The 122,708-nt window shown below is 41.8% G+C and overlaps 6 protein-coding genes across 17 annotated transcripts; 3 read left to right on the forward strand and 3 right to left on the reverse strand.

The window, feature by feature from the left end:
- Nucleotides 1-8,355: 8,355 nt before the first annotated feature.
- On the forward strand, nucleotides 8,356-13,820 carry mastl (microtubule associated serine/threonine kinase-like; the record flags this gene model as incomplete). The annotated part of the gene is made up of 11 exons (XM_080514838.1): nucleotides 8,356-8,523; nucleotides 8,703-8,840; nucleotides 8,927-9,066; nucleotides 9,432-9,520; nucleotides 9,619-9,725; nucleotides 9,818-9,977; nucleotides 10,083-10,237; nucleotides 10,412-11,428; nucleotides 11,523-11,664; nucleotides 13,273-13,374; nucleotides 13,663-13,820. 11 exons carry the CDS (start codon nucleotides 8,356-8,358, stop codon nucleotides 13,818-13,820), a joined length of 2,376 nt encoding a protein of 791 aa, XP_080370964.1.
- Nucleotides 13,821-15,721: 1,901 nt separating this feature from the next.
- Nucleotides 15,722-22,545, reverse strand: acbd5a (acyl-CoA binding domain containing 5a). 4 transcript variants are annotated; one of them, XM_080514874.1, is made up of 13 exons: nucleotides 22,444-22,545; nucleotides 22,038-22,166; nucleotides 21,118-21,238; nucleotides 20,342-20,414; nucleotides 20,123-20,240; nucleotides 19,475-19,699; nucleotides 18,623-18,817; nucleotides 18,295-18,383; nucleotides 17,987-18,176; nucleotides 17,653-17,855; nucleotides 17,402-17,461; nucleotides 17,017-17,126; nucleotides 15,722-16,906 (listed from the first exon to the last, which is right to left on the reverse strand). In XM_080514874.1, the coding sequence occupies exons 2-13, from the start codon at nucleotides 22,135-22,137 to the stop codon at nucleotides 16,894-16,896; spliced, it is 1,497 nt and encodes a 498-aa protein (XP_080371000.1). In that variant the 5' UTR covers nucleotides 22,138-22,166; nucleotides 22,444-22,545; the 3' UTR covers nucleotides 15,722-16,893. The 4 variants fall into 4 exon arrangements, with proteins under 4 accessions (XP_080371000.1, XP_080370998.1, XP_080370999.1 ...); XM_080514872.1 differs by having other exon boundaries at nucleotides 17,987-18,188; XM_080514873.1 differs by having other exon boundaries at nucleotides 18,614-18,817.
- Nucleotides 22,546-23,571: 1,026 nt separating this feature from the next.
- Nucleotides 23,572-72,013, forward strand: abi1a (abl-interactor 1a). 9 transcript variants are annotated; one of them, XM_080514932.1, is made up of 11 exons: nucleotides 23,572-23,802; nucleotides 34,597-34,764; nucleotides 51,735-51,911; nucleotides 57,561-57,664; nucleotides 58,253-58,405; nucleotides 63,239-63,339; nucleotides 64,706-64,837; nucleotides 66,727-66,999; nucleotides 68,585-68,671; nucleotides 69,662-69,847; nucleotides 69,943-72,013. In XM_080514932.1, exons 1-11 carry the CDS (start codon nucleotides 23,686-23,688, stop codon nucleotides 70,116-70,118), a joined length of 1,674 nt encoding a protein of 557 aa, XP_080371058.1. In that variant the 5' UTR covers nucleotides 23,572-23,685; the 3' UTR covers nucleotides 70,119-72,013. The 9 variants fall into 9 exon arrangements, with proteins under 9 accessions (XP_080371058.1, XP_080371059.1, XP_080371060.1 ...); XM_080514933.1 differs by having other exon boundaries at nucleotides 57,564-57,664; XM_080514934.1 differs by lacking the exon at nucleotides 68,585-68,671.
- A 106-nt stretch (nucleotides 72,014-72,119) lies between these two features.
- pdss1 (prenyl (decaprenyl) diphosphate synthase, subunit 1) lies at nucleotides 72,120-77,434 on the reverse strand. The gene is made up of 11 exons (XM_080514943.1): nucleotides 77,260-77,434; nucleotides 76,226-76,290; nucleotides 75,980-76,112; nucleotides 75,662-75,792; nucleotides 75,385-75,526; nucleotides 74,048-74,159; nucleotides 73,851-73,960; nucleotides 73,684-73,764; nucleotides 73,460-73,573; nucleotides 73,300-73,380; nucleotides 72,120-72,405 (listed from the first exon to the last, which is right to left on the reverse strand). Exons 1-11 carry the CDS (start codon nucleotides 77,419-77,421, stop codon nucleotides 72,265-72,267), a joined length of 1,272 nt encoding a protein of 423 aa, XP_080371069.1. The 5' UTR covers nucleotides 77,422-77,434; the 3' UTR covers nucleotides 72,120-72,264.
- Nucleotides 77,435-77,500: 66 nt separating this feature from the next.
- On the forward strand, nucleotides 77,501-82,689 carry LOC308144031 (protein adenylyltransferase SelO-like). The gene is made up of 20 exons (XM_080515033.1): nucleotides 77,501-77,532; nucleotides 77,829-78,072; nucleotides 78,163-78,281; nucleotides 78,355-78,483; nucleotides 78,638-78,702; nucleotides 78,805-78,861; nucleotides 79,028-79,126; nucleotides 79,692-79,759; nucleotides 80,162-80,249; nucleotides 80,343-80,412; nucleotides 80,516-80,588; nucleotides 80,670-80,753; nucleotides 80,841-80,970; nucleotides 81,148-81,192; nucleotides 81,303-81,384; nucleotides 81,472-81,564; nucleotides 82,000-82,076; nucleotides 82,185-82,228; nucleotides 82,311-82,390; nucleotides 82,472-82,689. Exons 2-20 carry the CDS (start codon nucleotides 77,844-77,846, stop codon nucleotides 82,592-82,594), a joined length of 1,755 nt encoding a protein of 584 aa, XP_080371159.1. The 5' UTR covers nucleotides 77,501-77,532; nucleotides 77,829-77,843; the 3' UTR covers nucleotides 82,595-82,689.
- A 426-nt stretch (nucleotides 82,690-83,115) lies between these two features.
- Nucleotides 83,116-109,417, reverse strand: apbb1ip (amyloid beta (A4) precursor protein-binding, family B, member 1 interacting protein). The gene is made up of 14 exons (XM_080515195.1): nucleotides 109,285-109,417; nucleotides 103,271-103,330; nucleotides 101,813-101,900; nucleotides 99,677-99,963; nucleotides 98,093-98,170; nucleotides 95,900-96,059; nucleotides 89,407-89,528; nucleotides 88,376-88,450; nucleotides 88,116-88,259; nucleotides 87,488-87,598; nucleotides 85,106-85,204; nucleotides 84,893-85,016; nucleotides 84,746-84,807; nucleotides 83,116-84,148 (listed from the first exon to the last, which is right to left on the reverse strand). Exons 2-14 carry the CDS (start codon nucleotides 103,328-103,330, stop codon nucleotides 83,495-83,497), a joined length of 2,064 nt encoding a protein of 687 aa, XP_080371321.1. The 5' UTR covers nucleotides 109,285-109,417; the 3' UTR covers nucleotides 83,116-83,494.
- Between the last annotated feature and the right edge of the window lie 13,291 nt (nucleotides 109,418-122,708).

Genomic DNA, 122,708 nt, shown 5'->3' on the forward strand with positions numbered 1-122,708 from the left:
CTTATATGTTAATTATTTAATATGTTAGTATTTCTTTACTGACCTGTCATCCTGGACTTCATTCATCATTCATTACTCCTCTGCTACCTCCGAGGTTTACTTGACAATTTTCATTTTATATATATTTATATTTAATATTATATATATATATATATATACACACACATATATTATATATATATATACAAATAAATATATACAAATATATTATATATATATATATATCATAATTAAAATTCAGGGATATTCTTGGCCGAGTTGAGAAATAAACACACATCCTCAATTTAAAATGTCACATTTTATTCCATTTGGAAAATGTATACTGTCTTAATCACAGTTCACACTGTAACAAATCAAGCTTTTGAAGAAATGTTAATTTACCTTTGAAACATTGCAGAGATGCAGAAATCACTCTCATTGTAGAAACCAGGTAAAGAAGTGACGCGCCAATATGAAGACATTTACTTATAAACAGTCCAGCTCAGTAGATGTTTGCTGTATGAGGAAAAACTCAGTAATTAACATACAACACAACCGTATCACGACAAATGTGACGCGGATTTTCACTGCAATAGGATTTAAGTTTTTAATCACAATGAATTTACCGCCCTGGAGCCATCAGGCTTCGTGATTCGCCGTACTTTCTCCTTCTTGTTTCTGTTGCCGTGTTTCTTCCAAGGTTTCCCCGCCATCGTTTCTGATCCTGCTTTACCTGCGAGGACGGTCCGCGGCCTGGTTTGTAGCCCATGATGGACTGAACCCCTTTGGACAGCGCCCGGACATTTTCCTAAAAGAAGGAGGTCTATTAACACTAAAGCAGGACAAGTTGATTTCTACAGCACCATTGAGACACAAGGCGATGCACAATGCTTGACACGTTAAAACAAAGCAACGAAGAAAGGAGAATAAACTAAAAGAATAAACTAAAAGCTGCATCAACAACTTTCTCTGAATCTCATTTGGTTGGAAATCCTTTAATTCTTGCAATAGATTTCAGATGGCAGTGAACTGATTTAGTTATTTTCTTAATGTCATTGTTGAATTCTAGGTCTGAGTCCATAATCACGTCCAGATTTCTGCCTTGATTTCATGTCCCAAGTGACATGGAGTCAAAATGAGAGTTTAGCCTTTTTTCTTTGGGGCCAAAAACAATTACCACCCATGTTTTCTGCCTTACATTAGAAAACATTCCGACACATCCACTCATTATTTTGATTTATGCACCGACTAGTTCCTGTCCTGCAAGCAAGATCTAAACCAATTTAATGCGCCAGAAATGACCAACAAGTATGTCAAGTCGTATGTTGTAGTCAAGTGTGTCAAAAGCCGCATTAAGCTCCATGAATAATAAATCTGAAACTCTCCATGTGTCATTGTTCACATGAACGTCCTTCAGCAGTTCAAATACAATTTAAATGCTGGAGTTTGACCAGAATCCAAATGACAAAATGCAGCAGGTAAACTTCACCTGGTGGAAAAAGTTCTTTATGCTCACTTGCAACAATAAGGTATCGATTCCGTCAAACTTTCCGCTGGTGTTTCGGATTAACTGGCGTCCATGTTAACTGGTGACCAATTTAAATGTGGGTAAATGACTGTGGCGAGGACAGCTACGGATTTCTGTCTGGTTTGTTATATCCGGTGTTGGTCACCAGTTAACATGGAAACCAGTTAATCCGAAACACCGGACCGCTGCGTCGCTGAACTTGACAGTGCCGTCCAACAAATATGACCTAATAGTTTTAATATATATCTAATTAATATGTTATAATTACTAATTAATACAATTAAACATAAATATCAATATATACATATATATCTACAAACTCTGGAAAATTAATAAAAAAAAAAAAATTGGTTACATTGTTTAAGGAACATTAAAACGGTAGAAATATCAAGAAATTCAAAGTGTAATTTTTCCTTCAATAAGTTGGAAGTCGCAGTGATAGAGAACAAGTGTTGTTGACACGTTACTGTGGATATATCAAGGTAGCTGAAGTTGCAGCTACGCTGACTGTGGTTCAGTTGCAACCAATCAGCGGCGTTGAGGTTTCAACCAATCAGTGACCGAGCTGTAGTGGCAGCCAATAGGAAGCCGTTACTACCTGACGGGCAGTTAGACATAACCAACGCCAGGCTTCAGTCGTTGGTCAGCCTTCTCGCAGCAGCCACGAAAAAAGGAGCCGGCATCAACAACCAAAGTAAGTTTTTATTTTTACTTGATTGATCAACTCCTGTCACTTAGTGCTGATTGTGTTGTTATTGAATTATACATATATATAAAAATATATCATATCTCTCTCTCTCAAACACGCTCATACAAACAATATGCAATGCTTTTTCCATCTCCAGAATGGTCCGAATGCTAAGAACGGAGTGGGAGGCTCTTCGGAGTAACAATCCCCCACCAGACCCCGAGCCTCCTCATGAAGAGCGAGAGCCACAAACCGGGTAAGTGTTTATACATTCTGTTGTTTTTAGATCATGCTGGATTCTTTAAGTTGCTTCTTGATCTCTGAGGTGGTTTAATACAGTTAACTTCTGATGACAAACTTTTTAGTTAAAAAAAAATGAAAAGTGCCAAGTGCATCCAAGTTTTAACTAAGAGAGTAGGAAAAGTAACATTTCACACTGTAAAAATGCTGTAAGTTCAAAAATCCTTCAAATTGCTCAATTGGCTATCAAATAACAATCATTTGTTTGAGGACTACAAATCCATCAAGGCCTGACAGCTAGCTACTAAAGCTAATGTGATGCCCTGAAGGCTGTCTCCATGGCAACACAAATAAACACCTGCCATTTTAATTCTACTTTATCACTATTACTTGTACTTTGTTGATACTTTTTCACTAGTATTGTTGTTATTATACACATATACGTATCACCGAGCGGCAGCTACACTCAAAATTAATTCAGAAATGTTCTAATTATGTTTAATCTCCTTTGTTATCTGTGTTTAAATATGGTGGAAGTATTTTTAACCAGCAGAGTGGGAAAAGTAACATTTCAAACTGTATTTTCACTCAGAAGCTTTAGAAAGAGTTAAATTTGTTGCATTTCAGTTTATTTTATTAATTTATCTTACATTGAATTATCCTGAAGCTATTGAATTGTGGTTGATGTTCATTAAATAAATTCAGTCATTTCTGATGTTAAGAACTATTAGTGCCAGTGTTTATGTCATTATTCTTGTAACATGTTTGGCTTTAAAGTGACTGTGAACCTCATTCTGATATTCAACGCTTTTCCCATCTCCAGAATGGACCTTTTAAATGCATTGGTGCAACTACTGGGGGACGAGTTCTCAGACCCGGTCCCACCAGCTTCTGGTCCTCTGGCTGAGTATGTGTTTTTAAATCATTCTGTATTCTTTAAGTTACTGAGAATCTCCAAATACATTCAAGTTTTAACTAAGAGAGTGTGAAAAGTAACATTTCACACTGTGCATTTCCACTCAGTGTTTCTTGTTACAGTGATTTAGTTGGGATTTATGTTAATCAGACGTGTCATCAGTTGTGTTAATATATATACTACTGTGAAAGAAATCATACATTCAGTCTTTTCTGATGTTAATAACTGTTAGTTCCAGTGTTTGCATCATTATTCTTGTCACAGTTTTTTACTGTGAGCCTCATCCTAATGTTCAATGCTCTTTCTGTCTCTCGGATTGACTTTGATGACAACCTGAAAAGTCTTCTGGAGGAATGTTGGCAGGGTGACCTCCAAACTATTGATCCAGATGCCCTACGTCAGCTCGATGCCAGCAATGCTGGAGTGGGACAGGTGAGACGTTCAGTCACTGGAACTTAGAGCTGTGATTTCACTTGTTAAGACATTGAAGATGTAGAACAATGTGGGACTCTGATTGATAAATGATATCTCTTTTAATTACACAACAAAATATGCTTTTGAAAAGAGACCCATTTGATCCAAATGAGATTGAATTTAATACAAGGGATTATTTAACCTGTTAATCAGTCCACAAAACTAAACTTTCCTCCTGCAAGTAGCCTTTAAATTCTACCTCACTCTGTGTGTCGCCTCATGATTAATCAAAGTGATCTGGTGTCTCCTGGTGTTGATCTTAACAGTCTCAACTTGTGCAACTTGTGCTTTTAACACTTTTCTTTTGTCTCCAGTCTGTTGAAGGTCAGGCTGAAGGGGGCCCGAGTCCCACCCCACCTGCTGCTCCTCCGACTCCCGTACCCTCCACCTCGAGGTGAGTCCCACTGTCCACTTCTGGCTCTAAATACACTTGTGGCTGTTTGTACCTACATGAACATCATTACATTCAGTTTATTTACCAGAGCTTTACTTCAAGCTCTGAGTCATTGCTCAGCGACAAAACCTCCATTTATTAAGTGTCAGTGAGGCCTGACTGTGAATCACATGTTGGAGTGTAACACCAGACATCCTATTACACGTCCATTTATATTTGAAGTCTTCCTGAATGCTTGCTCTGAACATTTGTTTTTGGTTCCTGCAGGAAACGAAAACGTCCACGCCTCACTGATCACGAGCCGCATATTAAAAAGCCCCCCAATGCTTTCATGTTATTCTTGAATGAGCAGCGGGCCATCGTTGCAGCAGCGATTGGCACCAAGGGCAGTGCGGCCGTGAGCGCGGAGGTCGGAAAGAGGGTGAGTTGTCGGCTCCTACATGTTGGAGATACAAATTCATTGCTCATGTTTAGAAGCTGGCTTGTCGTTGTGTGTGCTGACAACGTGTTGTCGTCTCTCCACAGTGGAAGGCATTGTCACGAGAGGAGCAGCAGTGCTACTATGACTTGGCCAAAGCTGAGGCGGAGCGCCACGCTGACAGGCATCCTGGCTGGTCGCCGGCATCTAACTATGTAGGAACTCTCTCCTCACCTAAAACTCATAAATGTTCACAAGATGTCAATAAAACTGCTAAACAGTTTTTGTTTTTTTAATCAACTTAGTGATTAAACGTATTTTCTATTTTTAGGGCAAAAAACGACCACGGAGGAGAGGGCGACAACAACAGCCTCTCAACCCTCCTCCGACGCCAGTGGTGCCTGTCGCGTGGTTCTATGTGGCAAGCGATGGGCAGGTCCATCAACTGTTTGCAAACAAACAGATCCCCGCTGCCGCCCCACCTCAGCAGTCATAAATAAAAAAATTTAAATTCACTGTCATTCTCTCATTTGTTTTTATTACCATACGACGAGTAGCATTCTTTTGTACTTTATATTCATTGTTTAAACCTGATGATTGTTGATGTTTTGTAGCACAAACAAAACTCACAAGTCCACAACAGTGGATAAACTTTATTTTGTGGTTTTTCTTCAAGTGTGTTTCTGCTAAGAGTCGTCGCTTCAGCTTCAGTGAACATGTTTTCTCGTCTACATTCCTATTTTAATTTGAACGCAGCATCATCTTTGCCACTTCTACTCCTCTTTTGTACCACTGGTATTTACACGATTTGAATTTGACGCTGAAAATTGAGGCAATAGTAACGCAGTGCAGCAAACTGGACTCATAAACAAAAAGACAGGGATGAAATTGAAATCCAAAGCTATTGAGAATAAGAAGCATGACAGCATTTCAAAGAACAACGTAATGAAATCCTCTCAGCGTGTTTAAAGAAAGCCTTTCAAATCCAAATTTACCCATGAAGCTCTTCTTCTCGTCTTTTGCGATGCGGGCAGCCAAAGCCAGGCCGATCCCGGAGGGGCAGCCCGAGATGAGAACCACCTTCTGGTTCATTGTTGACCGCTCACGGTTTGTTTTGGATCTCTGACAGCAGACGATGGCCGAGAAGCAAGAGAAGTGGAAGGGAGGCACAACGTGGAGTCACTTTAAAAGCCGGCTCTTTAATCCACAAGTCTGCAACTCAGCAGATATGGCCGCATGCACATGGCCTGAAGATGAGCATCCAGCCTGGCCTCCCTCTGGCTTATTGAGCTTCATCTAATATGAACAACACAGTAGAATAGGTTGGTTTTTTTTTAACCCCTTGGACTCGATTACAAAGCAGGGGAAAAAGACGAAATATGAAAAACGGAAGCAAAGCTAAATTTCCTAAACTTCCCCATTAATGATTTTACACACTCATGTTGTTTGCATTTTATTATAAGAGCTCCACTTCCAAAGCAACACAAGTCTTTTATTGTTGAAAAATAGTGGAATATCATGTGTTGACTGTCATGGTTGTTGACATTATGTCGTTTTCAAAGCTCCAGACCAGAACCAGAGCGGTTAACCAGGTCTGACCAGGTTTCTTTGTGTTGTTTCACTAATATCAGTAGCAGCCGCTGTAGAACCAGCGGTGAACATAGCATGCTCCTCCCCTTGCTTAATGGTGGAGATGGGGACACCAGTACGGCCGGAGGGGTCTGATTTCAGGTATTGTTCAGCTATGAGTACAGAAAAAAAACTTATTTGTAGGATGAAATCTCTCCCACACCGATTCTTGAGGTCATATCCATTAATTTCCCTTACCAATTTTAATTGCTCCTTGTTTCTCCTCCTCCCTGGAATCTTATCCGATCCAAACAAGAAGCTGGTGAAGGAAAAGACCGTAGGATTTAAGGAATCATATAATCTAGAATGAAAATTAATGTCAAGCTAGTGAATAACAGTGGAGATATACCGTGGCCTTGGTGTCAAGAATCATGACATCATCAGGAGCCAGGTCCGACTGTGATATTTCACCAGGAACCTCCTCCACCTAGTCATAGAAACAAACACTTATAATCTACAATTGTAGCCTGTCTATATGTTGTAAAGACTTACAAACTGCAATGATAGTGATTTTGGCCTTTGACCTAATGGCCAGAACATATTAGATATTCATCTGCCCAATCAGGAGAAATTCCTTGGAGACTTTTTAAAGGCGATACAGGAGCAGTAACCCAGACTCTTAACTCTTCAAGGATTCAATATGTTAAAACTGTCCTCTCCTTTTACACAAAGTTTCCAAATACATCTAACTTTTCCTTTCTTTTAGAAATCCTGTAAAAGTAAATATTTATTTGTCCTCTGGATGGCGCCATTACATTAAAATGCATTCTTACGTTTGGCTCGACTCACCAGTCCACAATGAGGGAAATATCAATAAGCTAGAAAGCCACACCAAGCTGTATTTAAACGTGGATTTTACAACTTTAACACTAAAATGAGAGTATTTTGTACATGCAGCTTTTCTGTACAGATTCTCACTTTTGAGATGATGCAGCCGGAGACATACATAAAGTTTTTTATAAGTCAAATGTACATAAGGGTGAACTGATTTGTCCACAGGTGATTCCCCACTTAAAAGCAAGACAGAACATAAACTCTTTTCACAATAAAAACACTCATCCTGCCAAAGTGAGATATGGGCTGTATATATGTGGAAATAAAGAGGCAGTACAGGAGACCTATATGGCCTGTATATTCACATATATGCACCTCAGTTTTACCCATATGTGGCATATATACGCATATATGTGCATATATACTGCTTATAGGTTTCATATATGCGCATATATCCTCGTATAGGTTATTTCCACCTGGGAAAGTAAGTTATTTAAAATTGAGGAGTAGTTGTATTATTTTACATTATATTTGGTTACATTTAGTTACATTCATATTGTCTGATAGTTACATTTGGCCCTTTGAAGGCAACCATGATGCTGATGTGGCCCTCGGTGAAAATGAGGGTGACACCCCTGCTGTACCTACTGACCAGTCTAGTTTAAATTTACTCAGTTGCACCCAGGTTGTCTGTGATTGTTGCACACCAGTATTGCACCAGGACAATTTTGTGTTTATTGCAGTTCTTGTGAAGAGGATGATGGTGAGCAGTGCTGATTATACAGTCTGACAGCAGCTGGAAGGAGAGACCTACAATATCTCTTCTTTACACATTTTGGGTGACGCAGCCTGTCATGGAATGACCTCTCCAGACTTGTTATTGTGTCCTGCATGGAGTGTGAGTCGTAATCCATCACCTATGATAGCTCAGCCGTCATCCCTCTGTCACCGCCTCCACTTAGTCCAGGGGGCACCCCGGTACAGAGCCGTTTTCTTATTGCGCAATCTAAAGTAATCCTCGATTAAATTAAATCAATCACAAAATTAAAAACTATCTCAGAATGAACAAGAAAGATATGTACCGATTACTATGTCCAAACGATATTCATCCCACTGTCAAATTCAAATGTGTTTAAGAATTTGTGTTCAGGCACTATGCTTAACACCTGCAATGGCCTCGTGACTCGTGACGTCAGACGACCCCCTCGAGAAGCAGAGAATTCAAATTTCAAAACAAACTCGTTGTTGTTTTTAATCCTGTACTGTTTTTACCTTCAGAAGGAGACCTCTTGCGGTCGTTATATCCAACTAAAAGATGGATGTAGGGGAGAGCCGCGGCTCGGTGACAAACGAGAAGTCTGTGGAAGTCCCTAAACCTCCTTCCATCGATGATTTCACGGTGTTGAAGCCGATCAGCCGCGGAGCCTTCGGGAAGGTCTACCTCGCTCGGAAGAAGTGCAACGCGCGTTTATATGCCATTAAAGTGAGTCAATTCAAACTGCTGTGCCGTACGCTTTTACATTCTATTCGTGATATTAGAGCAACTCACGACAAAAAAAGTTATACGAGGTTGAGGTTTTTTTTCCCCCCAGCATGCATTTCATGAAAAAAGTCGAAACATCGAGAAAAAGAAAAGTCGAATAAAGTCTTTTTATTCTTCAGGTGATGAAGAAAGCCGACATGGTCGATAAAAACATGACGGGCCAAATGAAGGCAGAGAGAGACGCACTCGCTTTGAGCAAAAGTCCCTTCGTGGTTCACCTGTTTTATTCTCTTCAGACAGCCACCAAAATCTATCTGGTAACACCTCCAACCAACATACACGGTTTATTTTCTACGTTGCAGATTCATATTTACGTGTGATTGTTATTTCCTGCCTTGCATAGGTAATGGAGTACCTCATTGGAGGGGATGTCAAATCCCTTCTTCACATTTATGGATATTTCGACCAGGACATGGCTGTGAAATTCATTTCTGAGGTTGCACAAGCTTTGGACTACCTTCACCGCCATGGAATAATCCACAGGTACTTTGACTTCGTCCATCTATTCATCTTCTGTACAGGGTCTCCAGTCCATTACAGGGCAAACACACAATTTAGGGTCACCAGTTAACCTCACATGCATGTTTTTGAATCTTCACACACAGAAAGGCCCATCTGTTATTTGAATCCACAATAATCTCGCCGTGAGCGGAAAACACTCACCCAACATGTCTTCAGCTGTTGTTATACATCAATAATGTTGAGCGATCTGACTGTTGACTGCAACCAGACAAGTACTCTATTCTCGCTGATGCTGGGTCTTTTATGTTTCACTCTCTATATACTTTGATACTTCTTCAGGTGTTTGCCAACGGTGTGTAACACTGAGTGATCATTATTCTTTTTAGGGACCTAAAACCAGACAACATGCTCATATCCAATGAAGGTCACATCAAACTAACAGACTTTGGCCTTTCAAAAGTCAAGCTTGACCGAGGTATGAAATCCCATCAGCTTTTTAAAAACGAAAACAAAAAGGTTGTTACATTATTGTAGTAATACTTCCTGAATGTGTCTGTGTGCTTTCTTTATCAGAACTGAGTTTAATGGATATTCTTACAACCCCGTCCTTGGCTAAACCAAGGAAGGATTACTTTCGCACGCCGGGTCAAGTTCTCTCCTTAATCAGCTCCCTTGGATTTGTAAGTGAACATATGTCATCATTCCCAAATTCTCTGACTTCACATCTAGTCAGGATGTGTTGGTAACTCTGTCCTTTCATTAAATCTCACAGAATACACCTGCAGCGGAAGGGAAGCGTCACTGCAGCACATCGGCTGTGTCCAGCCCCATGTCCTGTAATAAAGTAAAACAGAAGAACAACTCTCTCGGTTCTCCTGTAACAAAGAAAAAAGAGCAGCAGTGTTCTCCATGCTCCTACCCTTGGACGTTAGGTATGTCATGTTGGATATTAAAAGCCAGCATGTTGACTTTAAATAAAAGAAAATGCGTATGATATATTAACTTTTATTTCCTTTGGTTGTCTGTTCTTGTGACAGGGCCAAACAGTGGCGCATTTGGTCCCCACAATCTGTCAAAAAATCTGACTCCCACATTGCTGCAGAGCAGAAGGAGGTTTGAGACGATGAGTGCAGGCAGCACCACCGACACGGAGGGATGCATCAGTCCAATGTGGGAGGGCGAGGATGAGGAGGTCAGTGGCCATAATCCTAATGACCTGTGGGTCATTTTTCACCCAAAAAGTCATGTTGACTTTGCCTGGCGTGTCTAAAACTAGTTTTAAATTGTTACATATTTTATTTAACTTCAGTTCTTTGCTTGCTATGTTTCTGATGATGTTTGCTCTTTTTTTCTTCTTCTTCTTCAGAAAGAAAATGATCAAAAACTTAACAGACGATCTGAATCCAAAGTCCCTGAGCAGGACTGTGTCCCCACAACTTCAGGCACCTTTGCTAAGAAGTCGAGCAACCCATTAAAACCAGACCGCCGCACGGAAAATAGCTCGCATACCAGAAAACCTGAGGATGTGTGTGTCTCGATGAGAGATGGCTGTCGACCTGAAGTGCCCTCATCTGTGAAAAGAACATTTTCAGATCTGGGAAGAAGTCCTGAGCTCCCGGAGAGACGAGCCAAAAAGAGGAACACGGACTACAAGAGGTCTTGTGAGATTCCAGAGGAGCCGGCGAGGTTCCACACGGGCCTGACCGGAACCTTTTCCACCTTCCAGATAGAAAACTTTACCGTTTCTGCTGAGACGGCGGAGGAAGGTGAGGCTCCGGTTCCAAAGCGATCCAGCCCGATACGTGTGGCTAAAAGTCTGTTCTGTGAGCTGGACGAGCCAGCGGAGGATGTGTTTGAGAACGCGGGGACAGAGTTCTCGCCTCCTCCGGGGCACATGGATGTCTGCAGAAGCCTGAGTCTGGACTCCGACGGGTCGGCGCATGAGACGTCGCTCACGTTCGACACGTCGCTACAGTCGAATCCCTTCGCAACCAGCATTTCAGCCTCATACGAGAAGCAGCAGGAGGATGGGGACTCGTCCATGATTGAATTGCTCCCGCCAACTCCCTCCGCCGCCATCAACCAGACACCTAAACTCGGTCCTTTTGGGAAGAGAGCAGAGTCTCAGTGTTCATTGCTGAATCGGTTCCACGATGTCTCTGGTGGCGCGCCGCCGTCCCCCTTCTTCCTCAAGCCGCGGAGCGTGGTGGCTTTCCGCAGCTACTGTAGCTCCATCAACCGTTCCAACGTGTCCGCAGTCTCCCGGCTCAGCCTCGGGTCTCTGGACGGCATGGACATGTCCACGGCAGCTTCTCATCACTCCGTGTCCGGCACTGCGACGCCAGTGCAGCGAAAACCCAGCTCCAGCACTTCTCTCTGTCAGGTGGGGAAATCAATATGTGGGAATGGTATTTGAAATGTGATCGGTACTGAAAAGTACGTTTTGCATTGTACCTCATTTTCACCTCCCATGTCAGACTCCTCAGCCCATGTCGACCTCACACACCCCGTTCAGGACCCCCAAGAGCGTGCGGAGGGGGGCGCTGCCTGTCGAGGGTGCACCCATCCTCGGAACCCCCGACTATTTGGCTCCAGAACTTCTTCTGGGAATACCACACGGTAAGAAGAGAGAGAGAGAGAGAGACCCCACAGATACTCCTGTAATACAATGTTTTGATGAAGAATTGTCGCGTGTCACCCTGTGGCTCATGTGACCAGCGTCTTCTTTTAGTTTCAGGTATGGGTCAGTGTGGTAAGTTTGTCACGATGATGTTTTTCAAAGCGAGCTCGCATGTTTTCACCCAGCCTGCTAATAATGCTAGCGGAGCTGATGAGCTGACCCCCACCCCTCCACCCCACTGTTTCCTTCTTCTTCCCTCCCCTTGCATTGGTGAACAGAGCTGATTGGAGGGAGAGGGATGGGGGTATGAGACCGTGATTACAAATCGGGTGTTTTACGTATGGGGCCTCTATTTTGAAGCGGGATTAACATGCCTGGGGTTTTTCTTCGTGTCTGGCTTGTCTTCAGCAAATATCTGCATTCCTAATAGGTGATCGTGTGAATATGGTTATTAACTTGGACACTACCAAGGCTTTTGCAATCGATCTCTGTGGGCATCAACATCAAAGGGGCCAATTAGAAATGCTGCAGAAAACTATCCGACTGTATTTCTGTGTGAATTTGTTGGGTTACCATATTCATTGATGGAGCATCAGGTTGAATCTTGACCTTTTAATATCCAGGGGAGCAGCCCGGGTTTGAGTTCCTGTTATAGCTGGAAAGATTTCATGTGTGAAAACTGTCCAAGTCCGCAGCGCAACTCAACGCTGTATAAATAAAATTGAAATGAATTGAATATTTGCGGTGAGCTGTGTAAAAATGGAGCAGCTGAATAAACACCACTGCGACGAGAAGATCTCACCCCAGACACTTAAATGAATCGATGTGTTTGCAAAATGCGCATGGCCATTTCACACTGCAGTTCCTAAGAAAATGACTTTCAAGAATTTGATTTTTTTTCTACAAATTCTCACTCTCACTTTTCTTTTTTTTCTTTCCTTTTTTACATTTAAAAGGGTTTTTTTCTCTAACAATTTGATATTCAGCCACTGACACACTAAATGTGATCTAATAACTGTCTGACACGGTGTTAATAATTCAAATGTTCATCAAATTCATGAGAATGACGCTGTGTGATAAACAGTGAAAGGAAGTGAAATGCTAATGCTGATGTTGCGTCTTTATCATATTAATTTGAATTATATCAGGGGTTTTTATTTTGTTTGATTTTATCATTCGGGTTAAAACAATCGCTGTTGAACCCAATCAGTGTTTTCTATGTGGCGTTGATTCCCAGATGCTCCTTCCTTCAATCCTCAGCTTAACATCAGCAGCTGCTTCTGCCACCTCAGTGCACATAGTTCCAGTAGTTCTCTCTCTTAACAGGACTTCAAACTTCGATAAAATGTGAATTATCAGCTTTTTTTCTTCTCCTGTTTGTTTGTTGGTTTTCCTGGCACGCCACCAGAGTGCATGGTGGACTGGTGGGCGCTCGGCGTGTGTCTTTTCGAGTTCCTCACAGGCGTGCCGCCGTTCAACGACGAGACGCCTCAGCTGGTCTTCCAGAATATTCTCAACAGAGGCGAGTACCAGACCTCGACCACACGCAAGGGGGGCGGAAGCATAATGAACCCTAAATAAATGAGAATCATTGCCAATCCTTTCAGATATCCCCTGGCCTGAGGGGGAGGAGGAGCTGTCTGTGAACTCCAGGAGTGCCATTGAAATCCTTCTAACTATGGACATGACAAAACGGGCGGGACGAAAGGGTGAGGAACACCTTCCCATTTTTGTTTCTGAGTGTAAAGATACACTCAAAAGTTTCAGTTTTAAAATTAACAAAATACGTGCATTGATTTTTCATTTCAGAGCATTTAATGACTTAAAGTAGCACAAAATGATGATATTTTCTGGTGGTTTTTGTGGTTTTTCGAAGTTTTTTTGTGCCAACACCAATGGATCCTATCCTGCTGTGACTGAAAGCTGACAAAAAAAAAACAAATCTTGATTCTTGTGTTCATGTGAGGTGTGTTTTCTTGCCATTTACCCTCCACCAGAACTGAAGTGCCACCCCCTGTTTGAGGGCCTGGACTGGGACAACCTGCACAACCAGGCGATGCCGTTCATTCCACAGCCAGAGGACGAAACGGACACCTCGTACTTTGACGCCAGAAACAGCGCGCAGCACATCGCCGTGTCCGGCTTCAGCCTGTGAACACGCTTTGGCGGTCTGAGTTCAGCTGGACAAAGGTTGCATGTTGACCTCGGCATCACTCTCCTTCCCAGTCTGACTGTTGTTACTAAGAAATACACAATAATAATGTGGATTTTGAATGTTTGCTGTTGTTGTTTTTAAAAGAAAACACAATTTTTATATATGTGCAATTATAAGAGTTATAAGAGACAGTTACAAGCACACACTGTTGACATTAGGATAATTAAAGATGCGGTTTGATTCTGCTTGATAATATAGCAGTCATGTTTAAAATGTGTGTATCTATGTCATCTTTCTCTCTCATTGTGACGCACTGCTGCAGTTAGCGTTGCAATGCTTCTGATGAAAAACAGACTAATATATTGTCAAATGATACTTTTCATTTGTATATCTTGCAAGTTACAATTATTCTCAATATTTTAAGACTTTATATTATTCCGAGAATGTTATTTTGCTGCTTTTATGTTATTTTTGTTTGTAGGTTTGATGTTGTGTATTTCCAGTTGTTCCACACTAATAGTTTAATTTTTATGTTTTGACTGTAAGAGAAAAGATAAATACAAATAAAATGTGTTTGTAACATGATCGGATGTTTATGGTTCCATTTGGTGACAACACGCAAGCTTTCAAACGTAGAAAAGAGAAGCATCAATTTCCAATTTTCCATCTGCTGTTCCTCATCTGCCCAACAGGGGTCACTGTTTCTTTGAGTATCAAGGTCCTGTGCGCTTCTCCTTGATGTTCAATTAACTATGCAAAAATGGCTGTGCCGTCCCGACGATCTGATTGGCCGAACCCACCAAGCACACCGGTTCTTGCGGACGTCGCCTGGGGGTCAGGGGGGCGTGGCCATCCTTCAGTGCATCTTAACTGGCAAAGTACAAAGTGTGCTTCGTTTTTAAACAGGGAGGCAAGACTTTGTTTTTGTTTTTTTACTCTTGTTTCTTAGGTAAGTTGGACCCCTGCGAGAACAGGGTGATTTGGGTAATTTTACAAATATATATATATATTTTTAATAGAGCTTACTATTTGATTTATGCATCCACCCTTGGTTTGTTTGTCTTCACTTGAGAACTTTGTAAATTAACTAACTTTTCGCTGAGAAACTGTTATTGTGTGGCTACTTGGACCATTGAAGGATGGCATTTATGTTGCGTCGTGGCAACACCTACGCTGGGCAGTAAAGAAGAATTAACATTGGATGATGATCGCAGCTGAGCGAGAACAGTTTGTTAAAGCACATAATGCGTCTACACTCTAGCATTTCAGATAAATATTAAATGTTTCAGGCTGGACTTTGCACTTCAAGTAGAGAAAAGCGTGTTGCTTGCTGTATTAAGATTATTGTGCAGTCTTTATACTGCTTTGGCCCAACAGTTCATGTTGGACGCTGCTTTATGAGAATTAGGTCAAATGTTTAAATATGTTTAATGTCACTGGCTCTTAAATGACTGAAGTGAAAGTGATTATGGTTACACCCTTCACCCTCTGCTTTGTCTGCTGTTGCTTATAAAATAGTACATTGTCATATAAGTGAGAAATCCCTGGTTGAAGTCCAGTTTTATGAGTGGAATTTCCATGTTCTCCATGTGCATGCTTCGATTTTGTCTTTATTTGTTCTCACAGTCCAAAATCATACAGGTGACGTTAATTGGTGACTCTAAACAGCTTGAAGATGTAAATGTGTATTTACATCTGACCTGTGTAAGTGTATCCTACAATCATCCAGGAACCCCAGAGTTACATGAAATATGATTCCATTTTCTTTGAATGAAAGCAGAATCTACATTTATCAACATTCTGAGGTGTGCACAGTAATTCAGACCATACTGTTCATTGGTTTGCTGTAGGATGTATTTATTTTAGTCGTGTTCATCTAAAAAAACGGGAACAAACTTGAAAGCTTTGTGAAAACTTTATTTCAGGCTGAGATTATCACATGCAAACACCACTCTATCCACAGGCAGAGAGGGTGTAAAAGCCTTAGTCCATTTCAGTAGAAAGGTAAACTGTCACGTCTCTTATTAAAACATAATGGCTCTGGACAGATTAGTACTATTGCAGATGCCAAACTCTGTCAATATAATATTCTACATTAATAATACACAGGGATGCAATTAAAATATTGCATTTGGATCTGAACTGTACAGCTATTGTACACAATTTAGAACTCGCTGCTTCCGCAGGCAATTTATGATCACTCCCCCCCCAAAAAAAAATCTTTTCACCATATTCACACACTCATTAACAAGTCACACGTTCAAATTATACATGGAGAAACATCACGGCGTGAACAAGCACAGACTTTAATGAAATAACAAAAATCGGATCACCTCATGGATCGTTCACGTAGTTTGATTTCTATCAATTTGGTCCAGAACAACATGGGTTATGCTACAACATGTGAATGTGAGACCTCGTAATGCCACCAACCAATTAATCGACGTAGAGGCACTTCTTCTAGGACAGTGAAGTGAAAAAAATAAATGGAGGAGACCGCATGGACGTCGTGCAGCAATGATGAAACCTCGTCTGACCTACACATTTAAAACACGGACCTCAGCGGGACTCTGCCGGCCTTCATTGTATCTGCCGCTAAAAGCAATAAATATTAAATTAATGTCTGAATTAAAGACTCTCACTGGACAGTATATTATTACATTCAAGCCTCACGTCTATTCTAGCCTTATTACAACCGTTTTTTTTTGTTTTTTTTTTAATCATAGCAGCATTACGTCTGGGCAAATTACATCAAGCATTACAAAAAACAAAGAAAAAAACAAAACACGCCAAGTTTTGATGCAGCAAAACCATTTTGAGTAACGTAAAGAAGTGAAAGGCTTCACACTGCTATCAGTCCAGCTGTAGACTTCAAGAGAGACAGTGAAGTGGTTTCGTCATGAAAATGGGTTGAATGATCACTGGCTGCCGATACAACCACCCTCCTCATCCTCGCCGCCTCTCACTCGCTACCCGACATGCCTTCTTCATAGTGCAAAAGCAAATATCTGGGCTGTGGGGCGTAAAGCATGGAGGGGGGGGGGTTACAGTCATGACGATGCCCGCCGGGGAATCAGTTGATTCGTCTGGTGAAGAGAGACGGAGCAGGAAACAAGAAACATTAAGTTAGATTTCATATTTGAACTAAAAAAAAAAAAAAAAAAAAAGGTAATATGTTGTAAACTGTGTTTCAGACCTTCTCCTCCTCTGCAGGTACGCACGGACGAGCCACTGGACCACAAATGGCCAGATGACCGCAAAGGCCAGGGTGGTCGGAGAAATGTCGAACGGCCACCAGGAGGGTTTCTGAGGAAACATTTTTTTACAGATAAGTTTGGAAATTTTTTCCCCCCCTGAAATTCGTAGACATATTCTGACAACAGATGGTAACGAAACACATAATCATCACTCTACATATAGAACCAATTTACCAGATTTACTCTTGAATATCTGTATATTTTCACTGAATTCCTATTCATTCTCTGCCCGTGTTTATTGATGTGAAACACTCGGAATGGCCTTGTTGCCGTGTGTGTTGTCATTTCACCCAAACACACTTAAAATTTAACAGGCTTGTTTACCCGACTCCTCCTGCTCGCCGGCGGCGACGTGAACGTCGGCGAGAGCGCCGCTGACCTGGCCTGCAGTGGACAGAGCAAAGGGACACGTTATGGTTGCGTAACGAAACACTTCAGAGGTTGTTTGTGCTTGTGGCCATGTTTACCGAGTCAAAGTACGACCTCCTTATCCTCACACTTTATATGAAGTTGAAGCTTTATCCTCATTTTGGAGTGTACGCACTTCCTATTCTGTTATTTCTGCGGGAAAATACCTGGCTGGCCGTCAGCGCCTCCAGGGTGTGCAGCCTCTCCAGGACGCTCTGCATGTCCTCCTGCAGTCTGGCCAGCGCCACCACGATCTGCTCGTTCAGGCTGCCTCCCCGAGTCCCCGGCCCCCCCCAGCGGGCTCCGTCCCCGTCCCCGGCGCTGTGCGGGGGCACGGCAGAGCCGGAGCTGTGGCCCGGAGACCTGGAGCCTGAAAACAACCCCCCCCCCAATGTGTTTTACGTATGCTCAAACTGGTTAAACTTCAATCAAGGCTCCAGTGGATGTACAACTTCAGATGAGGATATTGAAAGGATCATTAAACCCGGAGCGGAGCCTCACCCCGTCCCCGTCGGACCAGCGAGCCCCCTGCAGAGTCCACGTTCTGCCGGGGTCTCTGCGACATGGCGCCCCCGGCCTCTCTGTCCTCCCCCCCACACCGGACCCCCTGCGGCGGCCCCCGGCAGTCCGCCGGGGGCTCCTCCGGGACGTGATGGCCCTCCTCCTCGTCCAGGTCATCCAACGAGCGGTTCTGCTCGGAGTTCTGAAGGGGAGGAAGTGCAACGGTCATGAGCCTCTGGCGGACCCTTAAACATTTTTTTAAGAAGAAAAAAAAAAAATACACGAGCTCCTTCCAGAGCTTTACTCGCCTCTTCTTGGCCGAACTGGTCCACCGAGTCGCAGTAAACTTCACTGTCCGAGTCGCTGGCCAGGTGAGCGGGTCCAGACGCGCTCGGATCTGACGGGACGGCGGAGGAAAGAGGTAAGCGTCTCAACGACGAAGAGACGACACGATGCTCTAGTTCCGTAGTAATCAACTCCATTAAAACTCTCCCAGGAGCAGCTGGCGCGCAAAGAGTTAAGATTCAGGCGGTGCTGAAGCACACTAAGCAGATAATCTGATCACATGGCGCACACGTACAAGGCCGGGCACTCGGAGGCCATTCTGCGACAAAACAAAAAACGGACCTTGTTGACCTGCGTGGTGTCCGTTGAGCTGCGGCTCGACGGGCGGCGAGTCCAACGGGGAGCCGTCGCTGTTCAGGGCCGCCCTGGCGTGGCCCCCGTTCGTCAGGTGGACGGCCCCGTTGGCCACTTTGCCGTTAGGCAGCGGAACTTTGTGTCTCCTGGCTGAGCCTTTTTTCTTTGGTTGTGCCACAGACGATTTCTCATCTTGAGTGGAAAAAACACAAATCAAAAAATAAACAAACAACCCACCTCATCAAGATTTAATTAGGGGGGGGGGGGGGTAGGGTTAGTATATACTATAATATAATATACGACTATAATCTCAATTTTTTTTTCTCAGAAAGAAAGAAACAACCTTTTATTACTCCATCCCTAGTTGGAGTTGTTCGCCTTCACGTTTTTAACGTCGTATAATCAGTTTTGTTTAGTTTTTCATTAGTGTTTTGAGATCTAAATAACTTAAAAACATTAATGTGCGATTTTCCACCAACAGTCAGATACACTGATCACTTACATGTGCAAAGTGAAGCAAAGTAAACACGAGTGTAGTTCTGTCGTGGGGCTGTGTGTGTGTGTGTGTGTGTGTGTGTGTGTGTTAAAAGTGCTTCGGTAACGTTCATACAGACGCCGCTGGAAGAAACTCAAAGCAAAGTCCCTCACAAAAACAAGTCCAGGTCTGGAAAATGATTTGGTAAAATGAACCACTCGACAAGCAGACTACTTGGTGTGCGGCTCGGTGCTCCAAAAATAACAAGAGGACACTGTGACATTGACACGAGACCTGCTCTCAGCTGCTCATGACAGCAACACCACAGCTAAAACTGCCGAGACGCCCTCTGGGGAAAACTTGAAAAGAAATACCTTTTCTGATCTCAGGATTCTCAGTTTCTTCAGTGTCTTCTTCTTCTTCATCGTCTTCATCTTCTTCATCGTCGTCGTCGTCCTCCTCCTCCTCCTGTGGCGTTTCCTCCTGCGGGGGTTTGATCCTGGCGGGGCGCGTCTCCAGAGTACCGTTCATCTCCATGGTTCTGACGATGCTTTTGGCCACGCTCCTCGACGGCGCCGAGTTGAGCATGGAGCTGAATCCTGCACGGCAACGCAGAGTTTAACTCGCACTCCTGAATGCTTTCAGTTAACGGTTAAGACGGGGCGACTGCTAATGTTTACATGAGACTGTCAACCATTGACTTCAACAGTTTCCTCATGTTGAATGGCGCGAAAATAAACTGCAGCGTCTATTTCTTACTGCAGCGTCTATTTCTTACTGCAGCGTCTATTTCTTCTACTTAAAAAGCGCTAAAAGCATGTGAGCTACGGCACCAGACAGACTCTCCACTGCACCAGCAGACCCACGTTGACACGGTGATGTACTTGCCTTCCAACTGCCTAGCAAACTGTGTCAAACGGGCTGAGCGCACAACAAGAAGGCAAATCATAAGAAGGTTAAGCTCCGCGTGGCGTTTGCGACAAAGTGAAAGATTTGCAAGTGGAGGGAGGCGGCGAACCGACCTGTGCTCAGGTCGGAGATCTGGCAGATCTTCTTCTTCTCCTCCACCAGCTCGTAGAAAGGCCCGAGCACCCGGAGGAGCTCCTCCACCTCGTCGGTCATGGGCATGCCCTCCAGGATCTGCAGCAGAGAGGAGTGAGACCGACAGGAAGACACATGATGGACTGGAAGCTTGAGTGAAACTTTAAAAATGCACTGGCTCAACCTTTATACTCTCATACCAGTTTCATTTCATCAACGTAGGCCGCCATTGCTTCTTCCTTTGGCATCTCTCCGAGTGAACTCCACGCGTCCCTGCCAAAATAAAAGCCTGCATGAAATAACGCACAGTCACATCTTAAATAAACTTGAGTCTCAACACTTTTTCAGCTTGGCCTGCGAGTCAGCATGCGAGACGGCCAACTGTGATACTCTGGTCGGGAGCGCCAGGCCTCATGGGTGAGAGGTCACACTCCCGAGTCCAGAGATCAGCCAACACAGAGTAAATAAACATCTTGCTTATGTTTTCCTTTTTTTTTTTATAAAGCATTGATTTTCAAATAGGCTAAAAACAGTTATATAAAGTAAAATGGCAAGAATAGCTGGAATGGCCCAAAGAAATGATCAAATAATTTAGGAATACAGTGACAACGAGGAAACGCACAGCAGCTATAAATAGTTTAATAGATAAAGTGGTTAAATAGCTAAGGTGTATTAAATAGTAAAACAAGGAAACTATGAAAAAATAGGGAAATAATAAGTAGCTAAAAACTTCTACTAGAGGTAAAAATGTAATAATATATATTGAAATTGTACTGAATGATACTGAAATTGATGCTTTTTCTTCATTTCAGAGAATTTACATGTTTTGAGGCTCCAGAGGAAATTCAATCTATAAGTCTACAGTCTAATATTAAATTAATCAAGGTCAGAAAATGCCTAAAGTCATTTTTTGTGCGGCATACCACAGATGTGAGAAGGAATGCTGCACGCTCAACAAAAAAATATCAAACGTTACCATTTCGCTTTGCCGACTGCGTCCCAGAAGCCGGGCCGGGGTATATTGCACACCCCCACCGTGGCTTGTTTATAGTAACTGTAGAACTTGAGCATCATGTCATTTGAGGGTTGAAAGGGACCTGAGAGAAAGAAAAAAACCAAAACCTTGATTTTCTTAAAAAAGAAGAAGAAAAAAAGTGCACACTCAGCAGTCAGGTTACGATGATTCTTACTGACTTCTGTCTCTCGTGAGTCTGTAGGGGCTTTGAGACAGAGTCGACCTTGATAAGAGGCTGTTATGATACTGCAGAAAGCCGCTGCTGGGAGGAAAGTCCACTCTGCTCACTTACTGCTACGCAAAGTGGATTATTTTAAAATCGTAGCACAGCCAAGACAGACTGGAGTTGCTGCACTGCCCCTGTGATGGTCTGACATAAACATGGGCGGTGCATGCTGTGAGAAACGGGGTAAAAATCTAAAAGCTTAATGGTTTCCCTGTGTAAATCATCTGTCATGCAGACGTTTATTAACCCACCTGTCAAGTCATGTTTCTAGATTTAAATTAGAAAATTTTTGGTGTATTTTCATTTTTTTTTTATTATTAGTGTTCTGTACCATACTGCAAATATAGTATTAATGTTTACAGATTAAACTCAGATTAAGGGGAAAGTTCATTGGGAAGCACGTGTGGGTGTCTATCTCTCTGTTTGCCCTGTTAGTTAACTGGGATTGGCTCCAGCGCCCTGCAGGATAAAGGATGGTCAAGATGTCAAGGATTAAAAAAAAAAAAAAAAATCTAATAACTTGTGCAGTGGCCTTGCAGTTACATCTAGAGAGAAAATTCAGAACTTCAGCCACAGGAAATGTGTAGTTGTCTGTTTACTTTACATTTTCACAAACATACTGATTTGTGCAGAATTATGTGTGTGTGTGTCTCACCGTCCGGGGGTAAACTCTTGATGACTTTGACAGCAGCGTCAAACCTGACCTGGACCAGACGCCCATCATCCTCCACCCTGATGGTGTCCACCTCCATCATGTCACTCACTGACGGCTTACACGCACAACCTGCACACAGCAAACAAACACACGGCAACGGTTTAAAAAAAAAAAAAAACAATAATAATAATAACTGATTTAAACTCACTCCATTCTTCTACTCTCAAAAGCAGCTGACTTCAACTTGAGTTTCCCCAGTGTGTTATGACCACCAGTAGGAGGAGGTTGTCTATGTAGGACACAACATCCAGTGTGCGACACGGGTTTATTCACGCCCCTGTTTACGCTAAAAGCTACTTTGACGGCCAAAGTCTCGAAGGGAAGACTAAAGAATGACATTACTCACCGTTAAATTCACCGGCCTATCTGTTTGTCAGACGGCGACTCGTCTGAAGCCTTCGACCAGACGCCATGAACAGTGTATAAAGCCAGGGAGAGGCGAGCTGCTGGGAAATGTAGTTCTCTACGCGATCTGACGAGTCGGTCAAGTCCCACAATCCTTTGCGCCTATAAAAAACGATTTTTATTTTTTTTTTAGTTTTGACTGAAGCCGGCATTGTAAGAAACACGTTGGACGTTCGTCTTAAAATGTTAAAAATATTAAAGAGGGACAAATATTTAAATTTATATCATACTTCTATGATTTTGTTACAAAAACATTAATTCACTGGCTGCCAGTCATCGTTTTTAAAACTACATTTCCAAGCATGCTTCAGTCCGAGCCTGATAATGCCTCATGATAGGAACGGAAGAAATGAACTCCCACTCTTTCTTTATTTTGGAATAACAAGATTCATTGTGTATTTAGTTTGGTAAAACAAAAACAAACAAACAAAAACAAACCGAAGCTGGTGAACTATAGTGTTGAACAAGAATGTTGAATGCAATGTTATTATTTATTTATTTCATGGTGAACATTTTCAAATAAACAGCAAACAACACAAAACAGGACAGAATGGAAAGCACCCACATTCCTCAATGAAAGGTAGACGAAAGAAGATTAACTTATATTGTCTGCCCCTTTGTCTCAAATAAAAATGTTCTAGTTAGAAATAAAAGCAAACAGAAAATAACCAACAAACAAAATAAACATATATAGCGACCTACATAGCCACTCTTGCTTATGTATTTTACATTTTTCTGGAAAACACAAACGTGTGGGACAACAAACAAACAAACAAACAAAATAACATACAAACTGCAATAGTTACAACAACATGATTGAAAATATAAAACGATAGAAAGATTTGAAAATAGGGTAAGAAAAACAAAACAAATAAACACACAATGACTGCAAGCATTAATATGAGGTCATTATTTTAAGAGGATGGCGGTTGTTTTCAGACTGTGTTTTCACTGCAGAGTGAGCCTCTTCGCAGACACAGACGATCTCCGGCGGCAGGAGCAGCCACAGCGAGAGGCACCCAGGCAGCAGCAGGCGGAGAGGGAGAGAGCGAGAGAGCGAGAGAGGGAGAGAGGGAGAGAGAGAGGAGGGCTTTCTTTTTTTTCCCGAGGCTGATCTGGTTCTGTGGGCCGTTTCAATCAAAGGGAAGGCAGAGGGAAGGGAGGCTCTGCGGAGACATGTAAGATGGCAGAGCTACAAATGTTGTTAGAGGAAGAGATTCCTGCCGGGAAAAGAGCGCTGGTGGAGAGTTACCAGAACCTGACGAGAGTCGCGGACTACTGCGAGAACAACTATGTCCAGGTAGGAGTTTGTTCCAGGGTTATCTCTCTCTGATCCGCCTTTTTGTTCCGGAATGGAGGATTGTTGGGACAGGAAACATGGATAAAGAAGCTTTGTGGAGCTTTTACTTACACTTTGGAAACGCCGATTTTCTGTCTTTCTTCTTTTTTCTTTTTTCTTTCGGGACTATTTAATTCTCTGCTGCCCTCTTTTATTTATTCTCTTTACTTTTTCTTTCTTTTCTTTTCTTCTCTTTTTTAAAACTATCAATATAATTATTTCGCTGCTTCATAAACTACTGATAGACCAGGCCCGTGTGGGACAAGTTCCCCTACAAGTCCGCATGACTGCAACAGTTCTTTACATTCCTTGAGGTCATTAAACTCACCATTTAAACCCACAGAACCAACTGAAGTGTCCATTGGGAGGCTGCAGGGATGTGCTGATACACTGCGAGCACTTAGTGCATGTCAGTGCATGGCTTTTTATGATCTGCCGGCGCTGCCTCATATCTTCCTCACACTCAAATGTGTGTAAATGCCTACTACATGCATGGGAATCTGCAGAAAGCTGCACACACATTCGATTTTTAGAGGGTTGTACAGGCAGAGAGGAATGCATTGATTTGTTTTCTCTCTGCTGTCTCTTTCTTTTTTTCATTATAGATTATAAAAGCCCTGGCTTACAGCAGAATCATGTTATGAAATCGCCCATGAAGTTTGAGTGATATTCCGAGTTAAATGTGGGTGCAACGTCACTTAAAAAAAAAAAGAAAGAAAAAAAAAAAGAAGTCTCCCAGCCACTGATGGCTGTGCCAGTTTAATTTTAAGGCAGTTAACATCTGTGGTGAACCACGTCTAAAAAAAGAGGGCGAAAAGGAGCGACAGCTCTCTTTAGAGATCAAGCTTGAGTGACAGATATACTGAAGCGGTGGAAAGAAAACACAATCTTTTCAACAGGAAGACAAGCCACCATATCAGCTCCAGAGGGTGTGTCCGTTCCAGCTGTACTCCCCCAGGACTCCCTGTAATTTTGTTTTCCTTCCCTGTCCTCGGATGATTTGGCGTCGCCGAGCTCGGTGCAGTTTGCGGCCCACGCAGACGCTTCAAAACAGGACTCCTCGCAAGTTTGCCCTGTGACGAGAACATGACTATTCCTGTGCAGCTGCTGGCTGATCTCGTACAGTGCAGTCAAAGACACTGTGGGAATTTTTTTGCGGGGGGATTTTGTTTATCTCCTCCAGCTGTAACAAGGAGCTGGAGGCACCAGTCAAATTTCCCACGATGTCTCAGGGTTGAGATCCGTTTGTGTGTGGATGCGATTTACTGCACAGGACTTTATTAACATGTGTTTGTAACGTAAGCATTTACAGATTTCTTCCCACTTCATCTGGACTCCCCATGTTACTGAGTGTCTGATCAGAGGTGAATGTGGGAGGATGACTACGCTGTCACATTGCTCTCTGGAAATCCATTCATCGATCTTCTGAAGCTGCTGGAGCCGATCTGAGCTGAAGGGAGAGCACGTAAACTGACTGTGAGGCAGGACTAACCTCTCCACAGTGCAGCTTTTACTGTGAATTAAACAAACAAAAGCCGAAATTAAAATGTTCTCTTTTATTTTCCTATCTACAGTGTAAATCATTGGCTTCTTTTTGTGAGTTAAAACAAGTTTATCACTCAAAATTCTCCCCTCAGTCCGATATGATGCAGCTTGTCTATTTACACTTGTACATTGCTGAAAGCAGCTACGGTGAACGGCTAAATGTAGATTCTGTCTGAAACTAGTGCAAGTTGTTCTCACAGTGACTATAACAGTGTGATTAGTGTCATCTGGTGAAACATTAACCGAAACTGTTGCAAGTAACAAAGAGTTGTTGTTACGAACAGGCAAATAGAAGAAACATACAGTCTGTCCTATTTGATATGAGTGCTGTTTATTTTTCGTGTTTTCTTTTGCAAAATAAAACCATGAACAACTGCAGGAATCATCCTAATAGCTTCAAAAGAAATAATAATAAAAAAACAACAACAGGAAAAAAACATCTAGCAGGAGCTGCAAGTAGCAGTGGATCTTTGAATCAAAGGTGGTTTTACTGTCTGGAACTTTTAGAGCTTAAATCCCCAAATCAGAAGCCGTCTGAGGGTGTTTTGCCGGCGTTGGTTTGCTTTTGAAGGAATCTTTGTGTCTACGTCGACAAGCGGTGGAATCGGAGCGGATGACGGGCCGCTGCAGATCGTTAGCAAGCCCTGCACCTTTGAAGTGCTGACGTAAACCGGCGGGATTTGGAGGGTTTTTATTCGGTGTGAGGCGAGTGTCTAACTCACCGTTCGTTCTTTGCCAGCTCCGTCTGCACACTCGCACACACTCACTCACACACACACACACACCGACATGCCTCGGCTTGAACCTTCTGTCCTCTCTGCACTCTTCCATCCATTCTACTTCTTCTTCTCTGTTGTCGTCACTGCAGGTTTGTTGTGTTTAGCGCGCAGCCCGTCAGGCTGAAGCAGATGGTCGTGGTTCTGTTTAACCTCTCAGTTAAACTCTGTCCCACTTTCTCGACATGATGCTGGTGACTTTTTGTATGTCGAAGAGATGTTTTTTTTTTTTCCCCCCATTTTTTTTTGAGCTGTGTGTGCAACATATGACACACCGACAGGCCGGAGATTTGTTTCCTGTGTGACGACAAACAGCGGGTCACAGGTTATTCAGAGCGGGGTTTTCTTTATTTTAAAAATGTGACAGGATGTGTCCAAACTCCCCTGCAGATGCCTGACCTCTCCCTCCTTAAACGTCTGTCTTTTTTGGTCTAATGCTAGACTTCCTTGTGTTTTGGTTTTATTTTAAGGCATCATATTATTCAGCTTTTTTAACACTTCCCGCATCATCTCATTGGTCCAAAAACTGTTGTATTCAAAGTTTATTGCCACAAAACCAGCTTTTCCTTAATATTCTCTCCATTTGAAAATTGGATCATAGGAGCTGCATTCCGAATCTGCTGTGTCTGTATGAGCTGGACTGGCTCCGCCCCCACACATGCCCATCTAGGGAAGAGGAGGAAGTACTTCCTCTCATGGTGCCATGTGCCAGAGCAGAGCTGCCTAATTGTGGGAGGAGCCTACCTTGATTAGGATTGACTAAACCCCCCGATGACCCTTCATAGGGTTTGATTTCTGATTGGCAACACACCTTCAAAAAATTAGAAACAAGCCAGGGAGAGAGAGGACAGACTTTATTCACTTCTGGGATGTCATTCCAGGCATGGGGATGATTATTACTGCTGTAAAACCTTTAGAAAGTGAATTTTGCACGATATGTCCCCTTTAAGACACAATTTCTTCACACCGCCCATCTTGAGGTTCCCCAGACTTTGTCAACAACAGATTTGGATTGTAGTATTGACCTGCCTGTCGTAATGAAAGTGTGACTTTAACCTTTGTTGCAAGGACACAACTACTGTATGCAAAGTGACCACCTGGCTATGCTGGCAGGTCACACTGAGGGGGGCCGGACACAACCTCTCAGATTAATTCAGAACTGTGCTTGGGATTTAATTCACTTTTAAGGACATTCCCGTTCTTCTTTTGCAGACATTTGGTTGCTTGAAGCTCTTATTGACGTGGTGCTCGCTGAGTAATGAACCTGGATTTGACAGGTGCTGTTGCATTGTGGGATATCCACTTCACAGCTTTGAAACAAGACTGGACGAAAGAGTTGGATTTCTGTTTTAGCTGCTTTCATTTTTAAAGTCTGACAATGTTTTGAGAGAGCCTTGCTGGATAATTTAGCTTTTTTTCTTGAGAGATGATTCATAGTCAGATGACTTGTCGCTGGCCGGCTTCATACTTGATCCTGGTTTTCATTTTAACTTCTTGACCTGACAGATTGTCATTTTCATTAGAGCTGCACCCGTAAGAGTTTATGCACCGATCATGCAATGGTTAACATGTCATTACATAAATGGAAAATAAGTGAGACTGCTTAGTTAAAATTCATTGTGTCCCATGTGACGGCTTGTTTTTCGACACAATCGGACATAAACCATCAGGAAAATCTCAAAAAAATTTACAGGGGTTCTTTCTGAATGATCTCATAGCGGTTGGGGGTGTTTAAATCTGCTCTCAAGGGGAAAAAAGAAATAAAATGGTAGATTTGTCTGGCAAATTTTATGCAAATCTCTCAACATTCACGTCAACTCCAGGCAAATCTTGACTTAAAGCACAGTGAAAGTCTGTGCAACGTTTATGTGACACATGCAAAGTACCTATCCAGTATAATTTGAAGTGAATCACCATCTTTCCTTGCTCCTTGCCCTTTTTTTTTTCCATTCTCCAATTAGTAGTGAGCTGCCACAGCCCTGGAAGATAAAGGCTTGATACACCAATGTGCATCATTCCCGTGCATTTTCCACACATGCTGTAGGCTGTAGTCAAATCTGATGCAGAGCACAATGAGAAATTAAGGTGAAATGACGGTATGAATGCATATCTTGTAAGTTTCTCGGAGATCGTTGCAGGTTTTCAGAAGTGGTCCCTGCCACACTTTGTACAGTTACCAGAAACGAGGAGCTGGAAACCCGTCGATGTGTTGAACCAGGAGGTCAGAAGCCAGTTCAATGTCACGACTTCACCCGCTGAGCCAGCGAGATGCAAAACCGGAGTTTTAGAATCTATGTTTGAGATCAATGCGGACGGCTTTGTACTGGAGAGTCCTGACAGTCTCGCCCTAAGTCAGTAAATATTACAATGTTTTTTTCAACATTTCTCTGTCTTTTCTGGGTTACTCTGGAGTTCTCATTTCCTGTCCTCTATTCATCTCTCTCTCTCTCTCTCTCTCTCTGCGGCATGGCCTGGTTGCCTCGCAGCATGGAGAGGCCTGGCGGCTCTCAGCCTACCAGCCAGGCCATTCATCCTTTTGACCACCTGTCACCCCCCTCAGCTGACGGAGCTTGGTTTGGTCCAGACCGTTGCGCTGATCTGTCAAAGTGTAGAAAGTAGGAGTTTCACAAAACTGGATTAATGCCGCTCACCGCTTATAGTCGGAGTCACTGAATTTTGATCTCTTCTTTTAATTGCTCGGAGTGTCCTCCACTTCCTGAAATATGCAAATATTGTGTCACGGGAACCCGGCGGAGAGGAACTGACCTTGTGAAAATCCTCAGAGAACCAGATTCTTGTCGGTATTTTTGTTTATCGGTTAAATACTTGGTGTGCGTACAAAAGTACAGCCGCTTTGTGCCTCGACGAGCCAATCACCAAGTCAGTCACTAAAGGTTAATGAATTTCCTCCTTGTGCAAACTTCCCCTTTTGTGTCCTCCTCCCTGACATACCCCAGGAATTCTTAATCGCTCGCTCGCAGTTCTTCAAGGTCAGATAGACCTTATGGCCTTTCAGTCAGCCTCCATCTGCCCTGGTGGAGGAAGAGGAGGAGATATTATGAATTCACTTATCGTACACTGCTCTTTTTTCTTTTCTTTTCTTTTTTTTTCTTTCCGAAGAACCCAGACTTTGCTCAAGCTTTGATTTGAAGTCTTTATACTTCACTCGCTCCAGAGTCGCTTGCACTGTCTGGTCTCCTCAGGTGGCTTGTGCTGCTGTTCGCTTTTTGTAATTTTCCACAAGTTTCCTCCTTCACGATGTCTTGCTGTGTGAAAAAGGCTTAACGATGAGGTCACACAGAGTTCACAGAAATGGTTTCTTAGATGACACATTTGCATTAAAATGACTATTATTTCTACCAGGTCTTAGAAATAATACTATTAATAATACTACTTTGGCCACATTTCACATGAAAATCTTTTTTTTTTAAAGTACATGTTAAATATATTCTGAAACCATAGTATGTCCTATTCAAGACACGTGTTTACAAAGGTAAAAAGACATTATGATATCAGTTTAATAAAGTAATTAAGTAAGAATCTCGATTGAATTGAATTGACCTGTTTCTCCATGTTGGACGTTTGAATACATTTCAAGTCAAATTATGGTGATCAACATTAGAAATGTGAGCTCCATGTTTTTAATGGAACAAAGTTGACTTGAGCAGCGGTTAGTCACTTTTTAGATTTCGTTGCATATCCTGAGCAGCCCATGAAATCTCTCTCTGGAAGACGTCACAAGACGCTGGGTTTTCTCCCTTGGCTCTCAAATTGTCAGCTATTATACTTGCAAAATTGGACTTTGACATCCAAATTGCACTGAGCATTGTAAATCCATTGTTCTCACAGTGTCAACGGGGGAAATTGTCTCGTTATTTTTTTTTTTTACCAACCTCTTGTACAGATCTGCATAAAATGGGACATTTTCCAAAACCAGAAGCCGTCAGTGTGTGTATACATCCCAATATTACAGTCTGTCACAACATGTGCGACGTTACGTCTCGGTGTACCGAGGCATTAAATTTGAGGTAAACGATCAGGTAATAGCTCCGGATCCTGTCCGTTTCTGTCTCGTCGCTCGTACTCGGGCAGCCGGCATCAATACAACGAGCTGCAGAACTCCCAGCTGCCTCCCGCCTCACTTATCTCACCCCTGTCCAGTCCACAGTAATCAGCGGTCGATACATGACGGGCAGCGCAGGGGGCCGTGCGAGCGAGCTGACCTTCCACTCGGAGGAACCATCACTCCGCTCTGTACAGTACCGCTTTCAGTCCTGTTGAGGTTGTTTTTGAAGGAGAAGTTTGCAGTTCTCAAACTTTTCTTGTGGATTAGCTTTTTTTTCTCCCTTTTTCCCCCCCATGTCATGTTGACAGTGTGTTTGTTTTGCCTTGCTCGTGGCTGACACTTGTTTGTCTGCTGCTGAGCTCCCCAGCAGCCAGCTCTTGAGAGTTTGAAGATGTATGACATGCTGCAGAATTCCTCACATTCCTGAAAGTTTTTTTTTTTTTTCTTCTTCTTCTTCTTCTTCTTTTTGTTCTTGGAACATTTCCCCTCTGGACAAGCGGGAGCTCAAATGTGTACAAGATAAACACAGCAAAGCTTCTGTCAAATATTCACACATGTTCAAACTATTCACATCCTTTAGAGGACTTTTTGTTCTGTTCTCGATTTGATTGGACCATCCTATTGAGTATTTGATCTTGTAAGTTTCCATTTCAGTTCCCTACATTGTCTGTTAGTCATGTCAGGAATACTCATTTGGCCCGTTTCCTCCTTTTGCCGAGGCGTTCAGGGTTGTTGGGGCAGCTCCTCCTCTACTGACCCCTGAACAGATTCTCTCCTCGGGGAGGAAGTCTGCAACTTTCCTTCCTCCCATCTCAAAGCAGTCGAGAGTAAAACGGCAGACAAACCTGCATTTCCAAAGAAAATCCTCCCTGTTTAAAAAAAAAACAACAAAACAAAGCAGGATTGGGGTTTTGCGGCCGTTATCTTGTTAGACTGGATGGGTGACAGAGCGAGATGAGAGCATTTACTCATTTCAGCACTTCAACAAACCATGCCAGGAAACTGCCACTCCCTCATTGTTCCAGAAATTGATCCACCTCCACTGCACCGTCTTTAACAGAGTTTCCTCTCAAACGTCAGTACCCTCCGCCCGTATCTTTGCCGCGTTCGTGTTTGATTATCCGGCTTGCCTCAGCTCCCAGCGACTACCGTAGTTTAACAGCGAGTACGCCGACCGTGCATTCCTCTGTACTCTCTTTTTAAACCCGGCAAAGGTGCTGACAGCCTGTCTACTACTGCCTGGATATTCCCCGAGTCTCTTTCTCTCAGTCATTACTCAGCTCAGAAATATGAGCTAAAATGCCCCGGGAGCACTCTGGGAGCTCACCTAATTCTCTGCCTCTCCCGGTGCGGTGGCGCACTCTCAACTTTACGCCACTATTAATTTGAGAACCGGCGTGTGTCTCAAATTGTTGGTTGTAATTATTTCAGATGGATTTTTGGAGTCAATCGCATGTTGTTTGGTAATCGAACAACAAAATCTGGTTAGTGTGGAGATTTGTAAGTGCTGTGAAGGGTGAACTAGCTATACTACAAGGGAGGGGGGGCTTTAACTAGAGCAGGAGGTCATAAGATGCCGCCAGTGGAGATGTAATCAAGTGTCACATCTGTCCCCCTGTCCTCCCAACGCCTACTGCTAACCTCGCATCACAGCTCTGGCTGTGAGGGCATTTTAGGATCGTTTTACCCGAGAGATTAAAAAAAAAAAAAAAAAAGGGGTTTTGTGACTGTCTGTTTGTTCCACATACTGCGACACAGTGAGCTGTGCAACTGATTTCACACCCTTGAGCTCTGTGTGTGAGGGGGAATTACAGCTGCCTGATTAACACAAGGATTAAGATTTATTCTCATGCGAACCAGGAAATATCAATTGTATCTGTTCCTACTCACAGGGGCTAGTTTTTCCTGACAAAAACATGATCAGTTTATTGTAGGGAGCACTGGCGTGTCACAAGCGGAAGGGAAGAAAAACAAACTTCAGCTGACAGTTTCTAGTCCAAGCTCTGGTTTATTAAGACTTAGTGCAAGATGGCAAATTCATTTGTGCCCGTCTTTTTCAAACTGTTTTTATCTGCGTGTGAAACTGTGAAAGGTGAGATCTCAAGAAGAAAGCCCGAAGGCATATGACGTTCGGTTGGACGTATATGAGAACAGTATGAACCGTCCCCATTGTGGACCAAACGTCACATGTTCTCCTCCGGGGGGGCGGTTTAAGCTCAAGCGAACACCTTGTCTGTCTCATAGGAGTAGAGGGTCTAGATTTGTGCTTGTTTACTGACAAACGCTCAGCACGTGTGAGGTAACACATGAATGGTGCCGTGCACAGCTGCAATATATCAGTGACTGAAAAGGTGAGATTCTCAATGTTACGGTTGCAATTTGCATTTCAAACCCAACACAATCTTATTGATCTTCACAAGGTTTTTCACTTGATTTGTGAATGGTGTTTGGTGCTCTGTTTGAATAGACTTTTGCCAGTAGTTTCAATATACAGTATTTGAATGTACCGATGAACAAAATTGCATTAAAAAAAATAAGTTTTCAGAAGTAAATGCGTCTAGCGGATAAAGGCATTATTTCTAACAATTTCAAGGCAGAAAGGACTTTTAAATGATGAATAGAAAATGTAAACTCATACTTTGGTGTTTGTTTGTTGCTCTTTTAACGGGGCAATATGGCAGCATGATCACATATTGCTGCTGCTTCTCTTGGTAGAAACGGAATTACACGGACTCACTACCGCACCTTGTGGACTAAAGTGGTGTTGCAAATCTGTTGACGAGGCTCGGTAACTTTTGTACTTAACCGTACAGTGCAATCGGTCATCGTTATTGTGAGGATGTCGGAGCACTTAGTTCTTTACAGTCTATTGCATGTTTTAGCTTTTGAAATATTGTAACTCCTAAGCGAAACGCTGTCAAACATGAAAACGTTTTAGATATGAGATTGAATATACTCAAATATATATAACATTTCCATTTAATCATGGCCAAGTTTGTTTTTTAGATTTATTTTCAAGCCGATTTGTTGAGTAATCATTTTGACTTCTTTTTTTTTGTCCCCAAACGGTAGACAAAAACTGCATCGTCTTCTAATTCATTGCCTGCCGCTGCGGGATTTCTGTTTGTTTGTTTGTTTTTTGTTGTGTCATGGGTTTTCCTGCAGCTGTGCCATTCTCGGCACACCGCGGCGTCAGTAGTAGGTGTCAGTGTGTGGCTTCAACAGATGGCCTTTTGCATCGAGTCCTCCGGAGGAATCTCTCCTCCTTCCGGAGAGCTGTTATCCCGCAACACATCTGCTGCTCTGATTCCCGTTTAAAGAAAAGCACGGCCTAACCCCGTCGCGTCTTCACCCAGCCTTTAGCTGCACAGATTGCTGCTGGATTAGTGACGCTCTCCCGCGGGGGAATCGGTAATGACACATGCAGCGATGTGGTTAGTTTGCATGTAGTGTTCCTGTCCTCTCATCTTCATGTGGTCAAACACTCCCCCCCCCTTCTTTTTCTCTTCCCTCCCTCTACAAGCTTCAACCCCAGTAATCATCTCCCCCGCCGCTGCCGCCACCTCCTACCTCCTGCCACGACTGCCTGTTATCAAAGGCCAGTGTTGCCCCTCCAGGCCGTGCTCTTTGGACTTCGCTTTATGAGCGAGCGGCACAGGGGAGATCAAACGTGATGGCTCAATTCAAGAGATCTGCCCATTTGTACTGATGTTGTCTTGAACAACCTGACAGTATAACATGGTGTGTGATTAGTTCTGTAGCCAGGGTGTTTTTTGATCATAGTAGTTATTCAAATGAAAATATGCTCATATTTCGTGAGCACTCAGTTGCAGAAGAACATGTTTAGGAATCATTTTGACAGATGCTGACAAAAAGCAGCTATCGGCAGATACTGAGGACATCTGGGTAATTGTGTTTAGTTTGGTTGGGGTTCAATGAATTCCAGACATTTTTGCTGGAGAACTTTTTTACTGGAAGAGTTTGTTAGTAAGTGATAAGTTACTACAGTGAATATATACATGCTAAATTTAAAAAGGGAAAAACAATACTTCCAGCAACATGATTAATATTAAAAAAATGTGAGTATTGAGTTTGTTTCAGTCCTGTTAAGAGGTCTTAAGTTGTCTAGTTTACAAATGCCATCAGCTGTTCACACTCTGTTCTGGGAGCATCCAACATGGCAGCTGCTGGACATGTTGCATCATCCGAATTCCCTACAGAGAGAACGTGGTATGCTGGGAATGAGAGCCGGGCAGAGAAATGGATGTCTCGGTCAATCTAATGGCCTGGATATGGGGGAATGGATGGACACGGATGATATGCGACATCTTTCTAACCGGTCTTCTCTTTGATTTTTTTTACTCACAGGCCCAGGACAAGAGGAAAGCATTGGAGGAGACCAAAGCCTACACCACCCAGTCCCTGGCCAGCGTGGCCTACCAGATCAATGCCTTAGCCAACAACGTGCTGCAGCTGCTGGACATCCAGGCCTCGCAGCTGCGGCGCATGGAGTCCTCCATCAACCACATCTCTCAGGTCAGGACTCGCACACAGATACGGCCACAGACCGTCCAGCTGTGAAGAATGGTCGCCCCACATTTCCCACTTCTCCTCTGGATTCCACACAAGCGCTCTTATTCCCCATCAGTACGAGATCTTTTGTGCCCCCTGGTTCCTTTTATTGGTTCATCAGTCGTATTCACGTACTGACTGGCTGTGTGTTTGGCCGAATGACTGGTGGTCTGTTTTGGTTGGATTCTCTCAAACACACTGAAACGTTTACATTCGCCTCTGACAGAGTACCACTCAACAGCCTGGAAATAACTCGCTGCAAATTTAACACACACTCTAAAGCACCGACTACTTTACCAAGTTATTCCTATACAGTCTAACCTTTTCCTCTCGCCATGTGCAGGTAAATCCAGCCCTCATCCAATGAAGGCATTAAAAGCTCAGACAAATCAAAGAAACCGCAGCCATGTGGCATCTCGTAGATTAGAACCGAGAGACGTTCATCAAAACCCAGAACAATCCAATCCTGTAAAATAAGTGTTAATAATGAGGCTTCACAGCGATCGGATGCGAATCGGAAGGATTAGTTCCTTTTTAGTTTTGCCTTTCTCTTGTATGTTGTCTTGTCTGCGTGTCTTCGCCAAGGGTGTTGAGAATTCTTTGAAGATACAATGAAGGTCAGATTTCTAGTGTATCGGAGGAAAAGAGGACGTGAGCCTTGAGGATAAGAGAGGGAGCAAGGGAAAGACAACCAGCAAATCAGAGAGAAGGCCAAAAAAAAAGAAATGGAAGATTGATGGTGACAAGCAAAGAAAGCCAAAAGAGGGAGACCAAAAAAAGGCATATTTGCACTCAGGTTTTGAGTCAACATCCTGGCAAATTGCATTCAGCCGACACCAAGGTCACCATGACGCCATCCCATGCTTTGGTCTCCATGGCAACCAGCTCGAACCACACTGGAAAAAAGTATATGAGAGACGTGGTCGGGACGTGGCGAGGAGTTTACGCTGTCGGACTCTTGTGTCTCTCGTCTTGTGCGCGGGAATTTCCAGACTTGGGTCACTGTTTCACGCTCCTGCCTGTGTGCTTACTGTAGCCAAAGCAAAGCCTCCAGGACACACTGAACTGTGTCACTTGAGGTCAGCTGACATGCAAACAAAGATCTTTCCTCCTCCTCATGTCCTTTTTTTTTTTTTTCCCTTGTTCCAAGATTTGCAGGGAGGCGCAGTCGCATCTGAAATGGCTTCTTTCAGCTGGAAATCTTTGTAGCTCCATGTTTGTTGGTACAATTTGCACAATTTGTCTCAGGAAAAATGAGAACAATTTTACAGCTTTGCGCATCACGGAACACAGGCCGCCTCATTTTTTTTTCACGTCTGCCTGGTTGTTGTTGTTGTTGTTGTTCCTCTATAAACGAGCGCAGAGGTCTTCGCATGTTGGGACGCGATGAAGCGTGACTTTCTTCTTAATAATGAAGAGGCAGAGTACCGGGCTTCGCAGGCTTCGCCTGCGTTATCGCCCTCCACTGTCTTGTTCTGAGATGGATCGTTATCACGTTATGCTCGCCGCTCATGGATGTGAGATTAGCAGGAAACCCTCCAGCCCTGAGTTGTATTCTGATGAATGGTTAATGGAGAGGGGGAAGCCTGTAGCTCGGAGGGCTTTTTGTAGCTTCGGCGGGAGAAAAGAAAGGAAATGACCTCAGGTTGCCTGCGAGATGCGATGAAACATATTCCCAGTTCAGAATTCATTGTTTTTATTCGTCTGTGCTCATTTTCTCCAGTTTCTGTCTTGATCCCGAGCTGATCCACGCCTGAAGCCAGATTTGCCCTCGAATGCAGTCCACAAACAGTGTGTTAGTCAGTGTGTATGGTGAGACGCTGCCTGGCGTCAACGGTACTTTCTTTGGTCTAACCAGTAGTTCCGAGGGGTTTGCCTTGCCTCAGTCAGGGTGTGTCTGCTTGGTAACTCTGACTGGAACCCAGCACATCTTCTGTCTTGGACGTGCACACGGAGGACACACGGGGCATCGCATTTATATTTGGTGCCCTGTATTTCAGTCACTTTCACGTTGCAGATCTATTCCATTCGGCACAATATAACTCAAACCAAATTGTATTGAAACAGATTTACGTCCGGTGATAATTAAATGCATCAAGAAAATGTAACAATGAAAACATTTTGAATAAAAATGTTGTGTGAGCACTTGGCCACCTCTCATAATAAAACCTCATCAGTGTCACATTATAGTGGGGAACTTTCTTTACAATGCTGCACAGTGTTAAACTCGCACAATACAACATTACACATTCATGAGCAAAAACCTAAATACAGTTCTCTCGTAAAATGTTAATGAGTATAGTCATATATGTCACATTCCTCTCATGTCAACAATAAAAGCTACTTCTCTGATTGCTTACAGATTTACTCTGCAGCAGAGTATAGTAATCCCAATAATACAGCCAAATGTCATTAAGTGATACTTTATTTTCGTTGAAGAGTCCTGGCAGTAATGCGGTCCCCACAGAGTCCTCATTTCACTCTCATGGAGTCTGTTTAAGATTACGTGAATAGATCTGTGCTCGGTACTATGTTTATACAAAAACTGCACATTTCCAAGAAGCAGTGATGCTGTTTCTGGTGCAAATGGCGGTCACTGAATACAGATTACTTCTCTGTTCATTCACGTTGCATTATGTTAAGTGATAAACTGTGAACAGCTCAATCGAGTCATTTGTCACTTTTTTGAGCACATTTTTGCACAGATCTGCATATATGTCACATTTTACTGTGTGTGTTTGTGGTTGTGTATTTCCTTCATTTGTGGCTCATTGCAATAAAGCTTCCGAATGTATAGTGGCAGTTATCTTGAGTGATATTGTATTATTCAAAATTGAAATTAGATACTGATTTACCTGTGTTAACTTGTCAGTCAGTAACTGGTTAAATCTCGCTCCGTTTACTGCAGTATACTGTACTTGCTATGCTTTTTTTCGTATTGTGCAATATAAAGCTACAGAGTTATTCGATACTAAAACAGGTTTTACCACTACACCGTTTTTTGAAAGCTTAGGGACGACAAATCCTGACAAACTGCTCAGGGTCACACCCTGAACAAAACCAAAAATCACAAGGAAAGGTTACAGGTGAGTTACTTGGGGAATGATTTCGTGTCAATGATGATTGAAAGGAAAAACCTTTTTAAAGTTTTGTTGGAACTGAATCACATCAACACAAATGCTGGTTCTCCATTCATTTAGTTCAAAGTTGATCTACTCCCTATGTTACTCTACTTTAATCTGCCTGCTCCACATGCGTTTGCTGATTGTTTATGTTGGTACTGGCTCCTTAAAGATGCTACGTTTTGCCTAAATCAGTACATACTAACTTGTCTGGCATGTGGTTTTGAATCCACCCAGTTACTATAATCTCAGCTAAACAATGCAGTCGCCATCTCATAAGAAAAATACACTATGTAGTCTCAACTTGACATTAAATTTTGCCCATTTTGCTTTCAACGGTTTAAAAAAACCCTCAGTGTAATGAAGTATTCAGTATTTGTCTCAAATGGGGAATACATAACCCTCACATTTTAGAAGTTGCAATTAAAGTATTGTAGGATTAAATAATTTGCCACTTCTATTGCTTATCGCTAATAACATGCCCGTCGTTTTACTACCTGATGAATCTTGTGAGAAAAAGTTTTCTCCTGAAATCGCTGCTTACTTGTTTCATATTAATCTGCTGCGACAAATTCAGCCACTAGATAAGCTGCAGTGCTCTGTGTACATTTTGGGTTTTGTGTGTTTCAGTGTTCGTCCGTTGTGTAGGCGCACTAGCGTTTGTGCGCGCTGTTCGGTGTTTGTTCGCACGTCTCCTTCCCCGCTTCCCCGTTCGGCATCTCCCCGCAGCGCTGGAGGCAAAAGTGGAGTAGCTCGCGGGGGGCTTCCACCTTGGGCTGCGTGTGAAGTGGCTGCTAAGAGGCTGCGAACAGGGAGCGCTTTGTTATTCCGGTGGAAGAAAGTGCCTCGCACTGAGACGCCTCCCTGTGAAGCCCCGAGCTGAGAGGGGAGACTCGAGGTGCGTGCTGTGGCTTCCCCCCCGACGCCCATCTTCAGTATGTAATTTAGTTGTAAATAAAAACTAAATCAGATAGCATCCGGCCGCACACGGTCTTCATGTAGTAGATGGGTGAATAGCATCTCTTCATGCCAATGTGACAAACAAGAAAAGTGCCAATTTGATGATATTAATGTTGGATAATGCAGAGTGACCAGACGGTATTTTGTGAGGAGTGGCTTCAAGAGGCTTTCAGTGTTGATGGATGTTTTCGAGCATGTTGTTGTGTCGTTTGAACCCAAATATTTTTGAGGCGTTATTTGTAAAAAATTCAACACTGTGTGAACCCAACATTAATTGGTATTACTGCAAGTAAGGCTGCACATTGGTGTAAAAAAAAAAAAAAGTCTCAAGGTTTTATTAGGAGAAAGAGAAGGATTTCTAAACTGAAGCATAACAGACTTGTATATGCTGATGATGAATTCATATTTTTGCATATAAACACATCAGACCAAACATAGACTTTTTAGGTCACTTTTTTTGAAAAGGGATATTATCATTTATCATTTATCTACATTCATCACATTCATTTTAAAAAAACAACAGATTTATGAACTACTGAAATATTTTCAGTTTGTTCGTGATTTCCATGACTTGTATGATGGGAAATTATGAACAATAACACAAACTGGGATTATTTACATTTGTCTGTGATTATAAACAAAACGTGCATGAGACTCGCCTCATGAAATTACTGGAGGGATGAACGTTTCCATTCTGTTCTACTGCATTTTGATAGAGAAGCAGATGAGATTATTTTAAAAATAGACCTTTGTATCCCTTTGAGACTTTTGACCAGTCTTATTTCAGACTTGACAAAATGACTATAAACCCCCAGGACACTAAACCCATCCTGTGATGCATTTAAAGTCACTGAGCCCACTCTACACACACTCTAGACTACAAATATAAACGTTTTTAGTACGCATTGTGCTTCAGTGACACAGTTTTAGGAAATTCTCACTTCATGCTGAGTATTAATTTTTCTTATTTTTTTTTTAAAAAGATGGTCATTTGGAACATTTTGAGTCATGGCAGCATGTCCGTTAGGGAAGTTAACACTTACTCATGCCCGAGCAACAATAGTGGAAACTGTTTCTTCTTTAATGGAAGTTGTAGAAATGCTGCTGAAAGGAAATGTTTTAATCTTTTTCGGCGTCGGCATGAACCTCTAACTGTAAATCGAACTGCTTGTTTGACCACAATTTGATCTCCCAGTGTTAAGTTAATTACTTGGAGGCGTCGATCAGCTGCACATTTGGACGTGGTACCGGCTGCGGATTAAACCCGGTGACCACAGTGATGTGGCGGGTGCAACAATGAATGCAGAAGCCAGCTGACGCGTGCGCACGTCTCTGCTGAACTGTGCCACAGCTGCGAGCTTCACTGCGTCGCTGTTACTACAGTTACACAATATACTTATCTGATCACATGAGCCAGGCCGAGCCACCGCCTGCGTTATAAAGTAGGATTCAGTTTGTATTCATGAGCTCAGCTTGGCACACATTTCTCTGTTTTGGGGGGTTTATTTTTCATTCCAGTCCTCATTCCTAAGGATGTACAGTTTTGCATGCCTCCACACTCCGATGCCTCCACCGTCGGCACACAGACTCGGGATCTTCGTCGGTTTTGCTGCAGTGGTTGTGACCTCCTGTCGAGGAAGACTGGCACCCCTCCAGACAGGAAATGAAGCCCGATAGTCTGAGTGTGCTGCTTGTGCTTCCTGCTGATCCCTCTGCTTGTTGTGTATTTTGGTTTCTCTCTCTCTCTCTCTCATGCCTCTCCTGGTGGTCTCACCATCTTGCCTGGCTGTGAAATAGCAGCATTTGCCGTTTGTCCCTTAGTGGATTATAGCAGTTTATTTACCTGTGTGGTCCTCTGGCTCTCACTCTGTCGAAATGTCAGGAAAAAGTGTTATTTTTTTAATGGATTATGGATGATGAAATTCTAACTTTTGTTAGGAAAAAAAAAATCAAATGAATTATTCTTTTTTAGGGAAAAGTGTGACTGCATTATTTACATGATGTTGAAAAATATATCACAACTTCAAAGAGTAAACGCTTGTGAAAAATACATTAATAAGCTCAAAGAGCATCAGATGTGATTGTCAGAAGTTTTCAGAAGTTTTAATAAACACCAGAGGCTATCATTTGAAATTCTACAAGAAGACAAATATTAACTTCTTATTATTACTTGAATTGAAAAATGAAAACATAATGAATTGTCAGTATCACGATCGAGCTGGACCACTTAATTACACAGGTATAATTTATAATACAATAAATACATGTTCTGATAACAGCCATATGAAAGTATCTTGATATTATTGTGCAGTATTGTATGTCTAACAATTTTCAATTACAGTTTTGGAGCTCTGCAATTTGTGTTTTGAACTAAATTTAATGTCTATATTTATGAGAGTAAAATGGACTCCAAATACCAAGTTTATAACTGGATAATATCTGAACAACTTCTATGAGTCAGACTTCATCCAAACTTTGGATCTGACGAGAAATGTATAATTTTCAAATGCTGAGGGACCACCCTTAAATTAAAGGGACCCTTAAATTATAAAGAAAATGGGATATAAAACATGCATTTTAAGATGCATACCATCAAACATTGTTTTCGACTCTGTGTGAAATATTGAGCGTACACACACGTTTAAGTAGTACTTGAAGTAAAGACTGGAGTTGATCTACAGTATAAGTCTCTGCTTGTCATTCCTTATATGGTTATCTACTTTGAACAGTGTGTACGTTCATGATGCTGATGTCAAATTACAGGCAATCGGAAGAATGTGGGATAGAGAAGAAAACACTGGCCACAAATCTGATATATTGTCAAACGACTTCTACAGTGGAAAATTACTATAAAACCATCCCCACTGTACTTTTTCTTAGTTTTTGTGTTTTTTTCTGAGCAACATAACTTCAATTACTTGTTACACCCAAGAAGTAGGCAAATATTGAGGGCATAAGTACGTATATGTTTGAGCAGCTGGCAAACAGTCACTTTTACTAAATGGATAAAATCAATGGGTTCGATTTATCCGTCGGTTCCCGGTTTTGTATGTTTGATCAGTGCAGGATTGGTCCGATTACAGACGGTTGCAGACGTGAAAGCGAGGCTTGGCAGTACACACACACACTGAGCTCCTCCATAACTCAGACCCGGCCAGACTGAGGTTAAAATGGGGAGTGAGTGATGATGTGGAAATGACTGGTGACTGAGCTTGTTCAGTGAATCATCAGCTCCTCTGCTCCGTGGTTGCTTCCTCTCTTTGCCAGCGCCTTCCTCCCCCTCCCCACGCCAGAGCGTCCTCATCATTACCAGCCACATTCTTCCCCACCTAGCAACCCTCCGCAGCTCCATCGGATCATTACACCGCCGCTCCGCGCTCCCTCCTCGTGTAAAAGCAGCCCAGATAATTAATCCAGGGTTTCTTATAAACAAGACTGATTGGAGAAGATCGTCTTCCCCCCCCCCGACGCAAAACACACTTTGTGTCTGACAGCTGAGTTTCGCCGTTTGTTGTCTTCATTGTCTGCCTCTGGAGAGGATGGAGGTTTATGCGCTCAGCTTGTATGTAAACTTCAGGGCACGGTCGGGACGCTGCTTGGCTGCAGCCCAAAGTGAGACGAGTGGAAGTCAGCCGAGGTGTTTTCCATATGTGCTGTGTTAGCAAACATAGCACCGACCTTGGCATGCAGTCGCGATTCTTTCTTTTTTTTTTTTTATAATGTGTTTTTCTCCCTCTTGCGTTGTGTGTGTTGTTGCTGTGAGAGTGGGAGAGGTTGTCTCGCTGTGGTCTCACACTTGTCCAATAATCACAACCTCCGCTCCTGGCTTCAATGTGACACACATGGGCTTTTACATAAACCAGAGGAATCAGTTTTTTTTTTGTTTAGTTTTTTTTTGAGGGGTGTTTAACAAAAAGCTGCTGAACTGAGAACTCCTCATGGGGGAAGTTGACCCCTTATTTTTTGTCTCACAGATGGGGGGGTGGGGGGGAGCTCCGACATGCTTCGTGTTGCACTAGCGGCCTCGGGACAAGCAGTTTAACTCCACAGATGACAGAGTTCAGATGTGGTGGCTGTAATCACGCTGAGAAACAGACAGCAGACAAAGAGACATTTGCTCTGCTCCAACAGCCGTTTTGGCTCACGGTCCGGGTTGGGAGTGTTGGGATTGAACTGCTCTTGCGGATGAAGCTGGACACAGCCGGAGCCAGAGGATGCAGCAGCGCGCAGCCATGAGCAGACATGTGACTTGGACTTTATGGGATGTGGATCCTTGAAGGTTTGACCCCCCCCCCCCCCCCCCCCCTCCCCCCCGATCACAAGATCAAGCTGAAGAGAGACATGATCATCAACAAAGAAATATACGTTTTCTTGTTTGCTTGGTTTTAGCGGACAGCTGACTGATATCATTTAATGTCAACAGTTTGACTTCGTTCTTAAAAAAAAAAAAAAAAAGAGCCCCTTTCTTGACACAAGTGAAGAATTTTGCTCTCATTAAAGCGTGGTGAGTCAACATCATGTTTGCTGAACACAAACAGTGGAGACCATGGCAGTTGGGCCTGTGCACAAAAGTTGACTTTTCTCAGTTCACTTTAAGAATGCATATCATTACGACCAAAAAAATTGCTTCCAATTTTGTTCAAAATGAAGACGTATTCAAGGCCGGTGTTCAAATTTATAATATGAATGAAAAAAGCCAAACAATATAAACAAACACATGATTATTACGTATTTGAGATATCTCAACTTTATGAAATATGTAGTGCTTTCAAAACGACTCCAGCAATAACTTTAATGCACAGAAACCAATGTGGCCAGATAATAATTGAGGCCTCTGTAGCGATATGTTTGTCTGACTCCAATATCTTTGGTCTCTCCTGTGGTTATGCTTCAATTTCACTTTAACCGCACACCAGTATACCACTGGTGCCTGGAAACCATTTAGACCTGTTTTAATTAATCTGCCCTTAGCTGTGGTGTAGGAAGATGCTCTATAATCTGGATGTTCATCCTTCTGGAGCAGCAGCATCAAAACTGTTGATAAACACTCTCAACATGCAGATACCAGCAGTGTAATGGTCTTAAGTTAAATAGTAATGTAAAGTATTATGTGCCCAATGTAATTAAACTTCAGAAACTGTAATTTATTGTAAAATTGCTACGGCCAGAATTGGTGGGGTACTCTATAATCCAAATGTGGATAAATATATATGTTTTTGGCTTTCTTTCATTTTTCTTTTAGTTAACAGTCTGTGCAAGCCCACTCCAGTATCTAAGATCATGCATCACGGCAACCAAACTTGTCAATGGCATGGCCTGATTCAGACTCTTTACCAGCCCGTATTTCCACATTTTATCTGACTCTTCTGTCTCGAGGGTATTTTAAGCAATGCTGGAAACGACTCTCGTGGAATCTGACTCTGCAGGCCGAGAGAAGGTGGGCGGAGCAGAAAAAGACTTCAACACTCGCTGCGCTCGGTCATTAAATAACTTCTGGGGCGCACTTAGCAGCGCAAATTGTTCAAAGCGGCTCCCAGGGGTTGACCGTGGGTTACAGTGCGAGTGTGAGGCAGGGCCTTGCCAAGAAGGAGCAATTCATGTCAAGGAACCCCCCCCCCCCCAAAAAAAAAGCCCAATGTCCTTGTTTTGCTGGCTTCACCTGTTGGCTGCTGTGAAAAAGCTTCAATCCCCAGTAAGCCTGAGATCGAGGTTCAAATGTGTTCAACACATTACTTGTAATCCCACAAAACTCGAATGTCCATTTCATGTACTGCTGTGGACACGAGCCATCCTTAGCTTAGCTTTCATTCAACCAGTTATTTCATAATCATGGCAGAGAAAATAGTTTATGTCCTCCCTCATCTCAGAGGAACAAGACGTAAAATAACTCATCTGTTTAATAGAATACCTTTTTAGCATATAAAAATGTGATAATCGTTTTCTCTAACTGAACTCTGTCATTTAATATTAGCTCATGTGTTTGAGCTGGTGAGCCACACGTGTACATAAACACTCTGGTATGTAGGGTGTGTTCGTCCAGTTGTAGGCTTTTCCCAGCGCAGTGTGTAAGCTGCCACTACGCCTACAGGATCTGTGCTGTCGTTAGTTTTTTTTTTTTTGTGTGTGTGTTTGTCTCTCTGTTTGTGCACTGCTGGCATTTTATAGACAAGATCATCCCGCCGGCCGATCTCCCAAAGCGCTGAAAGGGCTGTTTTCTTTTTTTTACTCTGCATGCAGTGAAGTGAAACCAGCTGCCTCAATTTCATATCAAACCCCACAGATGAGGCTTTTTTCTTTTTCTTCTTATTTTTTCTTTTCTTTTTCTCCTCTGCTGTCTGTCGCTACTTACCTCACTCTCCAAAACACTGCGTGTTTATCCGGAGGAGGGTTGTCATGTTGCGTTTGCGCAAGCCTCCGAAATTCCACCTCGGGCTTTTTGATTGGCCGTGACACCAGGCCGAGAGATTTATGCCCCCTCGCTGATGCCGTGTGGACGCATTCAGTCAGTGTGTGACCTGTTTCCCAAGTGGTCCGAGCTTGACCCCCCCCCCCCCCGTCCTCCACGTCTGAGCAGTGTGTCGCGATGGCCTGAATAAGACAATGCTGTTTCTCGGAAAGTAGGTTTTAAGAAAGTTGGGGGGGTCGACTCCGATAAGAGACCATTATGTGTTTTCTGCGTCGCTATTCTTTCGGACTACTCGGTGGATTATTATTGCGCAGCCATGGAGTGTTTTTTCAAGTCCGCTTTTAGTGAGTCTTTCAGATTCACTCAACCTTAGAATTGATTCATTGTCCTCGCGTGAGCGGGGTCTCCCGATGTCTTGGCGACAGAAATGAACTAGAACTAGGGACAAAAAAAAAAAATTACAGCTGTCAAACATAATGGTCTTGAAGAAAATGCAAAAGGGACGCTTGACATCATTCTGACCAGTTCTAAATGTATAGAAAAGAAAGGTATCTATGGCAGAAAGGCGAGATGCAAAAAGATTTTGGCAGTGATTATCTTCAGTTTTTATATCTACGTCAATTGTAGTGTTTTCTATGAAATAGCTCGTATAAGATTGTGCATCATTCAATAATCCCCGTTTGTTGTTTCAGGTTTTATTGGCCATAAGACAAGAAAGTAAACTGGTAATTGTATATTCTTAGCTAAGAGTGAATAAATGATGTCTCCTAAAAGATATCTATAATCATTGATTGATTCACACAAAGGAACATTGTATTTGAATAAATCTTGATTATACATCTATTTTACAGAACTGGCCAAGGACAAAAAAAACCTAACAATAAATGATTGTTTATTTATTAGTTGTAATATCGCAGCTCACAGCTCAAATCTATGTACAGGAAACATGTAGGCAAGTCCTAGAATGGAATGTTGTTGTTTTTTAACCCACAATTAACAAAAGACAAACTGAATCAACAGTTAAAATATGTAATATGTAATATGTTAAAATATAAAGAAATCAATATGCGACCCTTGCTTGACTCCAAACAGCTTGAGTTATTCCCTGTGCTCTCGCACTCAGTTTTTATATCAACTCTGCAATGACGATATTCCAAACTTTTTCAAGAGTCCATTCAATCTCATACATGCACTACAGTATTCATGTCTTTATACTTGCAACACATTTAAAAAGAAGTAAGAAAATGTAAAAATAACATTGAATTTGATCTTTTTTCCAATACCTGTTTGCTGTAGCAGGACAAAGGTTCTCATCGAACATACGTGTCGATTCACAAAAATATAAATAAAATAAGGACTATATGTTCAAGGACTATAGATTTAATTGCAGACATGAAAACGGTGGAAGAGACAGGAAAACATTCTGAAACTATTAAGGGCAAAAGTTTTATAAATGACTAGATTATTCATTGGAAATGAGGGACGTTTCTATGGAAGGTGATGTGAACGTCACAGCATTTATTTTCTATGATATCCAGTTTTTTCAGTACTTTTAATCCAGTCAGCTCCCTGAAAGTACCAAAGGACACACTTTAGTCAAATCAGTTGAATAAAACTCATTTTGCATTTGACAAACATCTTGAACTACCCAGTGGGTTATTTGTTTTGGTTTTTAGTTTTCCTGAAATCAAACAAACGATTGAAGAAACCCCGTCGCTGTCTCCCTTTGCAGAAACCTTTAGCTGTTGCCTCTTGGGTCATGTTGCCAATCATATCCAAGCTGTGTTTCACTGAGACGTGACGCCAGTAGATTCCTGACTGTTGAAGTTAAGACACTGAAAATAGCCAAACGTTTGGTGCCTTTCGGGCTGACAAGATCTTCACATCTAATTCAGCGATCTGGTATAAAAAAAAAAAAAGAAAAACACAAATATTATGCCACTTGTTGCCACTAACGACACATACAAGAATCTCACAGTGCTGACTCACTCTGGTCCCAGAATGTGAGAAAAATCTCTCAAAAGTGCGTCTTGAATCATTCTCCTCTGTCTGAAGGCAAGATGTGGATGACGATGAAGGTGTTGGCAGTGTTTCCAGTATTTGACAGAGGTGGTCACACTTTGTCAACGGTGATTGACTCTGCTATGAATGTGGGAGGATTTGGAGAAGAATCACAGACTAAAGGCGGAAATAAAAGGCTGCTGAGGAAGAAGTGGAGAATAAAGGAGGCGATGAGTTCAATGAAAATAAAGCAGTTGCAGATTAAAGGAAGGCAGGCAGAAGTGGGGGCACTTTTTAAATCCTAAAAGCCTGTAGCTGATGGATAAGCTAAACACCACATCCAAAAAAACTCTATGTGTTCTGAGGAAAGACAGTGGCTGAGAGCCTCTCTGAATCATCCACTTTTCATTTCGTCAAGATGCATTCAGAGTCCTGCTTCTTTCCACCCGGCAGATGGACCATTGGGATCAAGTAAACACTTTTCAGTGACAGTGTTGGCACTCAAGTCGACGGAATGGGCTATTAAGTAGCCATCGCTCAGATTGAAGCCCCCCTGCTTGGTCTGAGGCAGAATAGGCTTTTCTACTTGGACCTTTTTTGCATTTTTCCCCCCCCTTTTTTCCCCGCAGCTCCATTTAATGTTCTCCGGACCCCAGTCAGAGGATTAGCTGAGCGCTCTCGATGGGGTGCAAGTCTCTTGCTGTGTGTGGAAGTTTGCGAGAGAAGGTGGTTTCAGAATTACACTCCTGTCAGCGCTTGTGTAACATCAGTCTACTGCAGGGGCTATTTTCTTGACATACAGGAAGAGATGAACTTGTACTCGCTTCCTCCCTGCCAGCTGCGATGATTATTGTCCACCATCTTCTCCGATAAGGTCAGGGCAGCAGCTCTCTTGTTTGGGGGAAAAAAAGTTTCTGTGGTTGAAGCAGAAACTTTTTTGCGTTCCGTCTCAGTACCCACTTCCCCAGAGTATCTCATAATAGAGATCCATATTTTAAAAGAAGGAAATAAGCCCACATTTTATTTGTATTTCCAGTTAGTTGTCAGTCTTCATAGCCAAAAACCATGTGTGAACAGAATTAGTCCTCCCACAGGTGTTAAACATTTTTTTTAAGTTTGCATTAGAAAATAACATAGAACATCTTTATAGGTCAAAGGAAACTGTCGGTTGTTTGCCAAATTACCTCGTCAGTATTATTTATTACACAGAATACTTCATCTTGTATCACAATTATTTTGTACATGGTAGTAGAAATATTTGTACAAACATTTTTTAAATCAAAATGACTGGTCATTGATATTTACTTATAACAGTTGAACTTGCAATTAAAACTGACGTTATTTATCTGGTACAGTGGAATAATCATCTAGAAGGTTTCTTTGGAGAAAATGTGGGAAATCACTGATCCAGTATGTCGAAGTGATATTCATGTTTTTGTGATGTTTTATTTATTTCTTCCAATGGCCTTCCACCATTCTCAAAAGGAAAATAAATTTTTTGTGAACTTTTCATTACATTTTGTGTTTTTTTTAAGACAATTTTATTTTTCACGTTATATAAAAATTTTGTTATAGAACATAAAAAAAGGTATGATTCTAAACTGACTTGTGGCGAAACTTGACTATACAGGCAAGCAGATGTACTACGTAACTCTAAATCTTGACTTTCCATTCTGGAAATGTTCTGACAAGTTTTTCCAGGAAAAGACGGGGCATATTATTGCAGAAGATGGAAGGATAAACCAAAATTGGAATTGGAAGCACGTTGGAAGTCAACTAACTTTGTTATAGTTCTTTTCTGCATTTTTGACCCAAATATTGTGTACAGGCACCAGAAATAAAGCCGATGTTCAGTGAAGAAGTTGTGCAAGCCTCATAAACCTTCAACAACCCCACAACCAAAGTAATAATGCTGTTGGCTTTCCGATGAGGCCTGATGACCTCCGGGTAGGCCGACAAAAAAAACGCCACCCCTGCGGCGCTCTGTAACGACGTCCCACGCCTATGATCTCGCTCTTATTTACAGCGAGTGGAGGTCACTAAGCCGCGGCGATAATGAGGTGAAATGAGGTTAAAGCCATTCCCCTCCTCCTCCTTGTGCTTTGCTCCTTTGTCATGTCTGGCTCCATCCAGCCAATCACTGAGCCCCAGAACTTTCCCCGCAAGTAAAAGCCGAAAGGACTGATTTGATTTTGGCCCAGTTGTTTCCAGATGATCACGATACATGACAGTTCGTGATTTGGGAATAATTTCTGAGGGGTTCTGTGGAGTCAAGCCGTTGGCGCAAATTAATATAACACTGAAGCTTATGTGCCCAAAAATGAATTGTTCATTAGTTTTGGTTAAAGTTGGACCTTTGCAGTGCTGTATTTTTTAATTTTAGGAGCCTCTCGTGTTCTGGAAGCCCAGCACAGGTTAAAAAAGACGACTGTAGTCGACTCTCTGTCATCTCTCTTAATTCAAACTGACAGTACAGGGCATTGGAACAGAACGGATGTTTCCCCTTTGTAAGGGAAGTCTCTCTGGGAGCAATTATGTATGAGGAACTTTGCCTGTTATGAAATATTGATTCCTCCATATTTTTTTTTATCCCCACTTTAATTTCGAACAATCTACTTTTACTGTACTGTGTCCAGAAACAATCTGCTCGGCATCAAGTCCCCATAGATACACCGGCTCTCACGCCTGTGTCACATTAAAATGTCACAATTTAATTTTAGATTCAATGTTGTACAGAGATGACAGAGTGTTTTTCACTTCCCACAACTCTGGGCCGAGTGACACTTGAAGGCTGAGTCGGCCATTCAATTGAAACAGTACAGAATTGAGAGTGCGGCTCCCGGTCTCCGCGGCATGAAAGGAATCTCTTGTTGGCGCTGACCGCTGACTCCTTCCCCTCTCCGAGAGCGAGCGCCGCAGACATTGCGGCCTTTCATCTCCCAGAGGAAGGGCAGCTGCTCCTGGGCTCATTGGGAGGTTTCCCCTGTTTGGCCCGTTCTGTCATTTGTCGTGATTGAAGCTGCACTTGGTCACATTTTATGGAAGACTCGTGGCAAACAACATGAAGTCCTCATGCTCACAAAATGTTGGACTTTATAGATCATTCATACCGTTCCAAATGAAGGAACGCCTCCTTGGTAATGAATGAAATACTCATAACGCTGAGGAGAGTAACACTGGAAATTAATGGTGCTATCATTTTGAAATGTAGATGTCATTAAAATGGTTTGACTGGTGTTTAAAATAAATGATCTACTTGAAGTGAACTCTGCAGCAGGCTCACAGCATGAAGCTAAAGACTTGTTGGGTCAGTGGAAACATGCCATGAGGTCGAGTTCCAGATATTTTCCCCGTCTTCTTCCTTGGTCTGATTTGTTGTCCGTTAAGTGCAGAAAGAAACTTCGTTGAAAAGCAGCGGCTTATCGGCAGCAAGAAAGTAACACTCCTGTACTGAAGGGCCATAACTTCTGTATTGGTTTCAATAACAAATGTCCCGGTTTTGGATTGAAACCTCTTATGTATGTTTCAATTGACCCTTGTTTTCACAGTTTACTCATTCATGTTATTTTTTCCCATTTTTATTCCTGCTTATTTGTCTTTTTATGAGCAATCAAAATGTAGTAATCCCTGAAGCAAAGTGTACAAAAACAATAAGACAATATGTATAAATAATGAATGTAGCATGTATGAGGCTTAGTTGCTAACATCTATGCTAAACAGAAAAAACAACTAAGTGGAGCTGATAAGCCACAGAGCATTTTCACAACACAATAATAAAGTTAGCTGTGATGACTGAAGTCATGCTAACTGTACTGGAGTTTTTAAGATCATTACATTTCAAACTTTTTCCTTTGCAAAATCCACATTTGATAATCTTCTGAAATAAGTATGGCTTCGTGCTGCTCATGAAAAGGACTGGCTAGTTTTTCACACGTTGGTACAATCTCGGTAAGAAAACAGTCTGGAGCATAAATAATTAATTTGTTGCCTACAGAAGTTAATGAGAGATGCTGAAAACAGAAATTTGTCAGAATATGACAGAGGGGCTTGATTTTAGTCTAAATTATTAATGCCTCGTCTTTAACACCACTTAACTTGCACTTTACCTGTCTGTATCGTACATGGAAAAGTCTTGTGTTTTCTTCCATAGTTATCTGAATTCTGTTACAGCTACTTTTTGGTTCATTAATTGGACCCAAACGATCACACTCTTATGCTTTGGTCATCATTATTCTGTGTGGGACCTGGTTTATACCGCCATCGATTTTATTAGCATGCTCTGGGTTGTTGTAAAAGCATTAAGTCCCCAGTGATGAAAAGTACAGCCTGGTGATTTAATTAAAACCTTCTTAAGCTGCTGTATGACAACTATATCCTGTCCCAGAGGCCCCATGGGTCCTCGTACGCGTTTTTCTCACCGTCTTCCCTCCTGTCATCCCCGACAGACGGTGGACATCCATAAAGAGAAGGTGGCCCGGCGAGAGATCGGGATCCTGACCACCAACAAAAACACGGCGAGGACTCATAAGATCATAGCGCCGGCGAACATGGAGCGGCCGGTGAGGTACATCAGGAAGCCCATCGACTACAATGTACTGGACGATGTTGGCCACGGAGTTAAGGTGAGCAGGATCCCGGATTTATTCATTTGAACTATTTCCAACTTCTTCAGATCTGCTTCACAGTAGTGCTCCTCTACACTGCGCTGTTTTCCCACTTCCTTGTTCTCGATCTGATATCTGATCTCTTCCTCCTCCTCCTCCTCCTCCTCCTCCTCTTCTTTGCTCTCTTGCCAGAGGTACCCCCCCCCATCTTCTTCTTTCTTTACTCTCTCCTACTTGGACTTGCTTTCCCGCTCGTCCTCCATCTCTGTTGCTTTCATCTTCAGAAAGCCCCCACCCCCAGCTCCCGACCCTCCAGGAATATGTTTCAGTATGGGTTGGTGGGAATCGGCCGGGGGTGGTGATGAACTGTAAAAGTGATTACATCATATAGCTTTCAGAAAACCGCTCTATTCTTAGACTGTAGTGAAGAGAAACATGCTTGTGAGATGTTTTTTTTTTTTTTTAACTCGGGCCGACGCTGTCCAGATGAGATTTGTAGATTATGATACCATTAGTGCAATCTGAAAGGTACGACAGAAGCTTTTTGATGTGATAAACAAAGTAGAAACCTGCTGCCTCTCTGCCATCAGGGCTGGCTTTTAGGGGTCACCGAGTTACCCCAGCAGCGGCATCATTTCCTGACCGCCACCGGCATTTGTTTTTGTTTTTTTATGTGTGATTTCTATCCTTGTGCTCGAGCCCATCAATCAGCCAATCAATCGCAGCTGTCACACAGATTGGATTAGAGGCCCACCATTACCGTGCCGTAGTGTTACAGGCATTTGTGGGACAGGAAGAAAAGCCATTGTGCCACTTTCTATTCACTCTGTAGGGAATTACCTCGATCCTCTCCGCCATGTTTAATGGGATGTGTGATTCTTACCACAGGGACTGAGTCTTAACCAATTATTATGAATATTATGTTTCACTGTTCCCGATGAAAGCAGATCAACACTCGTTGTTAATTGGAAGCTCGAGGCAGGAGGCTGTTAGCTGAGCATAAATACTCAAATTCAGAGACTTTCAGGGGAAAATATATACATGTGCATGTACATAAATACTACAGAGACAACTGGTACTTAAAATAACTGTTTTTGGTCTTTATATTAGCTCCATTCAGGAACCATAGTTAATTTCATCTACATTTCTATTAATACAATAAGGCCACTCTAGTCACATGTTATTTCAAAACAAGCTTTCAGTGTCATGATTTTCCATTTCATTTTGAGACATATTTTTTAAAAATTGCTTTGTAGAAGACATTCTACAAGTTTCTTGTCTCAAATCATATACACAGTTTCACAGCTTATTTACAAACTAAATTTTATCTTGGAGAAATCGAATTGTAACTGTTGCTTTTTATAGTTTTTGGGCTAAAAACCACTTGAGCCACAGCTGGCAAACGAATATAACTGAAAGCTGTAGTCAGCTGCTACGAAGAACTGCACAGATGCCTCCTTTTTTTTTTTAATCCACCTGAAGCTTTCAGTGTGAAACTAAATCAGAGAGTTGTGCAATGGTGTAAGAGAGTGCTACATCATTGCACACGCAAACACACCAAAAAAAATTCCAATTACTGAAACCATCGCGCTTCACGGCTGATTTAAGACCGTTTGATGGGTCTATTTTAAGAACATCACGTACTACACTGTGCCTAATCTCTGTGGATTCTCTCCTTTTTAAAATATCTTTTATGAGCTGCATTTAGTTGGAGAAGAGACAAAGGGGGAAAGCACACACACACACACACACACACACACACACACACACACACACACACACACACACACACACACACACACACACACACACACACACACACACACACACACACGCGTGCTTTGCCGCAGCAGCCCTACATCACTCACTTTCTATCATCTGTGCATGTCACAGGCCAAAGAGCCGATCAATAATCAACATCAATACACCATATTAATATATATAGGATGCTGTGATGGCTGCTGTCAGATGCTGGGCTTGTATGGAGGGTCTACAGCCACGGTTTTACTTACTGATCAGGATCGATACCTAAATGGGACTTTAAATTACGTTGACTGGTTGTAGTTTACTGGGAAGCCTGTGCATCCGTGCACTTTTAAGTGGTTTCATGATCCAACCATGTTCGTCTTGGTAAATACCTTAAGAAACATCATGTCGTGTAGTGCTGCCATGCATTATTGAATAGAAGTGTGTGTTATTTGCGGGAATAAGTAGCTGAGGAGACAGAAAAGGTGAGAGTCTGGAATCAGATTCTTATCTGGAATCAGTGTCGTATTAGTGCTAAATGGAAGCTCACAACTGACAGATCAGGATGTTCCCACATCTCAGGGCCTTCTGACAATGACGTGATGCTTTTACGCGTTAATGCAAGAGATGGGATTTATTCTTCTCAGCTGATGCTTAATCTAGTCAGAGGTGCTTTCAGGGATCCAGGCAATGAGATTTCAGGTGTTTCAAGTTATATTTCAGCCTTCAAGAGTGCTTGTCCATGTCTGTTAGTACAAGAGATTATTAAATAATCCATTTTTTTTTAGCTTGCATCAACAAAATCAAAATAATTAATGTGTAATTGGAGAAGGCCCATTGAGATGTGAATAATGACGGAAACCTGGACAGAAAGTGGTCAAACTGTTTCTATTTTTCTTTTGTTTCATAAAGGCATACAGACATTTTTTTTGTATTTTCCAAACCCAATGCAATGCAAAAATGCAAATTTAGCCGATTACTATAATGAAATTACTGGTGCGGAGACGGTTGATGAATTTTTCTGTTAGCTTGTTAATTGTTTCTTTATTGAAAATAGTTTCAGAGCTGCTATCTCTCTCTGTGGATCTCCCTGAGCTAATTGTTAGTTTTAGCATTGGCTGGATCAATTAGAAGAACTTAAATAGAGCTGCCTGTTGTGGTCGACAGGCTGATTGTTTATCTCGCCAATTTCATCAGTGCTCCGGCTTCTCGTTCTAATTACTTGTAATTTCTTTTTTGACTAATTAAGGCTTTTAAAACTTAAAATGGCCTCATCTCACGTATTAATTTCATTTCATTTCACCTTTTCATTTGGTATTTTATGTTTTTTATCCCATTAAAGGAGTGTTCAGTAGTATCACACAAGCTTAATCAGCATGTAGTCCATCGACCACTTCTCTGATCTCTTGCTTATTTAATATGATAGGAAAGCCAAACAGTGGTGGACAAACTAATACACAAAAGCTTAATAAGTAATACCTCGTGTCCTGGGAAGAAAGAGAAAGGAGAAAATGCCTCAATCTGGTTATGTTGCTATTTTTCCATCTAATTTGGATTTCTCAGAAATTTACCAGGAAAACAACACTTCATCAATCCCAGAAGTTCACTCTTGAACACAGCTATATTTATAAAATAAGTGACAATATAAACAATTTTTTTCTTGTAGTTTTTGCCTAAAGTCATAATGGAAAAAGTATGAAGAGTATGTTCCTCATTGAAATGTCAATAATGAGGGGATTGACTTTTGATTTACAGTGTTTTGGGATATTTTAACTTCTAGTAATAAAGGTTTTGCTGCATTGACAATAACTTGCAGCAGCTTTTGTGAAAACCGAGTCATGAAAGAAATGACTTTGACGTAGAGGACATACTGCTCTGCTGTAGATTTTCTTTTTCATGCTAAATCTTTGATGGAACTCAATAACCTCAATCTGAACCTGTTTGAATTTCAACTTTGATGTTACTAAAGCATTTCCACACCCGGCAGTCTGGTTTGCGCCGCAGAACGCGTACAGCATTTTTTTCCTGAAGTGATAAGGCACGAGGAAGTCGTAGGCTTTGGCATTTCTTGCATGACCTAGATGTGCAAATGGAATCTGGCCGTGATAACCCAGGGAGGGGGTGAAATGTGAACGGGAAATTTATCAGTCACAGCTGCACTCAAGGTGTTTTTTTCTTTTCTTTTTTTTTTTCTTTTACAGAGGCAACGGTGGCTCCACACTGACCTGTGCCACGAATTTGCTCTTGGCTTCATGCTCTCTCCCTCTCGTTCTTGCTCTTGTGGTCTTGTGATGCTGCAATGCTTTCTGCAGAGGCCGCTGGGGAAGCTGCATTATAGATGAGCCACTTGACTCGCGAGTTGTCAAACTGCAGATCAAACCTGCCGCCACACCGGCTCTGTATTCTCCCCGACTTCAGCCGGCAACATATCGGAGGCGTGGGGGTCATAATCACCCCTTATTTTCTGAGTGTTGGATCTTGTCCCTGTTGCATCCTTCAGTTTCACACCCTCTGATCAGATCAAACCGGCTTTACGCTCAGCCTGCCGGCTCTGCCGCGAGATCCCAAACACTCCCCGCTCAGTCTCTCCCTGGTCCTGGGTGTGGCTCTGTTTCTGGTAACATGCTCTGGTAACTCCTGACCGACCCAGGTCTTGCTAAATATTTACTCAGCGTAAATACAGCGAGGGATCGTTCTCTCTCCGACTTGCTCGCACTTTGGCTCCTGCTTATCTGTTCGGATGTGGCCCTTTTGACATTTCTCTCTCTCTCTCCCTTGTCTTCTTTTTTTTTTTCTCCTTCGCCCACACTAAGTGGCTAAAAGCCAAGGTAAGTCAGAGTAGTCACATGACCCATTTCTTTCCAATATATAATTGATAGATTTCTTCCACACCCCCATGCGCAGTGAAAACTCCTCTACATGTGATTATTGTTACTGTCAGCTCTAATGCCATTTCCCATTTAACGATTCTGTCGTCCCTCCTGTAGTGAAGAACCTCCCCGTCCCTGCCTGTGTACCAGCTGCGTCTTCATGTTGTCACTCGCTTTTCATGTTCTGTAGTTAATAGTCTCTAAATGTTTTATATTCTTGCATGTGCAAAAGTTTTAGGCACGCCTGGAAGAAATGTTGCTCGTCCGTCATGTCATACCAGCAAGAAAACAGTGTGCTTGATTACTTAGTAGCTCTGCAGCAGAGTATAATAATCTCAACTGCTGATGTCATCAAGTGCTATCTTAGGATGTAAAGAGGAATCGGTGATTCTGGGAGTAATGGGGAGAGTCTTAAATATGTAAATCTGTTTGGAATTACATGAAAAGGAGGAAGAATTTGAGTCTGCCTCCATCCACAGAAGATCACTTCGAAATAAACTGCAAGTTTATTGAAAAAGATTGATGAGGAGTGCAAATCACAGTCAATACTGGTTTCACTTCTGTTCATTCACCGTGTTAAGTGATTAAAAAATTTAATTTCACCAACTTTGCTCTTGAGATTGTCCTCACTTTGCAACATTTTGCCATCATGCCTAAAGCTTTTGCACTGTACAGCAATTACAGTGTAAATTCGTATTTACAGGCTTCCCAGATACCATATCAGCAATAACTGTTTTTACTGCTGTGCAAGGGTCTTGTAATGTTTGACTTTTTGTTGTTTTTGTTTTATATGTATGTGCCTGTTGGGACACAAGTGTTCTGCAGGAAGCCTGATTGAAAATCCAGAGGTTTCAAACTTGCGATTGCGTCCAAACACGAGGCGGCGCGGAAATTATGTAACTCCTCAAATAGTGACAAAAGCTCATCTGTGCAGCTGAATACTTTTCATCTGGGCAGCCTGTAACATTTGATTTTAGTTGTTTCACTAGTACTAATCACCCACCTTGCCTGAAGTAATAACACTTGTTTTTTTAAATTCCTTTTACCACAGCAGCATGGAAACAATCAGGCAGTCCGAGCAGGAACTCTATCGAGGACCAATCCACCAACGCAGAAGCCGCCCAGCCCGCCGATGTCGGGGCGTGGCACGCTTGGGTAAGATTTCTGTTTTAGTCAGCAAGAAAGGACGACTAATCCCCTTATTATCAAACGCTAAATGAACAGACGAGTATTGAGCATGCAGGTTAGCTGCGTAGCGTATGGATTTATGTTCGTTTTTCATTTAAAGTGGAACTGCTATGCTTCTTCATATGCCTCAGTGCTGCAGCTCAAATTCACTCAAACCACATGCTTCAGATAATCTTTACAGGTGACGATGTATAATGGAGCCAGCATCTGTATTAAATGTATGTTGAATGTACGCTTTGTGAGTTTTAATTATTAGTTTAAATATTAGGTTTTATTTAACTTGATATCAGTGTTGGGGCAAAAGCAAGTCTGTGAACTTTAGTGTCATTTAATGACAGCCGTCATCAACTGATGCACAGCAGCAGTCCCACACACTAATCAGATGTAAATTCTAAGGATAAACTGTGATGTTCTCGCCTGCAGTCTGCATCCTGCTGGGTAAAGTGATGGGATTTACAACGCCCCAGTGAACTCTCTGCCACAGTTTGAGGGATTTGCACTCCGTTGTGACGGCTTTCCATATTGAGTCGGTGTCGTTTCCGTGTTCCGCTGCAGACGCAACACGCCCTACAAGACCCTGGAGCCAGTGAAGCCGCCCACTGTACCCAATGACTACATGACCAGCCCCGCTCGAATAGGCAGCCAGCACGGCCAGCAGCACAGCCCCGGGCGCACGGCGTCGCTCAACCAGAGGCAACGCACACACAGGTACATGATCAAAAAGATAAGATATTCAACAGTCACTTTATCTGATAGATGTTTATTGTGTAACTATGACTAATGTTTAAAAATACAATGCAATACAATGGCTCTAAGTTCAAGACCTGATCAACACACCATACTTATGTGTAGATGCACATTCACCCAGGGTCATCTGTGGATCGGCCATTTTGGGTCATAAGAATTCTCAATAACCCTTTAATTTCTATCCTGTACCCACTCAGGATGTCACACGCGTAACTCTGAACCACATCTGTTAGGCTGTTTTTTTTTTTCAAAACTTCATATGGCATACACATCATCGTATAGTCTATAGTCATTACAGTTCCCCTCAAGATTACTGCATTACTAATGATTTGTTTGAGTGGAGGATCGATTGATGATTTTTTTTTTGGTTTGTTTTCATGCATATTTGTGTCACTGCAACATCACTATTAACTGAATGAAGGAACGGTAAATCACCCATTTATCAGTCAATACAGTTTTTTAGTGATTAAATGAATGCAGTATATTTTTTGTTGGCACATGTTCATTAAAGTACGACCCCAAAGTCTCTAAGCAAAAAAAAAAACATGCAGGGACAATAAGAAGATGATCTCAAAATAGTTATAAAGGGAGAGCAGTATGTGGAGGACCAAACTCACTGAAAGTGGGAACTGAAAGATAGAAATAATACACAATCTTAGACAAATTTTGGTCCTTAAAAATCTGGAATTAGAAACACTTCATTTAACATATGTCACATGTATATTTTTGTACACACCAAACTGTCAGAAAACCATCCAACATGGAAAACGTGCAAACGACACAAAGGAAAGCAAGACAGGAATGTAGATGTTAATACATCTAAGTCTCCTCTCTCGTCACCAGAATACTGTATGATGTTGAGGACTCGGTGGTACCAGTCATCTGGTTGGAATAATTGTCGTTAGCACCTAATACATTGTCTCCCTCTGTTTTTATACAGGGTTGTAATTCAGTCTCTGGCTTCTGCTCTAAACTTCGCACTAAACATGCAGTGAAGGGTTGAGTAATGTGTAAAACATCTTTAATAAAAAAAACCCGGTCCCCTCCGGGTCAAAAACTCCTAATCCCGTCATTTGGCTCCCAGCTTGCAGCTCTTTCACTCCTCTCCTCCTTCAGCTTTAAATCCAACATTTGTCTGACAAGAGCGCTTCTCACCGCAGCCTGAAACACTCTCATATTAATATCTGTAAAAGCCTCAGGTTTAAAGTGCTGTTTCCAAAAAAAAAAAAAGAAGAAGAAGAAGTTAACTACAGTGAGAAAACTCTTGAAGACAGCTCTCATGTATTTCCCCAGAACTGTACACGTGGGAAGCGGGACACGCTTTCATCAAATTTGAGTCACGAGGGGGTGAAGTCGTCTCATTACCTAAAAAGCCTGTTATGCTGACTGTGATGCTCATAAATATTGCATAGATTGTTTTTTTTTTTTTATTTCCTCCCCATGCCAGATTTTGCTTTCCCGCTCATGTTTTGCATTGTTTGCATGCAGCTGCTCACACAGTGCTGGTTTCCTTAAAATGCAACTTCTGGCTCTCATTTGGTTGGAAATAGTACAGCCCAAACCACAGTGCATAGCATCTGGCAACACGGTCACTGACGTACGAGTGGTAGCTGCTCCGATGTCCCTTTAACAAACTGACGCTGTCCTCGGACTCGGGCTCTTTCCACCTCAGCTGATATTGCTGTGGCATCACTATTTGATTACACTGGCTCGGAGTCAACTGCGCTTATTCAGCTCATTCGTCTCTGCCATCCTCGACTCAGGCCTGAATTCAATATGGGTGTCTGTGTGCTCCTGCTGCACGCAACCTCATATTATACTGCTTTGTTTCTGTGGGAAAGGAAGCTCACGCGAACTTTAACTTACCACGTATTCCTGCTCACAAAACAAAATTCAACACAGCCAATGCGAGTTTATGCTTTAACCGTCTCAACGAAACCGGATGTAAATAGGCTTGTGGATTTGTAGTTGCGAGGTGCATCAAAATGCCTCTGATTTCATTATTTATACAATTTTTATTGTAAGTATGACAATAACTGACAACTGTTTTAGTTTGGTACAAATTATCTCTCGATAATTCAGAAAAAGCAAAACTGAGCTCAATGAATGTATTGAGCTCATTGAGCTCAATACATTGAGGGAGTATAAGGGAGTATATGATATTTGTACTCCTATTTAACATTTACAAGCTGTATTTAACATATCACCATTATGTTCCTACAATATTATGAACATGTAGTTTATGCAGTAATTTTACTTTTGAATACATTTAAGATGAAACTCGGTGATGAAAATATGTTTCTCCTCAGTGTAACACCTCTTTTTTTTTTTTTTATATATCCATGATAACAATCTCCAGGCTTTGCTAATAGGGAGCTTTTGCATTAGATAATGCTCAGGGTCACTTTGCAAGTCTATATTTCCTCCAGCCACAAAGCTTCAGCACACACTTGGATTGTGCGCACTGGTTCAGACATTGTTCATTTATACAGACGCTGCTTTTTGTTTTTTTTTGTTTACTCCAGGGATTTTTGTTATCTTGGAGCAACTGTGCTGGAACTTTTTGAAGACGAGCTGTGTGTCACCAGACGGCTGATTTATAAACAGTCACCTATATTAAGTAGAGCCAGAGCGATGGAGGCAGGAGAGGAGGTGGTACAGACGAACCGAGTGCTTTTATTTCAAAGTGTTTTGAAACAAAGGAGGGCAGGATGGAGACAGCAAAAGCCAGGGAAGAGATAAATGGGTTAGTGAAGGAATGGGTAAGTTATACAGGGATTAGAATGGATAAATCCAAAAGATGCAGAGGGAGGGGGGGCTGAAGTGCGACGCTCACTTCAAAAGGGGGCTGACTTGATGTTGTTTAGCCGTTATTCCCGCTGCCGCCACCGCCGTCCTTCAGAGGGGTAAACCCCGCTGATTGTGCCTGGAGAGCCCCGAGGCTTCACTGACGGGGATCAGAGAGGAGGAGAGAGGGGGATGATGGGGAAAGGGGATAAAGCCACGTGGGGGAGGTGGGGAAAGGAGAGTGAGTGAGTGAACAGGCAGGGCTTCAGTGTGATGGAGGGGTGGGGGGAAGCTGGTGATGGGTCAGGGAGACGGCTGGGGAATGACTTTACAGACGCTGAAGAGATGAGAGAAAGAGGTCGAGGGGCGGTTAGGGGTGAGATGTAGGGAGGATGAAAGGGGCAGAAAAAGGGAGAGGTGGAGGAGCTGGCGCAGAAATGAGGATCAAGGCCACGAAAGGGAAAGCATGACGGGGGGGGGGGGGGGGGGGGGGGGGGGGTTAGTTGGCCAGGCAATTGATCGACAAGCCCTAAGGTCACACACACAGGCCACTGCAGAGCTGACATGCACGATGCTTCACGTGTCCTATATCCTCGGAGTCTGGGGCAGGGCTGCAAGAACTAATCCAATACTGCCAATAAGACTAATGTGATCCTTTAACAAGAAAAACTGCTGTTGGTTATATGTTTTGTTTAATGAGATGCTTCCATATCACTTATAACATACAGCTGTGGATGAAATATGACTTCTCAAAATGTTATTTTCAGCCAGTAAAAAAAAAAAAAGAAGCCATAACCAGGAAGTAGTACAGACTAAAGAAGAGAAATACTGACTCCCATGGTTAGACTACAAAATGGGGGAAAATGGACAAAAAAGAGACACGCCACCATCATGGACACAGCAAATGAATGAAAAACAAGAGTGTAACTGTTGTATTGATAATTATTATTAAGAACTGTTGTTTTTGTGAATGAAAAGGAAAAAAATGCCAATAACTTTGAAAATAATGCTCTTTTGAGGTGCTAACAACGTTTTTATTTTTCACCTCTATTCACTCACTGAAGTTTTTCCACACATTTTTAATACGATGAGATTTTATGATCTTACACAGGACCTATGCATGCATAATATTATCAAGTAACAAATTAGACAGCAGTTATATTTTACTTGGAATGTATTGGTCAGTCGTAGTTCAATCTATATTCATGTAATGAAAGAGTGGTTTTCAAATGGTAACAAAAACGTAGAGGTCAGGGTTTTTTTTTCCCAGTAAGATCTTTTTTTTTATCTTTTAAATTTGAAAAGAAATAATAATAATCAGTGGAGTTTAAGCCTAATAAACATGTCAAACAGAATTCAAATCACATATTTTAAGAACGGAAGTTATTTAAGAATAATGGGATAATATAAGGTTGATTATAAGTGGGAATTAGACTTTATATAAGAATTACATGCATGCATAGTATGAGATTTTAGTGGACATGCAGTGTGGTTCAGGCTCTGTCAAAGAGTCTCTTCCTCGCGGCGAAAACCCATGATGCACAAAAAAAGCCATTAAAAATATTTTTTTGTCTATTTCATCTGTTCATCTGAGACTAAAAGGAAGGAAAACCAGTGTGTGATGATGACTGTGAAGCAGTGTTTGGGGAGAAACGAAAGAATCTGAATAAGATATTTTTGGGTAGTTTGTACCAGTGTCCGCTCTATTCCCCCAGTATTAACTTTGTGTTGAGCTCCTCTTTCATTAGAGTGACTCACGTCTTGCTCACTTGGGTGTGTCACGCTGCAGCCCGGTGTTAAAAAGTCAACACGCTGAATCAATCAACACGAGTACGTGGAGTATTACCTCACGGGACAATGGAAACGTGGAGTTTTGCAGCTCGATGTTTCCAAATAGGCCATGAGCCAAAAAATGAGCAGCACATCTGCAGCATTTGCCTGCTTGTGCAGCCGAAGCAGGTTGCCCTGAATTAAAAAAGATGTCCTCTTTCTCTCTCCTTTTCTCAGTGGCAGCAGCGGGGGCAGCAGCAGCCGGGAGAACAGCGGCAGCAGCGGGATTGGCATTCCCATTGCCGTGCCTACGCCCTCCATCCCCAACTCGGGACCAGGTGAGCTTCACATTGTCTTTTTTTTTTTTTTTTTTTTTGAAGCCCTGACCACCTGCCGAGTTGCCTTGTTCTTTGTTTTTTTGCACTGACGTGTTCCATACAGGGTTCAGGTTTCTTAAAAAGCCTGAAGTAGAACAGAGCCCCACCCAGTTGACAGACCTCCTTACCCACTTTGATGTCTCATATATTATCAGGGCAAATTAAAAAAGACTTTTCATGAGCTTAAATGGACTGTTTCTACTGCAAAGTATCACGAGAAAGTCACACTAGTGGAAATGTGCTCTGTAATGTGTTAAAAAAAAAAAAAAATATATATATATATATATAGAAAACAGGTGCCATGCTGTGTGAATACCTTCGGGGGATGAAACTGACAATTCATCAGATAACAGGAAAAACAATATGAGGAACATACCACACAGCATTGGGACTGTTACTGTTTTATGTTTTAGTAAAAATCTTAGTAATTAATGATGTAATGCAGATAAAATGAAATGCAAGACCATAAGAGACTTTTACTTTTATTTAGTGTGTTTTCTCCTCTCTGCTGATGAAGCAGTAATCACAGTGTGAATTAGCCAGATGGTACAAATGTAAAACACTTCAAGTTGATGCTGTAACTACTATCTACTACTACTCCTTGTATTGGTATGCCTCTGTTTGATTATCCAGTATAATCTAATGAATGGAAAACACTTTTCTTTTTAATAGAATTATAAATCTTTTGCATGACACTTGAGGAATCAAGTTTGTTTATAAAGCATTTAAAGCACGAATCCATGAAAAGCATTATTTGAGAATGTGTCAATACTGCACGATGTGCCGTTTGCAGCTCATGGGACTTCGTGAAGCAAAGCCTATGTTTACCAGACAGGGATTACGGAGGCCCATTGTGTTCTAAGCACAGCTGATTTTCTATCCTACTGTGTAAATAGGCCAAGCTGCGTTAGGCCTGCTGCATTACAGTGGAGCAGTAAGGCTTGTAACGCTACACAGTGCTGCATCACACCGCAGTGGGAGCAAACGCGGCCTGTCTGAGTTTTGCAATACATTTGAGCTGCGGACGAAATGTTTTAGTGTCGTACGGCGGTTGTTTACTTCGGTGCGAGGATCATGCTGGCAGCGCAGGGCCATCCACGGCTCTCGTTGCCAGCCAGTCGCCATGGTAACACTCGATTCATACCACAAAGAAAATGCTTTTAAGTGGGGAGCACCACGACAAAGTCTGAGCCCCCCCTCCCTCAAAAGGGGTCTTAAGTATGTTGATGTGAAGTTATGTAACACAGTGGAAGTGCAGGAGGCGGCCCAGATGGATGTCGGTGCCGCTTTGCTATTTAACAGTGACTAACAGGAATACTCCTTTCAGTCCCCCCCATGTCCGCTCCCCCTGGAGCTCCTCCGCCTCCCCCACCCCCTGCTCCCCCTCCCCCTCCTCCTCCTCCTATGGCTGGAGGGCCCCCTCCAGCACCGCCACCACCTCCTCCACTGCCAACCATAGGTGAGATCCCTCGAACTCCAAGAGCTGCTCTTCTGTCACGTCTGCTGATCGTCTGCCGGATCGTCACCGTGTCTCCTCTGATCTCTATCGCGGCATTACTTCACACATGAACGCTGCTGAGGGTGGAGGCGTCTGTACACACTGCAGGTTGATCATTCATGTGGATTTAGTTTGAGTGAGCACTAATAAGCGGAGCATCGACTCAGCAGAGAAGACATATAAAGAGAAGACGCTTGCCGCCGCGCCACATATCTTTAGGTTACCAAAATGAAGAAAATTGGAAAACATACAAATTTAATTGGTTCTTGAGACATATTAACGATAACTAACTTTTCCCAGCCACGATTATTCAAGCGAGTTTACTCAGATCTTGCCCTCTGTAGCTGTTTGCAGTGTGAACAGGCTTTTTCTTCTGCTTGGAGATGCACTTTTATCGCTTGTATGTTTACAAGCGGTGCTTTTCTGGGTGGTGGTTGTGGTTGATTTCCACTTCTAAAGTCTTTACAGGGTTGTTTTTTTTCTAATTGGATGCTTGAATTTCAGGAGTTTCAAGTCACCTTCGGTCTGCCCAAAGTGGACTTTTTTGCCTGTGTATTCTCTAAGATTGTTAATCGAGTCATTTTTTCTTTTTCTTTTTTAAATAAGTACAATTGAAAATAAAATCCTCTAATTGGGAAATTTATATGGCAAAATAAGACCAGCTTCTCTGGACTAACCTGTGTGACTTTGAGGCTTCTGCAGCACATGTAAAGTATATTTGTCAATTTTGTAATTTGCATTGTTTCCTTCGGTGTAATTCTGAAAAAAGCTTTATCAGGCAATATTGTTCATACATTTTTAATCTAACCCACCCTAAACCTTTTGGGTGGGAAGTTGTGTTTGTATGTTGGATTTTATAATGGCAATGGAATCCAGGGGCTGTACTACATTTTCATACGGAGGACTCGCTACATTGCCTGATGCAGCATTAATTTGAATGGGAAATTGACTGTATAGCATCGAGTCATACTTGGTTTGACTTACTGTGCAAAAGCATCCAGCTGTCTGATCACAATCAGTGAATAATAGGTTTGTGCAGCATCTGCTCATATCTCATCAACCCCAGCAATCTTCAAGGCGTTGAATCTAATGATCACTTAAAACGCTTTTTTTTTTTTCCCCTTCTCTCCTCTGAATATCGAACCACTCGTCCAGCATTAATCACTTTGAGAAAGAGTCTGTTTGCGTTTGGAAGTTTTACTTCCTCGGTTCCTCTGCGAGCGCCGGGCCTCCCGAGACGCAGTGTTAAGGTAGAAATGTGGACAGGAAATGCTCAAGCGGAGCAAAGGCCAAATGTTCAACCCCTCCTACACATTTCTGTTTTTTTTCCCTTTTCACAAACTTAACACACTGCTTTTTAGCCCTGCCAACACTTGAGGGTATTTCACATTGCTGTGATGTTGTTGCTGTTAAAAAGATGATTATTACGTTATAAGTTGTGAAAGTTACCTGCAGCCCTTTGAAAGGCCTCTAGATGTTGTTTGGTCTGTTTTGCTGCTGCTCTCTCTCTTTTTTTTTTTTTTTTTAATTTTTCAGTTTCCTCACTTTTCTCAGGAGGCTTGATCTGCATATTCTAATGAGAGGATTTTTACACCTGAAACATGTCTGTGCGATTACATGATCATTTTCCACATCTGCTTCCACTGCCTTTTCAAACAGTCTGGGGCTCTAATCACCATTTACAAGCTTCCCTAATCTTCTGCGGTGTTGCTGATTCATGTTTCGGTTCTTTGTTTTTCTCCCTCTCCTCTGTCTAACCTCCCTCCCTCTATCCGTGCTCTCTTCTCTCAACCCCCCCCCCCCCCCCCCCCCCCCCCCCCCCCCTCCCCCCCACCTTTGGGTGTTTCTAGCGGTGGCTCCTGGACCTGGTCTGGGCCCCGCTCCCATGTCCCAGTTTGGAACCATCTCGCGGCAGATTTCACGGCACAACCCTTCCAACTCCTCTGTCTCTATGGTTTCGGCCACGGGCACCTACCGCCGGGCGCCATCGGTCACTTCCCAGTTCTCCTTGCAGCAGCAGCAGCAACAACTACAGCAGCAACAGCAACAACAACTACAGCAGCAGCAGCAGAATCAGCAGCCTCATATTAATGGAGGCACTCCTGGCTATGGCCAGAACTCAAGTAAGGCGCTTCTGTTTCCAACTCCAAACCTGCTGCTGCCACCGCAGCACATAAAGTCCACCGCTTCCTTTTAATGTTATGCGCAATGGAAGTTAAATTCTGCAGTATTTCATGTTTGAAAGTTGCAGTGCAGATTTAAGGCGTTTCTTTCCCAAACTGTGAGATGATTAGTATCGATGTCGTCTTTTCCAAAGCTGATATAATGTCTGATTAACAGTCAGGTCAACAATTCAATCTATCATTTTCTTTGCTTGTTTATCAGCAATAGAAGACTTAATTTTATTAGCTTCACAAGTCTTATTAGTGACTATGGGATGGGCTCTCGGTCTGCAGTGTAGTTTAGATTAAATCCAAAATATGACATCGAGTTTTCAATGGGAAAAGTGCCAATACTTCAGATGAAATGTAGCCGGTGGTAAAGAATGTCGGAATGAAAAGCTCCGTACAAATGTATTTACAATAACTGAATATGAACAATTGTCATTAATTTATACACTCAAAGTTTTAAGCTTTTAGGAAAAAATGTTTTAGCCACAGTTTGAAAAGTAGCTTTATGTTGTCCTCTGTTTAAATGTAAATTATAAGGTTTCACAGAAATACAGATGAAAACTGATCTAACAAAAATTGTATTCTAAGTTTTGTAAAAGTACGTGGGGGAAAAAACTCTGCCTAAGTAAAGTAATATAGTACATATACTTTACTTCTCACCTCAGGTTGCTCCTCGCAGTCGAGGATTGACAGAGGAAAGATCGTTTAGTGATCTTTCAACTTACAGAGAAGGCTGTTTTTCCAAAGAATGTGGTCACGGTCTAAACTTACTCGGAACCTGGATCAGATCACAGCAGCACCTCCAGATGTTGTCGATCGCATTCTGTTCATGCCGCATTCAATAAGTACTGACGCCTGCGATGTTTTCTCAGATATGACTCCCAGGTGTAGACCGGGGGTCGCGTTGCTCAGCTCCACAAACAGTCTGGAGGATTATGTGTTGAATCACAGCGTTGAATCACTCAGTCACTGTGTTTCAAGTCTGAAAACTGTAGAAGTATCCAAAGTGTTTTCAGGATTGAGAGGAGCTCATGAACTTGGCCTCTGATTGAGGTCAACGCTGTAGAGACGACCGTGGGAAACGGCGCCCTCTGCTGGCCATTAGCACCTCCTCCTTTTCATTTTGGTCAGGAGTGGTCTGTTTGACAGAAATCAACATTAATCCGCCGTTTATCCCTACGACCCCAGCGATCCCCAGATACCATGTGAAATCCCGTCACAGCCACACGCGTCCCTGAACTTTTCAACCCACGTTCCTGTCTGATCTGTGCAGCCGCCGCTGATTTAGTACTCTTTGACACTATTAAAACTCACGTTTCAGTCTCCCACTTTTCATGCACCTCACTCAGTTATTTTCTTTTTTTTTTTTTTTAATATTAGTATAGTACAAGCTCACGGTTCTCACGCCTCGTGTGTCACTGTTGTGTTTGCTTGGGATTGGGTGTCACTCTTGAGACTGATGGACTTTATCTCTCCTTCTCTTCCTACCGTTGCTCACTCTATCCGCCCTCCTGTGCACTCCTCTGCCGGCTTTCAGTGTCTATCGCTCCTCCTCCTCCCCCCATGCCCCAGCTGACTCCACAGATACCTCTGACTGGCTTTGTGGCCAGGATGCAGGAGAGCAGTAAGTGAAGAGGCTCCCACATACAGTGCAGTACTTTCCTCTGTACCTGAGCCAACCCTTTCCCTCTTCCAGAACGCCCCGCATGCATTGTGTCTGTCCACTGTCCTCCGCCGTCTGTCTGTTAGAGCAGTCCATACTAACCTCTCACAACAAAGAGCCGCCTAACATAGTGTTTCTTGTGAAAGACATCGTTTTAACAACATGGAATCAACTTGTACTGTGACATTTCTTTCTCTATTGAGGATGGTGTAGATGTAGATTCCAGATCTGCAGTGATGAAAGTACGAGTGGCAGCTCATAGTTGAGCTGTGTCAAAAGATGCTCGGGAGGAAAAAGTGCTGAATGTCACTGCACTGATGAAAGATGGGCCTCAGTGCTGCAGTCTGCTGGTAAAGAGCAGGCAATGCAAATACATGTATTCGGCTGCTACATCAAGTCATTGCAGCATGTGCTGTCGTTGTTTAGGCTGACCCCATTTAAAGTTTGCCTCCGTTCATCCGCTGAAGCCAACTTTCTCTTCATACATGTCAGAGTTTAAGCTCTGCTGATTGTAATTTGACACCAGCCTCAAAGAACTGTGGCCACTATCAACTCATTAAAACCTCATCCAGATTTTTTTCATGATTGAAATACGTCATAAATGATTAGATATAACAATAGAATTCTCGGTGCAGATGCTGGCAAACATATTTCTGCCCGACGATATAGAATGAGTCGGCATGTGATATTCTTTATATATCAGTTTTAGCTGTATGCATGTCTGATTGTGAACCCGGACAAATTAAAGAGCGCTAACATATCGTTCTACGACGCAACGCACAAGAAGTCTTGCAGCCTGATTGATTACCCCCAATTTTTGTATTTATTTATTTTTTTGTGTGTGCATGTATTAGCATGTTGAGCGATTGATTTGCTTCCCACTGACTTGATCAGCAGCAGCCTCATGTCGGCATCATGGCTCCAACTCTGAAAGTCTTTTCTCTTGGCTAGTCGCTGACACTCCGACTCCACCTCCGCCTCCTCCGCCGGACGACATGCCCATGTTTGACGACTCTCCTCCCCCGCCGCCCCCGCCCCCAGTGGACTACGAGGAGGAGGACGCCGCCGTGGTGCACTACAACGACCCCTACGCCGACGGAGACCCCCAGTGGGCTCCCAAGAACTACGTGGAGAAAGGTACCGGGCGGAATTCGAGCGTCGCATCGACGGCCTTTTGGGAGTCGGCTCCGCTCCCTCACTGATCAAAACGTTCCACCCTTTCCTCCTCGCAGTGGTGGCCATCTACGACTACGCCAAGGACAAGGACGACGAGTTGAGTTTCATGGAGGGCGCCATCATTTACGTGGTCAAGAAGAACGACGACGGCTGGTTCGAGGGCGTGTGCAACGGCGTCACCGGCCTGTTCCCCGGCAACTACGTGGAGTCCATCATGCACTACGCCGACTGAAGGGACCTCGCAGTCAATGTACCGTCTATTTATTCAGTCATATCATAATCCACCCAGAGACTGACCGCAGCACTCTTGACATAACTGTAAACCCTCCCCCCACCCCCACCCCCACCCCCCACCCTTTTTTTTTTTTGATATGACAGAATGTTCTTTCCCTTAATGAAATGCAAATGAAATGAAAAAGTAATATCTATTTAGTTTATTTTGGTGTTATAGGGATGGGTTGGGGACATTTATGGAATATGTTCAAATAGTTTATAATGAATGGGACTGCGGGTGCTCACACCAGTAGAACACAGCTGAAGGATGTAACGATGGCATTTCACGTGAACAAAACAAAACAAAAAACAAGTGATTTGAATCTCATTAGATGGAACAAATAAAATGTGCTCCTTCAGTGGAAGTGTTTGTATATAATGTGAGCTGCAGCCACTCGGGTCTAATGTAAATTCAGTGAATGTCAATGAAATTATAGTTTTTATGAGTGGTGCCCTCGATTTAAACGACTCTCCAAGTTTCGATACTGTAAATGGTATTTCAATGAAACTTCCCGAAAAAGCAGCCTTCGGCGTCGAGCATGCAAGTTTATTTTTGAGATATAATGTAATCTTAATTTTATTGCCATTATGCTTTCATTATGTTGTAAATGTATTCACCTTTTGTTTTATTACACTGTTGAAATCACTGAACTTGTTAGACTGAGTAATTACAGGCTTTCCCCCCTCATTCTCACTCTTTAAATGATCATTTGAACTTAATTAGGAGTGCTGCAGGGATTATGCCAGGTTGATGTTGACTTTAGCATCACTGGTTTCCTTCCTAGAAAGCCAATAGTCTTTCTGTGATTAATACCAAAACCAGATGTGCAGAGGTTTTTGCTCAGTTTCAGGACTCATCCCTGCAGCACACATTCCACTCTGGCTATTTTTGAGATTATGTCACGTCACTGTTATTGATTTTCTACTAATCCACGCAAGCTTTGATGGATCCGTCGGCAACTGGCAACGAAGGACTGTCGGTGGTGGTTGGTGTGCGGAAATATTCAAGAGTCCTGCCTTGACACTGCCATGTGACTGTTCAGATGTAATAAGGTAGACCAAGAAACAACTCGAATACCTCGTCAGCCTCCTGAAAGCAACAAAGACCTGCTGTGGGTTGAAGGATCGTGTAATCCTCCAGGCTGCGTTATGCAGTAACTCAAGTCCAAACCAGGTAGTCCGGATTAGATGTGACTCAGGTTAAGGAATCGGCTTGATAACATTTCTTTGTGGCCCTTAAACCTAGTTTATTTTCATTCATGACCTAAACATTGACCTCTGAATGCTTTACCTGCAGCGGTCACCATTCTACCACTTCAGGATACCACTGCTAATGCCTTGATATTTGGCCCAGGTTATTATCCTCCAGAAAAGTGTTCCAAGCTCAACATGGTAGAAAAATTGAAATGTATGCCCTTCATTTTTATGTATAATATGTTGATTGAAAAATTAATGTACAGTCTTTTATAATAAACAATTCTATGTACAACATGCACCACACATGTGTCACTTGGTGACGGGACAGAAGACAAAACGAAGACTTTTTTTTTAAATAGAAAATAAAAAGTCAAACAGGTGGTTTATTGAGCACAGTCTTTGCAGATGTTAAGGCCTCGGTTGTTACAGGGCACTTCAGCCTTCACAGAGGTCACCTTACAACATTTGACAAAGTCGGAAAAGACACGTGACTGTTTGGCATTTTGTGTTGTGGACGGATCTGGAAGTGCTTCCATCTCAGCAGGTCGCAGCCGGTCCAGGCCTCCCGGGTGGTCACAGTACTTTACACGTTGAGGGTTTGGAGGCGTTTTCAGTGCCTTATATTCATGATTCCATTTTCAAACTGCAGTCAATTTACACCAAGCTTAAGTTATAATTCATGTACTTTTTGTGTGTGGGGGCGGGGGTCTTTAAGAAAGCCACAGAGACCAGCTTGCTGTCATCTTAACGTAAACCAGCATTGAAGTACTGAGAGCAACAGCCAATCAAACTCCCCTTCCGGTTCCACTCGGGCCTGCACAAACGCACGGTTGGTGAGGTGAGCTGGTTTTTTTTTTTTTTTTTTTCCAAACACGTAGCTGCCTGAAGTGAAGCCTGACAGAGGAGTTTCACTTGTCTCTGGTGAGCACCATCTCAGTGAGCGTGATGAGGGCGTCCCTCTCCGGGGACGGCCGGAGCATGCTGACCTGCCGGATGGCCTCCTGGCAGTAGCGCTGGGCCAGGTAGCTGGTCTGCTGCACGCCGTCGCTCTGAAACACGACGGACAGTGCAATCCATGAAGCTCAATGAACTGACACCGACTTGGCATACAAGTAATGTGCTCAAGTTTCGATTTCAAAGCTGTAACGTGATGCAAATGACAACCTACAATGATACTGGTAATGTCTTGATATTAGCAAGTTTTATTCATCTCTTATCTACACCAGCTTTTGAGCAGTTTGCTTAATCATTGTTTTGGCTCCTTTACCTTGGATATTAATGTTGAGAGTTGTCAACGCAGTCGAGGATAGCTTGGTTTAATACGACTGGCCAAATATGTGACGTGCAGAGCAGCAATGCATAACGCATGGAAACAATTCAATACTCATTGGCATCTTGTTGTACTGTGCGGTCTTACATTTGTTTAAGTTTTAATGAACGTTGAAAAGCATCTGAAAAACTTTGAACAAAGATTTACAGACAAGCTACCTGAATACAGTCATGTCATTTTGTGTTAAAATGTTACACAGAATAGCAAAGGTTACTTTCAGTGAGACAAGTGTGTCAAGCTCTATTAAATTCTGGAGCCGCATACAACCCAGTAATTAAAGTTAATCTTTTACCTTTACTAGGTTAAAGATAAACACAGAACACTTCACTTTCAGATAATGGCACGTTTCTTTTTGCAGTACAGGACACCGACAACATTTTTGTGAAGGTTTTTTGAAGACATCCAGCAAGAATTTTATCCTCTGTATAGATAAATGGAATTTAAAGTCTATTACACACCGTTTTAAATGTGACAAAACTAAAAAGAAAGTCTTGGGAAAACTTTGAAAGCAGAAAGGAGAAACTTCATTTAAGCTGAGGTCTTAAAATTGTATGTATGAGCTAAACTGCATTTATCCATCTGATATACCCAGTTGATTGATCAAAGGTTGTACCTGAAGGACGTACTGCCAGGCTCGATCCACATCTCCTTTGGAGCTGAAGCGCCTCATGATCATCGCGTGGAGCTCAGGAAACTGAAATAGGAAGGAACAGGTTGTAGAAAGCGCCGCCCCGTGTGTTTGCATGTTATTTTAATGCTCATGCGTCTCTCACCTGTTGACAAGCGAACAGCACTGGTCCCGTGGCTAAACCTAGTTTCAGATCAGCAGCTGAGGGTTTTCCCAGTTGATTGGCTCCTGACGTGAAGTCCAAAACATCATCCACCAGCTGCAGGGAAAGAAAAGACTTTATACTTCACATCTCAACGGTAATGGAAAGGTTGATCTCCAGTGTGAACACATTACGAGACATACTTTTCACGCAACACCAGAAATCACCTGAAATGCAATTCCGACGTTTCTCCCGTACTGGAAGGCTATTTCATGGACTTCTGGATCTGAATTAACCAGTATGGATACCTGAAATGAAAATCAAACCGTCAGCATAAAAACAAAGCCCAGGGAAAACTTCTCTCAGTCTATCCATGAGAAGAGATCATACGTACTGCTTTACAACTGTTTGCTATAAGACTTGCTGTCTTCTTGAAGGTTTTTTCGAGGTAGTGTTTGAAGCGCTCGTTCTCGTTCTCTTTGGAGCCCAACTGCATGAATTCACCTGGGGGTGGGGGGGGCAGGACTGTGTGTTAGCATGCTAACGCCATCAGTAGCAGCTGGAAACGTTTGTGCGAGTGATGTGACGTACCTCGAACCAAATCCTCTATCACCTGGGACAACACTTTGACCACTGTAGTGTTACCGATGCGAGCCAAGGCGATTGTGGCAGCAGAGAGGATGAAATCTCCAGCTAATATGGCCTGGAAGACACCAAACAAGGATTTCAGCATGGCGTACCTCTTTTAAACACAATTTCAACCCCATGATTTTGGCTCATTCTTCCAGTGTTTAAATCTTCTCTGACTGATCTTTAATTGGACACAAGCCAGGTGATGAGTTGGCCCATTACAGCAGCTTCATATTCTTTTTCTTAAAGGACGTTTTGAAATGTCCTCCCTTGATTCATCGTCTCCATTCTGACAGATGACAGCAGATCTTAATCAAAAATGTGTCAGGACATTTCAACATCCATCCTTCCTTCCTTCCGTTAGTGCAAGTTTGTAACCACAAACATCCTGTTTTAATAGTGATGTGCTGCCCCATTGTTCCCATTGTTGTCTGAAAAAGTTAAGCTTCAGTGTTTTTTCTGAGCAGACGAGATTCTCTGTGTTTCATGGGCTTGTCTAAATATTCAGCAAAGTTAAAACAAGCTTCAGCGTACTTTATTCTTCAGCAGTGGACTCCGGTGTGGCGAATGTGCCAATAACTGGTAAAGATTTCACATCAATCTTACCTTCCGAAATGTATTTACCGAGAAAAATAGTGTTCACTATTTATTTTACAGGCTGTATGAAGACGTATAGAGAAACAAGGTATGACTGCATGTCATTTGTACAAAAGTCTCAAGGATATTTCCTTTATTTCATTTCTGAATTTATTTGTGTCGATTTTGAAGTAAGTTAGAGAAGCCCTTTCTTTTTACTTTGCTTTAGGCACAACCTTTGTCCCATTCCTATATTTACTGTTTTATCTACATTTCACACCAATTGGTTTTGTCCCTCTATAAAACTAAACACCCTTTTTTTTTTTTTTTACATTTTCATATTTCATTGCTTTACGTTTCTTAACTGGACTCCGACTACGCTCTGATAAACAACAATAGTATCTTACTCCTGGAGCTCCAACCTCAATCCAGACAACACCAGATTTCACCCGTAGCAGCTTCACAATAGGTCACTTTTGGCTTCTCTATTGTCACATCAAGAATATCCCTGACTTGAATCAGGTTTGGGGATTTTCTGTGTGGAGTATGCATGTTCCAACTGTGGGCTTCCTCTCTCACTCACGAAGCAATAAAAATAACCTCGAACGTGTGTGAAACCGTCTGTGTTTCCCCTGTGATGAAATGTAGACCTGATCAGAATATACGCTGCCATCGCCCATAGTCGGCTGGAATCAACGTCAGTGGATTTTTATGTCCCTTACCTTTCGTTCACCCCACACTTCATTAATCGTCCTCTTTCCTCTTCTCTTATCGGACCCGTCGATGACATCATCATGCACGAGGCTGGCAGTGTGAATCATTTCAGAGATCATGGCTACAACCCTCTGACCGGGAAGCAGGTCTCTGCAGAATCACAGAGGACATACGAAGCTTCAACATCAGTCAGGTGATTCTAGAGATGTGTAACCGAGGCATGGCACTTTTAATCTCCGATCAGTTCATTCGTGTGCCTGGAAAACACAATAAAACAACATTTACCCGCTTCGGTTGCTGTGGATGTTCAGGGCTCGAGCCATCAAGACGACTATCATTGGTCGGATGGCTTTGCCTTTGCCATCAAAGTAGTAGTCGCATACATACTTGAGCTCCTCTTTGGATACGAACAACTCCTGGAATAAACACGCCATTTTATTTGGTCACTATTTACCAGAGCAAACAACTGACATCAAAACATTACAGCTGAAAACCTGTTACTTTACAATGCATTTGGACTTAATCTCAAGGTCACATACACAACAAAAAAAGTCACAGATAGAATAAGCTTTCGCGCATTACTTTCTGTTACCCAGGTTTTACCTTTTTGATGTCATCATAAAGACTTGATAAGTCTCTCTGGGCTAACATGAAGGGGTCCTTCAGCTTTGCATCGCTGTGTGTCGTTCGCCAACAGCACCATTCTTGTGTCGGACACAGTAACGCTGACCTGTGTCTGGAGAGAAAGATATGCATAGATTAGGAAAGATGTACACGGCTGCCATTCGCATCTGCACTTGGTACCTCAAACAATCAAGAATGAAGATGCACAGTAACGCTAAAACTCACCTGATTAAAAATGAATTCAAGTTTAAAGTCTTCGGGTGTCTGCTGAGAGCCAGTGGTGGCTTCCCCTGAAAGTCACAATAAAAACAAAACCACGATGATCATTAATTCATTGATAAACGTAAGAAACACTCCTTGATTAATGATTTAAAGATTATATTCATTTTGCTTGAAGGCATTTCATTTTTTTTTTTTTAAGTACCGGTAATGTAATGTAGAAAAAGAAAACTTTTACAGCGGTTTGACCAATAGATTGAGGATCTGATGAGGTGCCCTCCCCTGTTCTGTTTGTTAGTGTTCATAGCCAGAACGTATATGTCCTTAGAATAAAATTCACAAAGGGCAAAATCAGCTGGATGTTTATGAACATGCTTCTCGATGTCATTGTATGACAATGACTGTATTTGCTGTATGTAAAAAATCTGAAAAGGTGCCTTAACGAATAAAGATAAAAATATTAACTGAAAGCATCCAACAGATTACATTATTGATTTAATTTTGCAATGCTTTTCTATTTAACTTTCATTCAGACTCTTGTTGCCGACTTTGATTGTGAAGAGGAAAGAGGAGTTTTGTATCTTCATGGATTATTTCTAAGTAGATTTAGCAGCCTGAAAACAAACGACATTTGTTAATGTTACAGTAGTAAAATTAAGTGGAGTGGTTATACTTTGCAAAGTGAGGTGGGGTGCATGAATGTTAATGTGAAATAAATGAATGAGTTATGAACGATTGAGCGTTTTTCTGGACATTGGTGGTCTTGAGAGGGACAACAGGTCACGTCAAAGGCAGATTAGAGACTGTCCATAATGTCACAGCAGGTTTTAACCTTTCTGCATGCAGAGTCAAGGCGATTAACACGCCCTGACACAAGTCATTCAACAAATGAATGAAACATTCAGAGGGCTGGTGCTGAAGTCACGCTAAAAGCTATAAAATTCTAAAAACTAATGAAATAAAACTAGCAGCCCGGAAAGTCTGTGGGTGGGACCGGCTGGGAGCCCGGCGGAACATCTTTGACCTTCCCGGTGACTCACCTGGTTCCCCGGCCCGGAGCTCCAGGAGGACGTCCGGCGGCTCAGAGAGGACGCGGAGGCGCACACCGGTCTGCCGCTGAAACACCAAACACTGTCAAACACATTCACGGAGGGAAAGTTAGTACTCCACCTCCGGCACTGCCTCCACCACGGAGCGGCCATGTTCCCCAGCAGCGCGCATGGGGGACGGGTTATATACGTGCACCCGGAACCGGAAGCTATGACCAGGTGACGTTTATAATACGGAAGTAACGTCAGGGATGCCAGCAGAACGTAAACAAACTATTTTTTACAATTTCTCATCAAAGTTAGAATAAACATCTATGTTTCTATGTGTGCATAGAGAGAATATAGCAGCATAAGGGACACGACTATTTGATAGACTGCTTATCATCTAAACGCGCTTTTATTCACTGGAATATTACATTTATTCACTTGACTAAGAAACTCTTTACTGACCACACTTTTGTGGTCAGTAATTTTTTTTGCTGTATTTTATTTCAACACACTGGAGAACTTAAATCAAGCCATATGATGAAGTCATTCTTTAACATTTGCTCTTTTTACAGGCAACACGTGTGAATATGTGGATCACCTACAGCGTTTTAGTCGTTGTTCTTGTAAGAGCATCAATCTTCACAGCTGTACATGCTCTTGACTTTTGCCAAAGTCCACAATTGGAATGTCACACTGATGATGAAGCAGCATCAAACAGCAGGCCATCCCAACGCACTGACAAGTTCAGGTGGAACGCAAACATTTCAAACCTTGCACACCTTAACCAGTTCATAGTGTCCTGCAAGACACTTCTAGGTAAAACACATTCTGGGTTTTATTCATCAAGATTAGATCAAACAAAACAGCAATAACCCCTCAGTCTTTTTTTTTCTGTCTCCTCTGTAGAAACATTCCCAATAGATGAAATTGATGGCAACTTTGTTCGTACTGTGAAGAGGTGCATATTTTCCAGATCCAGTCCAACACCACTGAAAGGCCCTTTAAGACTGGCAGCAGTTTCCAAGGTGATGGAGTAACATTCCCAATCATCTCGACCAAATATTTCCAAATAATTTATATCTTGAATCTTCCCAATAGGATGTCATTGAGGGGATCCTAGATTTACATATGGATGTGACACACGCCAATGATTTCCTACATTTAGCAAGTGGAGGGAAACTGCTGGCAGGATCTGTACCATTGGCTCACAGATACGGAGGTCATCAGGTATAAATATATCTCTTACATATCATGTTTCAATTTTAATGAATTACACAATCTGCATAGCATACAAACCAAAAACAATTATTGATGAGGAATATGAAAAGCAAGTGTTGCCGTGAAATTTATCAGTGTTTTTTCTTCCTGTGTTCTCCAATAGTTTGGCTACTGGGCAGGTCAGCTGGGTGATGGCCGAGCACATCTCTTGGGTCGATATTCAAACAGGTGAGAACAGTCTTTTAATTTGTTGTCACAAACCTTTTCAAAGTAGATATAATTGAGATGCACTGATGATTAATTTTTTTTTTTAATTCCCTATTTTTATAGGAAAGGTGAAACTTGGGAACTGCAGCTGAAAGGCTCTGGAAAAACTCCATATTCAAGGTGTGTTTCCCAACCATCTCATGTGTATACAAGACTGGCTGTGATAACTGAGTTGCTGAAGCCGGTAGTCTCCCAAATAAATGTATCAGTGGTGAAATTTCCGTCGGAAGAGCTGATAAATCATACAACCATCCCATTAACAGTCTGACTTTTCCACTGACCTCAGGTCAGGAGATGGTCGAGCTGTGATCCGCTCCTCTGTCAGAGAGTTCCTGTGCAGCGAGGCGATGCATTTTCTTGGTGTTCCCACCAGCAGAGCTGCCAGGTGAGAATGAGCCTCAAACAAACTTAACTGACCTGTGAGTATGGCAGTAGTTTCAAACCTTTATATACCTTTTTTAAACAACTACTTAGTCTATTGTGCAGTGTCACTAGTGGTGAGTGCCATACAAATCAAGTAAGCAGATGCAGCTTTTAAACATTTGATATGTATTTGAAAGTCTGCTGGATGTAGTTAAAGGTTTAATATCTAAGAATTATATTTGTCCACTTGTATTGCTTTTTTATTTTTTCCTCACTATTTTAACCTTTAATCTCTGTAGTCAGAATCATGCAGTAATGCTTTCTCCATTTTTATTATCTGTTAAGAACTTTTTAACATTTTTTAACAAAAGTGCTACATGAGAAATACATAAACAAAACAATGACAATATTTTTCTAGCCGCACATGAAAACCTCAGTATTCAGATCTTTTGTGTGCAGCCATTCTAATTGGTTTTATAAGACAAGTAACTACAAAACTAAATAATTCAGATTTTTGTGAACAAATGGTCTAGTGATTGTCATGATAAGTGCTTTATGTTTTTTTCCTCATACACTTTCTTTTTCAGTCTGATTGTCAGTGAGGAGCCGGTGATGAGGGATCAATTCTACAATGGAAATGTTAAAAAAGAAAGAGGTGGGTAAAATTACACTTGTTTTCTAATTAGTAGTTTTGATTTGAACTTCCAAGCTGTAGATTATTGGTTCCCAACCTCATGTCCGGTGCCCCCCGCAGAGAGCCAGCAATCATAGGAAAGGCCACAAAAGGTCTTGCCTGCTTTGAAGCTGCTAAATTTAGATTTCAACATATTAAAGAAAACCATAAGACAGTCTGGAATCCAGAGTGTGGGAAACTAACATTGGCCTGTTTTGATAGCGTTTAGATTCACTGGAATGTTTTGGAAAATTAGAGACCATAGAGAAACGTTCAGCAGCCATTTTTACATGAAAACTGGAAAGAAATGATGTCATTATTATTATTATTATTATTACTGTGTTTGAACCACCTGCATGTCCTATTTTTACCTCTTTTCCACAGGAGCCGTTGTTCTCCGGTTGGCTAAGTCGTGGTTTCGGATTGGATCGTTGGAAATTTTGACTCAAAGTGGAGAAATAGATCTTCTGAGGTGAGAGATATAAGATGACCACTTCATTGTCATTTGTTTGATTCTCCGACCTTCTGTTGTTTTCACTTGTGATTATTTTTCTCCCCCCTTCAGGAAGCTGCTGAACTTTATGATTGAAGAGCATTTCTCTTCTATAAGTTCAGAAGACCCAGAGAAATACTTGGTGGGTCCTAACAAAACAAGAATACTTGCACTTGACGTATACATTTTGTGTTGATTTGTTAACATTTACTGTAAACCAGTAACCAAGATTTCTGTGCACTCAGGTGTTTTTTTCCACAGTTGTGAATGAAACCGCTTGTCTGATTGCACAATGGATGTCAGTGGGCTTTGCACACGGTGAGAAACAACCCAGAACATGTTATTATCACATAACCTGTGCCAACACTCCACTCACATCCTTTTTTTTTTACACAACAGGTGTGTGTAACACAGACAACTTCAGTCTTCTTTCCATCACCATTGACTACGGACCGTTTGGATTCATGGAGTCGTACAATCCCAGTGTGTATGATGCTGCATGGCTATATTCCTATGAAATGTGAATATTTTGCTCCCGTCAACTGTGAAACAAAAGTGTTAATGTTGCAGATTTCATTCCCAATACGTCTGATGATGAGGGCCGATACCGTATTGGAGCTCAAGCTGATGTTGGCCTGTTTAACCTACAAAAGCTCCAAGAGGCTCTGAGACCTGTATTTACACACACTCAGCAGAAACAGTAAGAATCTGATGATATCTAACTACATTCAAAGGCTTGAACCTCCTGCATTTTGTACAAATATGCCAAAAAGCCCAAACTAATTCAATGGGATGTGCATACTATATTTTTAAGACTGTAGATTTTCCAAAAGGTTAATTAAAATCACTCAAACCTTCTTTTCTTTTAATATTTCAGAGCTAAAATGATTATAAATGGATATGCCAATGTTTACCAAAAGAGGTGAGCTTTAAATTAAATAATCATGTGATTTTTAACACTTTCACATATATGCAACATCCAGATAATAACATCAGTTTCTAATTTGTGCGTTTTGTTTGTATCTTCTTCAGGATTCACCAAATATTTCAATCAAAACTGGGTCTTCTTGGTGAAGAGGAGGAGGATAGCTACCTAGTTGCTTTCCTGCTGAAGGCAAGACCTATAGTGGCACATTTAATAAAGTTAATCTTCAATTGTTCTCTGTCTCTCCTTTGTTTATTCATCTTTTTGTGTTCTCAGATGATGGAAGACACACAGTCAGACTTCACCATGACCTTCAGGCAACTCAGTGAAGTTTCAGCCAAGCAGCTTCACAACGAAAACTTTACGGAGGTAGAGCAATTGATATATATTCCTGGTTCTAGTCTCTTCATTATAGCACTGAGGTCAACTTGGGACATCAAAAAAAAGTTGGACTCCAATCTTAGAGTTTGGTCACATTTGAAAATCAACCACAGGACAAAAATAGTTCAACCAGGCATCAGTATTTATTGCTGTGGTGTGTTTGCTCAGCCTCTAATTTGGTAAAGGTCGTAAATGTAAATGTGAAAGCCAAATTAAGGCTACGCTGTTTTCCCTTTGTGCTTCGATTTATTTCAACAACCAAAATGTAATATATCTGAATGCAACATTGCTTTATTATTCCACTTTTTCTATCCAAAGGGGACTTAGTGTGATCTGAACATGGAGTAACTGTGGAGGTACTAGTCATTATTTGTTTGGAGCAATTGTTCTTCTGATTTTATAATATTGTTTGTTTGAGAACAGTTGTGGGCTCTTAGTGACCTGTCGTCTCATAAACACTTCTCCGAGTGGCTCCACGTCTACCTGCTCCGGCTCACTCGGTCAGTTAAACATTTAATAATAAAGTAGTTTAACACATTCGCCTGTTTTATTTTGCTTTCATGTATCTTAAAAACTGATCACCACTGATCATAATTACTTCTTTTCAGACAAATGAATGATAGTGATTTGGATCGTCAGCACAGGATGAAAAGTGAGCCCTGAAAAATGTAATATTTGACCTTCTATAGACTTTCGTGAGACAGGAAGATGTGATTGTGTTGAATACTTTGCAGATGTGAATCCTCGCTATGTGTTAAGGAACTGGATGGCTGAATCTGCTATAAGAAAAGCTGAAGTTAATGATTTCTCAGAGGTTTGTATTCCATAAACAAGTAAACACAAACAAGAAAAAGTGATGGTTTCATGCTGCTGTTATTTGATTATCTGCCACCAGGTGGAGCTATTGCACCACATCTTGTCCTTTCCTTTTGTTACACAAGAGACTGCAGAGGAGGCGGGCTATGCAGCAAGACCTCCACAATGGGCTCCGAGGTTAAAGGTCAGCTGTTCTTCATGAATGGAAGATACCGAAATAAGTAAATACTTACAGATAACTGTCGCATTGTTTGGGGATCATTTCTTTCCTTAAATAAAAAGGTCCCAGAAAGTCAAGGTCAACCCTGTGTGTTTTTGTAAACCTGTGACAGCATCCATCACATGTAGTCCCCAGCATTCGATTTAATCAGAATGTTCTTTTATTTCGCTTCAATAATTCATCTGAATGCACGTCAGTGTTGTTCTGTCGCTTCTTTCAGGATTTAGTTACACGTTCAGAAAATAGAGACATTTGATCACATTATTGACTGATTATGAAATGTAATCCCGGGGTGATGTTGTTTTTACGTTGATATGTCATTTATTAGGTTTTCTTTTTCAACAGCCAGTTGCAGCAGGGGTGTTACTCTGTGGCTGTAACATCAATCAATCCAATCTAATGTAGAAAAATATTCCTGGATTTCTTGCTGCAAGCAATGATTTGAAGGTTTTATTTATGAGATTTAATTCAGACAGCAGTCATTTGAAAGCACACAGTGTAGTCTCTGGAGTTTTTACAGTATATACATCCCTCCAATACCAACATTTACACAATCCAATTTCATTGAAGTATGATGACAGGTTCCAACGTTCATTAAAAGCAACTGTCACAGATATTTCATTATGCTTCCTTAAGGTACCTTTAAATTCAATCGTGTCTAAAAATCAAGCTTCCAAAGTCTTTTACAAGCCCAGAATAAAACGGTATATGTAACAATATCTTTAAACTCTTTGTTCTTTTGATTAATTAAAAAAGAACGAAGGATGAATGTCTTGTAGAGATGCCATCTGTTGATCTCTCTTAAAGTTCATCTTCTAATAAAGGCTGATTAAGTCGCTGAAGATCGTCCCATATTTATGCAGGATGGACACCATGCTGAGGTTAATGATCACTTCGCTTCTTCTGCATGGCAAGCATCAGTTCTGACATGAAGTTCCCATCTCCTCCTCCTCCTCCTCCTCCTCCTCCTCCATGCAGCGATGGTGTAGTCCTCTTTGGAGGAGCTGGCGGCCTCTTCTTGAGTGACCCAACGGTCTTGGGGGCTGTCCGTGGGGCAGCAAGAGGTTGGGCAGCAGGTGGTGGAGGAGGAGGAGGTGGAGGGGGCGGAGGGACCCCGGCCCCTGTGAACATCTGCTGTGATGGTGGAGGTGGTGGCAAAAACCCACAATCCGGTGGCGGGGGTGGCAAAGACTGGGCCCCAAAGCTAGCTGGGGGAGGCGGCAGTGGGAAAGAGTTCATTGACGGCGGAGGAGGTGGCAGGGAACCGAAGCCGGCGGCCGGGGGAGGAGGTGGGAGGAACTCTGGAGGGTCCTCCGAGTCGTCGTCGGTGGGTGGAGGCGGCGGAGGAGGAGGAAGGTTGTCCATGGCAGGTGGAGGTGGGGGGAAGTTGACTGGGAATTGTTTCTTCGGCAGAGTGGGTTTTGCAGAGCTCTTAGCGGCCAGGGGGGGCGGCGGAGGAGGGAGGACCGGGTCCGGAGGGGGTGGAGGAAGGGTGGAGGGTAAAGGTGGAGGCGGAGGGGGTAGATTTCCAAAGTCCTGAGTAGATGCAAGAAAATGTATTAATGCCAAAAATACTGAGGTGACTAAAGTGGACATGGGAAGTTAACATTGTTCTGTTTCTAGATGCTTTCTGTCAGCGTTCATCAAATGTGTACATTCACTCAGAAATGTACATGATGTACAAATTGAAAGCTTAAAGTTACTAACATTAAACTCCCATCTATATTGCAGTCTATTTAGCCTAGCCTTTTGATCCTGGTTTCTGTATGATAGTCCATTTAGCTGTTTCCTTTTACAAGGGTTGTCATAGCAACACCGATCCCCAGACCCCCACACTCCGAAACAAGACTATTTATAACAGCTTATATGTGGATATCAATCTGTTGATGTTCAGAATCTTTGTTAGTCAGGTACATAGTTTCATGCAATGCCCAGTCTTTTTTTGGAAAAGAGATAATTGTGATATTTTTGATTGGCATCCTGTTGGGAAGATGCGATTCCAGCCAGGTGACCAATCATAAACTATAAAAAGGGATTTCTTAGGCTGACTTGGTAAATATTCACTCATTATTCCTTCGTCCATCAGCCAATGACTGAATTTGCATTAAATCCTCATCAAAAAGAGCTGTTTACCTGAGAAATGTGTCCTGCTTGAGGCTTCGGGGCGTGTCCATTGGCCTGGCTTGGTGATTTGGCTTTGTGGAACAGATAAAGAATAACAATAAGTTGTTTGTAATCATGAAGCACCACAGTTAAGGAGGAAAATGTCTGTCTTGCTACCTTTGATGGTGGGCGAAGGTGTTGATGGACTGGAGCTGGTTGGAGCACTAAGACTCGGCCACATGGAGCTCATTGCCGACTTCTTCTGCGCTGTTTTATAGTTTTCATAAAGAGATGCGCCGTACTAGAAGAAACAGATCACATCTTATGCTTTAGGCTTTCTTTGTGGGAGGAATGTGTTTTATCTTTAAGAACAGAGAAGTGCAGGTTTACCTTTGCAATCCGTATGCCGGTCACCCAAAGGTTCATGGACCAGGCGTCATCGCAGCACAGATACTTGATGTACTGAGATTCCTTCTGAATCTGAGGATGCTGCAAATACATATATTATTGTAACAAGGTTTGGAACTTACACGTCAGAAAATAAAGCTTTGTATGTGATTATTTCGGGCAATCAGGTGCTCATTTGAGCAATTTGTTCAGTTCTATATCGAAGCATGAACACCCATCCATTCATCCATCCATCTTCTATCCCCCTTATCAAGCATGAATACCTTCATCTTTTATAATATGTATCAAAAATGTACACAAATTCGTATTTTCTAACACTATACATTAACTCTGCTGAATTTCACAGCAGATCACAATGACACTTATTTGAACTGTAACCACAAGGAGGCAGAGTAACTCCAAAAGCAAAGAGTCAAAGGGCAACAACAGCTCAATGGATTTATAGATTCAGTTTCTGTTGTGTGGCTGAAATCTGTCAGTGTGTGTGGACATGAACAAAAACCAGACATCCAGAACTCGAGCATGTGCTCCTTATCCAGAGGAGCTTCATACTAATGACTGGATTGATGCTCAGTTTCCTTTTATTTTGACTTTTATGCCTGTGAATGAACACAAACGCCAACCACAATATGCAAACATTAACAATAATCCAGCATTCATTTCTTCTCCCCCTGAAGAGGAAGTGGCGTTGATAGCAGTTATAAAAGTTACACAATGGGGTTGGTATTACAGACCGCCTCCAGCAGCTGAATACTTCTTTACTAGAAAACCGATGAGGCCAGATTGCTTGGCCCCTTCGATCTATCAAAACACTGATTGTTGACATTTTTACAACTGAAAACAACTTCAGTTTTATTCCCAACAACCTCCCACCATCCAAAGCTCAAGATTACAAGTTTCCTTGTAAAGTAGCAGCGAGGGTGAAACTAAGCCGGCCTTCAGAAACATCCGCCCTGGCAGGTCATTTCCTTCGCCCTTGCAGCAGCGTCTTTTTTCCCTTCAGTGTGAGCCTTGAGGATTCGCTCCCTCCCTTGAAGGTAATTCAGCGTCTTTGCTTCTCTAAGCTCTTTTTTCGCTCTGCTCCTCAACATCTAGTCTAATGGTCTGTGCTGATTCTACTGTTTCCCAGACAAGATAGGGGAAAAGAAAGAAAGCAGACTTTCACATCCCTTTAAGACCCTTCCACCAACCCATCTAATTCTCATCTTTTTGACTTGTCAGCATTTCTCGGTCCCGAATTACTACTGTAAGTACTGCACATCACAGCTACTATTCCCAATTTTAAAATACCTTTTTAATTAAATTCATGGTGCCGCTGCAATAAATTAGTATAAAGAAATATATATAAAACAGTGGTAATCTTTTTTCTTTTTTTTTTTTTTTTTTTCACTTTTGGATAAATTAGTTTAAATGTCTCCTTTCACTTCTCCAAAGTAAACTATTTATTGCATTTTACATTTCCTGTAAGAACAGCTGTGAAGCCAGACACCAAGATTTAAAATAATTGGTTCAGCATTCATGTGAATAGAAGAATGCAGCAAACATAGGAAGATAAATTGTGGATAAAAAAGTAGCCTTTCAGAACTTTTTGTACAAGAGGGGACATTTAGCTCAATCCTAATATGATTTTTGTGATGAAAGAAGAAGGAAGTTGGTTTCTGATAGGAATAGAGTATTAATAGCATTGCATATTCAATGTAATATACAAGATAAAATCATCATATAATAGGAATAAGTCAAGTTTAAAACTAACTGACATGATTGAAAAAAAAATACAGTTCAAGCTCTTTTGCCAAATGTGAAACAGATTGCAGGGCTTAATGTAGGGGAGTATCGAGCTTTCACAGTAAAAGCCTTTGGAAAGATTTCTACAATCCCAATCGATCTTAATGGATCTTAAAAGGCTTTAACAGAATTTTTAATCCACCGTCCGATACCGTTTTATCCAGTTCAGGGTCGTGGGGAGTTGAGAGCGATCCCAGCCAACTAAAGGTGAGGCAGGCACACACACAGGCAATTTAGGCTCATTAATACCAAAACACTTCCATGCAGTGATGTATATGTGTGTGTCAGGTTTGATTCAACTGGGTGGCTTTCTCACTAATCCCATTTAACTTTGTTTTTTTTTTTCAACTTTAATGGCTATGAAGGTCGGACAAATAATTTAGCAGAACACAGGACACTTAAACCTGAACACGGTAATTCGGTAAATCTCAATATACACAAGTCTTTGCACTGATGTCCTCATCTATTCTATCCACATCTTTTTGTGAAGTGAGACTTGCATATTTGCTACCAGAGGTCATTGTGAGTTTATCACATGCAAAGTTAAACGATGCCTTGCTTCGAGGTGAGCAAACCTACCTTGAGAACAAAGCAGAAGTCAGTCGGGGCCTTGTATTTGCTCCTGAAGTCTTTTGCGTAGTAGACGTTTAAGTTGTCGAACTGAACAAAGCAGACAAGGTCACGAGATGACTGAAAAAGAAGAACAAAAAAAATGGACGATTATGTTACAGGTTTGTTCCGCACTCTCTTTGTTGGTTTCTTTTTTGGACATTCTGATGTTTGCTGTGCTCACTGAGGTGAATATCAACACTATATATACAGTAGTGGAGCATAATATACGAGCGGTATGTTCGATAGCGAGCGCTGCCAAGAGATGGAAGATATACAGTAAGTATGGTGAAGTATCAGTGGGGAGTAGAAGTCCTACTCATATTCAGCAGTGCGTGAAACAAGAACGGGGCTGATAAAGCAGAAAGACTCAACACTACATCTGTGAAGTCCCACGAAAAGACAGAAAAAAAAATGCAATATTACATTTCATTAAAGTTTCAGTTGACATAGCAGATGTATATCTACATCTCCCACATTTCATTACTCAGTTCGATGAACCTCATCTGAACACATCATGAATTACAGCGTCAACAACTACAGGCGTCTATATTGTCTGCCCTTGGCCCTCTAATGATGTCCCTCTTTGACCCCTGACCTTGGTCTTCCCTTTGGGTACGTAATAAATTCCTGAGGCCCTCAGCTGGAAGAGCCGCTGTTTCCAGGATTTTTTGCCATCCTCTTTGAGGTGCAGCACCCCTTCAAGATCCGGCACAATGATGGAAGTTCCGCAAAAGTTCTCCTGCAGAGGTGCAAAGGGGGGGTAAAGGGGTCAATGCATGGAAAAACCAACCACCACTGTGTGTGTGTGTGTGTGTGTGTGTGTGTGTGTGTGTGTGTGCACAAGCCTTTATTTACCTGTATCAATATTTCTTTGTCCTTCTCTTTTATGTCTTTGAGAGATTTCTTATCCTTCTTCCACAGATAAAAGTTCTGCAGAAATCCAACATAAAAGACATTTATCCAATTTTTAATCACGCACAAAGTAAAATCAATTCTTTATGGATTGCTGTGTTAATTTTTTTTTTTTTTTTTGGTATTCTGCACAACCTCAGCTTTGTACAGTCAGTAAATATTGACATGCTACCTCACTAAACTAAGGCATGAAGTTTGAGCTTTAAGTGTTTCTCCCATGTTTATGAACTCTCATTTTTCAGTTGCTAAAATTACCTACGCAATCATTATCCTTTATATTTTATTTTTTGACACAAGCCTTCAGTATTTCCTGATTTTAAAACACAGCTAAACATTTAAGCAAAGACTAGTCATAACATCTTCCTAAAACCTCACGCGGCTTCACTCTTTTGTCCCTGAACTACTTTGACTCAATTTCTGAGGGTACGAGAGGGAACACTGTTTGGTAGCTCTTGTCAAAAGTTGAAAGAGTAAATTAATAAGGACGTGCTGTATAAAACACAAGGGTACGGGGAAGAAATGATGGAGTACTTAAAGGCTGATTTCCCTGCCTGACTATTTGTCTCGTCCGACAGACCGAATCCATTAAATACTCTGAGATTATAGAGGGGTCCCATTATATCAACAAACATGCCAAAGATCCCACTGTCTTTTGCCTGAAGCTGTTTTTTGTCTGATATATTGCAGCGAGGACATAAATGTAAGAGGTCATCCTGCGTGGCGGAAAGACATCTCATAATTCAGACAACAATTCAGATGTGAAAATAGCCAGATGGCGCTGAGCTGAAACAACGTGGAGATAGATTTGCACAAACTCGGGCCAAGAAAAAGGAACTAGCCCCGCGCTGGACTTTTGAGATATCACATTCACGTCACTTCTGATCACTCAGTATGGCTGCATTTAGAAAGGTGAAGCAAGCCGGTGGGGGTGATTTATACAGTGAGGTGGGGTGGGAGGGTGGATGACGACTGACCTGTGGGTTTTTGAAAACCTCAAATTTTTCCCCTCTCTCTTGAAAGAGGATTTTGTTCTCGCTGTCCCTCGTCCACGCTAAGAGTGGCTCCACAAGGTTTTCGTGGTCTTCAAACGTCCGCTCTGCCAAAACAAAAAGCACAGCGACAGTGTTCAGATTGCTCACTTCAACCCCCCCCCAAAAAAAGAATAGAACCACTTGACATGATATGATTGTGTTTCTGTGGATTTTGAGATGAGACGATGTACTTCACAAGTAGCTGAAAGGCCTGCAGTGTAAAAACAAGCCCATCGTGTCATGATGGATGAGAGCTACAGACTAAAGTTCCAGAGGGTCAGAGGGCCCTTAAGCCGGAACAGAGCGTGACACCACCAACCCCCTTTTTTTTCTTGTTTTGTGTTTTTTTTTCCTTGGCTGTTCAGTTTCATTCCACATCTTTGCTCCAGTCTGAGATGTACTTTGATTCCTATGTTGTTCATCTTTTCTATGTCTGACGCCTCTGGCAGGTACAAAATGGGGGAGGTTCGAGTGCACGAGGCCAAAAAATAACCTTATAATGTCTCTGGAATTCAAACAAGGTTTTCTTTCTTTCTCTCTTTCTCTCTTTCTTTCTTTCATATTTCCATGTATTTGTGTATTTTCTTTTTTCATTTGTTTTTTATTCGGTCTATTTCTTTCATTGTTTTATAACCATATATGTATATGTATACATAACTTATTTATGTAATCTTTTAATATAATCGACTGTAACTGTGATAGCTGCTAAGAGAGATGCTGCCAAATTATCCTCTGTGAGAGTTCACGTTGGTTGTATTCCAGTCTTCCTCTCATGTGGGACTTCATGTAACGTTTATCCTTCCACTTACTGCATGTTATGAGTAAAACTTGCAGTAGTTGTTTTTAGAAAGTGGAGCAAACTTCATATTACCAGCAAAAAGTCAACAACCTCTCATCCCTAATAGGATACGATTAGCGTTTGCAACTGGACTCCAGTGAAGTTTTGCTCACAACAATGTGACCGTGAAGTGAAAGGAACTACAGTTTGCTCCGGTGTTGCAGCTCCTATAGAAAAAATATTTGCACAACTTCAAGTGGTTGGCGGTGACGGGGTCATTTCATGTAGCCGACAACAAACAACTGTCACTTTTCTGGAGAGTGCACATAACGAAGTTTAGAAAAGTTTTACTAAATGGAAAAAGTTTCTGTACATGTAGCATGAGCACAGCTCCGTAATACAGTTAATATATTGGCTGTCTCTTCCTCGGCAGTAAATCCACCTAATCTCTCTTCTGTCGGCTATAAAATATAGTTTGGCGGATTAAAACGTCTCGTGTTTGTTTTCTTACTACAGTACGTTATTATTTCAACTCAAACATACACTCCAGTCTTTTATCTTTGCACTGTAAAACAAGTTCGACCCGAGCAACTCAGCGTGCACACGGTGTTTGACTCTGCCACAGACTCCTTAAATCAGCTGAGCTCAGTTTGAAGTCACAGCTGTACAATTGTCTATTGCAAATGGGCTGAATTAAGGCCTGGCCTGGTAAAATGCAGCCCTCCCCCTGTGCTGGGAAGACGTTAAATGCCACTAAACCTCAAAAAAACACATTAAGTGAACTTCCCTCCTCCTCCTCCTCCTCCTCCTCCTCCTCCCCAAACCTCCTATCTGCCCACCCACACACTTTTGGTTTTGTGCCGGGCATTTGACTGGAGTTCAGTCACGGTCTCCAATTACAGGTTACCCAAGCAAAGGTAGGCATTAAATAAATTGCTGCCAGGGATCCAGACTACAGTTTGAGTATTACAATCATTAAACAGACTGTGCGACTTCACTTGTTGGAATGAGTTGCCAGGAGTAAGATTCTCTTTGAAGTGCATCAGCCACATGGAGCATTACAGTAGTGTGCATGGTGCGCACATGGCTGAATTTACCAGCGGGGATCTGTTTGAAGGCCTCTGCGGGTGTTTATTGGGCGTGATTCGCCTTGAGTTTTTGTTGATAAAAAAAAAAAAGAAAAATTAAAGGTCAGCTGTAATGTTAATCATCGGAAAACACATGTAACCCGCCCGAGTGGGTGTGCAGACAAATAAAAATATATATAAAGGGTACCACAAATGGTTTCCAATGTGAAGCTGTCATGATGCGTAGTTCCAACCCGGTCTCCTGCCCATGAGTCAGTCACCTCTTACATCAAGGCTTTGGGGTTTGTTTGCTTGGCTTGCAGCCTTTAAATAGCAATTTGTGTCAGACATTTCATTTAAACACGGACTGTCATTTAGGGAAAGTGTTGACCACTGCACTTGTTTTTTTGTTTTTTGTTTTTTCAGCTCAGGCTGCAGAAAGCTTCAGGAGTGGGAAAACAGGTGGGTCAAGGGGACACCTTTTCCCAGCTTTATTTAATTTGTTTTCCCCTTTTAAGTGTTGAGAAGAAATCACCATAAAGAGAAATTATTTCAATAAAATGCACTCCTTGGGAACTTAGCTAATTTTAAGTCGAAAGTATGATTTTATTTATTTTCTTTTTTTAATTAAATGTGAGAGGTAATCAGGATTATTAGCCTGTTCATCAATACCTGTTTTTTTCTTACCATTAGCATGTTTCATTCGGGTCAAGAAAAACAGTCAAGATATGATAAAAGCTACAAATAGTTTTTGCAAGTACAAGAAACCACAGTGCAGGTCATTAGACCAATGAAACTCTCAGAAAGCATCGACGGTATTAAATTGAATATCTTAATAAATACTCATGTTTGTTGCTCACTATCTCTTTGAAAGCGATGTCAAAATGAGGGAATGAAAAAGAGTTTTACAAAACATAAATAGAGTTTGTCTTGGGTGTCAAACATATGCCTCTGGGCCAAAAATTCCCCCTCAGACGGTCGATTCCAGCTCGTGAGATGACCTTACAAAGTATGAAGATTGAAGCAGAAACATTACCTCAAATCTTTCAATGAAAATAAGATAGTTTTTAATTCATTTAAAATGTACATTGCGCAACACAGAGATTATAGTTGTTATACTTTGAGGACAAATTTGTGACCACATTCTTGCTGAAGGTTGTGAAATTTCCTGAAGTGGCAGCCAACATTATTGACCTGGAGAAAAATGCTGTAACTGATACACTTTCAGCACATTTTCAAGAGCCAAATCAAACACAAAGTTAAGTTCTCTGTTGCAAATTTGGATGCTGTAAAAGTCAAAGACGACATATGAGCGGGAAGAGGAAAATCATTTTTTTCCTGGAAATTTGAGTATTCACTCATTTCATTACAATACAGCAACATTGTAGGGATTTTCCCCCCTATTTGCCATTTCAAATTTTGTAAAAGCTATTTACTTTATATTAAAGTATTGGAATCAGAAAATCACACAGAAATCAGAAGCACAAAACTCAAAGAAATATAATCAAAAAGAACAAATTTACCAAACTGCTCCTGTTCTAGGAACTCTAGACGGACACATATGTGATGGAAAAAAGAAACACACAACCCCCCCACCACAGACATGTCCTAATCACAGCTGGTGTAAATCAGGAGCAAGATAAAGAACACTGTTGGAAGAACATATCTAAAATACATTAATATCATCTATCATCTTAAGTGTTTATAATATTCTGAAGTTTCATTATTGCTGTCTTGTTGGCATATAAAGCTTTTGTCTTCACATACTCAGTGCAGTCCAAACCAATGAATCATAGAGATCTTGTTGGTGTATCATTTAAAAAAAATTGTAAAGACATCATGGATACTGAATCTGACCTGCATCACCTGAGAACTATAGTTTATCGTCACAATCAAAAATTGTAGTTGATACAAACCTACCACAGATGTACTATCTGCTGCTTATTCACCTTAGTTTGATTATTTATTGCACAAATTATAGTACTCCGCTGTTTGAGAAAATCACTGTGCGTTTATATAGATGAACAATATATTCAGTCCTCTGTTAGATAAATGTGAAGCTGAAAGCTAAACTAAGACATTCCTGTTCTTTTTCTCTCCAAATGGAATTTCATGGGGGGGTAAAAAAGTAATAATTCTGAGCTAATCCTTTAATTTTGTGCGTCACACCTGCATATAAAATTTCTTGAAGGATTTTTTTTTTTTTTAAAGCTAAATGGTATTGACTGGGATTTATTTCTCACTTGGGTTAATGGCTTTACCGTCGGTATTTCATTAAAAGCTGTTGCGGGAGGGAGTGAATCGAGATTGAAACGTCTCAAAATAGGAATAATCTCCGTAACAATCTGATGAAGTTGTAAGAAAACAGTGAAAACAGATGGTACGAAGCGGTCGGAGGCGGCTTGAAATAAATATAGCACAGGCTGCTCAGACGCAGGATTGAGATCATAAGGCATCTATTTCCGCATGACAGGGAGGATGACTGACAGTGTCCGATACAGCAAATTAAACCCACCTGCCTCCACTGCTGGTGTGTGTGTGTGTGTGAGAGAGAGAGAGGAAGAGTGGGATGGAGAGAGTATGAAAAGAGAGAGGAGGAGGTAGAGAGAAATAGATGGGAGTAAGATCAGTGTTTCATTGTGAGCTCGCTGCAGTGTGGCTGCCACAGTGCCAATAAAAACACAGTCCATCATCTGGACCAAGATGATATATCCCACCCTGTGGATGTGCGTGTGCGTGCGTGTGTGTGTGTGTGTGTGTGTGTGTGTGTGTGTGTGTGTGTGTGTGTGTGTGTGTGTGTGTGTGTGTGTGTGTGTGTGTGTGTGTGTGTGTGTTATAGAGAGACTATAACAATTCATATAAAAGCACACTAAAGGCTTAGGCTGTTACAGTGGTAATCTACCGCCATTGGGCTGAGGCCTCTCTGGTTCTGTTGATATATTTGCTGCTCACTCGGCGCTCATAGTTATGGTGTTTCTGCACTTCATCACCCACAAGTCACTCGTCAATGAAGCTGTGCCACGAAACGACAACATCTCGGTTTCTATGCTTTCGGCCAATTGAGCCTCAGTTTGGCTTTGATTTACTTGAAACTGTTTCTAGAAATACCAAAAAAGAAACCTATCCCGCGCACCCAAAAGACTCCCCTGAAGACAGTTAATTTGTCAGCAGATGTTATAAAACCACATATTGAAATACTGCGACGCTTTATTAACTAGAGGCCGCGCCTTAAGTGCAACGCATATCGTTGATGGATTGTTTATAGCACATGAAGGCTCCGTGAGCTGCTTCATCAGTTCCCCACGTCACAAAAAACACTGCCCCGTGTGTGAGTATGTGTGTGTGTGTGTGTGTGTGTGTGTGTGTGTGTGTGTGTGTGTGTGTGTGTGTGTGTGTGTGTGTGTGTGTGTGTGTGTGTGTGTGTGTGTGTGTGTGTGTGTGTTACTTCTCAGGAGACGTATCATCACTCACAACACGCTGATGAGACACGTCTTTATATAGCTACTCAAAGCCACATATGACTGGATTTCTATGTTTGGTTTACCGGTAAAATACATTATGAGAATGTGAATGCTTTACAGTCAGGCCAGAGTAACTTCAAATTTGAGCTTTAGATGATTTGGCTCTTTGAGAAAGAAAAAAAATAAATGCAGAAAATGTGAACGTATCTACACGTGGACAAAGACTTAAAGTGGTTATTGGAGACATTTCTATGAAGTCTCTGCTTGGGCAAATCGGTGAGTAATTTAGCTCACGTGAAGCTGGGAACAGTGGTGTTTCATTATTTTGTTTCTTTGGTTTTGATTAAATATATGGACGCATTATTGTTGTTTTCTCAGTATTGGAACATGCCAGAGACGTGCTTTCTTGTGTCCGAATGAGCTCCACTGCTGGTGTTTATGCTTAAGCAGGACAGACAGCATAAAACTTTAATGAGGATTAAATATTTAAACCTCACATTACCAACATCTCTAATTTGAATATGCAGGTTAAAGACTGATTATGATACAGAGAGACATCAGAGCAGCCTGAATTTGGTCAGCTCAAAGATTTTTGATTTCTCAGTGCGCCCTTAATGAAATAATAGTTATATTCCAGGATAATTACTTTTTTTTTTTGCACTTTAGTGACTTTCTAAAGTTTGTAACATTCTCTAATATGCCATTATTCTATAACATGATTAATATGTTTTCAAATGTAAAATGGACCAAAGTCACACATATTTCAGAATTTACCACTAAAAAATCGTTTATCTTATTATGACTTACCTTATGTCATGAACAAACATTTTGTATTGATATTGACCTTTAAAAAAAAAAAAAAAAAAAAAAAATATATATATATATATATTCAGTTCAGTCAAAGCAAATTAAGGAGCAAAACACAAGCTCCTGTGTGATTATAAAGAGTTTAAAGGTAAAGCTGTACACTTGTTTTTGTTTGAAGGAGATGTGAACAATAAGGATGTTACCAAATATGGTCACTTGCCCAATAAACAATTAAACCCAATCATTCAACATCACCCATTTCCCCTGTTTAGACTACCACGGCATCATTTGTGGGCACAATAGCTCACAGTACAGTAACTTACCGAGCTGCAGCTCGTAGTTTGTCTCACACAGGCTCCAGTCCACATTACAGTCACAGTGAGTCTTCTCAAACATGTTGTCCAAAACCTCCCGCACATTTTGTCTCTCGTCCACCATTAACGTCTTGGAGCCGCCATCGTCCGTCAGCACCTTCACCACCAACTAGGAGAAGAAAAAGGGGCCAATGTGGTAACTTCCTCTTTTTTTATTCTTCATCCTACTGACAAAAAAAAGTTTTAATGAATCTTTTGCTTGAGTTTTAGATCACAACAGGCCTCTTTTAGGTTCCATAGATAAGCACAGGAAGGACAAGTGTAAAATAAGAACACAAATAGTGCGAAAATGTTTTAATGTATTGATTTCTCTGCATAATGAATACATTATCTCTATTTTAGAGATTTTTCTGGTGAGCTGGCAGCATAGCAAAGAGGATGGATGGGTGAAAAACACCAACTTCGTTTTATGAATTTGACAGATTTTCTTTTGTGTTTTTTGGAAGAATAATTCATGAAGAAATATACAGCACTTTAATAGGATTTATATGAGAATAATCTCACTCTGGCTGTATATAAATGATAACATTCCTACATAGGCTACATATCCTACACATGCCTCAATGATTATTTTTTAACCTTGTTTATCAAATGACATACAGACAAGTTGTATTGTTTTAAATGTATACTTTTTGAAGATGATATTTTGTGCAGAATAAGGAAATGTTAAGCCTTTGTAAAATATCCATTAATGATAAGCGAGATAGACATTCATGGCTGTAGATTGAAAGTTCACAATCTCTCATTGAGAAATTCAGTAAGTGTGTCTTTCAAGCTGTATTTTTTTTCCCTAACATGCGGTTTTCCCGCTGTGAAAGACTGGTTAAGAGTTTCCAAGCAGCAGGTGTTCGGAGAGAGACATAAAATAAAGCATTTACATATGCGACTTGGTTTATTGGTTTATTCACCAGCGCTACAGTCACTGAGAGATTGTTTCTATTTCTTAATGTTAGCTATACCAAAATATTTAATGCATCAGCTCTCTTGTTGCTCCATTCTAGCTCTTTATTAATTTCCTCTCTATTGTCTGTGCTGTCTTCCTTCACCCTGCCTGCTGGCTGAGACTAATCTCACTCTGGAGCAATGCATTGCTTTCCCCTGCATGCTCATATGGCTTCACACTTCCTCTCATCTGGGCACAGATCCAACTTCGGAAAGCTGAGTAGTTTTACAGAACCAAGGGCGGCCGGTTGCTCGCCTTTTTGTCACAAAAATGGGAGTTTCAGAGACGCTATCGCAGGAGGATTTAGCGTTGGATCACATTTCATGTGTTTGAAAGGACATACCACTGTTCTTGGTGATATCCCGAGCAAAAAGTAGGTATTGCCACAAAACAAAACAAAACAAAACAAAACAAAACAAAACAAAACAAAACAAAACAAAACAAAACAAAACAAAACAAAACAAAACAAAACAAAACAAAACAAAACAAAACAAAACAAAACAAAACAAAATGAAAGCTGAGGCTGCTCTGAAACCTGATGGCATTTATCCACAGAAGATTTGACTGAAACCACCGAATATGCACCTTGCTTCCCTGCATCTAACATCCACCAGACAGATGTTCTTGCGGAAGTGGGCAGTGGTCTGTGTTTCGTCAGCTTACACACACACACACACACACACACACACACACACACACACACACACACACACCATGCTTTTTGCTATTTGCTTGAGTCTTTCAGATCTCAGGCTTTGAATATATATTTTTTAATTACCATCCACATAGGAAAATCAAAGCAGTAACACCCACAAAGAGTTCTCTGCAATGCAACACTTGTCACATTATCTCTCACATCACCTATGATTAAAGTACGGAGTGTCATCAGCATGAAACGCGGTTGGTTTTTGTGTCAACTTGCAGATTTTGCATGTCTGTGCTTTTGTGTGCCGCTTTGAAGATGAGAAAATGTCCACACAGAGGAAACCGTGCTGTCCTGCAGGATGTTGGCTGGATGAAAGTAGCCATCCATTACTTTGATTGATAGCTCCTCCAAAGGAAAGAAAGGAAGAAAGAGCCATGCTACGCTTGACCATTAAGTCTTTTTACGGTAACGTCCAGGTAGCCGTAATTCTAAGTCTCTTTATCGTTGCCAGCCGATGTCAGATCAGAGGACAATGCACCAATGCTCATCTTACCTTTTTCACTTTAGCTTCCTTCAGCTTCTCCAGAGCCAGCTTGATTTTGTCCGCTTTCATCTGCGCCTCAATTTCCTCCTGAATGAGGGTCGAGCAACAATGCAGGATGAGAATGTGGAAAAAGCAGATGTTCTTCCCAATTGTCTGCACTTGTTACAACATTTTACAAGTCACATTTGGCAGTGTACCTAATCTTAACCAGCTTTTGGAAATCACCGCTCAAATAATCTCAAATCAGTCCAAACAAAAAAACCCCACACACAATTATTCAAAAACCTTTCGAGGAATATTTTGACATTATATTCAACAAAATTACCAGGGAGATTTTTAAGTGCCGGATGCTTGAAACATCCTGAAAAGGCTTCAGAATTAATGTAGTTTGTGACAAACTGCAGTGCATCGTTAATTAAGATTTAAACATAGAGTTTGAAAAACAAATGTTTGGAGGTTGATAGTCTGCTGGTAGGTTAACTAACTAGCTACATAAGATATTTCCCCAAAAGTCTAACTGCAAGTTTTATGGGAAAATAGAGATAAAAAAAAAAGTCGCAAATAAAGGGGAAATCTGTCAATTTAATTGAAAATTTTGCTAAAATGTGGTAAAAATGTTTGACTTTTTTCCCCCCAATATAAATTCATCAACTTTTTGATTATAATCTTTCAGCAATCATTCAAATATCGTCTCAGGTTCATATGGCCTCAATCCTTGAATGGAAGTCCATGCAAGTGTTTCATATGGGGCGTCACGGCCACCCTGTCAGATCTCAATTAGCAGTGACGGCTCGCTGTTTTCTTCAATGTTTGGTTCTTCTAAATCAGGTGCACACGTATATATATTCTGTTGACAGTGCAGCTTTAATGATCTTGTACAGGTCTGCCTAACAATGACGCAGTCAGTGTCTCAGCCCAGCTGGTGTTTTTTTTACCTCAGGAGGATGAGGTAACAAGCTCTGCTAAAGCAATAAGCTCCCGTCTGGTGTGCACCTCCTTCTCTCTCACTCCAACCCCTTTTCTTGCTATTGATCCTGCTACACTTTGCTCAAGGCCGCATGTGTTTGATCTGTTCCAGACAGACTCTCTCTGCTGTTTGGCCTCACAAGTCTCTCTAACTGTAACAGATGCCTCCGTCCAGGAACAACGTCGCTATGATCTCACTGTCCGATTGTTATAAGAGCGATACCATTCTTCTGAGTTCCACAAAGACAGAAAAAAAAAAAAAGAAAAAAGAAATTTATATGCTGGGAAATGGCGATGTTTTTCTTGTAGGCTAATACCACCTTGTCACGCATGGCTTGAACAGCACTTACTCGTGGTAAACCAAGGCACGCCACCAATAAAAGAGGAAAAGATTGTGACATGATTTCTCTGTTTCTGGTCCCGCATGTCATAATTTAAGAGCCCAGCTAACTTTCTGTCCTTCGGCATCGTGGCATTGTCCTTGAAACTGCTGCAACCGAAACTAATTCACTAGTAGTCTGGCAAGCCTGGATTAAAACTTCTTGCAATTTGGATCAGTTCCCAGTGGTGGAGAGGTGAAGAGGTGATAGTGAAGACGCTGCTCGGATCTACCGCAGACTGACTAACCTTGGTGGGTTTTGCAGACTGGGGAGGCGGGGGTGGAAAGGGGGAGGCAGAGGAGGAGGAGGCAGTGCTGCTGCGGTTGCTGCTCGCTGGTGATGAAGATGAAGTGAGGGGTGGGGGCGGCAGGAAGCTGAGGTCTTTGGGAGGTGGCGGCAGGTCGGACTGGGACGGCGATGGCACCTTCAGGGCTTCGATCTCTGCTGCCAGTTTCTCCTCCGACGCGTTGAGGTCGGCCACCAGATCAGCCATGAGCGCATCCAGGTCGTTGTCCTCCAACTCATGGAGGGACTCTGGTGAGGAGGAATTACATGAAGTGTCACAATGATCAGTAAATACTGAAGAATTTGCCTTACTTCCCCCCCATTTCAAAATAATTGTTCTCAGTATTTTCAGGAATTTTTGTTTTTGCTTTGCAATGTGATCAAAGAGGCTTTTCTCTCATCTCATTTGTTATTCATCACCTCTCTACTTTTTCAAAGAGGAATAAAGACTGGTTGTATTGTGGAGGAAGCAACTGGTACCGGTTTTTATTTATATAAAGCTTACATATCAGGCAAGCTTTAGATTTGATTGCTTGCATTTGTAGCTTGAGTGCTACTTCTTTGATATGATTTCTTCTTCTTCTTCTTCTTCTTCTTCTTCTTCTTCTTCTTCTTCTTCTTCTTCTTCTTCTTCTTCTTCTTCTTCTTCTTCTTCTTCTTCTTATTATTATTATTATTATTATTATTATTATCATTTGGCCCACTCAGGCTCACTACAGAGTTAAAAGGGTTAATTTAAAAAAGGAAGTAAGAAGATTTTAAAAATGACATTATGACTAATATGACATTATTCAGAACAAGTAGACTCAAGCTATTTTTAAAAAGTGACCGAGCAGTGAATGCTGCGACTGAAAGATGGGTGAAGAACGACTGCAAGCTCTGAATGCCATGGTGGTAATATGCGTCAAGGACAGTGAGACTTTTTAAAAACAAAAATCTGAACATATGGGTGACAAAACGCAGGCCCATTAATGGAGGGGAATAAAGAAAAGGAAAAAATATGCCCAAAACCACACAGAAAATAGTCATTTGTTTTTTCTGTTTCCACATGTTTGGAAAGGAATTGGGGGAAGTTTAAACTCATGTAGTCCTACTCTGAATACAATAAATTACAATAAATTTGATGTATCCAAAATGTTGTTTTTTGCATCAGATGAAGAGGAGCCAGAGAAAAGGTGTGGGATGGAGGATCCATATCTCTCGTAGAAGAGTGAACTTGAACATCTATTTGCTATAAAGTTAGTCCAAAGCCAGTTCCTTATAACCAATATCATTTGTACACATGGAGAGCAACTAAATGATGAAATATTCTCTGGTAAAGTATCAACAGACACATGATGAGAATGAAAATAGGAAACTATAGTGCTTTTAAAGAGACTAAAATGACTTAAAACATACCTTTTTTTGCATAGATAATCTTGGTGCTAAATATTCAAAGACAATAAGAAAGTCATATTTCTATGGATGATTCCACAGATATCCATGTTTTCGTCAGGGTTAACATTGTGTTCTTGTCTATGCAAGCTGAAATCATCATTACATACGGGGCAAAAAGTTATACAAAATGTTATAACAAAAAACTGTGTTAGCAATGCTCCTGTGAGCATATTAATATGCTTATAGTTCCATTTATCTCCTCACACATTTATCTCCCCGGAAAGCTTTGGTAATTGAGTGTTTAAGAAAAAAAATGAAACCATGTCTTAGTGACTGATGGTTTAGTTTTGTCAAGGACAGTTTGTGAAGTCCTCTGAGACAAAACTTTGTTGTGAAGCTATGGCAGGCAATTTGAAAGCATCTAATGGAAAGACAACAGGGAGGGAAGTTAAAGTGTGAAAAGCATCAGAATCTCTGACCTTGCCTTTAAGATTATTACTCCTTGCTTCTGCCGTCGATTAAAGCCAGCGGCTCTAATCTCTGTCTGGAAACACATCTTTGAATCAGATACAGTACCAAGCAGCTGAGTGATGGGTTTTGGATGACTTTTTTAAACTGATGATATATTTGGCCTTGCACAACCGGTGTGTTGTAATGTGTGTGAAGAGCTCAACACCCAGCTCACTGTGTCGTCTCTACACACGACTAAATGTTTAGTCACCATTCAGGTCAGTGAAGCCGATGGAGAAGTTGACTTCCTTGGTGGGGCTGGGGAGGGACGCGGGCGGTACTGTTTCCTGCCCGAGACTCTGAAAGAAAGAATGAACAAGGCGGCGTGTTTATAAAAGTGTCAAAGCAATTTCTGTATGTGAACAACTTCCCCAGAGAGTTCGCCTACGAAACACTTTGTGACCTCTGAAACATAAACTGTCCTTAAACACAACTTGTTACATTTGATGTTATGTTATCTGTTTTTAGGCATTGCACCTAACAGAGCTTCTACAGTACGTGCAATTTGAAGCCTTCTCAGGGCGAAAGTGAGGTAATTTAAAAAGACTGGTCGGCTGGAAAACAACATCAAAGTGATCAGCAGGGTTTTTTGGGTTTTTTTTCATCAGGAAAAAGTGTAAACTGTTGCTGGCGCATGAGCTTGCCATCTGACCTTTCCTTGGAGAGAAAGTGTAATTCATGCTTGTTGAATGACCACAGAGTGTTTCCCCCCACTGAGACGGCAGTGTTTGCCAGTGTCGAGGGTCTCCATGATCAATGGAAGGTTTGAGTGACTTTGTCATCTTCTTTTTAAGTGCGAAAGTGTTTATAAGATATTAAGAGGGGAAATAGTGATGGGCAGCCAGAAAGAAATGTTTCTATGGCTGCATAAACTTTCCAAAAAGTATATTATGTTGGCACATTTTACAGTGAGAAAAACATACCACCATTCTGGATGTTTAAAAAAAAAATATATATATATTTTTGCTTTTTTCTTTAGAGGAAATGTCCTTCTTATCTTATTTACAATTTGGTTCAAGAGGCGGTGGAGGCAAGGTAAAAACCCTGACAGGTGGCAGTCACTCACACGCACTGATCAGTGTGTAAGCTACAGTCACCAATCAACTGAATCCACTTTGTAGGAAACACACGGGACCACAGATTCTGTGAGGCACCAAGGCCAACCACTGCTTCTTTTTGCATAGTTTATGTTTAATAATGAAAAAAATAAATAAATTACATGTTGTGGAACAATCACAAAATATATCTTTTCTTTTAGTTTTATTTCCAATTGTATACAAAAATATGAAAAACAAAATTGTAAAGATTTGTATCTTAATGACCTGATTAAAAATAATTGATGAAAAAAATGAATGTGTGAATTAATTTGGTTAATTGAAATGGTGTAAGCAAGTTACTTTTAAATGCAATTAATGCATTTAAACTCAAAACAGTAAGAAATGTACTAATTTGGACAAAAAAATATAATATATGACAAAATTCTGTAATAATAATTCTGAAATGAGAATGAAATGCAACAAAATATAATCTAATTAGAAAGCCAAGAAGCAGAATTTAATTAAGTTAGAACAATCTAATTTGAAAACTCTTCAAAAGACATCAGATTCATTTCTCTAATAATCCTGTATACTTCTCTTTTGCGGTTGTCATGGAAACGGCCTGCACTCACCTGTGTGAGGAGATCCATCTCCCCCAGCAGGTCGCTGAACATGGCGTCGATGTCGTCCATCTGAAAGTAACAACATGAGCGTCACACACCAAGAAAGAAACATCTCAAAAGGCAAACTGTGTTCCTTTGAAAAAGTGAAGAACTGAATCGATTGTGCGAGGCCGTCAGGCTCAACGAGGAAAAGAATGTGAAAAACATGAAGAACGGATCAATTTTCATGGGGAAAAACAACTTTTAAATGCATATGTACCGTTACACTTGACCGTGTGGCTGCTCCACTTTGACATGTGTGCAGCTGTGACTCGTGCCCTGCGGCTATTCAATCTTACAAAACATCCCCGACCAAGACTGGGAGAAGAAAAGTATGTATGCGGAACTTCCAGGCATTCGCTATTTGCCAGAACTTGTCGTGCCTTGCCGCAGACGTTAAACTGGAGAGATTTTGTTTTATTTCAGGTTTCTCTGATTAGAACAAATCAAATCTTTTGAAGCTGAGAGACCTGAGCCAATCACTCCACAAAGATATAGTTTGGTACTCTTAATAAAACAACATTGACTTGATATCATTTTGAAAATGTTCATGAATGTCAAACCTTTTCGCTCATACTCTACATGCACACAGTGAGAGTTTATCGCCATAAATATATTTACCAGTACTGGTTGACTTTGATCACTTCGTGTGGAAAAAAACACCAAAAAATGGAAAGTCAAACCATTGACAGCACAAAATATGCAAGCTTGCATAATTTTTCTCTCGAGACTGACTCATACATTTGAACTCTCACAGATTCATATACTTTTTAGCTCAGACATGGATGCACGTAGTGAAACGTCAGCATCGTCAAGGCTAATTGTTTGAGTTTAAAGTAGGTGCTGAAGCAACTGTGGTTTTTCCTTAAAAAAAACAAAAACAAAAACCAAAAAAAACCAACTCCCGAAGACTCAGTGGAGATTTACATCTGTAATTATGTGCAGCACGCTGTCTCTCTTACATGTATTATTTAAAGCCTCATTTCTCAAAGCAAATGTTATGATGGTCTAGAATGTGCAGTCAAAACAGAGCCACTGTTTTCTTTTCTTACAGAGGGGCAGTTGTCAGGAAAAGTGAAGGTGTCACAGAGAGTTCAGACAGTTTGTTCAACGTCTGCTGATCGAAGATATGTAATATAAGCCATACATGGTCTCCGTCATCTACTTCCTCCGGCATCTTCATAATGTCTATGGAAATATATCAATGTCATCTTGCATGCACGTTTGGTAATCTCATTCTGATTAAGTTCAAAAGAAAGTGTGGTGTCACAGCTGGATGAGCTCAACTGACTGTCACCATCAGGACTGTTGGTTTAAAAAGACATCAGTCCACACGGTCCATGTTTAACTTCTCAATCTGAGACTCCTTGTGAACCGGGATTAATCCAAAGTAGCTGCCAGAAAGCAAAAGATTAAGTAATTTTCTTTGAACACAGCATTTGACCAAGCACAGCACAAGTGTGTTTGCCAGTTTCATTTGTTATTGTCATTTCCACACTTTCTAAATATCAAATGTACTGAAGCACGCCATGAATCGAGGAGGAATCAAGAGCATTAGTATATTACTGCTCTCATGCGGCAACAGAAAGTAATTGACCCACTGAAACCAGGAGTGTACTCAATAGAGAAGTTTTTTTTAAATTTTATTTAATTCAGTCCTAAGAATAACTAAAAAATAGTAAAATCAGCTTTTTGAGCCATAACATCCACCCAGTTGGAAGACTTCTCTTCATAACCCCAAGAAGATGACTATTAATCATTCTTTTTTTGTTACGTTTTTCTTTTGAAGCTTTCACTCACAATTCTCACATGCAGTGAATATCAACATCTATACGAACCACCAGGACCTGGAGAATAAACGTTTTTATAAAGACACAATTGAATCTTCAACCATCCGTGACCACCACGGATTGATAGCTGTGGTTATGCATGTGAGAAAAGCAATTTGCTGTGCAGGCGTTTGGTGCTTTTTTTTTTTTCTAACAAAGTTTCAAAAACAGATAAAGGAGGAAGTGAAAAGCATTTAATACTTCGATACTGTCCTTTAGAAAGCTATATGAATGAAATATGAAATATTTTCATCATGAGGTGAAGGTGAACCATCTTGAGTAATTTGTTGTTTCAAAACCTTAAATAAATCACGTTGTGCTCTTTTTTTATTCGGAGACTACATGCAGACCTAATTTGCTTTGGAATGAGATAAATTGGTAGCATAATCAAAATACGTCTGTATTTTCACCACAGCTGTACAATCTTAACATTGTGGTGAAAAAAGTACATTCTCAGCATGAAAACGGTGATGCACAAAATACAACAAAATATCTAAAAAAAAAAAAAAAAAAGAAGCTTTAAGCATGCATGTGTTTTCAAATTCAAACCCCCAGAATGTCTTATTAACATTAAAGTAGCCAGCTTTTACTGCTACATTGCTGATGTCTTCATTTTAAATGTTTTTTTATTGAAAAATGTAAGTTTGTTTTCTTTGTGATTTTTTTCCACTTTGCGATGTCGTGGCAGCCTTGGTCTCTCCAGATATTTCCGCAGCTCATTTTTGTTGATACCTACATTTGAACCACTTTGTGTTAAAACATCTTAACATGTCAAGTGTCACTGTAGATCGTGATTAGATCAACATCCTCTGGGGGTGGATTCAGCTTGCAATCGTTGAGCACAGATAAGAACACAAAATGTATTGTGTCATACTCTATTTTTTTTTGTTTACAACGTGAGAACAGGCGCAAACAATATGCAGCTTTTTGACCTATTTAGGTGATTTTAGACAACCATATTGAAACACTTCGATTGAAATACAAACAGAGATTTGTGTTATTTTTATTTGGAAGCTAAAACCATTAACTTTAGTAACGTTGTGGTTTGCTTAAAAAGAAGCTTTGGGTTTGACACGAGTCAAACGCTTCACACTCTGTCTGCCTGCTACTGTAAATGTCCGCCCACTCTTATTCTCACTGCTTTCCCTCATTTGAATAAAAACCTCTCATCCTCTGCTGCGACACATTAGACATGCAAGCATTATTTCAGTGAAAGTTGAGCTTCACTGTTTGCCGATCTGCTTTTTTAGGATTTGCATACAACGAGGAAAAAGACATCGCTTGTAGGAATTGAATGAAAAGACTGCCGAGGTAAACCCTCAATCACATGGCAGAAAAGACAAGTGTGACTGATCGTGTTCCAGGCAGGAGTTCACACGGGATCAATACTGCTTCAGCTGCTAACAGATGGTGTGTGTGTGTGAGAAAATGAGAGCGAGAGAGAGCAGGTGGATGTGCTCTGTTTGAGCTGTCAGTGAAAAACTTCTGATTCCATGGATCACATTGAGCAGATTGTGAATTAAAGCTCTGGTTATGATTGTGTTTTTCAGGTTGGCGTAACTCCTTTGAGCACTGAGGCATAATTTCCAAATGATATGCAAGTTTGGGGCTTTTCTAGCCCTCGCAGCGTGGGGCCCATCCCCCTCCTGTCACACTAATTGCTCGTCCTCACGAGGAAGTGGTAAGGAGTAAACTTCCTGTCACCCATATGTTGCAATGGTATCGGAAATGGTGACAGAACAGTGGAGCCACCTGCAAGCTGTAACGGTACAGCTAATGTCACTCTCTTTGAGCAACTTTCTGATAGTCTTCATGTTCATGGGCCCATTCTGCAGCCGGCTCGATGCAAACAAGAGCGACATGTGGTTTTGTCACATTTGGACTGCGCTTCAGCAACCACAGTCAACTCCGACATAACAGAATCATTTATGATTGTAAAGGCAAAGAAGCTGAAAGCGTCTGCACAAATGTAAAAACAAGTAACAAGCGCATTGAAATAGCACTGCTTTTTGTGTAAATGGACCCGAAGAGTCAGAGGAATGCTTGTCCAGTTTTAAATTCCCTCTTCAGATTGCCTTGAACAAATGACAAAATCTATTTTACCCCTTTGAAATCTACCAATTGTAACTGTTAACATCCCTTTCACTTTATCAGCATCATTACCAGAACTTCAAACATTCTTTTTTTTTTGGGAACTCAATCAATAGATGAGTAATGAAAAGGTGATCATGTCAAGAGATGAACCCAAGATGAGGGAAAAAAGGAAAAGAAAAGTTGTCCTCGCTGTGGCCAAATGTGATGAAATACACCTTCTTCTCGAATACAGAACCTATTGGCTCACAGTCTAGGTGAATTATGTTATCAGTGATCAGAAGCTTGTTAGCACTTGTTCCTCATCTTTACTGGCGAAGCAGCACCTGACAATAGCCTACCTACATATTCAGCATCCAGAAATGAGAGCACTCCAGTGAGAATTATACTTTCAGCAAACAAAAAAACTTTCAAATAAAAGTTCACACTCCCCTCCAAACCTTTTTTTCTTCTTTAAATCAGCAATACAAGGGGATTTTTGTTGTTGTTGTTGCTGTTGGAAGTATGCGACCAGCGTGACTAATGGATACAGACGAGTTGTTTCTGCTTTGAAGTCTGAGTTCCATTTTCCACTTTAATCGAACATGTTCCTACAGAGAGACCAAATAGAGATAACAACTCTTCAGTTTGAGGTGAGGTGGAGGGAACAATGCTATCATTTCCATTCCTGTCAATAGGCACTGGGAGTACACCCAAGTTCAGATTGATGCACGTTTAGTCACAAAACTTTGAAGGCTCTTGTTGTATAGAAGAATACTGCGCCGTATTAACACAATGCTGTTGCTTTTTCGGAACCCTCATGGAAAGCATGTGATTTGTCAGCAAAAAATGATTTATAAATATCATTGGAAACATTTGTGCATAAAACCTTCTCAAAAAAACAACTACACTTTACTGACTAAAAAACTATAGCAAGCAAGCAACTTCTGCTTTCCTTTAGAAAATGAGCAATAATGTGAAATATATGTGTCAGCGTCTTTTTAAGCCCGTGCAGATGAATCTCAAGCTTCAGGCGAAAAAATGGAAAGCAGACGTCAAGCATTGTGCATTGACGCACAATATGTTTACTACGATGAGCAGAAACTCCTTCTCTCAGTCAGATCAAATATCTATAGGTTTAAAGCAGATGTGTTTACAGAACTGAATGTACTCTGTTGTAAAGTTGGCAAATTGAAGACGGGGCAGCCAAAAAAAAAACAACAACAAAAAAAAAAAAACAGAACTCCAATGTGAATAAAGAACGAGAATCAAAGCTGATATATAATAAAACACAAGCTCTTTCACACAATATGTTTGCAGAAGCTTTTAGTGTAAAACATTTTCAATAGTTCTCGGCTAAATCAGCTGCATGTGACTCATGGAGTGTTTCCACTGACTAAAATGTTGCTGCTTTATCACTTGACAGCACTCAGAAAACACAAAACAGTCTTTTTACTCCATTCTTCCAAAAAGGACATCTTCAATTATGTGACTTGCAACTCATTCACCTCATCTATCTAGTGATTTAATCTCATTTCAAGGGCCAAATGTATGAAATGTTCGTATCGTCAGTGACAAACTGACGGAGCCATTAGCGGCCAGTCCTATCAGTTTCATGTGGTTATTGAGTCATAGAGCAGTCTGAAATATGAGCGGGGTCCACCCAGTTGGAGAGGAAACAAGAACCCTCAAGATCTTAAATCCTTTTTGTAAAAAAAAAAAAAAATAGAAAATGTCTTATCACAAGAATGCAATTTTATTAAGTCTCATCTCATGCAAGGGAAAATATCCTGTGACAATCACTGTTTTATGTCAAGGTTTGACAGATTTGGAGGATTCTTATCTCAGCTAGTCAAAATGTGTCAGCCTGTGTAAGAGTTTACGTCTCTATTATCCATATATTATGTGGAAGAGTCCTTTGAGGGCCGTCACGGCGTCGCTTGGTGTGACAAACACAAAACTCACCGTCAAAGTCAAAAACAAACACAGTGTTCTTGCCTTGCGGTCACAGAAAAGCAGCTCAACATTAACTGAAGCCACAGCCGCCAAGTTGGCAGAGATGTAACTCAGTCAGAGGTAACTCACCTTTTTTTAAAGGTTTTAATCCTTGCGTCACCAGCTAGTTTCAGAATATCTTCTTCGACATCAGTTCCCCCACCGAAATATCGTTCTCCTAAAGGGCTCAACACTGAGAAACAGACGGTCATGAGCAGGCAGATGATTCTGGGTGTGTGTTGATGCGGATTGCATCTGGCTCGCTGACTGTTGACTTCTTCCTGCTCAATGCGGAAGTTCAGGTCTCAACCTGTCACTGCATTCCTGCAAAGAGCTCCACACTTTCACAACAGTCTTGTCCAGGCCAATCCCCCCTCTGAACAGGGCTCCTTATCTGCCCTGTAACTCTTTCAGCGCTGCAGATCGGCGAGAAGGTCGGCGGACGAGGCCCACAGTGCCAGAAAGAAAGTTTGTGGTGGCTTTTCAGTGGAGACAGTTGTGGTGACTGACAGCCAGTTGAGTGGATGGTGACGCTTTTAGAGAGAGAAGGAACGAGAGAGTACGACAAAAGAAAAGCTGGTGTTTCGTGACTTGATCGAAGGAACGGCTGAATCAGCACAAAGAGTGTGGCGGGTCCCGGTTAATAATTCACCTCGGTGAAACTGATTTACAGCAGGTCTTTAGACAGGAGTGGTAATGTGGCACGTCACAGTGCTGAAGGATACCAGACCCCAGCTGAGCTCCAGTGGACACGAGTCGGCTTTGTCTGAAGAAATATCTGAATATTCTGAATTTAAATGGCTTCACAAAGCCTGGAGTGACTGTGCAAATCATCTCATCGTAAAACACAAGTGAACTTGTAACCTGGTTTTGCAAAGTTGGAAGTGGTTGCTCATATATATGAGGTTCCTCATACAAAAGTAGGATGAAGTACAACAGCCTGAAATTATTTAGTTATACCAGCAGGACATTTTTAAGTTGTACATATTATACAAACACACAACAATACAAAAATTAAAGCAAGCAAGGAAGCTTCTGTTGACATCTTAAGTGAAAGTAGGGGGCTTCAGGGGTAAATGTGGGATTCAGGGGAATGTTCTTTCTATCATTTTTTTGAAAGGAAATTCAAATTTAAAAACCTAATTTGATCATAAGACTATGAACAACTTTGTTAAAATATCCTCATGTTGGCCCAGGACCAGCTGGGTGATTATATCTTCTGGTTGGCCTTGGAACAGCTCAGTGTGCAGCACTATGAGCTGGAAGAAGCTGCGGGGTACACTACTTTCCATAATGCCAATCCAGATTTAAGACAGATTTTATCAGTGTACCTATATTGTTGGCATACTGAAGCACGACATTTGAAGTGCACTCACAGCAAAGATAAAAATTCAGCACATTATACATGATAAACGTTTAAAATTCGTAATGAATACATGATTATAAATCTTTTCTATACTGGGAAAAAAAAACATCTTTATGACTGAATGACATGAAATTTATGACCGGGAGTGAATACAATTACAACTGACAGGTTCAAGACGTTGATTTATCGCCATTACTGTATGTTCACAATTGGCATCGCATTGCATGAAGCAGCACTATAGCATTTCATTACAAGTCTCTTTTGCAGATCTAAGAGGATCTCGCCAGGCAGATTTACTTATCTCGACCTCTTGGGGTGAGATGTTGCTCTACATCCATTGAAAATATAAAAAAAGACTTCTCAGATGTGTGACTGTTGAGTTGTGCACATGCAGATGGATAACATACCAATAGTCTGTTCTCTGCTCGTCTGTTTTTAGATTGAAATATTTGAGTTTATATATGAATCTTAAGGAATATCCACTTGTGGTCACACATAATTCGGACGGCCTCTCGGAGCCACACCTGTCTGGTCCTGGGATTAACGTCATTACAGGGATTTGAAGTGGTCCAGTCTTTAGTTCGCGTGACACTCTATCTCAGATAAAATGTGCACTGCGTTGATACTTTCTTCAATGAATAGAGAGCTTTGTGGACCTAAAAATGAGCTACAATTGCTAAAAACGTTTTTTTTCTACAGTGTGGATACAGAAAAATTGCTATATTTCATTGCTAAAAATCAGGAGGTAAAATCTTGAGACACTGAGGTGGTGCAACAAGGTCACTTATCTTCAGGGGGAGCCAAGGAAAGTCAAACTGTCAAGCTATGAATAGCCTCTGGTTCTTATCTGACCATGCAGACACAGATAGCTCTATTTATTTGCATTTCTCCTTGAGTCAACCTGGGGGGCCAAAAAACAAGATTTCGCCTTTTTTCCCCCTTCCTATTCTTTTAACTCTAAACATTGAGCTGAATTGAGCTCAAAATCTCAGGAAATTAATGCAAAATATCGACTCAGAAACCACTTTTTCTCCTCGCTATCATTTTCAAGGCAAACGTCAGGTTCTGTTTGCAATATAGCTTTATAATTAACCCTTCTTTGTACTGTTTATCTCCCCCAAGACGGGTCGCTCCAGTGGGAAAGACGACCACCCTCTCTGTGGCAAGATCCTGTCATCAAACGGCGAAGCCAAGCACCGCTGGGGGAACTAAATAACCTTGAATGGTTCCAAGAGCCTTTCATGACTATGTGATGTATTAAACAAACACTTGGGGTACAGGCATGTATTCCAGCTACCCTCATTTTCTCTCTCTCTCTCCCCCAGGGTTGACAAACAGACGGACATGAAAGAAAACCCCCTCCCCATTAGCTCCAAACATCCCCTCAACACCAGCACACTGGTGCCTCAGAGAACATTTCTCAAATAAATACACTGATTAATGGTCGTGGATCTGGCCAGCTGAAAATGAGGTGATTCTTTTTCCACTGTGTCGTGTCTTTCGAGTCTCATTTAAGATTTTGAGGGTGGTCCAGCAAGGTGGATATTGAAGTTTGGCTTTTTTTTTTTTTGCTGGTGTGTGTTGCAGCTTATGGGTTACATGGTGTCCAGTTAACTTGTGGGTTCATTTAATGAAGCAGCAGCTACAGATTTGAGCAGAACAGAAAAAAGAAAGCCCTATTTGAAGGAAAATCCTTTATAAAAGTTATAAAGTAATGTCGACCCCAGATGGTAATGTGTGAGGTGTAGGGCATTCTTTAAAGCCATTAGTCTCCGCCACTGTATACCTGAGTGCTCCAGCACACCTTTAAATGGGTTTCTTCTGCTCGGGCACTCAAAGTAAATGGGGTGATAATGACAAAACCAGTGGGCACCATGCAAAACAATAGAGCGCTTGTTAAAAGCAGTAGTGCAGAGGATCACCTGTCACTGAGATGATGTGAAAACTGATGCATACAGGAGTGTTGTAGTGCCCTCTGTTTGTACTCGGCTGTACTGTACATGCCAGACTCAGTGGGAGGCATGCTGCAGCATCTCATGCAACCAACCTGCAGCTTCTTTTTTTTTCTTCCCCTGCCTTGTGGAGCAAGTAATCCAAACCACAAGTTTACACCAGGAAAATAAGCAAGCTGCATGTTTTTGTTTGTATGTAAGCTGTTTGTGTTCCCCGCTCTGTTTGGCATTATAATTAACACCAGAACCCAATAAACATGGAAACAGAGATTTTTTGCAAATGTGAGACAAACACCTGAACTGCTGTGATTAATCGAATGAAATCATAAGAAAAAAATGACTAAACAATGATCAATTTAAGCTGTACTATATCATTAAAATAATCATTATGTAAATAGTAAGTAATAAACTATGAAGTCCAGTTTTTCATATGTAACTCATCAAATAAGCTGAAACTGTTGGTTTTGGAAGTTTGGGCTGGCCTATCTTTTTCAATCTTTTATTCATTTCAATGATTTGCAATCATGCACAAGTGATGAGATGGTTATCTAAATCTTGACTTCAGTCACGATAATGTGGGAGTCAAAATATGTTTGAACTCAGTCAGTTATTTTTACATTCATATTTTCCTTTCTGGACAGCAATTATCTTTTGCATGTTTCTGGAATATTGGAAAAAAAATAAAGTATGCACAGGAGCAATGTGCAAAATTGGCAAAGCTATAACATTCTCACCATGAAGTCAACCAATATGCCAAACAATGCAACAATCAATATTATCCCACTATGAAACTGTCCCATAGACCCAAAGCAGCCTCACATAACCTCCTTGGTGAATGTGTGGTTGTGCAGTGACACAAAAATAACAAAAAATATTCAAAAGCTCTGTGTGTTTCACATTCCTGACGTCTGCCATAGATCCCTTCAACAAAAGTCTGACCTCTGCCAGCTTTGTCTATGAAAAGGGGCATGCAGTGTTGACAAGACCAGTATAACAAGGAGGACATGGCGGGTCGACGACCAGCAGCTGTCTCAACATTCAAGATGTGGTGAACAAAAAAAAAAACTGTCCTGCCACTTGTGGCAATGTGGAGGGCCAAAGGGTCACCGAAAAGTCAACAGTGAGCAAAATGAAAAGTGAGGAGAAAGTCACTTTGATTAAAAAAATATAAAGAATGTAATACATGGAACGAGAAATAGATTTTTATTAAAAATAGAAAATATATGTTTAATTATCTAATTGTATCCATGTAAGAAGGGTATTTTTCCTGCAGAGGAGAAGGAGGGAAGTTGAAGGGTTAATTTGTGGCCGGGGAAACCTGATGCTAATTAAGTCTTAGGAATGCCACATACTGACATTGTAGTGCAGAAAGCCTTCAGAGTGGGTCAGGCATGGAGAGAGCCGGCAGTAATGCGTGCGTCTGAGGTTTTTAGCCCTTACTGACAGCCAGGAAAGCCAGTCTCACCGAAGCCCGGAGCTCAAGGTAAATGTCTCAACATCAAGCCTCTCGAGTGTCAAGTGTGGTAAAGTTTGTTTCCACTTGTGAGAGAGGAGGGTTTCATCTGAGGAGGCAACATCAAGTGATGGCAATTTGAGGGGATTTCCTCCCCTCGACTGTCCATCTCCTGTCACAACTCTCTCTTCTTTTTGCAGGGAAGAAGAGTCACATATTGGAAGCAATTTTTTCTTTTTTTTTCTTTTTAAAAATGGTTTTAGTCACACCAGTCTTGCTGGTGCTGCTCTCTTGGGTGTCGCTGCCAAAGCGCGCTGGAGCGGAGATGTGCCGCGGGACGCACTGCCCCGGGGGGGACACCGGCGATCCGAGACCGTGCACCGGCGAGCACTGCCCGGGGAGCAGGTCCTCCAGACCTCCGCGGCACTTCCACCCGATGACTCCGGGGAAAACGGCGCAGACGGGCCAGCACCACCAGAGAGCCGCTGCGGCGACGGCGGCGGAGTCCTTTCCGTCCGCGCAGCTGCTCCGTGCGCGGCACGGAGGAGCGCGGATGAGAGCGCCCGAAGTTTTACCTGCAGGATGCGCCGATGCGGACTGCGCCGCTCCGGTGAAACCATTTCAGCCCACCAACGACACCCGAGACTGTCGGGGGATCGAGTGCAGACTGCCGCTGAGGATACGGACTAAACACCGGGCAAAGTCCTGCGTGGGGGAGGGATGTCTGGCTCCGGAGGAGAGCGTGTCTTCCAGCGCCAGCCAGCTTCCTCCCGTCCATCTGTCCGACAGAGCCGCGCAGTTTCTCGGGGATTTTCCGGAGTTTGGACATCCGTCTCCGGAACTTGGCAGCGCGTCTTTGGGTGTTCAACTCACATGTGACATCAAGCCAGGTCTGCTATCTCCATCATCAGTCTCATCTATTGCATTAACTGAAAGATAATTAACTCCTGCTTGTCAGACTACAAAACCACTGCAGTTTTTAAATAGAGGTCTTCCAAAAAACTTTTAATATGCTTGAAAGGAATTTGATCTTTATAATTATGTTCAAAGTTAACCAAATGCACATCACTCTTTATTGACGTTAAGTCCCCCTTCATCCATCGGTGATCACCAAAAGGATTTCTTCTCAAGTCAAGGCAGGGTTGACCTTCACACCCCCCCCCCCCCCCCCACACACACACACACAGACACACCACCACCCCTCCAAAAAAATGAAACAAAAAAAAAAAAAGAAAAGAATCCCTGCTGTGCAGCTAGAGTAGCTGAAGTGGAAAAATGTCTCAGAGTCAATTGTCCAGAAAATTTCAAGTGCTTTGATGTGGGTCCATATCGGAAACGTTCAGTGGACTTGACAGGGCTGGGCCGAGCGTCCAGGGTCACATTGTCGTCACCCTTTATGCCCACAATGTTCCCTCACTGGACTACTCTTTCACATTTGAAAACCTTCCAGAGAAATCTGCCTCACACACAAATGTTCACCTCTGCTATCATTTCTTCTCAGGGGAGAATGAGGTTCCGTCAGAAGACGCCCTCATTCTGCACCTCCAGCTGGCTAAGGGGCAGGAGAAGCTCGTGGAGGCCCTGCGCACCCAGCAGAGCATCATCCGGGACCTGCAGCAGAAGCTGGCCGACCAACAGGAGGCACTTCTGTCCCAGCAGCGGGAGATCCTGGAGCAACAGCGGAGGATGTACGAGCAGATGGATGTGGTGAAGGCCCAGTACGGGCTCCTCTCGGACACCGTCAAACAGGTCTCCTTCCAGGGCCTGCAGGGCGAGCTGCAGAGCTACTTCGAGAGTCACCTGGCAGGCCTGCAGAGCCAGGCCCGCAGCCACCTGCAGAAATCCTATGCCGTCCACAAAATGGACATTGACTCCAAGGTGATGGACGTGGTCGGGGAGGCGCACTTCCCTCAGCCTCTGCTGGGATGTCCTTCACCCTGTGGCTCAGAGGAGTACTGTGATTTTCACAGGGACCCCCCGCAGTGTGAGAAGTGCACCATGTGTCCTCCAGGATTCTTCCTCATCTCACAGTGCTCTTCGACTGCTGACAGAATGTGCCAGGTACTGCAGTATGATACAATACGTCACTTTCTGGACTTTTAATCTGTCTAAGATTGTTGATGTATTTGGTGTGTGTGGAAAAACCCACTGCAAATCAGTGTTCCAAGAAGTGTTAAGTTTTTGAGAAAAAAATGTGTTTTGAAATTATTTGTCTCTTTTTCCAATGTTGTTATTTTTGGAATTTCAGGACAGAGACGAATGCCTCGAGTTACCAAATATTTGTGGAGAACGAGTGAAGTGCCTGAATACACCAGGTGAGTTCCTCACTTGAGTTCTTGAATATTGATGCTTTCACAACTCCAAAGAAGGTTAAATTAAAATAGCTTAGTTAACCAATCGCAGGAGAAATTCTTGGTGAAAGAGGATCGTTTTTCTTAGCAATGTATTTTCCAATAGTTTCTGAGAACAAAATTCTCATAAAAAGGAATAATTGTAGGATAAAACTGTTATCAATTCAATTAAAAATGCACATTTTATCAGTGGATTTGTCGTAACTGCAAAACAGATGAATTTAAATACTTACATATGGTTTAAAAACTAAACTAGTATTGCCACTACTACTAAAGGTCTACTTATTTCAAACTGAAAACCTCCATCAATGAAAGTGTCAGCTGCCATTAATGTCAATATGTAATAATGCGAAATATCATCTTGATATACTTTAAACACATTTGTACAACTAGTAAAAGCCTGTTTTCGGTATTATATTTTATTTTTTTTGCAGGAGGATTCAGGTGCCTGGGAGTTTCTGAGAGAGAAGCAGTGTTGGGTTTGTGTGGTCAGGAACATTTCTACAACCAGGAGCTGCAGGAGTGCCAGGCCTGCATGGACTGCGACGGTGAATCCATCACTGTCCCCTGCACGGCCATCAGTGACTCCGTCTGTGGCCAACCTCAAGAGAGCCGTCTCTCCCAGTCTTGGACCGCAAATGTGGCAATTCCCTCTACGAGGACGCCCGGCGCCCATATCTTCCCTGGACTTCAGCTGACGATACGAAGCAAGGAGAGCAGCGATCTGCTGTCCAACGAGGTGGGGCGGGTGATCTTCCAGCAGCACGGTCTGGTGTGGCTGGATCATAACTTTGCAATAAAGCACAGCTGCAGGAACTTCCTCCAGGTGGGGATGAGGCTCAACATGAGCCAGGAGGAGGAGGGTCAAGACCTCAGTGGCGTTCGCATAGAGCAGCCAGATGGAAAGTACTTCCAGGGGGTCAGCGTCAGCACCGGCGTGGAGGTGGAGCCAAATCACACCTTCACGTTGCTGCTGAGGAGCCCGAATCAACACTGCAATCAGAGCAAGGACATTCACGTCTACGACGTGGCAGCTCCCTCTCTGAGTCTGCTCTGGCTGTCTCACGACACCGGAGCCGTCGCCATGACAGCTCAGATGTCTCTACTGGCGCACTACCAGACCAGCTACCGCCCGACTTTCCGCATGACCTCGGTGTCCGACCCTTACATGGTTAACCTGTCTCATGACAATCGTGGGGTTCGCTTCACCGAGAGTGGAGTCGTGAAGTTCGTCCTTCAACAGGCGCTTTACTCCATGGGTCACACCTGCATTCGAGAAGGTTTTTCTCTGATCGCCTACACAAACCGCAACGGGACCGGCCAGGAGGCGATGCAGGCTTTCAAGACTGGCGTCAACTACAGAGACACCTCCATCACTCTCGCCGGAGCCTTGAGTGTCGACAGCGGAGACATGCTAAGCTTTGAGATCACGACGCCATCACAGTGCAACATCCGTTACTTCGGGGACAGCACTGGGATCAGCATGTTGAGCCTCATCTGGATTCCCTCCGCTGTTTCAACAGCCTTGACGGCCACGGTGTCCAAGACCGGTCTACCTTTTGGTGCGGTCAGGAATAAACCGCTGCTGTTCCAACAGATCAGTCCAGACACGCCTCAGGTGCGCCTAGCTCGCTCGGGAGAGTCCAGCAGCCGGAAGAACTTTATCTTCCACCAGAAGGGGACGGCCAACATAGCCCTCAACCTCAAGCTGATCCATTCCTGCAACATAGTTAAACTCACTGTGCACCAAGCGGGAGGTCAGGGCAAGCAGGCAGGTCCTGTAGCACAGCAGGTGTCCGGATCCATGCCTGAAGGAAGCGAGTGGGCCAGTATAGGACTGAGGGCTTCGTTTCAGGTCCAGAACGGCACAGCTTTTTACGTCACTCTGGACTGCATCCGTGGACGAGTTAACCAGATAACACACGAGGGCGGCACGAACATTTCAATCCTCTGGATCGCAGCGTGATCCATAAAGAGATGGAGCACATTTGTCAACAAAAAAAAAAAGAGACTTTTGCACAAACTTGAATTGCTGAGCAGATTCAGATTTGACCAAAATGCGGTGGAATATTGGCTGATGATCAATTAGTCTCTCATTTTCTGTCACATGATTTTCTTAAATGTATATTTCTTTACATTTCAGGACTTTCGGGGGGGAAATATTTTGGGAAAACTTATATCCTTAAAGTACTGCTTTTGCTTGAAGTACTTCGGCTGGTTGAGCAGTGACCAATTCTCTCTCTCTCTCTGTGTGTGTGTGTGTGTGTGTGTGTGTGTGTGTGTGTGTGTGTGTGTGTGTGTGTGTGTGTGTGTGTGTGTGTGTGTGTGTGTGTGTGTGTGTGTGTGTGTGTGTGTGTGTGTACATAAATGTGCAGTGGTGCTTCAGTATGTTTGTGCATCATGTACACACATTTTGGCATGCCTAGTTACGTGTACGAATACACGTATGAGTCAGTTAAGGTGTATATCCTTCCATCCTTGCATATAGTTAAGTATGTAACAAACTATTTTGTATTCTATTGATGAGACTTTAAAGCCTTGCTTTCACAGTTTGGGAAATGACTGCTGGATTTAGAGTTGGTGAATCGACATCGTTCTCAGCTGCCTCTCCTCTCAGCTAATAGTGAGCTCCACCACAGCGGAGCATAAACAGCATGTCACCAGAGCAGAAGCCAGGGGCAGAAAAGTCTAAACAATCCTCACTGCTCAAGTAGATAAACAGATATATGGTTAAAATAAACATCTGGTTAAAGTACTGCTCCACTTTTACTCATGTAAAGAAGCATACTGTGAATATAAAAGTACATTCAAGTCCTTTTTTTCACTGTTCTCTTGAATAGTTTTCAGCATTACTTGGTAAAATTTGATTAAGGACACTATTATGTATTAGATGACAGTTACTTTAATAGTGTTTTCCCTGTTTGTTTTTTAGTAAGTAAGTACCCAGAGCCATTTTTCTGGCTGACACATGCTGGGAAAGGTTTGGACGAGCTGGTTAATATGTTTCCAGTAGCTCTATGTACAAAAAACTGATTAACATCAATAGAATTACATAATTTCTGTTTCTATTAGCTTTTTTTTAAAGTTTTGATTAAAAAAAAAAAAAAAAAGATCCTGCACCTTTAAATAACATCATGCACATAAAAGATGTTTATGCAATTTGTCACACTAATATCTACAAGTGAAGAAAAACGGGTGTCCAACTGCTCAAAAAAGCATGTGAAGAAATTGTTGTGACAAGATAAAAAAAAAAAAAAGGATCCTCTGATGCTCAGAGAGAACATGCAAACCCTAAACAGAAATACTGTCTGAATCTGGGACCTTTTCACAGCCTTTTTCAATTCCCATAATCGTTAGACCCTCAATCTGTCAACTGATTGCAAAAATATAATTATTAACTATTTTTACCAAGCTATACATAGATATCATAAACAGCTGTCTCATTCACTTCGCTTGGGATCAGTCTCAATGTTAATACTGAGCACAATGAGGTGAAAATCATTAAATCAACAATGCAAACTAACATCTGTGCTTAAACCGTGACAGGAGTATAAAGAAGGGACAACTTTTTTCCAAGAGAAATGAAACGGAAGAGGGAGAAAATAGAAATATCTTAAGAAAACCCACCTGGTGAGGCACAGCACAGATACCTGAGAAGACTGCTTATGCACATTAAGCAGTCTTACTTTGTTACCTTCCACCTCTGGTACCAGCAGCTGCTTCGGCGCCGGCCAAGGCTCAGCACGTTATTAAGCTGTGGCTCACCCGCTGTTTTATGCAGAGGAAAATTGGCTTTATGAAGCGTGGAACTATGTTTTGAGCCGCACGGTGAGGCAGTGGTTAGGACTCTTGCCTCACAGCGAGAAGGTCTGGGTTCAAATATCGGCCAGAGTTTTTTTGCATGGAGTTTGCATGTTCTCTATGTGTGTGTGAGAGTTTCCTGTGGGTACTCCACTTTCCTCTCACGCTCCAAAAACATGCGTTTTTACCAGTAATGTCTATAGAGTTGTCTGGGTCTCATTCCGAGAGAAAGAAAGAGACTTTTAAAGCAGCTAAGTGACACTAAAACTTCCTTTTTGGGTACAGCCTAAACACACAAGTTTTACAATGCAAACAGTTGAGCTGGAAGATTTCTACCGACACAAGCCAGCTGTTTGAGCACAATTCCCAAACTGCCAAAGTAATCTTTCACGGTCTGTTCAGTTTGTTCACTCATGCAATGTAACCTTTGAATAAGCAGGAATTTTGATATTTGGTGTTTTTAATGGTATTTATTTTATAAAACAGGACTTTTGTATGTCACTATAGAATACATGTGCATAAACAGAAAAAATAATATGTAGAGTTTATGATAAAACACTGCATCGACAGTGTTGATGCTGTTCAAACACGTGCAGCTGTAGCTTCTCTCATATGTTTTGTTACACACGTATAGTTTAGCGTAGTATTCTGGCACGTTCAAACATCATGCTTTGTTATGCTTCTCCTGAAATGCAATTTTCCTGTGAAGAGCCACCCATGCATGTCTTCCCTAATTGCCTCTGTGTGTGTTCTGTCCTCTGAACAATTAGACATAATTAAGTGTTTCAGAGAGTTGGCAGCAAGGCTGCCACTGAAATTCTCTCGCTGGATTTTGTTCCTCACTTTGTTGTGTCGTTTTTTTTTTTTTTTTTAACGTTCTGGGTGTCGTCGGACTCCCTGTACACGTCTTGTGGAACGTCAGTGTATGTATTCTTCTTCAACGCTGAATAAAATATACATATATTTTGCCAGGAAGAGGAATTTCATTCTGTCTTATTCTGTCTCTTTTTTTCTCATCTTCACCCCCCACCCCCCCCTCCTCAAAAAAACCCCAACAAAACAAAACACCAACATAGCTTGATTTGTGGATTACTATTATAATGAACTACATTTTAAAAAGATGGTTATGAAAAAAAATGACCAGTTTTATTCTACAATAATTTCTTTCTATCATGATTGCAGGAAAAGGCATCACCCTGCCCCCCAGATTTTTTTCTGCTGCCGTGCTCCAACTCTTTACCACCTCTCCAGGGACACTTGGAAAACTTCAGATTTAAAGGGGAAAACACTCAAGACAGTCTTATTGAATCACCAACACATTGAACCTATTTAAAAGTGTGTTGAGCAGCAAAGGTGACACAGTACCTGGGATATCCTACAACTCTACTTTCCTCACAATTTGCCTTAATCAAGTTCAAATTATTCTCCCATCTATTAGCTATAGAAGGTCTGTACTTTGGCTTTAACAAAACAAAAAGTCTGTGAGTCAATGAGAGGAGTCGGGGGGAAAAAAATGGTTGAAGAAAGTCTGGTTGCGAGAAACAATCAAATGTTTCTGTCGGGTTCCGGAATTGAAAACAGGTGTTTGAGTAGAGCGTTGCTCCAGATGTGTGACGCCAGAGATCAAATGAGACCTTCAGCACATGAAGAGTTTCGGAGACATCAGGGGGAGAACCGGGGACAGAGACACAGAACAGGAAGGAGAAAAGACACAAAGTAGAAGGGTGTGTGTGTGTGTGTTGCCTTCAAATCTCCTCTCAGTTTTTTTCTTTTTCTTTTAAAATTAACTGCAGATCAATTGATTGCGTTAAAAAAAAAAGTTTTCATTCATCCTGTTTTAGTTCTTTTTGCACTGGAACAAATCCCCTTCTCGTCGGCACAGTTTCCAGCAGCCAGCGGGGAGCTGGAAACACCACTTTATCGAACATTTCAGCACCAAATGGCTGTCAAATACCTGGGGAAGCTGCAAAGTCAGTAAAAGAGGCAGATCTTTTTTTTCCTCTCTCTCTCTCTGTAATGGAGAGATGCTATGAGGTAAAAGGAGTTTGCACTTCCATGCATCAGAACTCCAGACTGTGGGAGATGGCATACTGATTGTTGTGAGACCGAAAGCACCGAGGTGATCCATCATGGCAGCACTGAAATATGAAGTTGAGCTACTTTCAGGTGACTTTCTTTTTGAAGGGAAAAAAAACCTGTTTTTAATTAAGACCACCACCAGTTTAAGAACCATCCACACCTCGGTTCATAGATCACAGTCAGCAAACACTGGAGCAGCAGAGGAAGCCCTGCAGACTGAGTGATCAACATTAAACCAACTACTTCAAATGTATGCTTCCTATCGAAATTAATTCCTTGGAAACTGAAATCAATGTAGATCAACACTTCACTCTCTCTCTTCTCCCCATTTCAATTACATACATTTTGTGAAACGCATTGTTACACCATGATAGAAAAATACACACCTGCAATAAAACAAAGATTTTTGATACTTTAATTAAATAAACCACTTCACCTGGAAAATTGTATGTTTTCTCCAGGTGCTTGTGAACATTTAGGATGGGAGCTTTTTGCCACGTTAATGAGATTGT

The sequence above is a fragment of the Blennius ocellaris genome, assembly GCF_963422515.1.
Source record: "Blennius ocellaris genome assembly, chromosome: 19".
In the NCBI taxonomy this organism is placed as follows: domain Eukaryota; kingdom Metazoa; phylum Chordata; class Actinopteri; order Blenniiformes; family Blenniidae; genus Blennius; species Blennius ocellaris.

Coding starts and splice junctions, on each gene's coding strand:
- acbd5a (XM_080514871.1), bottom strand. CDS start 22,137: ATGATGGAGGTGGACACCATCAGGGTGGAGGATGATGGGCGTCTGGTC. Junction 20,415..21,117: donor GCAGTCGGCAAAGCGAAATG/GTAACGTTTGAT, acceptor TTATTTTGGCAG/GGACGCGTGGAGTTCACTCG. Junction 18,189..18,294: donor ACCAGTTCGGCCAAGAAGAG/GCGAGTAAAGCT, acceptor CCTCCCCTTCAG/AACTCCGAGCAGAACCGCTC.
- abi1a (XM_080514932.1), top strand. CDS start 23,686: ATGGCAGAGCTACAAATGTTGTTAGAGGAAGAGATTCCTGCCGGGAAA. Junction 67,000..68,584: donor TGGCTATGGCCAGAACTCAA/GTAAGGCGCTTC, acceptor GCCGGCTTTCAG/TGTCTATCGCTCCTCCTCCT. Junction 68,672..69,661: donor GGCCAGGATGCAGGAGAGCA/GTAAGTGAAGAG, acceptor TCTCTTGGCTAG/TCGCTGACACTCCGACTCCA.
- pdss1 (XM_080514943.1), bottom strand. CDS start 77,421: ATGGCCGCTCCGTGGTGGAGGCAGTGCCGGAGGTGGAGTACTAACTTT. Junction 73,381..73,459: donor TGCTGTTCGCTTGTCAACAG/GTGAGAGACGCA, acceptor TTCCTATTTCAG/TTTCCTGAGCTCCACGCGAT. Junction 72,406..73,299: donor CCTGGCAGTACGTCCTTCAG/GTACAACCTTTG, acceptor GTCGTGTTTCAG/AGCGACGGCGTGCAGCAGAC.
- LOC308144031 (XM_080515033.1), top strand. CDS start 77,844: ATGTGGATCACCTACAGCGTTTTAGTCGTTGTTCTTGTAAGAGCATCA. Junction 78,282..78,354: donor GACTGGCAGCAGTTTCCAAG/GTGATGGAGTAA, acceptor TCTTCCCAATAG/GATGTCATTGAGGGGATCCT. Junction 79,127..79,691: donor CCCACCAGCAGAGCTGCCAG/GTGAGAATGAGC, acceptor TTTCTTTTTCAG/TCTGATTGTCAGTGAGGAGC.
- apbb1ip (XM_080515195.1), bottom strand. CDS start 103,330: ATGGACGACATCGACGCCATGTTCAGCGACCTGCTGGGGGAGATGGAT. Junction 96,060..98,092: donor AGGAAGCTAAAGTGAAAAAG/GTAAGATGAGCA, acceptor TTCTTCTCCTAG/TTGGTGGTGAAGGTGCTGAC. Junction 87,599..88,115: donor TACCCAAAGGGAAGACCAAG/GTCAGGGGTCAA, acceptor CTTCTTTTTCAG/TCATCTCGTGACCTTGTCTG.